The sequence below is a fragment of the Rhamphochromis longiceps genome, linkage group LG2 (assembly GCF_057381845.1).
Source record: "Rhamphochromis longiceps isolate RC_006_pf linkage group LG2, R_longiceps_female_GT1.1, whole genome shotgun sequence".
Taxonomy (NCBI): Eukaryota; Metazoa; Chordata; class Actinopteri; order Cichliformes; family Cichlidae; genus Rhamphochromis; species Rhamphochromis longiceps.
In genome coordinates, this window is record NC_140558.1 from 37,604,029 (window position 1) to 37,746,584 (window position 142,556).

Sequence of the window (142,556 nt, forward strand, 5' to 3'; positions counted from 1 at the left end):
AGCAAACTATGTGTTGCAGCATGAGCCCTGTTTTTATCCTGTATTTGTTTTTAATATGGAAAAAAGGTATACCAAAGGACTTAGGCATTGTTCTTGTTGTCCATGAGAAATACAACTGTGGTGGGAATGATTTTCTCAGATATCTGCAGGTCAGGAAAACATGCAAGGACAATATTTTTTATTTTCCCCACACATTTATTGGTATGTCTAAAGACAACAAGAAAAACATTCTTTCATGAATATTTCATAGACATTCTCTGTAACTTATAGAGATGGTTGTGTGACCGTCACATCATTCAACCACACTATGTTCAAAGTCACTTAAATCAAATTTCTTTCCCATTGTGATGCTCAGTTTAAACTTCAGCAGGCAATCGTGATCATATGATTAGCTGACTGGATATCTGTGTTAAAGAGCAGTTGAATCGGTGTACGTAATAAAGTGTCTGGCAGTGACTGATTGTTGTACTGCTAGACTGCATTCTCTCTTATTGTGCATGGGATGTAAGCTGTGGTCACTGCAGCCCAACACACTTACAGTTAAATAAACGATGTAGGAAATATTTAATAGATATCCAATCTGGCACTCAACACTGTAATTAACATTGTAACCAGAATAATATCAAAGTGACTAAAGCAAACAGAAGACGTGTGATCAGGGTGATGGTGCTTTTGTAAATAACAAAAATGAGCAAGGTTCTCTTATAATGACTCTTTTTTATTTGTAAACAACAACAATGCAAAAACGCAAGTGTGAATGAGCACAAACGGTTTTCAGAGGTAAAAAGCAGGACAATGTTCAGCATACAAAAACATTTAATACATCACAAAGCCGCCTCTTTACCTCAGATTTCCACCTCTGCTGTCTGCGTGTCATTACAGCTGCTCGGGTTGACAGAAGTGCAACGACGACTTCATATCAACCCCACTGGGCTCCACATAAATCTGTCTCAAAAAGTCACAAATCAGAGTTTTCCTGCTAATTAAACTCTACGTGGATCGTCTGAGAGGATTTGACTGCTTCACTGACGGTCCGAGAGCAGCCGCCTCCACGCAAACAGCATCATGACAGAAATCGTCACAAGATGAGAGGCCGGCAGAGATTTTCCCAATACACAACAGAACATTCAGGTCATGCTCACACAGTGAGCCTGTTACACGAACACGGTGGCTCAGTCACGCTCTCGCCACATGCTTCACGATGAAAGCATCCGAATATTACACTCAGGACAATACAACGAATTCTCCCTGATGAGGACACGACTGTGCAAAATGTCGAGCTCCTGCAGAAACGCAAACAACCATGCATTGTAAATGTACTTGGAACAAACACCAGGCTGGCTGCTTGTGGTGTCATCAATGATGTGAATGAACAGTGACTCACGAAAATGCGGTGAAAAGACAAAAATAAGCAACAACACTGGTTATTGTTATAATGTGCTTCAGCTGTGAAATCCCCTTTTGTTTGAAGGCAGATAAGTTTAGTCCCACTACAGACCAACTCTGTGGACCTACAGACTGCATGTTCCTATCTTATCACTTATTAAGGAAATGTTTTTGCCCATAAATGTCTTCAATGTTGGATTTGACACAACAACTGTATTCTTCAGTAACTGGTATATTTTGAATCTATAAAATCCTTCAGTACAAACGTCCCTGACATCATTGCAAACACATTTCATCTCCAATCAAAACCTTTGATCACAAGACATTCAGCGTGCAGATCCCTTTTACTGAAATTATATTAATGCTCATAAATGAATCGGTGAATCAATAAAGTTCACGTGTTTTCAAAACTTTCAATTCCTAAAAAAAGAATTTTCCGTGTTATTTTAGGGTTTGTAAGCCATGATTGGGCAGCAAGTCCCTCACATTACAGCCACAGTTTGAGCAGATCCATAGAGTTGTACTCAATCCCATCACCTCAGGATTGTACTATGAAGTGAGACTAAGGTCAGAAAGCTTATGTCGAGCTTACAGTCAGAATTTATAGTGTCTCAAAAGCAGCTCTCCTTTAAACCTGGCAAAATCACAAGCTCAAAACAGCCTGTTTAGCCAAAATTAAAATGCATTACTGTCAGTTACATCCATCTGTGCATTTCTTTTTATCTTGCAAGGCAACAAGATGGAGTATAAATACCTCAAAATAACTATGACTTGTATTCTATATGTCTGCACTAAAGTGAATCCAGACAAAAAACACATTGTGTGCAGTTCCTGTTAAAATTTATGAATCACTTGTATTATTTTTAATACTGAATTTAATTTGGACTTATCTGCCAACGTTGACACTGCAGTGGGTGTTTCAACAGGTCTGAGGACCCTTTTCAAATATGTGAAAGATTTTGTATTTATTGAATTATTATAGGATTTCTTATTTCCTCTTTTTCCTGTGAATTTGTTTGTCGTATAATAAAAAAAATAATCCAAGTGGTTAAAAGAGGTTTTAAAGATTGTGGAAAAACCTTTAAAATGCAGTAGGCATGATTTCACCGATATTAGTGATGATACTAAGCTGTTAAATAACATTAAGCCATTAAATAAGATAAATTACTTGATAATTAATATTTAAGGACAACACAGATCAGCCAATGTTTTTAAAAAGGTAACATGCATTACAGACATATCTAATTTAAGCCTGAACTCTTTCTATGGTATCTTTGGAATTTCTGTACTGCGTTCTTTTGTTGGTTGATTAATATTACACCTGATGGATTCCTTGGTCAGGCTCATGTACCGCGGAGTTGACATCATCGATCGAGACATGAACAAACTGAGTTTTAAATGTGAATACTGGAGGCTTCTTCTGTCAGTACCTCACACACTCTGGGTTAGACTAAGAGGATGGGTGTCACAGGAGGAGGCGAGGGAGAGCCGCTGTCTGATGGACTGTTTCCCAGCAGCATCTCCTTCTCCCGGTGCAGACAGGGCCCGCTGATGTGCTGGCTGTGAGAGTGGTAGAGCCGCAGTAAAGCCAGGATGGAGTGAACCAGCCACAGAGCCGTCACAAGCCACAGCGACGCCTGAGAATGAAGAGAGATGCTTACAGTCACGTATCGAAAAAACACTGAACAGACACATGGTGAAGGATAACGATGCAGAAAGCACCCAAGAAGTTTGTGAAATTCCTGTGTTTTATTATTCTGTTACTGAGTAATAATTAGCAGATATCTGTGTCTGTGCTTTGCATCTTTACAGGTTATAAATGCAGCTGCTTCAGTTGCTGAATCCATCTTTTTTATCCTTATAATGGAACGTGTGGCTCCAAAAGAACTACCATGGCAAAGGTCAAAACACCAGCATGGAAGGTTCAAAAACATGGGCCCAAAAGGCAGCAGATGACTTTTATATTTATGTGTGATCCACAAATGGTCACTTCTGCCTCCGAATGACCAACATGGCTGAGCTAAAGCAGCGCACACAGGGGAAGCAATTCATTCAACCTTTGTAGTGAGTGGATGCTTCAGACTCTGGTTGCCTAGGTAACCCTCTAATGTATATAGCACACACTCACATGTCCATCTTCCACTCTCATTTTATGCCATTTTTAACAATACATCAGTGAAACAACAGTTATCATCTCAGTATAACGACTGTCAGCAAATTCTTGGAGGTAGATTGGTGAAACTATGGGACCGGAGCTGAGAGAAATGTACAAACAAGTAGAAAAACTGAGTTAAGACCCAGCCTATTGTTTCGATCATTTAAAACTCCGGGACAAAGATTCACAGGAGAAATCTAAAAATCAACAATGCGGCTCCAGAAATGTGGAAGTCCAAAAATCAATTTGTAAAAACATACAGTCTGTGTCTTTAACAAACACCACTTCCTGTGAGACTTTTGATTTCAGGGACGAGTCGATAGTTCACTGTGACGACAGCAGGAGAGATGAGGGGACGCCGTTTTTAGACGGGACAGATTAGAACTGGAAAAACTGAAAAATGACCGTAGCCGAGAGCGTCACCGTGTCTCATCAATATGAGTCGGTTTGTTGCGGGAGTGAACCTCACACACTCGTTTCATTGTTTCCAAAAGACAGATTAGATCAATCCTGCCCAGGACACTGAATGGAGCTGCAGAAGCTGCTAGAACGGAGGCTGACATCAGCTCTTGTGTCGATCAATGATGTTTTGTAACAAAAACACAAAGCACTGACAACATCAAAGAAACTCCTAAATGCATGCTTTTAATTCCTGGATAAATCTGCAAAACAGACAAGCTTCAGACGAACATGATGCCGAACAAAAGTGGTTTCTTCTGACAGAGGAAACCTGCTTTCCTGTTTCACGCGTCTGCTTTCCTAAAATATCAAATCTGTGACAAAAGATCTGTTGCCATTAGAAACAGCTCACACAACATCACTGCAGCTGACACCGAATCAAACAAAAGGGTGGAAAAAAACCCTGAAATGAGTGACTACAGTGATGTGATCAGGAACAATGTTTACATACAAAACATCCTGTATTTAAGCACAAAACGGGGATAAATCTGTAAATACTACTGCAGCTGCTACACTGATGGGAGCTCATGCTGTTATTTTTAAAGGTTCATCTATTAATCAATTACTGTGTTATAGCATTAATGGCCACAGGGGAGGTCTTCATCAGTTGGAAAGTTTTTTTAACCTTATGAAAATACAGTTAATTTGGCCATTGGGGTCAGATTAGACTCTTTGTCGGGCTGATTCAGTCCCCTTGGCCTTATGTTTGACACCCCTGTTCTATAATTTCAGATGTCTAATTAGCTTGTTGTGATCATTTTAATATTACTTAAGTTATCTGTCTGAACTGTTAAATAATTATTTTCTTTTTTCTTCATCGTGCTCTACCTCCTTCAGCCTTTCAGAAAAGCAGACAGCCGAACTGTGAAGCTCTTGTTTCAGAGGCCTGGGAGGAAGTCGGTGTCCCTTTTGCGTTCTGGTGTGCGCAACATTTTGGGTTTGCTTGTATTTGAGCATTCCTACCTGCGCCAGACTGAGCTCTGTGAAGAAAGATGAAGTGTCCACGTCCAGGTAAAGCGGCACAGACTGGGACTCTGCACAGCTGAATTCAAAACAAACAAGAATAGATGAGAAAAGGACCTGAAGATATGCTCAAACAAGATGACAGCTACACACACGCTTTAAAAACACACATTTTAACGTCAACCCTGAATCATTTTCTTTTTAAAATCACACATGGAGCAACAAAAGAAAAGTCTGGAAATGTGCAGGCCTCTCGATGTCAAACTGAGCAGGCATCCATCCACAACACCAAAGGGGCGTCTGCGTTAGATGTACCTGAATGGCTGTGTGTCATTTTCTGTCACAACGTCGCACCAGGAGCTGAGTCCTAGTGACAAGATGACACTGGCTCCTCCAGACAGGAAGAACACGCACACGCTCAGCAGGACTGTGAGGAAGGACGAAAACAGAGTGCTGGGCAGAAACAGAGAGAGAGAGATGGCCATCAGACACACAGAGAGCTGAGGCTTAAGGCCAACGTTGGAGCAAATGCACGATTAATTTATAATATCAACTGCAGCTACATCCCCTCTTTCTGCTGCTTCAGTTATCACAGTAATGTTTTTATTTCTACAGATTTCCTCAACAGATACAGACGAACAGTATATACAGTACTGCACAAAAGTCTTGAAACACCCCTCATCGCTTTACATTGTACAAGTAAATTGGGAAATGGATAAAGCTATTTATGGAAACATCGGTAAACATACATGGAAATACAGTATATAAGCCAAAAACCATACAATCTGAACAAGCTTGTAAGTCAACCAGGACAACCTTAACTCTCTTTCAGTAGTCTTAAAATTACATCTGCTGTAAAAGTAACACAGCATTTCAGAAAAGGAACATCATACCAACAGTAAAATACGGTGGTATTGTGGTGGTTTGCAGCTGTTTTGCAACAGAACAATGTTAGCAAAACTCTCTGAACTTAAATCGTAAGAAATAAATGTGTAGTTCTGTTAGCTCCTTGTCCATTTTCCTTTACTGTGGATCCACTGTAAAATTTAATCTAATAAAATTGAATTGTTTATTACTTATTCACACTGGTCTAGTAACCCAGGGGCTAGGCCTTTATCATTGGGAAAAGCTATAAAACGTATGAAAACAAAGCTAAATGTCCAAAATTTATGCCAAACTTCACATTATGCAAAGCTGTCCAGAGGGCCATACTGGAGTCTCTGCCTGGCCAAATACCACCCACGGGCCTTATGTTTGACACCCCTGCTATGACTACTGTGATAACTGCAGTTTGTTTTTGTAGGTCATGTGACCCACAGGTTTGGTTTAGAAAGGCCCAGCAGCTGGTTGACATCAGGGGCCTGAGCATGACTCAGAGGTGTGTCAAACCCGCACCTCCGGGGTCAGAACCGGCCGGCAGAAGGTCCACTTTGGCCCACCTGATGAAAAGTGTGAAAGTTGCAGCTGAGACCTTGTTTATTTTTTTCCTTTGACTTAATGTAGGTGATGCTCCCGGTGTGGAGAGGCAGTACCAGCATTTCTATAATGAAACGTTGAGAATTTTTTTCACATGTAGGCAAGCTGATTCATAAAGACCTAAAATACTGTTGTTGTTGTTGTTGTTTAAGTAAACTCGTTATTCTTAAGAGCTCTCAATGTGTTTCTTTCTTCTCCTGTTTCTTTACACTACACTTCTTTTTGGGGGGGGGGGGGGGGGGTCAAAAAACATCACTAGAATAAAGGATGCAGATATATTCAGAACATTTTCTCCTCTCCTTAACATGGCCGACAGCCTTCTGTGCTGGTGGATACGCTGACTGATCATCCACACCACATGACTGCGTCCGTTTCTGCATGCATCCGTTTATGTATGCCTTCATCTATTTTAATGCGTTTGCAGGATCTCCAAGTACCACCGGACTACTGTGGCACCATGCAGCATTATCTTTCTGCAGAACATAACCAAATGTAGGTCAGTAGTGTTGTACCCGCCCTTCTCTGTGTTTTGAGACGTATGGAGGGGTGGGTGTGTGCTGCAGGGAGACTCACTCGTCATGTTGTCCATGCAGATAGAAGAGGCACCTCCAGCCCTGCGCAGCTCCGTACAGCACCGTGAAAATGCCCACAAAAGTGGCGAACTGGCAGGCTGCCGGCGGCCCCCACTGTTGCACCACCAGGTGATCCACGACTCCCGTCGTGCCCGTCGGCTCCACCTGCTCATCCGTCCTCCAGTATCCACTGGAAAAGAGGGCGCAGCGGCCTTTGAAAGCGGAACCGTTCAGAGCCATCGGGACCACCACCAGCAAGCCCGCCGCTACCGAGAGGGCGTGAGCCGTGCAGTGCGCCAGCAGTAGTCGCCGGTCCAGCTCCATGACGCAGCACGAACACCAGATACACGGTTAGAGTACCCACGCTGAAAGAAGCAGATATCAGCACATCCCACTGTCTGTCTGCTGGACTGACCCCGTTACGGGTATTTAAAGGAGCAGGGCGGGGACCGAGCCGTCGCTCCCACCGTTACACAACCCGCACGTACTGCCAGAGAGGAGGGGGACACACAGAGGGCTCACTCCGCCAAAAAAATCCAGGAACCAAGCAAGAGAAAACGCATCGCTGTAATCATGCCTGCATTTCAGCACAAACACTGAATGCAAAGCTGCTGCTGTTCTTTCTTATCTTAAAAAAATACTTTTTTTTTCTTTATTCTTTCTGCCTGTCAATTCCGCTTCGCCATTTTACACACGCACTTGTTCATATAGAAACCTAAATAGCTATAGAGATAGATAGATATAGAGCTCGTCCTGGACAAGCAAAGATGTTTGGCATTTAACTCCTGATTCGGATTCTCGCAAGATCTACTAGACATGACGGGTATTTAAACAATTACACAAAATAAAATTATCAGAAATAAGGAGGCACACATTATTATCATTTCCACCTCCACGTTTCTATTCTTGGACTCTGCTTTGCATGACTCACTGTTTGACATAGCTCCTATCCTTGATTTAAGGTCACCCTCCCTTTAAACCAACTTTTTTAATGATTGACTGTCTGCCTCTAACACAATCATATCCATATCATATTATATAGCCAAAAGTAGAAAAAATTGTCACAAACTGTGTTTAGACCTGAGCTTTTGGCTCACATGAACTAACCCAGAGAAATTTGAATAATTAGTTTGAATGCTTGTATTGAGACGCTATTTTTATTCAGTTCATTTTTTGCGGGTTATCTCCTTCAACTTAGAAAAACATTCAAGCACCATTAGAGTTCTCATCTTTTAGACATGTGTGCTTCTATTTTTGTTATTTATAACTTCTTCTTCTTCTTTTTTTTAAATTGTCAACTTTATTCAGGGGAAATTTATAAAATATTTCAATGGGGAGACTCTTCAAATTCTCATTCAACGTACTCCTCTTTCAACTCTAACTACTTCCACATAAGTGAACCAACAGACACCATTCAAACTTTAAAACTTCATTGGGAAGAATGTCAGGCATTGGTGGAGTTTCAGAAGGGGGTTTAAAGATCTAGAAAATGTGGGGTTTTTTGCTACATCGGCAATTGTAGTGAGCATCACTGGTGTAAAGTTTGCAACGTTAGTGAGCAGAATTTCAGGTGAATATTTCTCTCTGATCTCCCGGCTTTCCATTGCTGTGATAGTTTTGGAGACTCGATCCAAAGTGGCCTTTGTGACACTGGTGAAGAGTATGCTCATACAGTATGCTTAGGCCATGTTTAAGAAGAGGCGAGGAGGAAGCTCCCAGAAGCCCTGCAGGATGTGGGGAACTGCCTCTATCACCACATCCTGTGCGGTGAGCAGTTTGAAGCTATGCTCTACCTGCTGGGTGTTCTATGAATAAAGTTATGAGAATGATCCTTTAAACATATATATTGAAAGACTATAGCTGAACTGTCAACAATTGTATGTCAGATGTGACTCACTGAAATTTAGGAGGTTTGGCAGTTTAAGGAGCATCTGGGCTTGAAACTCTATGTCCCTCCTTTTATTAATGACATTCACTGCCCACACCTGAAACAGAAAAGTCAATTACGTTGCAGATTTTTTAAGATGTTACGTGAACATAATGAAAAAAGAAATCTCCAAATTACTACAAGCCTTGTGAGTTTTCTAGTCTTACCAGTGTCAAAAGAGGATTGGCTTCTTTTAAAAATCCTTCAATTCAAACTCCCAAAGCCTTCAAAAGAAAACCAAACAGAGGATTTCTCTCAGCACTTAGACTTCATCACAAACAGACTTAAAGGTGTGAGGTGGACGGTCCGTCTGCACTTTGACTTATAGGTGAATGATTCGGTGTATTTCAGTTAAATATTTCAGCAATTACAGGATTTCAGCTAAAAGAAATGATCACATATCAGCGTTCACACTGCATTTTATTCAGGAAATGCATTGTTTTAAGTTGTCATTCACTGGAGTAATTGATTTGTAGTTAACCTCGTGTAACATGGTGATCTCATCCAACATGATCCTGATATCTAAATCTTAAGAGAGATGATTCACCCATTATTAGTATGCTTGTGCACAATGCATTTAGTTTTTTTTGTTTGTGTCTTTGTTTGTTTTTTTTACATTATGCATAGTTTAAAAAGAAAGGAGAAATCAATGGCTCCTTGCTCTCTCTATATTTAATGGCATCTAAAAGCCTGAATCCACAAAAAAATAGACTGACAAAGTTGATCATTTTGGCTGCAGATTACTATAATGAGATAAAAGTACAATTGTGTGACCAATATATGAACCAATATGAACCAGAATTTGAAAACAAACAAATAAACAACAACAACTGATGACTCTTTTATGTGTTTTCAAGATGGCGGCGCACGTAGTTGCAGCAGCTCAGTGTTCTACCGATCGATGCTATGTTTGGATAATTTTGTACGCCTTATGTTTGTTTTTGTGTTCTATCTTATTAGTATTTTAAGTATTCTATCTATTTTATTTATTGAATTTTATTGTTTTATTTATATTTTGATATTGCTAGGGATGATGCAATGATCGGGACCATTCTTAATTTCGTTGTTCTCATGACAATGACAATAAAGTTTCTGATGATCTGATGAACAACAATTTTAAAATAGGTGGGGGATTTCTTTAATAGCAGTATGATTAAACAAAACCTATTACAAATGGGGTAAATAAATAGAATGTACATGACTTTAATTAAATGAAACAAGTAAAAATAAAAGAATAAAAAGAATAAAAGAAAAACAAGCACAATTTAAATACATCTTTTTATTATATCATAAAAAGACTTTAACTTGGCTTTCTTTATGTATTCAAACGGCACAACAGATATCTAATGACATTAAAGTGTCTCAGTAATAACATAGTGCGGTAAACTGGATTAGTGATTTTCTCAGATTACTGGCAGCCTCGATCTAATTATTATAACACAAAGGTTCAAAAAGCAGCAGCCACAGTCGATATGACAACAGGAGTGAGACATCTAACGGATAAACGATCTGCAAATTTGTGGCTCAGTGACGAAAGAGGGCGACGTCATCCGTTTGATCCCTTTAAATCAGATGGCGAATAAGAGGCTGTAACGATCACCCTGCAGAGGGAATGATCTTTCTGGTTTATCTGTCAGATGTGTGATCGATGAGCTCATCGGCGGATATTTCGGGCTCTGCGCAGAAATCCTCATTAAATAACACCACATGTGTGACGATGTAAGTCGTCTTTGAACTTTACTTTAGACTTGTAAATTTGGAGTTTTTATTTTTGCTTTCTGTAGCTCCTGCTGAGTGATTATGTAAGACTAATTAGCTCAAGGGAGATGAACATTTTTCAGTGTTGGAAGTAAGTCATGCCGATTTCATTGCAAACACCACAGGAATGCAATTTACTGCGCATAAAGAAGCTGGTGAGATAAGACAGCAGCGGTGTTGTGGGTTTAGAGAGGGATTCACTGTATCTTACACGTCTTTTAAATGCCCCCACAGGGGTCCAAACTGGATGCTTCAGTCTGGCAGAGGGGAATGTGGGGTGGGGCCGGTGACATTCCTCTCCTCTGTACAAGCCCCGCTGCCTCAGATTGCTGATAAACCAAAGCATATTTTCCTAAAATTAGCTCAAGTTATGTCGAGAAGGCTTCAGTTTCACACCAACTAAGAGCAGAAGATTAAAGCAGAACCAAAAACAACTGAGAGAATCTACAAAGAAAAGGCAGGGGTAACACATTAGATTTTGTTGTTGTCAATTTAATGACTACAAGAGCACCTAAAAAAATAAGGAAGACAAAAACTTAATTCTTGCACTCTTCCAACTTTTACTGCACATCAGCCCATAATTGAAACTGTAAACCACAAATGCACTAGTATATTGCCTAATATAACAAATTATAATATAATATGATATGATATAATATAATATAATATAATATAATATAATATAATATAACAAATAAACCATCAAAGGAATATCAGAATCAGAATCAGAATACTTTATTAATCCCGAAGGAAATTAGGGTTACAGCAGGCAGCACGCTAATGGCGCATGCACACTTACAAAGGAACCTTCTGACCAACTTTACACAAACATCACATTGGGGAGACATGTCAGAAAGGTAGGCTGATAGGAAAAAAACAACGAAAATACATAACATGAGGTAAGAGGAGGAGAAAAAAAACTCCACTCAGACTGAGCTCCTAGTGGGAGAACAGTTTGATAACAGAAAAAACACCTCAGCACAAAAAGCACATGACTATCAATACACCATAGAAACACAAGACAAGCAACAGGGGCGGGTAAAGGGTAAGAGAGAGCCGGTGTAGACAGCGCATCCGGTCCTGCAGCATGTCTGCGCTGGTCCAGTCGACTGCCATCTTCCCCGGTAGGGCACAAGCATCAAAGGCTTTGGAAAGGGAGGGGGGATCAGTGTGTGCATATCAGTGTATGTGTGTGTGTGTGTCCAGAGTTCAGCTGAGACAGTGTCCTTCGCCCAGTCACCCAGTAAACAGTCTTCCAGCCAACGCAGGTGGCCTTGCATGGAATGGGGGGAACAGTCTAAACACAGTCGTTATCAGGGTGTTTTGTTCAGCTCCAGCCTTGAGGCCGCAGCTGGCGCCGAAAGGGTCTCTGCATGAAGTGATGACGGTTTTTACTTTAGTGCGAACAACTCATATGAATTTCAAAGCTGTTCTAACAGTCCAACACTAGTCTCTGAATCTCCCGTTGGAGAGCCGTGAGCTTTCTATGATGTTATCCAAACTTACGTTCCGTGATGTTGTCGTTCTTTTTGCTCAAAGAGCAGGTTCTGAGAACTCACGACCGCAGTGCACTTCCCCAAGATGTGATCAAATTTGCGCTCAAAGGTGTTATTCGAGCTAGCCCCTCCAGATGTAATCCAGTTTTTCACTCAGAGGTCTTGTTCTGAATATTCACGGCAGCCGTGCGTTCTCCAAGATCTTCTCCGTGCTGCACTCAATGAGCCCATTTTGAGAAACTCACGCCTCGTCCCACCATTTCAATCCCAGCGGGCAGCCTTGTGGGGGTTTAAACAGCCGTTTCCGCTTCCTTAATTCTTCGATAAGTCAGGGCCAAGCCAGCTCCGATCAGCAAGAACCCTGTTATCATGGTTCCGAATAGGTAGATATCTTCAGCAGTCAGGCTCACCCGAGCCCAGACTTCTCATTGAGAAGGGGTGTCAATTGCATTCAGAGACCAGTTGATCAAATCCATAATTCCTCTTTTAGGTTTTAGAGAACAGACTGTGAGAGAGTGTTCCAGGGAAAAGTAAGTAAAAACACAAGACAAGACAAGGACATAAGATATATATATATCAGTGGTGTTTACTATCATGTCGTTTTAAACAATGGTGGTATCAGGCTGCAATTTACCAGTCAGTGCATTCCTGCTGTAAGCACTGGTTTCAGTGCCCTTTATGTTTGCTTCTATAGACCAACATGCTGGATGTGACTTCTTTCCAGCCTACATGTTCTGTGCCTGATGCTTTGCTGCTGATATAGCTCAGTTGGGAGAGCAGCAAACCTTGCTTCACCCAATCATGTGTCTCCTATCATGTGTCTCATTGAGATCACCTCATCCAAGATGCCAGTGGGGGTCCATGCGCCTAGGAAAGGATTTCAAAACTGCATTGTAGGTGCAGACAGTTGTAAGCCACCCGAAACATCTGCTCATAATGACCCACGCCTTCTTTTCACACCTTGGCTCGTGTGGTGAGGCACATGATCAATAGTGGATCAGCGACTCTCTTAAGGACATCTTATTATTAGCACTTGGGGTTCAATAGGGGCTCTTGTGGGGTGATTGTGGCTCAAGAGTTAGCAGGTTGTCTTGTAATTGGAAGGTTGCCGGTTTGAGCCCCGCCTTGGGCAGTCTTAGTTGTTGTGTCCTTGGACAAGCCACTTCACCCGTTGCCTACTGGTGGTGGTCAGAGGGCCTGATGGTGTCAGTGTCTGGCAGCCTTGCCTCTGTCAGTGTGCCCCAGGGCAGCTGTGGCTATAATGTAGCTTGCTATCTCCTGTGTGTGAATGGGTGGATGACTGAATGTAGTGTAAAGTGCTATACAAATACAGGCCATTTACCTGGGGGTTAAATGTCCACCTCTTGGTTTTACAACTGAAGAAGCTTCTTGGATGAGAGGTTTCATTTCATCTCTCATCCAAGTGACTTCTTCAGTCTCAGCTCCCTGCAAGTTTCCCCACCCTTATAAACTGTACATTTGCATAATGACTGAAGCTTACACCACTGGCGAACATCATTAATACATGCATCAGGCTGCATCATTAATATCTAAATTGCCATGACCATGATCCACAACCACTGATAAAAGACCATTTATTAATGACCATTGTTTCAATTGCCATGAGTACCATTTTCAAACCTCCGCTCAAACCAGCAGTCCTCCTTGTCCAGGTTTGGGGTTAGGGTTAGTGTGTACATCCTCATCATTGAAAGAGTGGCCACTGGCCCATAGGTGTCCTGGCCTGAAGAGTTAGCTCTTCTGTGTTGTGCCAGACGCGTAACCAGAGGTTGTTTGGTTTCTCTGATGTATAAATAAAAGAAATCCTCCTGGCACTTAACACTATATTAATCTGTTTGTGCTGAGGGACCTGATCGTTGAGGTGGACCAATTTTTGGCACAACATGGGGTTTGGGGTTTGAAAGCCACACAGAGATGCAGTGTTTAGAGAAAATGCATCTTGCCTTTTCCGATTCTCCTGACACATAAAGGATCACTAAAGGTTTTCGCTCAGGCTGCAATTGTCTTTCTTCTGTCCTGGATCCCTTGGAGCATTTTCTAGGTGCCTTCCCAGCTTTGACAAACGTCCAGCTGGGATAACCACATTTGCTCAGGGCCTTCTTGATGTGATGTTCTTCTGCTTCTCTGGCCGCTGTGTCTGTGGGGATGGTGTTCGCTCTATATTTTAGCGTCCTGATGATACCCAGTTTGTGCTCCAGTGGATGTTGAGAGTCAAACCTTAAATAATGAACGGTATGCATTGGTTTAAGGTACAGATCAGCTTTTAAATGTCCCCCATTACTGATGGAAATCTCACTGTCACTTGCACTACTTATATCAGTGTAAAGCCGAAATAGCTCAGTAGGGAGAGCGTCAGACTGAAGATCTGAAGGTCCCTGGTTCAATCCCGGGTTTTGGCAATGCTTTCTTTTATGTTGACCCTAAATTACTGCTTGGCATATAACACCACACAGGTGTGGCAGAAATCCTTAGGCAGCTGAATTCATAGAAAAGAACAAACAAACTTCTAGCTGTTGAAAAGTGAGGACACTGGAAAAGCCTTATACTGGGATTGCATATAAAGCATCATCTGATGGTCGGGTTTCTCTCTGATATTGTAGGTCTTTACCTTATTAAAGTACCTTGAGGTCACGGTTATTGCAAATCCACTAAGGTACTATTAGGTGACACGAGCATAATAGTAGTACCCTGCCCAAATAGCTAAGTTGGGAGACTTGGTGTAGGTCTAGTGTAGTATTTTTTTTCTAACTACTTCAGACAATCTATAACCCTCTTCCTGTAACCGCTTTCTGGGCTCATAAATATTTTCGTCACTGAGCAGTGATATCATTTTCTCATGATAGTCTTTCTGGTTTAGCAAAACCATGCACCTACCTTCAACTGCCAGAAGAATGATAATATGGTTGTCATTACCAAGCGATGTGAGTGCCTTCCTCTGCTCCATACTAATGTTGGATGTTGGCGCCTTTGCATTACTGAGAAAGGCAGAAACTTCCATCCACAATGTTTCCAACACACAACAAGTGGTCAAAGTACATTTGTTGCCTGGTCTTAGTCTTTTCATGCTGTGCTAGACGAGCCTTCTTATGTGCTGTTTGCTCCTACTCACGTACCAGCTTGATAAAGTGGGTTAAAGGGAATCTCACATTGCTAAGGAGTATTTGAGGGTTCACGTAAACATTAACAATTGCCGAAACCCGGGATTGAACCAGGGACCTTCAGATCTTCAGTCTGACGCTCTCCCAACTGAGCTATTTCGGCCACAATCTGCGCCCATAGTGCCACACACTCCAATCAGAGATAAGATTGCAATCAACCAAGCCAATCAGTCATGCTGGTGTGGGACAATAAAATACACTTTACTTTATTTATATAGCACATTTAATAACAACAAAATGTTGGCCAAAGTGCTGTACAAAGATAAAATATTGTTCTATTACTGGGCTTCACATATAAAATTCATGACATACCGGCTAGCTGTGTTAATCCCCCTACATGGTTGCAACTGGAGCAGGAAGCTTGTCAGCCTTATTGCATAGGAGTTATACCGGTGTCTCTCTTGCCCACGGATAAGTCTATGTATGACGGCAATGTGGTGATACACAGCACCATATGTATTGTTGAGCAGATTAAACTACACTTTAATTTGAAGTCTTTATCCTCTATCATGCCCATTTCAGGCAATCCATCTTTTAAACCATCTATTTTAGACACTACATTTTGACTTTGGAAACAGGTAGGACTTTGTACAATCAGTAATCTATACTGGGAGGGTGTCTTTGCCATTATCAAGTAGTTACAAGAGATATACAAACTACCAGGGAGAGACTTTCAGACACCAGCAGATAAGAGACTATGTCAGTAAATACGTACAGAGCTTTGAGAGTCTTAACAATTCCTTTCTTGATAAATGTCTCCAACTTTCACCTTTTAGTGAGAAATGTATTTTTTGCATCTATCAGAGTCTAATGTCAATGAGCCCTGTGAACTTGTTCTTTATCAAGTCTAAATGGGAAGAGGAGTTAGGTATTACAATCACTAATATTCAATGGGAAGAAGGTTTGGAGAATCCATAAATGCAAGACAGTGCTTAACTTAATTCAAATCTCTATATCGTCTACACTTCTCAAGAGAAAAGTTAAATAAATTATACCCTGAGGTCTCTCCTATCTGTTTGAAATGCTCCCTAGCTAAAGATAAGTTAAGCCATAGTTTTGTTTTTTGTGACAAGGTTAAAAAATATTGGGCTGACATCTTTGATTCAGTGTCTCAAATTTCTTGATTCAGGTGAGGACATCCCAAAAAGTTGATTCTGTTCCTCTGTAGTGTTTTCAGTGGGAGAAATGTTTCGTCACTCATCCAAGTGACTTTTTCAGTCTCGTCTGACTTCAGTCATATTAGCCCACAAAAAAACTTTTAAAAATCACCAGCACAAGCATGACCTTGAACATTTGAAGTTAAATAGCCTGTGTGGGGGAAAGCATTGTCATGTTGGAGGACAGAGTTTGGTGTCAGATGGTTGCAGAATTTCATCTAAAATCTGGATGACAATCAAAGCAAAAATATTGCCGAAACCCGGGATTGAACCAGGGACCTTCAGAGCTTCAGTCTGACACTCTCCCAACTGAGCTATTTCGGCTATGCTGTGCAATGAAAGGTGGTGCCACTGATGCTAAATATTATTAGCTGGTACTCAAACAGCAGTCAGACCAGCATGTCTGGCATCAAGAACATGCCACTTTCAATCACCTTTCTTCTTTATCTTCAGTTTAAACGCCTCTATGGGGCCAAGCATCTTGGAGGATATAAGTTTGGTGTCAGACTGTGTGGGTTCTTGGTCATCGAGGTGATGGTAGTCTAAGGAGGTTATAAATAAAGCAATTGGACTTGTTGAAGTTTCTTGAAGACATTTCACCTCTCATCCAAGAAGCTTCTTCAGTTGTAAAACCAAAAAGGTGTAGAGTCCCAGGTATTTAACCCCTAGTGGTAGTTGTCCATTCAAAAATGGCGTAGGTCATTATGAGCAGGCATCTTACATGAGGTGATATCAATGAGTCACATGACAGGGTGAAGCAAGTCACATGCAGCATGTGGTTCTATAGAAGCAAACATAATGGACACTGAAACCAGTGTTTACCAGTTTGTCAGACAGGAATGCACTGACTGATAAACTGCAGCCTGATACCAACGTTGTTTAAAATGACATGATAGTGAACACCACTGATATTATTTTGATGATTTATTTGTTTGGGGTTTTTTTCCCTCTTTGTGCCAGGAAAATAAAGACATCAATATATTAGTTATATTAGGCAATATATTCATGTATTAGTACTTTGCAGTTTTATTTATGTGCCGATGTGCAGTAAAGGTGGGGAGAGTGCAAAGATGGAAAGAACTGACTGTTAGTTTTAGTACTTTTGTGGTGGTTTTATGGCTTATTTTGTGAGTTGTTTTGTCTTTCTTGATATATTTTAAATGTAGTCATTGAAGTTATTTAATAGATCTCCAATTATGGTACATTTATCGTGTCCTCAGAGAGCTAAAGGAAGATGAAAACAGCCAACACAAACCTATTAAACACCAACAGAACAAGCATGGCAGAGCAGTTCAATACTCTCAGAACAATCCAAACGTGAGCAGCGTCTGTGGGTGAAAGCATTGTCATTTTGGAGGATAGAGTTTGGCATCAGAACTTAAATTTATCAATGACAGTGATGCCACTTAAAACAACTAAAACCCAGGGTTAAACTACAGACCTTCAGATCTATAGTTTGACGCTCTCCCAGCTGAGCTATTTCGGCTATGAGACACCAGTGATAATAGTGTCTCCGACTACAAACAGTCAGTGGGCTAACTCCTTACTTGCATCACTTGCAGTAACTTGGTGGATTTGCAATAACTGTGACCTTAATTCACTTTTATACGGTAAAGACCATGATCACATTTTGAATGGTTCCTTTTAAATTGCAAAAAGAAAAAGTCTGACTTGCACAGGGACATCTGCTTCAAAAGTTGTTTACCTCTACTTGTGCAAATGTAAGAAAAATGTGATCTGTTTTTAAATACTCTACCCTAAAAACTCTGTGGTCACCTCCCAGAAAACCCACTGTAGTTAAATAAGAAGACAAGCTTTCTTTAATTACATACGTAAACAACTTATGCCTCTATAAAGGTTTCTGCAAGTTTCAACAACATTTCCCAAAACCTCTAAATGTGTAAATGCTCCGTTTCAGTTTTTTTGTAGTTGCCTTTGTATGATGTCAGTGAGAGAGGATTTCCTTAATATGGTCATGTCCTTGAAACTTTAAATATATCCAGAAGTTGTGGAAATGAAAAACAGCACAGTTCTAATTAACGTTCATGTGATGTGGACCAGTTCATCAGTTGTGTTTTTTTCTTGGGAGAGCATTAGATTAAAGAGCCAATAAAATCTGTTAAACCTTAAATTGAACTGGCTGCTCCACTTTCTAAAATAACAATGTCATTTTTACTACTGTAATTCTCAGTTTGTTTGCTTATTTTATTATTTATTTTAAAAGCAAACAAACCATAAAGGTGAAATTAGAAACCAATCTGTTTTCTGTACCAGGCATGTTATAAAGCTGAAATTTCGAGATGCTAACCTGAAATTTTGACTTAAAGACATCAGCAGAAACAAAAAACAAGCAAACAAAAAAGGAATTTATTTATTTTAAGTCCTACATTGTGCAACACCCAAGAGATTTGTATGTACATAAGAATGCAAATAAATAATAATAATAATAATCTTTTTTCTAAGTTTTCTTTGACCTCATAACCAATGTTCCCTCTAATTTTTCATGTGTCTGAGCAAACACACAAACTTCCCTGAGCGGTCCCTTGGACCACTGTGCGCAACAGCAAACATGTGCACTCTGGTCACAGCAGCATCGAATTCATCTGAGTTACATGATTTATTAAAATAATCGAATTACAGTATTTACATTTCTTTTAGAATCCTTTTAATTAAGTGCTTTATCCCACTTACAATGAAAACTGTAAAAAATCTTGTTCGTGACCTGTGTAGTATGTTAACACTATTGGAAGTAAAAATAACTTGAACTGTACCAATTTGCTACAGTCTGTATCAAATAAGATGCCACACAAATTATTTACACACACAAAACACACTAATTACACAATGCAACACACTAACCTTCGACTTCAAACAGGCTTAACGTCACAAATCTCTCACATCTCCCTCCGCAGTCACTCCTACAACGTCCCCTTCTTCCTAAACATCCAAATGCCATGTTGCCATATCATTTGTTGATTTGTCAACATGGTACATTTTTCCACCAATAGGAAAGGGTGGAGGTTTTTTGGTTTTTGTCTTTGCTCACAAGCGGAGAGTGCTTTCAAGCGCTTTCCTTAGAAAACACAGTTTTTACAGTTTCTTCCAGCAGTAAATATAAACAATGATAGTTCAGGAATAAACATGGCATATATTTTTTTAATCATAACTCTGGTTTTACATGGCCAATCAACACAATTTAAAAACTGGTATATAGTTTGAAGTCCACACTTTCAGACAAAAATGGAATAGTTGTCTTCGGTTGACATAACATCTTTTTGCAATGTCATCTTAATTTGGTCATGACTACTTTATTCTTCCTCAGCTAATCAGCAGCACATGTGCTATTGTCTCCTCCTCCTAGCTCCAAGCTGAAGACAGGTTCTGTGCGTTGAAACATAGTAACGAGTCCACACCACATTTTCTTGTTAGTAACAAGGTCAAAGTCAAATTTATTTATATAGCACATTTCAAACAGCCATGCTTAACAATATAAATATAAAGTGCTTAACAATATAAAAATGGCATTAAAAAGCAACAATGTAATACAATAATAACAATATAAAACAGCGTTGTAATGATTGAAATGGTAATTATTTAGATTACTAGTTACTGAAAAAAGTAATGGCCGTTATTCCCATCTCTGATAATGACACAATTATTTGTATTTCTACTACTCATAAAGTAGTGACAGTATTTATTGATCAGTATCCACAAATTAAAATTGTAAATAAATGACACTAGCTGTGCAAAAATCTGACTGAGACCCTAAACTTTACTTTAAATTTTTCGACTTCCCTACTCACATTTCCAGTGGTTGGACGAGTTGTCATTAGTGTGTCTTCCGCTTTGATACTCTAATCTATACTATAATCACTAGTGCACATATATTTATATTTATAGATACATATATATTTAGTCATCTTTTCTCTTTTACCACGTCTCTCTAATATTTTGCTCCTTACTATTTTTCTATTTTTTTATTATTTTATTTTATTTTATTCTACTGTATCATGCTGCTGAGTGACTGCTGCTCCTCAAACATATTTCATTGCAATGTTGACCCTGTGCTAACTTGCATATGACAAATAAAACTGAAAACTGATATACAAATGTGAATCTTGTCATTGGCTGTCACCGGTCACTCACTGACTCACACTGCAAAACAGCACAGAATGACTTGTTATGTGTATATTTTAATTTGAATTCAGGTTGGAATTCTTTGTGCGTAGACCGTGTCACGCAGCTTAGAGGGAACAGTGCTCATAATGCTTTCCATGGTCAGGAAGAGGCGCAGACCCTGTCGTGGCTCTTGATTGGGACGTTGCTGGATGACGTAATTGTTCTTGCCACACTGAGCGCGGAGGCTGCTGGGTAGAAAGGTCAAGAATCGATGGCCGCGCCGGACGCGGTGGGCTGTGTTCAGGGAACTGTTGGCTTTATGGGGCCGATGGAAACTCACGAAAGGACCACACGGCGGCTTTAACGGAGAGCCGCGCTGGGCGTTGCTTATATTCCGGGGAAACGCTGAGCTCGTCGTGCTTTGATTTCCTGACTCTCTGGCTGCCTAACAGACTCATTGTTGTTGTTTTGGCTTCATCCGTCGGACACACACACGCTGCTCCCCGAGATCCTCCCCCGTCTGAGACCGGAGTCCAGACTGCCAGAGTGATGGTCTGCTGTCCGTCCCTGGAAGATGGATGAGAAATCCAGCAGCAGCAGCCACCATAGGCTTCTGATCGTCCTGCTCATGGTTATGCTCTTTGGCGTAATTATGGTCCAGTATGTGTGCCCGAGCAGGTCTGAGTGCCAGGCGCTGCACCGGCTGGGATCCTGGTTTAACAGCGGCAAAGCGACTGGGACCCGGGTAGGGGACAGCGAACTCCCGGACGGGTTTCAGAAGGATCCGTACATTGCGGAAGACGGCGCTATGGCCCGGTTTGTCCCTCGTTTTAACTTCACCAAAGAAGACTTAAATCGCGTCGTAGACTTCAATATCAAAGGGGACGATGTCATAGTGTTTCTGCACATTCAGAAGACAGGGGGGACGACCTTTGGGCGACATCTGGTGAGAAATATCCAGCTAGAGAGACCCTGCGAGTGTCACGCAGGTCAGAAGAAGTGTACCTGTTTCCGTCCAGGTAAAAAGGAAACCTGGCTCTTCTCCCGTTTCTCCACCGGATGGAGCTGCGGCCTCCACGCAGACTGGACTGAGCTGACTAGCTGTGTCCCATCACGCATGGACTCCCGAGAGGCTCCGAGGAGTCTGCCCAGGTTGGTAAAAAAAGGGGGGCTCAGTGGGTCTGGTGCCTTTCATCAGAGGTTTCCCCCCAGTCTTAATGGGGTAATCACTTCGTAATTAAGCTTGTCTGTTGCTTTATTTAAGATAATTGCGCATTTTCCTGTCAGCTATGTAAACAAAAGATTGTTTTATGCTTGAGTAAATTAAACAACACTTAAAAATAGTTGGAAAAACTTTTTAACACTTTTTAAATCAGAGCTCGTGATTGTATGCAGGAAAAAAACGTATTCATTCACTATAGTCCAGTTTTTCCACCAATTGCACAGTCTAGTTGTTTATTCACTATAATAGTGAGATTACTATACAAGTAATCCTAAATGGTCAATATCCAAGAGGAAAAAAAAACTCCTAATGCAAGGTTTTCTGATTCAAAATGGGTTTATGGGTTTTGGGGGGAGATTTTCCAACATATGGTGAAGGCTAGTGCTGTGGCACAGTGCAAAGCTTCTTATCGATATGGTACCAAGTAAATACAGAGCTGATATTTTTTACACTGTCCCAAAAGGTTGATTCTTTTCATCTGGACGTAGCGTTTTCATTGGGAGAAATGTTTTGTCACATATCCAAGTGGCTCCTTCAGTCTCACTTTACTGCAGGTTTCCCCAACCTTATAAACAATACATTTACACAATAACTGAACCTAGTCCACTGAATAAACAATGGGCTGAGAGGTCAGTTCCTTGATTATTAATATGCAAATATTCATGACCATATTAATGATGAGGAAGACCTCGTTAGTAAGGGGCTGGATTTTCCTATGATTTGTTGGTAAAATGATTGCTGTAGAGGGAAAATTGTGGGTTTACTGGCAAGTTGAAAAGGAAGTTTTTAGATAAAAATTTCTTCTTCCACTCTATCATTTAGTCTCTCCACTTTAGCTTTGAACAGACCATCCAATGACATTAATTAGTATTATCTTTCCTTTTTGGCGAAAAACAAATAAGTCAAAACGATAACATATTTGTCAAAATGTATATAAGTACAATTGCACAATAAAGCTGGTCATTTTGGCATTTAACAGTATTTCTGTGGCAAGTGGTGTGGGAGTTGCTTGGTCCAAAAGTTCTGGGAAAGTGTTTATCGCACAAAAACATAGTTTGCTTTACAACAATCCCAACAAAAGTGTATTTAAAGTTTGAGTAAATTAAACACCACTTAAAAAAATTAATTATGTATGCAGGAAAACCTTTGTAATGCCACAGCAATTTGTTGTAATTGTTCTATGTTTAGCCATGATTGCTTGTACATTCCAGGTATGCAAAGTGCATGGTGCTGCAGTACATGGAAATGTAAAAAACAGAAAGACGGGTCAGTATGTTTGCTGAGCATGATGCATTTCAACTTCAAGGTGACTGAGAAGCGATGCATGAGTTGTTTTTAAAGGAAATAATTCACTGGTGTGGCAGGGATAATGGAAAGTTGCCAGGGGTCAATTATGTGCTTTGATTTTATTTTAGTTTTCCACTTCTAATCCCTGTGTTGTAATGTTTTGCAGCGAAACAAGACTAATAGATTTAGATTCAGAAATATCCTGAAGTACAAACAGAACAGACGGGCACGCCATGGACAAACTTCCTGCTTTCTAGGGAAAAGTGGCTAATGTTTGCATTTCTACTCAAATCTTATATGTATTGTGAATATATCCCTTGTACTGACCTGTGTGAATGAACATTTAGCAGCTTTAGAGGCAGGTGGAGTTTGAGGTAACTCATCCCCTATAAACCAGCCAAGTATGGCAAAAAGATCTGGTGAGACTGTGATGCCAAAACTCAAAGAAAGTTTAAAAACCACAACTAAATTACAGTAGAACATTTTAAAATATCTCTCATTGATAAAGGAAACAGCACCGGTATGATAGAAGCGCATAGAGACAATACAGAAGTATCCTGTGTAAAATATAACGGGGTCATAAATGGTCGCTTTAGGTTTAAAGATGGTTTCTTGCATTTATCAGCATCTTCTTTACTGCTCACCAATCTCACCTTCTCCAAACATTATGAAGCAGTTTTTTTGTTTTGTTTTGATAAAGTTTTTTGGCACCAACCAAACGGGTTTAGACCTTCCACTGAAGGAAAACTCTGATACTGTCAGTGTTCAACTTTAGATCATAATAGCCATAAAACAGCAGGAAAATGCACAGACTTCCGTTCAGTAAAGGTAACACACACCCATTGATTAAACTGTATACAAACCCACTGTGAGCCAGGAAAAACTGTATGAACGAAAGTAAAATCAAATACTTCAGCTCTAAATGAAATAAAAAATCAGAACATTGTTAGTTACAACTTTATTACTGATCTAATTGTGTCTGTTTCTCTCCAGCAGGAACTATTATTATATCACCATCTTAAGAGACCCTGTATCACGCTACTTGAGTGAGTGGCGTCACGTACAGCGCGGCGCCACGTGGAAGGCCTCATTACACGTGTGTGATGGACGTTCACCAACGCTGTCAGAGCTGCCAAGCTGCTATTCAGGAGATGACTGGTCAGGCTGCTCCCTGCAGGAGTTCATGGACTGTCCCTACAACCTAGCCAACAACCGGCAGACCCGCATGCTGGCTGACCTCAGCCTGGTTGGCTGCTACAACGTTTCCACCATGAGCGAGGAGGAGCGCTGGGCAGTGCTTTTGGAGAGCGCCAAACGCAACCTGCGGGGCATGGCCTTCTTTGGACTGACCGAGTACCAGCGTAAGACCCAGTACCTGTTCGAGCGCACCTTCAACTTGGAGTTCATCGCGCCCTTCACGCAGCTCAACGGCACACGCGCCTCCAGCGTGGAGGTACCTCCAGAGACGCAGCGCAGAATCCGCCAGCTGAACCGATGGGACGTAGAGCTATACGAGTACGCCCGCGACCTTTTCCTGCAGCGTTTCCAGTTGGCGAGGCAGCAGGAGCGCAGGCAGGCCAGGGAGAGGCGACAACAGGAGAGGAGGCGGCTCCGTGGTGGGCTCAGAACAAACCAAGGGAGGCAGCTGAAGCCCACAGAAACGCCGCGTCCCACCAACAGCCGCTCTGTTGTAACCGAGGAGCGGCGGAGAGAAAAGCCTGCTGAGGACAGCGTGGCGTCTGAAGTGCCACTCCCAGACTGGTGGGATCTGGATGAGAATAGCACTTTAGAGGACTATTTAGACAATGTGGAACAGTGGTAGCGATGGGTACGAGCAGTGGGGTGTCTTAATGCTAAGTGTGCCAACTTCTGCCTTGTCTGTTTTCATATATCCAAGTTATTTTTAGCATATACCTTCCACAGATGTCCTATTGAACAGTCTTAAACGACACATTATTTATATTGATTATATTTCTTTCCCACATGGACTCACAGAAAGGCAAGCTATATCGGTCTAAGTGATGGTACTTAACCTTCAACACTACATATTGAACCTACCTGAACTCCTAATATAATGTAGCTAAAACAACAAATTGTTGTTTTATTCCTCTTTGTTGCAAAGGTACACTTTAATATGTTTTTCTATTTAAGAAAACAAACACTGTTTCTTGTGATTAATAATCTATATGTTTGCCAAATCATTGTCTGGTCTGCGGTGTGTACATTTCGAAATGTACCTGTGATCTCAAGTGTCTTTTTAGTAACAGAAAATGAGAATGGAGTTTTTTTTAGATACCTCAATGTATAACATTAGCTGCTAAAGTTGTACAATTACTGAATGTGTCTGTTTTGCTTTTTGTTTTTAATATAAAACAAATGCTGTTGCATCTGCTGAATTGCTCTTCTGTTCTTCCCAAATGGAGATGTCTCCTTTTTCCTCGCTGATATCCTTTTGTCTGCAAATGCAACACAAAAGAGTGCACGCTTTTGTGTTGCACGTGCAGACCTTTGAAAAACCAGCAGGGAGCGCTGAAGCAACCTTAATGAAACAGCAACTTCCTGATACTCACGGAGGTAATAGCTTTTTCTTGAATTCGGTTGGGTAGTATTAAGATCATCATTAAAAGCACCTCGGAAAATTTGATGTGTATAAAATATTAAATAAATGTTTAGCACAGCAAATGGAAAATTATTATTTGGAGTTTACCAGATTGTGAAAAGTTATTGGCTACTCTTTGATTTAATACTAGTAACTTTTAGAAATGTATAAGGTTGTTGACAGGAATCTAAAATCCTGATAAGCAGGCGTATATTACTCCAGTGTACCTTGTTTGAATGCTAGTTTAACTCAAAATGAGCACACTTGCAGATAATTAGGCTAAACAACAAATCATTTTAGGTATTTTTAAGGAACTAACATTTTAACACACTTTTTTAAAAGTGTATTAAAAACATGGTATCACTTCACTATTGCTATGGTAGCCTCTGTACTATACCACAGTCGTTTTTATAAACAGCCCCCCATTTTCAGAGGCTTCTGATAAGTAGTTTCATGGTCAGGCAAGGCATGTAACTCGATTCAAACTGTTAAATTTATACTTTAAAGCTTTATATTTTTGAAAAGGAGGCCCAAAGAGAGAGAGGTCATCATCAAAATAAATCTATCAGAGAGATGGCATAAACTTTAGGAGTCACCGAATAAACAATCTGGTGAATTGTTAAAAACAATGAATGTACTGACCAGATCGGTGACACCAAAAAGCCTGAAAAGACCACAGAAGAAAACTAAAGTTATTTCTATAGTTAAGAAAAACAACTCTAACATCTAAAAAGTCAAGAACACTCTCGAGGAGGCATATCATTGTGAAGGTCAACAATCAAGAATGTAAATACAGATTATTTACAGCAAGGTGAAAACTACCAGTAACAATCAAATCCAGGAAGGTCAGATTAGACTTTGCCACAAGAAGAAAAAACATGTAAAAGATCCTTCACACTTCAGAAAAAAGATTTTTATATATATATATATACACACGGAAAAGGGGAGAAACAGCTTGCGATCTGAAGCGTGGCATATCACATGTCAAACATGGTGGAGGTGATATTATGGTATGGGAACGTATGGCTGCTAGTCAAAGCCTGTCAATGATATTTACTGATGATGTGACTGCTGATAGAAGCAGCTTTAAGTTGTGAAGTGTACTTCAGGGCTCAGCTAAATGCTGCAAAAATGATCACAGTGCAAATGGATAATGACCCAAAGCAAAAGCAACCCAAGAGGCAAACAAATGGGATATTCTTCAAAGGCCAAGTCAGTCACCTGATCTCAACCCAACAGAGCAGCTTTTCAGTTATTTAGTACAAAACTGAATGCAGAAAAACAACTGAAGGTGACTGCAGTCAAGGCCTGGCAGAACACAGCATCTGGTGATGTCCATGGGTTCTAGACTTCAGACAGACTTTGACTGTAAAGGTTTTTCATCCAAATATTAAAAACAAAACCTATATTTATAAATATAGTAGTTTGTCCACTTAATTTTTAGATGGTATTTGACAGTCATGTCCTTAAGAAATCCAGCAAAGGCTAAAGTACACAAGAACTAGAATGAAAATCAAAGGATAGAAACACACAAAAGAACAATGTAAATTATGGATAGCTCCACTCAGAGCCCGAACCTCAGCATTATTAAAGCAGTGTAAGATCATTTTGACAGAGAACAGAAGACAAGACAGCCAACACCCCAAGAATAAGCCTTCAAAACGCCTGGAGAACTATTTGTAGAGACTGCTTAAAGAAATTAGGAGAAAGCTTGCCTAAGAGAGTTCAGGATGTGTTAAAGAATAAAGGTGGTCACATTGACTCCTAAACTCCTCAGAATTGGGAAAAATAGTTTTTGGCCGTAAACACAGTATTTCCCATCTTCTAGCAAATTTTTTTTTTAAGTGGCTCAAGACTTTTGCACAGTAGTGTAGCACAAGCATTAGACACTAAAATTATATTATATTATATTATATTATATTATATTATATTATATTATATTATATTATATTATATTGGGGAATCGTTCAGGTAAGCCTTTCGTTGAACCTGAATGTATATGATGTCACCTACATGCACGTATAGAGCTTGCTTTATCTACCTGCTACATGTTATGGCGGTCCACCTTCATACCTGCCTCCCTTCAGTCGTGACTCTGATTTCCCTTAATGATGTTATCAAGTAAGCGACACACACACACACACACACACACACACGCACGCTCGTCCAACTCCTCCCTCTCCACATTGCCCTCCCTCAGAATTTTTTTTTTTTTACAAATCTGTTCTCTGTGTTGTGTTCACTTGCATTTGAGCTGCCCTGTAGACAGAGCCCGCTTCTTCTTCTTCTTCTTCCTTTCACTCCCCTGCGGCAACACGCTTTTTTAATTTTCTACTCGCTTCAGATTTATTTTATTTCACCCAGCAAGCGTCCCCCTCCTTTTTTCTCCTTCTCCCTCCCCTAATTCTCTCTCCTCGCTTTAAGGCAATGCTGAGTGCGTTACACCCCGTCTGTGCAGAAAAACAGAAAACAACGATCAAACAAACATTTCAGCCGACGTTACGTTTTTAGGAGGAGACGTCTGAGCCCGGCGGATCACTTGGACAGGTAAGAGAGCGCAGAGCACGCAGAGACTGGCGCAGCCTGACGCATTTGTAATAACTGTGAGTTTCGTATTTAACCCGTGCTGCAGCCATTTAATGTGCCCTGTTTGACTGCAGCCTGTTGCGTGGACACTGAAAGCTGCCTCGGTTATTGCTAAACGCGTGCGTAAATCGCCGCGTTTTACACCTATGCATTGTAGTAATAACGTTTATAGGTATTTGCACGCTTAAGAGCATGTCTGGTAGAGGAGTGCAATGCGCTGTGTGGAGACAAGTGGTGCAGAGAAAAGCGTTTTAGCTTGTATGGAGAATTATAATTTATTGGACATTTAAAGTCCAATTTTTATTTATTTATTTTTTGTGTTCTCCCCAGAGTGAACTGCACCAAATATTTTAAAAATAATCGGTGTTAAATTACTCCCCGAGTCAGCCTCTCTACAGTAATATCGACTGTAAAGCTATTAAACCCTGCAGGTTTCTATCTATGCTGTCATGCGGCCAGCCTTGTCCTTGTTTGTCCTGTATGAGGTCAGACACTCAAGCCACCATGCGACGCTGTGTTGTCACTACTTCCCTGCCTAAACTGTATGCAGTGCTTGTGTGTGTGCGTGTGCGTGCGTGAGTGTATGTATTGCCATCATATCAGACTCATCTAACAGTGCAGCCTGTCAGGACAAGTTCACACTCCCTCCAGGCTGTGGACTCTGTACCAGTCTAGCTAGTTTTTCTTTACTTAATATAAATACAGATAAACTGACACACACACAGGAGTGCACACAGCTGCATTTCCCACATAACCTGTTTTCATTTTCCCCTCTCTCACAGACACACATTAACAGCCCTCCATCTTTTATGGCACAAATAAAACCATTCACCGACACTGTAGCAGCGATTGCAGAGTCGGGGATGCACAATATTTTTACTGTCTCGGCTGTAAAATAGATAACTTTTATTATCTCGCTGCAAAGATGTGAAACTTCCAATCGAAAGCAGCCACACAAGGAAGTGAACTGAGAGTTTTTCTCTCATTCAAAACTGGTGAAGGGCGTGAAATGGACGAGCTGAGCTGCATGCTTCTGACTAATATGATCGGTGTTGTCCTAAGTGATGAAATAGGTTTGTTGTAAGTTTGCTTGAATGGAAGCTGTGGCGCTTTAATGAGCTGAAGGGATTACTGATACTTAACCTAATTACTCTGCTCCGTCTCTCTCTCTCCTGGCTGCTGGCTTTTGCTCTCATTCTGATTTATGGATTGTTCACTTTTTTTAATCAATCACCTGCTCATTGATGTTGTCCTGGTGTGCACTCCTATAAAAAAAAGCTGTCTGTTTGCTGGGTTGTAACCTGCAGATAAGTGATGTGCTTTCACAGCTTTGGTATTTTGTTTCATAACTACCTGTGCCCTCTAGAAGTAGAAATCGCCAGGCTTTGGGGGAATGAGGAAACTCCAGATTAAACAAAAAAACTCCCACAGGAAACTCAGAGATTCTCGTGTGAAACCAAAACATTTTTTCCAGGGTACAGTTTTAAAAATCCCACACGGTCTTCCCCCGGTTGGTTAAAGGCCATTTTTGCTCAATCTAACATTAATATAAGATGTAGGAAGTTCACCCACTCTGCTTTTATTATTCTATTGTTGTTTCTGTCAACACGCAGCATTAACCAGTAACACTCAGCTTTTAACGACTGAAAATAAACACAAACAGCAGAGAAAGGTCAGTTTTAAGCCACTCAAATTGGACCGCTGGGGAAAACACTAAAATGCTCCCTTATGCAAAAGAAACACTGGATTGTTTTTTCTGTATCTCCTACATTTTTATTGGTATTAGGCTACCTGCTAGTGTGCCTGTCGAGGTGACAGCCGGCCCACGGGCCAGACATAATGCAGACATCAGAGCTCCGGTGAAGGTTACGCTGTCGGTGCACCCTGTTTGATGACGGACGCAGTGCGCTGGTGTCAACAGCAGCCAGCGTCAGTCCTCCCCCATCCGTAAGCCACCTACGTGTTGACCCCCACCTGCTGACTCCTTGAGCCCCTCTGCTCGCTGCAGAAACCTGGAGGACAGGCAGCGGTTTAATCACTGTTATAACTAGGGCAGTCTGTATTTATTCACCGTGCTGCATCCCTGTAATCACCTGTTTGTGCTACATCAGCTGAGATTATTTATGTAAAAAAAAAAGTACACTCGTTTGTACAGCTCGACTTTAACTAAGCAGGAATGCAGATCATCAGTTTTCTAATCAGAAAGTAATCGTGGCTCGTCTCTGTAGCCCTGGTTGCGCAGGTGACCCCACACACTGACGACTGTAGTCCTCATTGTAGTGGGCTCATCCTCTACCCCATATCTTATGTAAAAGTCTAAAATGCGCATCCGAAAACATAAATAAAAGTAATTTGTTGCCAGAAAACTAATCAGCAGCTTTTTTTTTTTGTATTGATCAATATTTTTTAAGCAAAAGTGCAAAATGATGTCAATGTTCTGGTTCCCACTACAGATGATATAGTATTAGATTTCCCCCTTAAGAGTTATCTTAAAAAAGCCCTTAATCATCATGTTGTTTGACTCTTTGTGACCTTGCAGTGGTGTCCACAAACTCACGCAGTCTTATTTGCCACTTATTCTGACGGGCCTTAGCAGACCTGCAGAAGCTTAAACGTGCCTGCTGCTTTTGCAGATTCCCAGCAGAGCTGCTTAGAAGACTTTAGTTTCTCTTTTCACAAGTCTAAAAATGTTGAAGTTGTTTTCCTTTGTTCACCTGCACGCAGTTTCTTTGCTTGCTAACAAGCAAAATAAGTGAATCCAACATTCCCACAATGGTGAAAAAGCCAATGTTGATTATGAATTGACCTATAAAGAATTGCTTGATCCAAATGAACTTTAGTCACAACATGAGTGAAAAGATGAAGACAAAAAGTATCTGGAAATCATTAATTAATCAGAGGATCAAGGAAGTGTATTTTAAGAAAGTTAGTTTCATTAGTTAAAATCAGTTTATCTGTCAACCAGAATTAAGGTAGATTACCTCCAGCTCTTGGTGTGTCAGCATGGCCATAACCTACTTTTTATAAGCATGATATTCATGCTTTAGTCTTTAAACAGCAAGTCATTGTATGTCAACATTGCAAATGGGATTATTTGTCAATGTAATTGTGCATATATACACTTCATTAAGACATTATTATTTTAATATACACATTATAAACCCTTTCCTGGATATATTATGTTTAATCACTGAACAGCACTTTGTTATCTGTGGTGTTTGAGCAGATAATTAACATTAATAAAACTAAAGTATGCAGTATCACACCCACGTTTCCTGATCAGCATTTAGTGTAAGAACCAAATTCTTTCTCTTTCATTTTTTCTTAGTCAACCCTTTCACTCTGTCTGCTTCTTCATTCCGTGCTCACTGGCTTTTTGTTCAACTCGTGTGCCTTGTGGTCTCCTCCTGTCAGATCTATTGTGGTAGGTCGGGTTTTGCAACAAAGCAGCTTAGCAGTAGATGTCAATTCTAAACTGTGTTTAAAAACATATTGAGACTGTTGATATGTCAATGTCTTATTAGCCTGAACTATTTTTAACAGAGATTACAGTTTTTCAGCTGCAGTAGTATGTTAATGAGTCCTGGTTGACCAGTTTACACCGTTTCAAGTGTTTTCATGGTGTTTTAGAGCTATATATGAAGAGGAAAGGTGTGGGTCTGACAAAGAAACCACTTACAGTGCATGCTCATTCCAGTGATCGTGGTGTGTCCTGGATTATCCTCCTCTCCGACTCTAATAATCTGACTATAATACACAAAGTCTCTGTCTGTCTGACTGTGTGTTTGTTTCCTTGTCTGCAAAGTCTTTCTACGCTATCAGGAGTTGGGCAACGAAACTTAGAAAACAGATAAATCTTAGGCCCCTGAAAGCTCTTAGCCAAGGATGGGCAATTGATTTTCCTTAAGGGAACCACATATGAAACTGGCACTGTTGTAGAGGGCCGCATCAATAAGCTTATAAAGAACTAAAATTAACACTGAGCAGAATTAAATTCAAATTATAGGTGTGGCCCTCCACGAGAATCTCAGCTTTGTCATGTGGCCTCTTGGGAAGATGTATTGCCAGCCCCTGTTCTTGGCTATGTCCTATATTATGTCATCATCATGTTGCTTAACAACCTCCTAGCAACAGGCTAAAATGACCTGATATTTGGCATTTACGCGTCAGTAAAACCTCATAGAAATACCCCATCCATTTTATTTCACAATAACGTTTACTATACAAAAGATAAATTGTGCTTAATACCTTATGATGCCATCACATTGCCTAGCAACCACCTTGCAGTGGGATAACGCTTGACCCATTTTTAGCATATACATAACATCTACCAGTCTTATTTATTTATTTATTTTACTTTTTTTTACATAAAGGACATCAGTTTACCAACAGCAACAGGCCAACGGATGCTGAGGTGTGTTGTTGTGATTATAATTTACAGTTCAGCTCATAAATTCAGTGTTTTTCAATTCGATTTTATTTATATAGCAACAATAATCGCCTCAATGCACTTTATATTAAAAGGTAAAGACCCTACAAAATACAGAGAAAACCCCAACAATCAGTTGACCTCCTATGAGTGACGATAGTTGAAAGGAAAAACTCCCTTTTAACAGGAAGAAACATCTGGAAGAACCAAGCTCAGGGAGAGGCGGCCCTCGGCCATGACCGGTTGGGGTGAGGTCAGGAAGACAGGACAAAAGACATGCTGTGGAAGAGAGCCAAAGATTAATAATAACTAATTATTAAATGACAAGAGCTCTATTAACACATAGTCAGTGAAAAAGAAACAGTGCATCATGGGAAACCCCCAGCAGCCTAGACCTATTGCAGTGTAACTAAGGGAGAATTCAAGGTCACCTGATCGGGGTCAGCTGAGGGACTATGTGCTTTATCACAAAGGAAAGTTTTAAGCCTAATCTTAAAAGTAGAGAGGATGTCTCCCAAATCCAAACTGGGAGCTGGTTCCACAAAAGAGGGATCTGAAAGCTGAAGGCTCTGCCTCCCGATCTACTTTTAAGTACTCTAGGAACAAGTAAGCCTGGAGTCTGAGAATGAAAAGCTCTACTGGGGTGATATGGTACTATGAGGTCTTTGAGGTAAAACGGGACCTTGCATGTGATGAGATGGATTTTAAATTCAAAATTTTATTCAATAAAGTCAATAGGAAAGTGTTTACTGAGGACATAGATCAAGTTGGCCAAGCACTTTTTTTTTCATAGGCTTCTACACAACCAGAAGTCTTTTTATAACCAGAGAGGTTGTCCCCTATGGACCATTAAAAATAATGCAGGTTTCGGGCACTTCTTACATTAGCTTCACTTTTCAGACTTGATCCACCTTTTGTCCTCTCTCTAGTATCCATCCATTCATCCAGCTTTCTTATCTAATTCAAGGCTGTGAAGTGGTTGGAGCTTATTACAAGAAAGCTACCCATCACAGGGCAACAAAGAAGTAGCTTAACACTTATTGGAATGAATGCCATGAAATTTCTGCAAAGAAATGTGTGGTTTCTGATGAAGATGAGATTTTAAAATTTCCAACAGTATTAATGAGCAGGTACATGTTTGCTTACTATAGTCCCCTACCATATGTTTTGCCAGGATACTGGGCAGTGGTGCCTAGTAAGTTAACATGCACAGCCGTGCACTAACCTACAGTGTTAAAGTATGTACTAGTTTGTTAGGGTTATATGGGAATTTTGCAGTATTTTGCATGTAGCTCACAGTATTAGCGTGCAAGAAGAGCATCACACATATCCACTAGGAAAGGAAAGGATTGTCAGTTCATTCAGAGTACTTCTGAATAATTTGATACTCTTAGGTTGCAGTAAAAGTCATCTGTTCTTTTCCATTTAGCTACATTTACATGCTCGGTGATGTAGGAGCAGCTCCCACTTATAAGTAACTAATTAATAAAAGTTACTTTATCACTTGCAAAATGTCAGGTCTGCTAACTCAGGCGCTCACTGGTCTGTTTATGACCATGCTGTAAAAAAACAAACAAACCAACACCCCCAAGTGGCCATGTCACATTTAACCCACTTACACATTATTCCATGGCTTTAATTCTCTGTTTTTAACTGTTTCCTTTGTCTTGCTGTATCCATAAAGGCCTCAATAGAGGCAAGAGGCAAACTGAGGAAAGCAGAGTCCCAGCAGCTTGTATGAGGAAGTAAAAAATTGTTCCTGTGTATATTCAAAGTTGCCCAGTAAACTAGGCTGGCATTGGAGGAGAGCCAGTTTTTCAATGCAGCTTTCCAAGAATGGTTGTAATGGCAACTGTGCGCCATTTGGTGTCTGGTGTGGCGAGCGCGAGGAGTGTTGCTGAGGAGCATTTTGATGATGTGTGTTGCATATTGCTGAGCTGCATCGTCAGGATGTGCGTAAGCAGAGGCGTTTGACACTGATGTGGACCTGAATGAAGGACAGGCAGAGCTGCAGGAGGAGGAGGTGCTTGCCTTGTGCCCCTGAGAAAAGTTTCTATCGATCTATAGGTAGGCTGAGAGGAGAGAAGAGGCACAGACAAGCAGAGTGGTTAAAGCAAGCAAAGCAATTGCTGTACCTGCTCATCTCTCATTCCTCTTTTTTTGGCTGGGATGTGTCTTTGTTCTTGTGTTTGAAGGTGGGTGTATCAATTCAGTTCCCACCTCCCCCTTATCCCTCCGTCTCCCACTCTGCTGCAGTGTTCTCCTTCTGGGCTGTGTATCTGCATGCTCACACACACACACACACACACACACACACACACACACACACACACACACACACACACACACACACACACTCGTTCCCTCACATTCTAGCCCCCCCCCCGTCGCTTCCTCCGTCTGTGTCTGCCACCGTCAGACGCAGGGACTGATAATATCTGCTCCAACGCCCTGTCCTCCTTCCCCTGTTTTGTTTTTTTATTTTTCACTCCTTCTTTCCTGCATCTCTTCTGTTCTTAATTAATTGGACATGCACTCAGGTTTTAAACAGCATAGTCTTCTTTCTCTTCAATTTACAATTTAAAAAGTCCCCCCCAAAATGCAGTCTGGACCTCCTCTTCCCTTGAGAAGCTGCTAGTTTCTTCTGTGTGCATGTGTCACCTCTCTGATCAGTATCTGTATTCACTTAGTGTCTGGACACGTCACTCTGCTCCTTCAGAGTGAGCAGCACAACAGGCTGCATGCATCATCCTTGCATCATGCTGCAGCAGAGTGCACAGTTTGGATAACTCCTCCACATCTGTGAGAAGACTGAGCTGTCTGGTTTCAGCTCAGGGCTCTTGTACAGCGTGGATATTAGCATGTGGCTCAGCCATGACTGCCATGACTGTGCTTGTACCAGTGAGGAGGGGTGGGGGAATCAGAGAGGAACAAGGACAGGCTGTGTGAAGGGAGGAGCTGAGCTTTAAACTGCTCTGTCATTGGTTAGTCACGTGCCCTGCCTGCCTGTAAGAGTCTGCCTGATTGGCTGCTGCTCTGCATTGAGCACAGCAGCTGCAGTTGTGATGAACTACCCCTTCTCTCTCTGCCCTGGCTCTGCTTTTCCTGTCTCTACCCCTCGCATTAATAACTGTCTGGCACTCATCTGTGTGGACCAGCGTGCCAACCTGTGCCACTTCAAGGACACCTCTATCCGCTGTGTGTTTCTGCGTGAATCATGTCAAGTTAGTCAATTACTTTCTGCTCCATGGAGCTCACCGGAGTTAAAGTGACGTCTCCACTGCCTGCAATCTCCCTCCCTCCATCCTCTCCCTCTCTCTCCCTCTCTTATATCACTTAATCAAGACATACTGTAGCTTGCCCTTTCCTGTTCACCGCTGCCTCCCTCCCTGCTACCCTATTTGTTTGCCCTCGTCTTCTCCTCTTTGGCTGTTTCGCGTCCACCCTCCCTGCCTCGTGATCCTCGTCGCCCTCCGTTTAAGCAAACTCCACACCAGGTTGTAGCTCTACAGTCACGTTCTCTCCTCAACAGGCTGGTGTTTTGTTAACGCTCCTCTGTTTTTGCAATCCACAGCAAGGCAGCAAGCAAGGACATGCAGCAGAGAGGTCAGTGAGGAGGAGGAGGAGGATGACAGCAGAAGAATAGGAAACGGACAAGGAGGGATGAGAAAGAGACTGAAGTAAGAGGAGGAAGTGGAACTCCAAAGTGCCTACTGCGAGGGTACGTCTGCCGAGTCTGCTGGATTACAGCGGGACGGTGTGTGTCTGGCCTTGAATGGAGGCTGTATTTTATCCTGACAGCCACAGAGTCATCCATCCCACATTGCTGAGCTGCAGTCCCAGCATACCCTGAGCTGAGCAGCCACTTCGTCTCATCATTACAAGGACATCTCCGTGTAAGACTGTCTGTCTTTTTTTTTGTTTTATTTTTGTTTTGTTCTTGTTTTTTGTTTTGCTCTAAAGAAATCTTTAGTTTCCTTGTCAGGCTGCCCAAATATAACTAAAGTAGAACTACAGTGAATGCCCCAGCCTGGCCATGTTGACGTGAATGTAGTGGTGATTTACAGCGGGCTGATACAGGTGAATGCACACACTCGGCGACTCTGCGATCCAAGCGACATGCCAGAGTGATGCCCTCAGATTAGTTTCCTTTTTTTCTTCCTTTTTTTTGAGACAGAGCTGGCCTCTGCTCACAGTCAAGCCCCTCTATATATCTCACTGCAGTGAGACTTCAGCTGCCACTTTTCCCAGGAAGAACTAATAAACATCCCCCAAAATACACCAACCAAAAGGACTTGCTGCCTATTTGCACTGAGGAGAAACCGAAAATATTTTTGCTTCTGTTTCCTCTGTGTTGTGCTGGGGGATTTTTTGTCTTGAATCACCATTAGTCACCCTTGCTCTCATCAGACAGTTTTCCGTCAGTTTGCCCACTGCCGCTGCACAGCGTCTGCGAGCGTCTCTGATGGCTGTCAGCATGACCATGGGACGAGACACCAAATGGCTGACCTTGGAAGTGTGTCGTGAGTTTCAGAGAGGCACCTGCTCGCGGTCTGACGCTGAGTGTAAGTTTGCACATCCCTCACGGAGCTGCCATGTGGAGAACGGCCGAGTCATCGCCTGCTTTGATTCGCTCAAGGTAACTGTGCTACAGACACGCTGCTCTAATACAGCTTGTTTGTTTCCACACATTCATTGTGCTTCATGTCAAGCTAGTCAATGGCTTTTGGCTCTGTGAAGTATTATATAGCTGAATGACATATAAACACATCCTGACGTACACACAAACCAGGATTTTGTGCAGTGTTTCAAATGAGTTTGCTCGTCTTTAGCAGGAAAAACACATCACGTAGCGATACGTTAGGATTTGCGTGGTCCACCCCTTAAACCTATTAAACTATGTCAGTTGGTCATAACTTTACTTAACAATATATTCTAATTTTATCTTTATAGTGTAAATCTCTGTGATTCTGGGCCTGGAAAGTATAGGGATGTGTGTTATTTCAAGTCTTAGTAACATTTTTCTGTAGTTTTTTAAAAAAATTGTATAATGAAGGAAAAGTGTGTTCTTTTCACGTCCCACAATGGCCTTTTTAATTCATGAGAAAAACAGCTGTAAATGACATATTTTATTTTGTCACCATTTAGCTAAGATAAGAACACGTCATTAGGGGTTTACTGCCTGTAAAGAGCGTCTGGCCTCCCCCTAAGGGGAAAATCACCAAGACTGTAATAAAATTCTTTTGAGCTATTTAAGTTGGGAGTTATTTACTTACCAGTAACTGTAAAGTACGTTTTCGTCTATCGAATTGCCGGAAATAACAGCATAGTGCATAAACTTAATGTAAGTGAGGTAACAAAGACTCTTTCCTTTCACTGTTTGTGACAAGTTGTGGCCAAAGGCCTATTTTGAGGTACAAAAAAACCCTGTTCAGGTATATATATATATAAGAAAGAAAATTCAGGCTCACCAAAAGGATTTTGGCCTTTCCCCCAAAAAGGAAAACCACCGAGACTGCGATACAGAATATTTTTAACCAGTTATTCTGAGTGGCAGTTTCATTTACTCAAGACTATAATATATTTTTATTTCACAAATGCCAAAAATATTCTGTTAAGTGAAGTAACACTGGCTCAGTTTCTTATCTATTTGTACTTAACATTAGTTAGTCTCCAAAAGGCCTGGGAAGCCGGGAAAAACCTGTGATAGTGAAACACCCTGTAGTTTAGATAGTCTACTGTATGATAAAGAGGCACTGCTGACAATCATTTCCATACCTGTAATAGATTAGAGCCCAGCTGATACATTCTGCATATCTGTCTGTCTGTCTGTCAGCTTCTTGGCTAATGTTGAGCGATTACAGATGTATTAGAGACACCATATTTACCTTTTCCTACATGCTCCATTTTATATGATAACTTTATGATAATTTTTTCCCAAAGAACATAATAGAGAAAATATGCTTGGAGTAATTTAGAAATAGTCTTATTAGTGTTTTCAGCACATGCAGCAGAGTAGCATGAACAGACAGTAGTGCAGTCAGGCGGTGTCTTCACATTGAATTGCTTGTGAAAGATGTGGTAGTTTGTGAAGGATAGATGGTTTTTTAATAAAAACCCCAGCATTTACACTTTTTATCATAGCTGTGCAATTTTATACCTGTGTATTTATAAAATATCATTCAGTATTAATATCAGAATTGTTTTAATTAATAGAAATTGTCATCAGCTGCAAAACTATAATCTTGCACTAGTGATTTCCTCTGTGGCTCAGATGTCAGGGTTAATATATCTTAATATAGTTGCAATTCTTGCTTTAATATCAAAAAACAAAAAACAGTTTGTGTGTTATTGGATTTTTGGTTTTTTTACTTGGATACTTTTTTGGCTTTTCTTGAACTAATATCAAAGTTTAAAGTAGCAAGAGCTGAATTTTTTCGTATAATGTGGCGTTATACCTCTTTCATTCAATTTTAGGTGTAGCCTGTGATTTTCACAATAAAAGCTCTGTTATGTCTGGTGACATTTGATAGTAGCTTTATATTTTAAACTGAAAATCACAAAGTAAAGGTTTTTTTAAAATTATTATTTCTGATTATGAATTACTATGTATCATTTGGCTGCCTCAAATATCACCCCCCAAATAGGCACATTAGCTAATTAGCCGTTTTACTGTCTCCATGTAAAATACTGTCTTTTTTTTAAAAAAAACTTATAGTTTAATGTTACCATATTGATTTAGAGGTGAAAAAACATGTGTCTGGTTACTGTCTGGGTCATAAACCTTTCAGCCAGATTTTTTTTGGCCATGGTATAACTGGTATAACCAGGCATGAGTCTTAATAACTAAATACAGATTCTGTCTTTATTTGTAGCTAGATAAACCAGGGAATGACATCTGGTTTTCCAGATATTTATTGTTTCCGCTCGGACGAGGCATAATTTCTCGTAAAGCGGCTCAGCTGATGCTCTCTGTTCCTCCACCACCTCTGATGTGGGCTAGTCGGTTCTACTGCTCCAGCATCTCTGCCGCTGCTTTCCTCACCCCCTCTCGCTCCTCTACCACAGAATCACAACACTAGCGCTGCTCGCACGCTGTGTAAAAACAGTCTGAAACGTGGTGCATTTTAGAGGAGTTACATCTCTCAATGGCCAATTATGCTAAAATCCAGAATACACTGTTGCTCCACTCGTGCGCGTGCATTCGTGTTGATCTATGCATGTTTGTCCACCAGCTTTGCCTCAGTGAAAAAGTGAGACTCGGACAAGGGGCTTTCTGTCTGAGTGCAGCTGCTGTCTCCTCGTTTATTGAGTTAGAATTTATTATTCAGCCATTTTTCTGTGTTATGTCCTCCAGAGAAGGGGGGAGTTGGAGAGGAGAGAGAGCAAAAGAGAGAGGGGGCCTAGCAACAGCACAGGAGTGCATACCCATTGGATAGTTTGATCTTCCTGAGTGGCACGGCTGTTTTTAGCACCGAGCAACAGCCTGGCCCTGTACTGGTCTCACTGACAGGAAGAAGAGGCTGTTTGAAGCTCCAGGGTCACGTTGATAGTCTGAGAGAGAGCTGAAGCTGGTGACGAAGGTCTGATCAGATGGTTTTAACATGCAATGCCGCCACAGAGTGTGAAACCATCTTTTCTATGCCAGTGTTTCTGTCTTCGTTGTTGTTCGGGATTGTGCTCAGCTGACAGTTGTTGCTTTCAGTCGACTGACTAGAAAAAACAAGGAAGCGTCACGCACTGTCCCAGGCAGAGCCACTCTACAGCATCGCTCCTTCCTCCTGCTCCCCGCCCACCCCTCCCTCCTTTGTTAATTTCATTTCTAATGGCTTCCCTCCTCATCATCCCTCCCATATCTGGCATCTCCATGCCGGCCCAAGCCGACCGCTGTCATTCTCTGTTGCTCCTCCATTAGCTCTGTCTGGTTGGTCTGAACCCACCGCCTAGTTCTTTTTACCTTGTTAACTGAAGTGCTGCTGTCATCTCAAATGATTAATGTAGGCACTGCATCTACCCACCATGCTACTTTTCAACCTAAAGATGATTCAATAGCAGTGTCACCTTTGAATGACATCATCGAAGGACTGCAGCTAACAACATTTTATGCGATTTAGATTTAGGAACTAATCTTTGTGGTCAACTAACCTAATGTGAAGCGCATGAAAATCTCCAAGTTTAAAAGCCAAATTCTTCTTTGAAATCGATTTTTTTTGTCCAAAAAAACCAACAATACCCCAAAATATTTGGGTGCTGCTAACACCCTTTTTATGTGTCTGAGCCAAGGTTCATGGTTCAATCAGACCCAATATAAAAGATGGACATTACCTCCTGATCTGAAAAGCAAAGCCAGTAAGGAAATTTCTTAAACTGACATTAAACTTTTTGACGGCCACCAGGTGGCCATATATATGGTTGAACAGTTCTGGGAAAATGGCCTTATTTCCCGAGGATTTCATGGGCTCAGCCACTCATTTCAGGCCACACTGAATAAAATATTAATTTCATTTTGTAAATTTTGGTCATTCTAAATTTCACAAAGGAGGATTATCCAGGTATCCTAATCAGTTAACAAGTTGTCAATCACGAGTGTGGTTTCACTTCACTGTTATGAATTTGGATTGTAGGACTGGTGAGGACTGAGGCAGGATAACAGGAGGCAGACCAAAAGCCATTTGTTTAAGCTGATATACCAAAATCGAAATCAATGGTGAATACGCAGGAAAATTAAGAGTCACCAGGACATAGACTAAGGAGAAGGACCGGACTATTTATATACATGAGATAATAAGGGAAGTACACAACTCATAAACAAAGTAGCAAAGTCAAAAAGTCATGCAGGAGTACACAATGGTGACTGCAAAGGAAGATCAACAGACAGCAAGACAAAGACTAAAGTAAAGGATTGGACTATTCATACACTTGAGGTAACAAGAGAGCTGAATGAAAGAGGGTAACAACACAAGAGTGATCACACAGGTGAAGACAATCAACGACAATGGGTCAGGAGGGGAAGTTAAACTAAAAGTTTAACACAGGAAAGAGATGATCACCAAAGTAAAACAGAAAATGAATAACAGCGAAACAGGGAAATGCCAACACTGAAACACCGAGGGGACTAATAAAATATCATAAATACAAACTACAAAACTAGAATTAAAATATCACCAGAAGTGTTTCCTTACAATCCGAAGGAATGACTGAAAATTAAAGTTTAGCAATAAACAAAATAAAGAATGAAAAAACCCTGGAATGATCAAACTGAGAGTACCTCCAAAAACAAACAAGGATCCTAAACTTAAAAATTACTCAAAACCCTGAGACCAGCTGAAAAGACCGGCCCGGGGGGTAACGACATTCGTGGTAGATATGTCCAGCTGTTTCTATTCTTTCATTTGCATGATGTTAGTGAGAACTTACACAACAAAGTAAGTAAAAACGTAAGACCAGGCCCTCATCGCATCAATGTTACCAAATACCACTGTGAATGCTACACTGATATTCTAAACAGTTGGATTTGCCAACATAATCTAATAACGATGTCATAGTTATATCAGTAAAATGCATAGTATTTATGTTTGATATTAATGCAGAAAAGTCTCCATGTACTCTGGTTATTCTGCAGTTACAGAGCAGTATTATTGCAGTCTTACCAGACTTAGCAAGAAACGCAATGTTGGCATTACATATGTGTTTGTATCACTGCGATATCCCTAATATTGTTATGTTGGGCCACATGAGGGACAGCTCCTCCTATCTGGTGTTCTAACCTGCTTTATGAAGAGCAGCCAATCAGAAGATGGATTATGTTGAACTGGCAACCAATGCAAAGGCCACTCTAGCTGAGTCCAAGAATAAAAAAAGTGGTGGAAATGAGCGTAACAGGTCGTCTTTAACTGAAAGAAAGCACCAGTTGTGTTTCATGTTAATATTGTTTACAGTGCAGTTCTGTCATTGTGTGCCACAGAGTAGAGCTGCGCTGTGATCTTTTTTTTATCGACGTACTAGCTCTCTCTTCTCTCTGCGCATCAGCAGCACACTACTGTACAAACAGGGACTTTCTCTGTGTTGTGTAGTGTGTTGCCATGGCTACCAAAAGGAGATTCCTGACCTAGTACTCTCCTCAGCACCGCTATTCATTGGCCTCTTTCTCTAACCCAGATGTCACAGCTTTCATAAAGGTTTTGTATCAAAGTTTTCTTTATTTCTTTGTGTTTCTGTCTGGATCGTGCAATGCATAACGTCAATGCACCATTAGATTCATTAATAGATACTTTTCTTTCCCTCTCAGTTGGAGCAGGCATGCTGTGCTCATGGGACTCTCTCTTCATTACAGTCTCATCCCTAAACACACAGCTCGCTGACGCAAAGCTTGCTCCGGTGTAGGCGAGAGTGTTTTTATATGCCTGTGTACCATCATGACCGGTTTTCAGGCGGCTGCGTTGCTGTGTGCTCTCGTGCTTTTTTGTCTGCTGTGTGAGGTTGTGTGAGTGGATGCTGGTGAAGAGACACTGCGGCTTCCCCCTATTTTTATAGAGTTATCCTGCTGCTAACACCCTTTTTATGTGCCCTCATCTCAGCATGTTATCCATCACAATCAGAGCCTCTGCACCATGACGTCAGCTTGTCTTCAGATTGTATTATTGTCCTCTGCTTTAGTGCTCTTGGTTTGCTCGTGATCACCTAATGCGAGGGACTTTCTGTGGGTGTGGTTTGATGACAGAGCATGTTGCCGAGGCTCAGCGGAGGTAGTTTAGCGGGTTAACGACTCATCTGCAGGAGCAGACAGATGCTGTCAGCCCAGGGGTTTAATGAAGACTGCAGTTTCTCCTCTGAGTGTGCGTTGACCTGCAGTGTTCCTGCAGCACCATCTTCACCTTCCCCACAGTCTGCCAGGGAGCAAGGACACTGCTTTAACGGCATTCTGGGCCAAATTGATTGCTTTTAGATAAATGGATCCAAATCTGATTTAGAGTTTGTCAAAAAGCCAGAAATGACAAGTAAAAAGGAGCATGAAGAATGACTTCTGATCAAAACGGGTTTTGGCCACAGCTGCTGATGCAGGATAAGATTCGCTGGTAATTTATGACTTTAATTTTTCCCAGTTTTCTGAGATGATAAATTCAAAATATCCACGTATTGTGCAGTAATGAGATTATCCTCAGTTGCATCTGTAAATCCATGGCATTGATTACAGAGTGTAGCTAGAACCAGCTGAGTTGTAGTCTCATTAGATGATCAGATTTTAAAAAAAAGAACTGGAGCTGGCATTTCGGTGTCCTGCGATGTTTATCCAATTTAATAATCTTTTAATTTCTATTCCATGATAATGCAGAGCTGTGTGATATTTGGAAATGTTTGTTTTAATATAAAGCCCCTGAAATTTTCATTTCTGTTGATTAGAAATGGCACATTAAAGAAGAAAAGTTGTGAAAATATCCAATCACACTCTGAAAATTATGGATAAAAAGCCAGTTGTGACATCATTGTAGTATTGTAAAGAAATGAATTGAGTTTCATTCATTTATGTTTCCTTAATGACTGACTTCAAAGATTCTTTCTAGAGGCATCACAAGCAATACCACATTGCGCATCTAAATTTGGACAATTAGCATAAAAGATTATGTGTGAAGCACATTTACAGATATATAATGTTTAACATAAAGGTCAAGAGTGGATTAGTGGTAAATCAGAGCTGTAGTCATTTTAAATAACTATATTATAATTTTATAATTATTAATACTTTTGGAAATTATATTAATTCTTTGTTTTTCTACACTATATTTTACACTATGTATTTATAGTTTATTGTGGTTTTATATATGTTGATTTATGTTATGAATGTTGTAAAATGTGAATGTAAAAGCCCAACAAGGGACAAGGGTCGTGAATTAGCAACAGTTATAAACCCATCGTGCAGCACATTGGTTTCATGTGCTGTAGTGGAACTACGTTAAACTGCATTTTAATTAAATAAATAGAATTAGAATTAACCCAATATAAAGCCTTTTTAAGTTTACTTAAAGCTAAATCAACTTAGATGAAGAAGATCAATCAAAGTGCTTGTCAGATTTTAGATCATTCAGATCAGCTTATCAATTGTAAATGCTTGTTTTAAAGCAATGCATTATTTGACTTATTTACTCCTTATACAAAGCAATCTGTTAAAGTACCACTGCAGCAGTTTCAGTGAAAACCAGTGCAAAGAGTACTGGATGGTGATTCTGCACAGGAAAACAGGCTGCTTTTTCTTTATGTGCTGGCTGATCTTTGCTTTTGTAACCTACACTGCTTCTGGTGATGGCACAGGCTTGGCAAAAGCAACCCTCCCGGTAACAGTTTCTGTCCCTGGTAGGTTTGTGCCTTTTCAGGTGCTGTGGTCAGGTGTACTTGGTTTAAATCTATACACAGTGTTCTTTTTGACTGGCAGTTCGTGGTTGATTTACAATAACATGGTTCACAACATCGCTGGAAACATTGTTACCTTGAAAGAATTTTTTCATTTCTCTCACTTTAAAAATGGTATTTTCACTTCCCTTTGTTCTTATTACTAAAAGACTGATATAAAACAACTCTCTCTTCTCTACAGACCTACATTGCTAGAAACCCCAACGTGAACGTCCAGGTGACGTTCAATAAACTCACCCAGCAAATTTTGCAGCTATTTTCTTAACCAAGGCTAGAATTCAAGAATAGGAAATCAGTTACAAATAAAGATGCTTATTACATAAGCTCACGTACTGATGGATGTATCTCTGTGTTCAGTAGATTATCGTATCTATGATTTTTCTTTTTTTAAACATTTTTTTAATATATTATTAGAAAGAAAAGAAAAATCACAAACAGAAATTAATAATTAGTAAGGACTGGTTCCCAACTTTACTTTATAAATCTAGTCTGCATATATGAATTATAGGCCTATGTACAGTTAACTCATAGTTGAAATGCTTCTTGAAGATATCATGATTCTTTGCAGACCAGCTTTTTTTTGGCTGATGCTGTTCTGTATCAATTCATCTGTTATATCAAAGCCACTTTCGGCTGCTTCCTTGTCACAAGAGCTCACCACAGCAGGTAGCTCCACATGTTTGATTTGGCAGATTTTTACGCCGGATACCCTTCCTGGCACAACCCCCGGGGGACTCATATCTCTTTCCCTCTGTTATGTCAAAATGTACAAATTTGGCTTGTGAGTTTATTTTTTCCAGTAATGACTGCTTTTGCTTTTTCACTCATGCACTGCAATGTTTTTCCCTTATTTCAGAAAATAGGTTATTATATTTTATTTTTGAGCTGATATCTTCCCGATGGAGATACTGACTCTATCATAGAGGACGGTGAGAGGTAAGCATGTGTTATCAGCCTCCAGCTTTATCGCTTGTCACTTTAGTTTATTTTTCTGCTGTGGAAAAATCCAAAGCTGGCTCAAATACAACACCTGTCGTTTCACATTGCCTCAAAAAATGACTTAATGACAAAATGAAATGATTATATCCTGAGAAATTTAAAAAAAAACCACCTTTGAATATTCGTCAGAACTCTTTTACAAAGCAGTTGCATTTTTCTCATGAATTATGCAGCAGAAGCTCTTCTGGGGCTTCATTAGTACTTTATTCACCAAAATTTATAAGGCATAGTCATTAGGACTCCTCTGAAAGCACACTAGATCCTTGATGTTTAGTGTAACAAATTACACTTGATTATATGGATGACTCCTCTGCTAAACTTGAATCGGTTGCTCTGATAAGAGGTGATTTTTATTTATTTAATTATTTTTTGAGTGAGAGTGAGTTTTTGTTGCCTGCTTAAAGCTTCTATGCTCATCCTTCCTGTCTCCGCTCTCCTCTTCAGGGGCGTTGCACACGCGAGAACTGCAAATACCTGCACCCACCTCCGCACCTGAAAACCCAGCTGGAAATCAATGGGAGGAACAACCTGATCCAGCAGAAGGCCGCGGCAGCCATGTTGGCTCAGCAGATGCAGTTCATGCTGCCTGGAACACAACTGCAGCCCATAGTGAGCAGCCCATCCTAAACTATGACTCTACAGTAATGCAGTCAACAAAACACCGTGCCGTGTGCAAGATGTGCGCTAAACAGACAACAAGGAGTAGAATAATATCTCACTCTATCAATGCTGGTTATTTCTGTCCTCTTACATACATGAAAGAGGGAATAAAAAGAGCCTTTTTGTTTTTAAAAAGTGTTTGAAAGCCAAAGTTTCTTACTGTACAAGGAAAAATTTGCAGAATCTCAAGTGACATTGAAAGTCTTTTATGTATTCTGCCTGCTCAGCTTTTTTTTCATGCTTGTAGAAGTTGTTTAGGCAGCTGCATTGTTCTTATTCCTGTAAAAAGCAGTGCTGGCAGTCAAGCACTTCAAGCCTCCTATTGAAAGCTCTGCCATAAATTGTCTCTTTCTTGTTCTCTTTCTTTCAGACAACATTCCCAGTGACACCCTCTCTGGCAACGAGTCCCAGCATGGCATTCAGTCCATATCTGAGCCACATGGGCCCAGCGATGGGTTTGATGCCTGAGCTGCTGCCCAGCACTCCCCTGCTCGTCCCCGGGAGTCCTACCGGTCTGGCAGCCATGGGAAATGGCACCTCCGCACAAAAACATGTGCGCACAGACAAGCTGGAGGTATGCAGCCAGCGTGCAGTTGTTGTGTTTCTATGTTTTGTGGAAAAACGCTGAAAGGTGATTGTTGATCGGTGCTCCCACCTGCCCTGCCAGGTTTGCAGAGAATTCCAGCGCGGGAACTGCACGCGAGGTGAGAACGACTGCCGCTACGCTCACCCCCTGGAGGCGGGCATGGTGGACTGCAACGAGAACTCGGTCATTGTCTGCATGGACTATATTAAAGGCCGCTGCAGCCGAGACAAGTGCAAGTACTTCCACCCTCCAGCTCACCTGCAGGCCAGAATCAAGGCTGCACAGCACCAAGCCGGTCAAAACACCCCGTCCTCAGGCTTGGTGAGTCGTCCTCGACACTGTGTCTCTGTACTTTTTAACAAAAATAAGCATTAAAATATTCTCATGTTTTTCAGAAGAAAAACATGCGTGTAAGCCATCATTTCTAGGGGTTTTACAAAAAAATTGCATCAGCTCTTTGAGAATTACAGTTTTCAGCTTTGCCACCTCCATGCTGGCCTCCTGTCTTTTTGTCAGTGCCATCGTCTCCAAACCAAAGATCATATCCGGTCTCACTATCATCTCGTAAACCTCCCTTTTCACTGTTGCTGCCACAAATCACCCTGACACTCATCTCCACCCACTCCACTCTGCCTGCACTCTCTTCTTCACATCTTTTGTTTGCTGCTTGGGATGGTTGACCCCAGGTATTTAAACTCATCCACATTCACTACCTCTGCTCCTGGCAGCTTTATCTATTCCCCCCACAAAATAAAACTTCTAGAACTTTGCAGACTTTTTTGGGCCTTTTTGTTCTTTAGTGTAACCAGTGGTTTGCATTCTCTCAAGTTCATGACTTTGTTAAATGTTGGGAAGCTATTTTTCTTAATCGTGGAAATCGTTCTGTTATCATTTGGTGTTGCTGAGCTGGCCACTGTATTCCTTCTTTTTAAGAATGGATCAGGTTGTTGATTTTTCCAGTTTTTTTCTACGTCTCTTTGGGTCTTATATTTAAAATTAAAGTGAAGTTTTTTATGAAGTAACAAGGAAACAGGCCTCACCTGCTGATGACTGGGCTGGATTGGTACCAATCTGTTGTGGTCGAGAGAACTGAGCATAAAAACGTAGCTGTGGATTTACCGGTCTGTCTATGTTCCTGCACTCACCTGTGGTCACCTATGGTCACGAGCTCTGGGTAGGGACTAGACGAATGAGGTCAGAGATACAAGTGTCGGAAATGAGTTTCCTTTTGAAGGATGACTGGGCTCTCCTTTAGAGATAAGATAAAGAGCTGAGTCATTCGAGATGATCTCAGAGTAGAAGTGTTGCTCCTCCACCTCGAAAGGAGTCAGTTGAGGAGGTTTGGGTATCTGACTAGGATGCCTCCTTTTGAATGATTTAATGTCCTACCAGAAGGAGGCCCGGGGCAGACCGAGGACCCGCTGGAGATATTACATATCTCGGCTGGCTTGGGAAAGACTTAGTGTCCCCCTGGATGAGCTGGAAGTGTTGCCTAGGGTAATGGAAGTCCAGGTTTGTCTGTTTAGACTCCTACCCCCGTGACGTGAACCCAGATAAGCAGTATAAAATGGATGGATGGTATCTGATCTTCAATCACATCTCGATTGTTTGATTTAAAATCGACTGTAGTTGTTTATACAAAACTACAAATTATAGACCCAACTGTATCTGCTGTTTAACAGCATTTCACAAAATAGTTTGTTATTCTATGTTATTCTCTTGATTTGTGTTCCTGAAGCTACAATTTTCAGTTTATCAGGTTCTTGAAGATTATTTGAGTACAACAGTTGCTGCTTCTTCTAAAGCTTCCCTGCCAAAGATTCTTGACAGCATATGTGCTCCACACACAAAACACTTATCACTGAAATTAGTGTCCAAGTTGCAGTAAAAAACAGGACAATTCATGTCACGTCAAGTCCAGGCTGTATTACCAGCAGCAGATTTTCCTTTCCAGTGCTATATTGTTCAATGATACAATGTAAGATCATAATATCCTGCTTCAGATAGGATGATCTGGTCTAAACGGTTTGTTTTTTAGCACATTAACTGCTTCTATCGTATCGTTCACTATTTTGAGTGAAGCTGCCTGTAATGACTAACGCCATCGATGTGAGTAATCTATAGTTACTGAAAGAAGATACAAATCATTAAAGTGAAAGAACTTAGAAAGATCATTTCTAGGTAATTTGGTTTTGGTTTTAGCTTGTAACATTGTTTTAACTTCAGTAAAGAAGGGGATTGCTGCTGTGTTACTTCTGTAGATCAGGTGGGGTCATTCAAACATACTCCTGCTTCAGCCACATCCCACATTAATGGCCTGTGTGTTAAGGTTTTATACCTATATATCCTGGTTATCTTCCATAGCATTTTGATGGTTCAGCACCGGCCCCATTAGAAGATGAAATGATAGAAGCCCCATTTTGCTCTTGGCCTGACCTCTGGGCTGTCCTTACATCACTTCAGTTAATCTTAGATACTGCAGTGCCCTCTTGTGGTGGTAAAAAGCATCCATGTAATCTTAATGGTAAAGTTTATATTCACCCTGAGATGACACCAGATTAATCTACTTTTGTTTTTTTTGTTCCAGGGAGAGTGTTTTCTGTACACCCATCACTACCTGTGTTGAAAGATAACCACTGCTTTCATTCATATCCTTCTCTTCATGGCCAGGGTCTGCCCCCGGGGGCCATGCAGCCGCTACCAAAGAGGCCTGTCTTAGAGAAGAGCAACGGAGCTGCTGCCACCGTCTTCAATCCCAGCATGTTCCACTACCAGCAAGCCCTGGCTAACATGCAGCTCCAGCAACCAGCCTTTATCCCCACTGGTGAGTCTCTGGAAACCTTAGCAACACCAGTAGGAGGTCCCTTGAATTCATACACCCTCAAACCTTGAATCCAAGAAGTGGCCTGTGCACACAAACACAAAGGTGGAGAACTGTAGGACGAAGAAGTTGCTGTGTCTGTTCAGGGCTTCTGTGCTGTGTGACGCTTCTCTTCTGTTCCACTGTCTGTTGTGTTGCTTGATTCGGATTCACTCTTGCTTGGCTTGTGATGAGGCCATAGAGTCAGAGGACACAGCTTAAAGAGACAAACACATTAAAGGCCTAAACCACAAAGCCGGATTAGGTTTTTAGCAAGGTTCAGGTTTAACTTAGAGTTTTGAGTCACAAAGGTGGTTCATTAGTCACTATGGCAGCTAAAGCTGCAAACCTAACCTGCACGTAGGAAACAACCGCCTAGTCACTAACCAATTCTCAGGAAAATGCCATCATCAGTCCTGGAAAAACAGGTGGACCTTAATATCCAGGTAGGAGAAGGTCGTGCTTTAGAGAAATATAGATCCTTAAGAGCAACGTTAATGCTCATTTTTATCTAGCAAGCAGTTTTAAAGCCATTTTATTTATTTTCATTTGTTCTGCAAGGCTTAAAATCATGTCTGATCCTAAAACTGAACACTTAATACTCGTTATTACTGACTGTTCATAAAATCTGCACACCTACTGGTTTCAATTCAGTTTTTTAATTGTTCTGTCCTTGCTCTCAGACGGTTTTACACAGCCGGGGCTGCAGCTCAAAGAATAAGGTTACAAGTGTCTTGTGCAGATTTCTGAATATGTCAGATCCTATTGAGCCTTAATGATTGAGCTTTGATAATGACAAGTCAGTTAACCTAAACATTTTCTATTGTAGCATTTTTTCCAGTCTTTTGTAGCTTTGTCTTCCTTTGTAAAATCAGCTGTTCTGCTGCCATGTTTGTGATTGGTCAGATGCTGCCAACACCACCTCTTTCATGTGAACCGGCTCCAAGATAGATTGAGGACACCCCGGGTTTACTGGTGGAGTTGATAATCACCTTCAGCTTGACTGCTGATTGTTACGTTCTCCAGGAAGTCTGGAGGGAATGCGGGGAAGTAAAAATAAAAGTGTCTGCACCAAGGAAGCAAATTTGGCACTAAAATAAAGGTTTTTAATTACAATTAAACTGAGACGACAAAGCTACTATCACCAACTAAACAGGGAAGCATAGCAAAACCTAGACGTTTGACCAATAGGATAGTACATGTGCACATACACACTTGGCATGCAGTTTTTATTCCTCGATACTTGAATGCCATTTTCTTCACTACAGCATTTAGAGATTTGAGGTGTTTGCACTTTTACTTTACCAGCAGCTTGCATCAGTGTGTTTTTGTGCGCCGGTACACATTGTGCACTAACTCCATGCTGCTTGCTTGTGCTACCTGCTCTAACCTGAACCTGTGGGCACACCTTTGTCTGCTCTCTCGTCTTAACTTTCGCTGTCATCTGTTTCTTGTTTTATGTACGTGTTTGTACAAAATGTGACCAGCCGTAGGATTGGTGTGTTAATCAGAGGCCTGCACGACCATACAGGTGACCATGTTTCGCCCAGTTAACTATAAATTGTGTAGTTCGTACATGTGCAGTAGAATTGATTAGCAGGGATTCAAGTTCATGCTTCTTGTGTTTTATGTGAAACGGTTTTCCTTTAGGGGAATGAAATTTCAAAAGCAGACAGACCTAAACCTGGAAGTGTTACATGGACGATGACTTTCTATTTGCAGCATAGTTCATGGACTATGCGTTATTTAATCAAAACCAAACTACTGGATGACCTGACAATGAGAACCGACTATTCTCCGTTGCTGAAGTCGAACACTGATTTTCTCCATCCAGTTTAACAAACAAGTCTTAAGTGCAAGTGTTTAATCATTTAAGCATTTGGATTTACATGAACTGTGCCAGCTCCGGTAGCTCAGACTGCTGGGAAAGCAGGGAGTGGAAAAAAACCTCATCAGCTTCCTGTCAGTGTCTGTACTCACAGATTAAGGGACCTCCTTTTTTTGCTCACCACACAAGGACCCCACCTGCACCACCCTCCTTAGAGCTTCCAGAAGCTCACTTCAGGGCTGAAGTGAAGTGCCAGCTGGTTTAGAGGAAGGTTTTACAGATTTTCTTTTAAATGCACGAAACAAATGTTCACTCAACTGATGTCAGAAATATCAGAATATTGTAGTTTAACCATGGAGGATTAGACTATGTCTGAGGTCAATGCTGTTCAGGATTACATAACCGTGGAACAGCAGCAGACTGATGCAGGGTTTCTATTCAGATAGTTTAGGGATACCAACAGTGATGAGAAGCACAGATACACGATTCACTCGGTCAGTCCATCTGAACTAAAAATCTGGTAGATTAGAATCACAAAAAGTTGCAGAAGATGTTTAGTCATGCATACGTCTGCGTGTGTGTGTTTCCTAACTTCAGTTCCACCTTTATTACATTTCCCAGTGCTACATACTGATATTAGGACGTAAATTTAATACATTTGGAGAATAATTTTGACATAAAAGAAAAAAAGAAGCAAAATATTTTCATGTGTCTTTGCTGTTATAAATTGCAGTAAAATACTTTTTCAGGATGGTCCGAGTCCCTCTCTGGTTTTGTTTTTGGGGATTTCTTTTGCTGAATTTTGTCCACTTTAGTTTCCAGCCTAAAGCAGACTGCATTTCTATAATGGTGGGAAACTTTGTTTGTGCTTTTGCTTACCTCACTTGAAAATATAAAAAAAAAAATTAAGCAGAAGAGGTAGTCTCACTTTAGTGCAATATATGGGTCAATACATGGGTATGGTTGCATGAAAAATTAATCAGAGCCTTCCACACGATCCCCTCAGAATGAGCTGGGGGTTTTTTCTTTACATGCAGTAAAGATATCGAGATTTTGGTTTGGATATCAGATCGATTTGATGCCCTTTTTAACAATCCTTAAATGTCCTAAAAATGTTGTAGTGCCAAGCTCAGGGAAGCATGGGGAAATGGAATGAATTAAAAAGGGTCATATTTCAACCTGCACAGCATAGATCTTTAATGGCTTTAAAAAACAAGAATTTGTTGCACAAGTTTGAATTTATTGGGGATTTGCTCTAATCCACACAGGTAAACAGACACTCTCAGTTATATACACATAACAAACCCGCTGATATTTTGGTTAAATATTCCTTAACAGATTCCACCTCAACCAAATGCTTTTAGCAGTCATCAACAAGCAGGTGTAGCTCTGTGTTGGGCAATCCAGTGAGTGAGCAAAGAGAAGCTACCAGCCCAAAATGACCACAATGATGAGTGTATGAAAACTTCTGACTACTACATTTCTCACAATGCAACCAAAAAAACATAATTTCATTATATCCTTCCTACTTGCTAAATGTACAAATAGAACATAAAAGCAATAACAGTGTTTGGTGTCCCTACTCTTCATGTATGACGACATTAATCCCAGTGTATACATCCTCACAGTCCTCAGTCGAGCTATAATTAAGAAGCTGGGGTGAAAACACCAGTTTGAGTGTCACAGTGCCGATCTATTGTATAATGAATCCACAAGTGGATGTTGTCACTGTCCTGCATCCTGCCATAGATTACAGAAGTGCACATCCTGTCCTGCATCCTGCCATAGATTACAGAAGTGCACATCCTGTCCAGGGTGACAGGTCAAGGAAAACACAACAATCAAGTAACTGATCATGCCGGAGACAATACAAAGTCAATATAAAAAAACCCTTTTAAAGTTACATTGATAAAAGTGCAATTAAAAGCAACATATTAGATTAAATGTGACAAATTCAGTTCTTGTTTATGCTGAAAAGCTTCAGCTCAAGGTATGAATCAACTATATGTTTCTGTGGAGCAGTGAGACGATGACCTTATCGCCTCTGGGTGTGAGAGATGCTTTCTAATGTTGCTGCAAAGCCACAGCTGTGCTGTGTATGATGATGGACAATAGCACAGTGCATGTTTTGTGTACATATTTCAGGCTTATGTTCATATATGTGAGTTTGGTTGGTCTGACACACACCAATTGAGAATCTTAATAGTATTATACATCTTAGACAAGATGTGTGCTGTTTTCAGACTTGTTGGTCTTTGCAAGTAGTCAACTAAACTTTGATTTGTTCCAGTGCCTTTTGTTTAGTTAGTAATAATAATAATAATAATAAAAAGCGACTCAAATGAGGATAAAAATGGACCAGTACTTTCAGTCTTTAGCACCTTCAGCTCAGGACTTCAGAGCAACGATAAAATATGATTGCCATTAAATCACTAAATTCTCAGGATTTCTCTTCCATTGTAATCGAAAGGAATAAAAGTATTTCTTATGGATCATTTGCTCTTTCCATACACATGCTCCGTCCATTCAATACAATTATCAGATACTCCAGTCTGATTAGATTGTATGACTGTGTATTGCTTTGTTTGTTTAACTGCCATTTTGTTGGTGAGCAATTAATTTTTTTTTTATTTTGTATCCTGTCAGCTATTTAAATATGTATTTTTTTCTCCTTTTATCTCTGATTTTGTTTGCATGTGTCCTGGTACTTGTTCAAATTCATCCTGGCAATATCACTTGACTTGTGCCATGACTTTTGATCCTACACATTTTGCCATGGTAACCATATCATTCCTGTTCCCCCTCCCTTCCCCTCCCCTCCCCTTCCCTCCTCCCCGCCCATATCCTCGTCCTCTGTCTTTCGTCTGACTCGCCCGAATAAAAGTTCCCATGATGCACGGTGCCACCACCTCCACTGTTTCGTCGGCCTCGACCCCAGTCACCAATGTTCCTTTCGCTGAATCTGCCGCCTCGAATCAGGTTTGCTCTTTCATTTCAGTCCTCTTTTGATTTTAGCTCTGTAGGATCTCAGTCCTTTTCACTGTCTGCCCGTAGTGTCACGTGTTATCTTCACATTTCATCTCTCCTCACGTTTCTGTTTCTTATGATGCGAGCAAATGAAAACAACTCGTTTTGAGAGGAATCTTGAAATTGACAACTGTTTTCATCTGAGTGTCTTTGTTTGGTGTTGAATCACATCATGTCTGTCTCAGTCGTTACTGTGTGCAGTATGTGGCCTGGCATTAAAGCATGCCAGCTCTCATCTCTGTTAAAAAATATATATCATATAAAAATAAATGTTTGCAGCCAAACAGTTACTTAATTTGCTTGGATACAACCTACCAGTCAAATGATTTAGGGCACCCTCATTATTTAAATTTCTAATAAACTTGAATGGTACGAAGGTCAGCAGGTCACCAGCAAAGGAAAAAGGAAAAGAAAAATGTGTAAATTTATTAAAAAATAAGTCTAAGTTTAAGAAAACTGGTTGAACTACAGCTTTCCTGCAGCTCTGGAAGTTAATAAATTCACCCGTAAGTGTCCCAACTTTTCTCAAATACTAGAAACCCTTGGTCTGTACAGGAACAATCTACACCCTCTGATGCACCGTTGGCCCTGAAAATCCTGAACTGTGAAAAATGGCCAGAAATGTTTTATTCTTTTTGAAACTGGAGCGTTTATTGAACCTTCTGACAAATTAAAAAAGAAAATAAATATCAATTTGCTATATGTGGTATGTTTTATTGCTTAAAACATTTTGTTTTTGAGAGAGAATAAAACAACACCGACGATGCAGACATTTCAAAAACTCACAAAAACTTGTGTATCAAATATAATACAGAGTTGAAGCAATCTGGGTCTGCAGTTTATCCCACAGCAGCACAAAGACCTGAAATTTCTGAAGAAACAAACTGGACAGAGAGTTTAACTTCGATTAACCAGACAGGTCAACCCGCAAGTGCATTGATGTGTGCGCTACTGTGGAAAGACCGGTACAACACAGACGTTACAAGAGATATGTGACAAAAAAAAATCCACAACACAAAAAGATGAAAAATGCTTGTTAAACTTTAATTTTGGCACAAAATTTTAAGCAGTTTTTTTTTTTATCAAATTTGCCTCTTCATTCTTTATGTGTGTTTTCTTTTATGTCCCAGTGATCACTGAAATTAAAGCCCAGAGCCCACCTAACAAGTGAAGGAGTCCCGGTTTGATCCCAGGAGGAGATCCAGATCCCTTTGGGGCTGCATCAGGAAGGGGATCCAGAGTAGAAAATCTGCCAAATTAAAGCTACCTGCTGTGGTGACCTCTCGTGAATAAGGAAACAACTGAAAGTGGCCACAGTGCTTCACAAATTTGTTAGACCACCTGACAAAACACCAAAAAAAAGCACAAATATTTTAGAAATCTGTCAAAAACTTGCTTAAAACTAAAAATTATGTTTTTATTTATTTGGCAAACAACAAACTGAATTCACGTTTTTATTCCCGAATTTGAGCCAGCACACTTAATCAAGCGTTAGATAGCATTCAACCACCAAAACTAGTAAATTGCTGTAATTTACCATCTCGATCAAAAAACAATAATGTGCTTTACTAATTCTTTCTGTTTTTTTGTAAAGCAGTAAATTTGATATTTTAGCAATAAAAACATCACTTTGATTTAAGAGCTTGCACAAACTGAAGGATTAACCATTACCATTATTTACTCAGAGTGCACTGAGATATTACACAATGTAATTTCCCTTAATATGTATAAAAATGAGAGCGCTCTAAAATCCTTTGACTGGTGGTGTTTGCTGCTTTTTGTTGTTTACTTACAGCTAAAACAGAAGTCCGTTTGCTTTGATTTTTACGAAACATGATGGGGATTTTTAATTTCAAAACCAGCAGGAAAAAATGTTTCACATTTAAGATGAAATCACATGTGGCTCAACTCTACTATGCAGCTTTAATGGAATTTACCTGAAATGAACTAAATTTGCATTCTTTCGGTTTACCAGCATCATACCAGTCCATGATTTTGAACTAACCTGCTGCTACTATGGATGAGTGCATAACTAGTCGACTAGGTATCACAGATTTTGTAAACTTTCCTTCCTGAGATGTTACACCCAACCCTCTCTCTTTTTGACGTGAAGATTCAAACAAGCAAAGGTGTAAAGTGAGGTGATAACACACATTCAGCATTAACATCTATAAAAACAACCTCAGTGCTAACTTGACTATTTGCTTTGCCCATAATTTTAAAAGATCATTATAATTAAGCACAGATATCAGTATAAAATAATCTGCTACAGAGGTTTGCCTGCATATGTTTGTGTCTGTAAGAACTCACAGCTCCTCCTCCTCCTCTTCCCCCCCTCTCTCTCTTCCAGTAGACCCCTCGGAGCTTCTGACTTCAGATCCGGTGGAGCTCCAGTGCATTCCCATGGAAACCCATTTCTGCCCCGTCCCCAAACTGCTGGTGGCAGCTCCTGTGGCACTAAACTCAGTAAGCCTTTCCCGAAACCCCAGTTAAAGTCCCATAAACCCCGAGCACTGCAGCAAACATGTGCCTCGCCCACAGTGCACACCGACTGATATCATGTTGTGAACGTAAGAGAGCTGCGATGGTTCATGCAATACAGACCTGGACGTATTACCGTTGCTTTAAAGCAGCCACCCTGATGCATACTGACTCGATCGGGGCGAGCAATAGAGCTCCCTCGTCCTTACAGCCATACATGCCCACACCTTAAAAGTGCAGCACATGTGCACACACATAAACACACACACACACACACACACATATATATTCAAGACTAAATGCCCTTTATGGGTCGGAGCCATCACATGAGGCCACCCAACACATTTGACTGTTCCAAAGTAAGAAACTCTGAGAAGTTCATTGTAGAAAATTCAGACGGACCAGCTGCCGGTCTCCAACCATGACGGGCTGTCAAAGTGAAAGAGTGTTTCATATCATGTCACGTTTACGTTTCAAGATGAGTGCAAATGTGACGTTTGTGTTGTACGACGTGTACCGCTCAGTCTGTCATCATGGTCTCATTTTGCCCGGTGATACGTCAGTAAGGGGTTGTTGTTCATTTGTTTGTGCCTTTGATTTTTTCTGCTCAGCTGCAGAGGAGACTTAGTGTCCCAAAAATAATTCAAAGAAGAATTAGTTACGTAAATAGAGTGTATTAGCCTGTAGCTGCTATTGGGATAAAGTCTACTGGTTACAGCAAATGCCTCTTAAAATGTATATTAGAGTTTCCTAAATGCAATGAATGATTCGCCCCCCCTGTTTTATTGAAAAATGTAGACTGGGTGAAAGTAACTTAGTATGTAATTACTTCTTATAAAGAAGATGGGATGAGGGATATCTTTAGGATGTGTTAAATAAACTGCCTTAAAGCAGCTGAGGTTATGTTCTCTATGTAAGGGCCCCTCTCTGTATAGTACTCTCCAGTAATAGACCAGACAGCTCCAATCATCAAAACTGATAAACCTGAGCTGTGAAGTTTCTTGAATCGTGATTTCCGATCAGTGATTGTGTTTCTTTTGTGATGGGTAACTGTGTAACGACTAAAAAAGGAAAGGTTCATCCTGTTTCCTCTGTGATTTGAAACCTGAACACTCTTTGAAACCGATTCTGTGTGTGTTCAGCTCGCCTGTAAATGCCACTTAAACTTTTACACCTGATGTCAGTTATTGCACAAGATGGAAGCGAGATCGGTTTCCTTTTGTTGTGCCTAAAGTCTGCGGTATATGCAAGGAACTGCCCGTTTAATGCAATATCTGGATAAATCCTCCAAATAAATGTTTCCCTCTCTAATGCAGAGATGTATTTCAAAAGGCTGTTTGTTTAATGTGGCTTTTGGACTAAATAAGTGGCACAAGATTTTTATGTTTTATGGTTCTGCAGGGAGAAAGCTTCGAACTTGAAAATGTCCTGTCTGACTTTAAAATGTCATGTCTTTCTACTGCTGTCCTGTTTGTCAAAAATGACGAGACTCTAAATATTCTTATAACCAGAATCAAGTTGTAGAAAAGGATGAACAATTCTCATGCTTGATGTCTGATGGTGAAAAAAAAATTGGGGGGGACTTTCAAGTGTGTAAGGAATTGCTTTGTAGGTGTATACAAAAAAATGAACTTAACAGCTTTGGAAACTGGGCTGAAATCACTTATATCCAAATTCAAATGTGCCTCTTTCAAGTCTCCTCAAACAAAACTGTCAGTACACTGTAAGACCAGACCAGTGCTCAAAGACAGATGTGTTATTTGGTACATTATTATAATATGAAATCACATTTGTATCAGTTTCTTCTCTGAGACAGCTGTGCTGTCTTACTGTCAATGTAAGGAAATAAATCAGAGAGTTGTGTGCATACATACGTGTGTCAGAAAAGACGATGGATCACATATTTGGTTAGATGTAAATGCTGCAGATATTACACATCTCCCATTGAACATTATTCATTTTAAATAATGTTAATGTGTCGTGAATGTATCTAATGCAAAAACTTTACACATGCCCTTCTAAAAGACAGGCATGCTGAAATGTAATGGTTCACTCTATATAGACTATTTCAGAGGTCACATACTGTAGGTACCATGATGAAACTGTGTTAAGACATATTAAAGTATGTGTATTGTTATATAGATTTATATTTAATGTTAATGGGTGGTGTGACTACTTTTAGAAATATCTTTCACTGTCAGAAAAGGTAGAGCAGACTGCTGTACTCTTTGAAGTACAAATGTACACAATTCAGGTACATTTCAGTACCATTTATTGCTAGTCAGTTTTTCTACCCCTACCCTCTGTAGTATCCAAAGCACTATAAACAAAGCATATTCTCATTAGGCAGAAAGTCAGCATGCTACCTTTTTTCTCACATGTATTTCCCTTGTCCCAGTACTGCAGCCCTGATTCTGTTAACTTTTGGTGTAGAAAGGCTTTGTGGAGACATAACTGTGCAGAAAACCCACCCAGCCAGAGCTGCAAGTTCAGCACCAGGTATAATCCTGGGATTAACCCTCATTTTGGGCGTGTAAAAGCTTTTCCCTCCTGACCACCTAAATGCCCCAAATGGCGTATTTGTGGCAGTTTAAGAAAAAGTACACATATCTGCTTACTTTTTTTTAAAGACAGAAGATCTGAGCTGCTCTTATGTTTCTGTGCTAATACTAAGCTGGAAAGAGCTGCTAGTTAACACAGAGAAAAGGCCAGCACACCTTAATAAACAGTTGTGCAAAAACAACCGCATTACACATCGTGACTGCTTGTGAACAGTGAGGTTGCCAGGCAACCAGCAATATAACCCAGATGGATTGTAAACTGTCCATGAAGAAATAATTACAGGAGGAAAACATCTATAAAACTACAGAGTGCCCTCTTTATATCCATTTTAAAGATTAAATGTGCAGTCTTGCATGGAAGGTGTTTACACCTTTTAGATAACTAAAAGTTAGCTTTTGGACAAACTGTGTAATGTTTGTAATAACTTAAGCCAACTTAAACAAGAATAGAGTGCCCTCTATAAGTGCGTTAACAGATATTATTGGATAATTTGTGCATCTGAAGTTGCTATTAAAGCACAAAAATGAGACAAAACAGTAGGTGGCTTTAGCTCTTATATAGTATATAAGTAAAGTTTATTTATAAAAGCACTTGTCACAGAAATGAAGTTATAAAGTGCTTGGCAAAAAATAGTGTAAAATAAATAAAAACTGTGAAAAATCACAATAAAATATAATAGAAAATGATAGACGTATAAGTAAATGTCATCTGCATAGAAACGATAAGAAACTTCTGAAAAACCCTGAATGATGCCAGCTGGCTCAGGATTGAGCCTCGCATTTATCTGAGCCTTGCAGATAAATAAGAAGAAGGTTAGTCAAATGGAAACCATAGGTCTACTAAGGAAAGTATCATGGTCGACAGTATCAGAGGCTGTGCTGAGGTCAAACAGACCGAGCAGAGAACAAATCCACAGATCCTCTACATCAGAAGCCATATGAAAGCATGTTGACTGAACAGCGAAAAGGTAGCCTAAAGTAAACGCTACTGAACTGGTCTACAAATATCAAGATGCATAACTATCTATTTCTGTGCTGTTTGTGTATTAAATAGCACATAATAAAAGCTAAAGCCAGTCTGTATTTTATCTCATGCAATGCTTTCATCCTAAAATGCTAAAACTGAGGTTTAAAATATCTATTTCAGTTTACATACTTTTAGAGGACACCTTATTTGTAATAACCTAATACCTGTTAATTTATCTGTGTAGCTCCACTTTGTATGGAAACAGGCTAGTGCCCCATACAGCTGATTTAAGCTTCATATTTACTATACAGACATAAGAGTGACATAAAATCTTGTGAATAAGTGTATCTCCCAAAATAGTTGAATAAAGTATTTTTTAAAGTATAGCTGACTTTTTATCTGCATGGTGGATCAAACAGTATGTAGGCTCATAGCTGTCTCTATGAACCTGATGATCAGAATGTCCAGACAGGTCCCTTTTTCTAAAGACTAGCTTCGTCCAGCCAATCCCCTCCTTAAGTGACCCTACCCCTATCATCAGTATGCCTTCACTGTCCAGCTGGAAAAACAGAATACTTGATTAATAAACTGTGCCTCTCGAGGGCATTTGAGGTTTTTAAATACATTTAAATGTATCTATTAAGGCTCAAGAGTGTATTAATTTGAGGATTGTGGAGCACCATGAGAAAAAAAAAATACAAACAATGTTTTTACCTCTTAATTTTGTTCCCTCATTCATTCTCTTGTACTTGATTACCTTTGGGCCTGGTTGTAATTTTTTTTCCCCACACGGTCCTGAATCATAACTGTTCAACGTGTGCAGAGCTCTGATCTTCGCTGTCCTGTGATCAGATCCTTCAGCATGTGGACACAGTTAACTCAGTCCTGAGAATACAAACAAAGGGCCTTAATCCTCGATCATATGTCACAGCTGTGTATGAAAATGTAATAAATGTAAGATTTTTTTTTCTGAAAAAAAAAAAAAAAAACGCGGCATGAAAATAATAATAACAATAATGACAACAAAAAAATCATTTATATGTAGTTAATAGTTTGTGTAGACCAATATGAAAAACATTATGATATGAAAATCGTTTGTACACAATGATGGAGTCATTGTTAATGGTAATAGTTGCTGTTGCTATGGCAACAAAATGACAACATGGCTACCTTTTTATTATCCTAATAGTGATTTTTTTTCCACAATAATTGAGATGACATACAGCACTAACCTATCCGAAAAGGGAATGTCTAATTATTAGTTTGTCTTGTTGCAACGTGATTGAAAAAACTTTAATCCTTGTAATATCCAAAGGTCCTTAGGGGAGGTCAGCCATTTATTTTGTTTTGTTTATTTGACGTTCATTTTATATTTAGGTTTTTTCTTCTTGTACATGGTGTTTTTGAGAAATAGGAATGAACTCTGGCTTTTAGAGCAAACATCTGTCAGGGAGGTAAAGAGACCCTTGGACTAACTGGAAGATCTTTTTTTCTGTGGAGGCGAGCGGTTTTTGCCGTTTGCCTCCTACAGACCGAGAGATCTGGCTCAGGTTTTGGCCAAGAAGGTGGTCTCGAGGTCTCTTACTGCCCAGCTGTGCTGGGTGATGTCGATCCTCACTGAGGTGTATACGAATGTGTGATGTTCACCTTGTTTGCACTTATGTACATAACTATGTCAGAATACTCAAAATTTATTTTGAATAAATACAGATAAAAGAGTCAATTAAAAAAAATCTAATCAATATATTGTTAACGATATGTCTATTGTTTTCTTACATCTGCCCTTTTGTTTGTTGCTAGAGCCCTGTTCTTTGCTAAGCATGGCACTGCCTAGCTGTAAACTACAAATGATTTGCTTTATAAAGCTATTTTTTTTCAGTTCACTTCAGTTGATTGATCCTCTGTGGTTTAATAATATGCGACCCTGACATCAAACAGGAGAGGTGGATCATATGTAAGAACCTAATCTGAGCAGATGACATGCAGACACATTCCTCTCTCCAGTAAAGCACCGAAATAAAGCACAGAGTAGCTCCATCTGCAGGCTGGAAAAAAACAAAATAGGAGCCGATATTAAATCTGACCACAGAGGAACAGAGATTTAAATTCTCCTTCATCTCTGTCATTTTGTAATTTTTTTAAACTCTCCTGTTTCTTGTCATTAACCAAAACAACAATAAATCTGAATTCTCCTCAGGATTTTAGACTAAATTGCAAACAAACGGCTTTTCCAATATTTTCCTCTCCCAGCAGCAGCAGCATCCTCACATGACTCTGGTTCTGCTGATTTGAACATGTGATCCTCTTTATTTGCCCCCAAAGCCAGCGATTTTGTTGCCATGGCACTTCTCCTAGTGTTGAACTGACTGAGTCATCCTGGAGAATCGGTTCACAGCCCTCTGACTGTTGAATATTGACTTCAAAGAGTTTGTGAGCAGGGACGGGTCTCTGAACGACGTGTACCCACAACTCACCAAAGCGTCTCTACTGACTCACCAGCTCCCCTCATCATTGCTGTCCCAGTTTAAGTACATGCTGTGGGTTTTAAATCACTGTATTGTTACGATTCATTTTAGTTGTGATTGTGCCTTTAATGTGCAAACTGGACTTTTAGGTTCTACATCTCAATGACTAAAACCGCCACGTGAACTGAGCGTGTGCCAATCATATCAATTTAATTACATCCTCTGTTGAGTCCACAACTTATTTTTTAAATTGGGTACAATCGCCGACTGAACGACACCCCCGTGGAAGATGATGAGGGCCAAAGACTGTTCAGGACTAAGCCATAAAAAACTCTGACACTCTTGGGCAGACTTGAACGTGACTGCTGTTTCTTTGTTTCATTCTGTTTTCTGCTTGTGGTGCTTGTATGTGCTGCTGTGCTACATGCCAATATATTTTGCAGTGTATAGCTAATTATGAGTAAGTTACTGTGCCTATGATGAGTTCTGCAATTTCTGTTTGACCTTAAATAAAACACTTCATTGTGATCCTCTTGTGTGTTTTTTCTTTTTGTCTCTTTCATTGCAGACATACAAATACAGCAAAAGAAGTATACAAACCACAACGTACACCCTGAACATCTGGTAATGCCCCTAAATGTGCATATATGGCCTTAAAGGACCCCTTTATGCAACAACTGTTAATAACTAAGACTACAATAACACACATGCATCTCAGGGGCTTATCTGTATATAAAGTGTTTTGGCACCCAGGAAAGACCTTTTAACCTTTCACAAAAGAGAAATCAGGTCATTGGGATCAAGATGAAAATATTATGGGGTTAAATTTATTCAAGCATAGGGTATAGACACACTGGACAATTTGTTAGGTACACCTTGCCAGTACTGGGAACTGGAAACATTCCTCAGAAATGTTGTAGCCTCAAATCGTGGCCTCAGTTTCCTGTTCTTAGCTGACAATACTGGCACCTGATGTGGACTTCTGCTGCTGCAGCTCATCTGGGTTCACAGATGCTCTTCCTCCTTGGTTGTAACGAATTACTGTTGACCCTTATCAGCTTGACATAGTCTCACCATTCTCCTCTGACCTCAGGTATCAACAAGGCATTTTCCCTCAGAAAACCATGCTCTGTAAACCCGGTGATTTTGTGGGAAAATCCCACTAGATCCACAGTTTCTGAAATACTCAGACCATCCCATTCATGCCATTTTCAAAGTTCCTTAAATCACAATTCTTCCCTATTTTGATGCTCAATTTGAACTCAACATGTCAATACACTGAGTTGCTGCCATGTTATTGGCTGATTAAATATTTGTGTTGATTGAGGAGTTTAAAGGCATACCTAATGATCTGCCCAACAACATATAGTTTAAATGAATAAAATAGTCTATAGCTCAATAAAATTAAATAAAACAGGATCAAACAATTATCTTAATTATCTAAAAAATAAATTAACTCAAATATAATGAGGTAATATGACTATGCATTACAATAAAAAATGCAAAATGGCTTACTAAAGACAGTATGGCAAAAACCAGATGAAATTAAAGTTTCTTAGATAACAGAGTGCAAAGTGTGATGAATGATGCAGTTTTGAAATTAACTGCACTGTAGAGAGTCACTGTCTTCAGTATGCAGAATTAATCTGAATTAGCAGACCACTAACTTAATCTATTGCAGTTAAAAGCACTATAGTAAAGCTATTCAGAGAACTTCACCCAAATATAAATATAAAAACAGGAATCGAAACTGCTCTCAGAGGAAGTGAGGTTGACCAGCTTCCTTATGCTGCTGATGTAAGACTGCAACCTCTGAGTGTGACATCCTCAGTAACACGGAGAAATGGTCAAGATGGACCTGTAGCTGATTCATTTTGTGGCTGTTTCTTTAAACAAATTCTTCCTTCATATAACGGCAACATTGTGATTGCACATTAAACCAGTCTTTGCTCACAACGTCCAGTCTTGGTGTTTTTCACATTGTGAACTAACCCACACTTATGCATCAGTGAAGCTAATCCCCTGGAGGATAGTGTGTAACTGCGGGAAAATAAATGAAACCACTTCATGTGACAACAATCTGCTCATTTAGATAACTTGTGTGAATAAGATAGGTCTGCATGATAAATCGCTAAATATGTAGGTTAGCAATTATCATTATTATTATTATTGTGTATTCAACTAAACTGTAATAAAACTGAAATGTAACAAACTGTCTATTGTGTGTGGACATAAAACTAGCTCATCACTTGTTTGAATGACTCAAACGTCAGTGTAAAACATTTTTTTAAAATTGTCATCTGAAAATGGTCAGGTACAAGGACTGGACTGAAAATGAGTGAAAAGGAAAAAAGATTTTCTTCAAAAAGCCTGGAGAGGGCGCATTTAAAAAAAACTAATTTAAAGGAATAAGGGGTGTCTCAAGGCATTTGCACAGTACTGTATTTAAATAAATAAATAAATATCAAGGAAAGAACATGATCAAGTCCCCGCGACCCAGAATTGGCTAAGTGGAAAACCTGGATGGATGTTAGAAACGAAAAATCGTAATTTTCTGTAACGTTTTGTGTGCTTTTATTATGAAAACCGTCGCAGCGGAAGTCTGATTCTCGTTAGCGGAAACAGGTTGTTAGCTCCAGGAAATCAGATGGTTGAAAAAAAAGCCTTTCTTTCTGAAGCAGAACCCACCCTGTACACAGTCACATATATACCGGATCAGTAATAAACTGTAGCCAATGGACGGTGGGATTATAACACTGAGTCTGCGTCGATAACGGGCCCGGTTGCTAGGGCGCCGGGCTGGGCCGGAACCAGAACCAGGCCCGGACTAAGGGAAGGACGCAGTCAACGCTGCGGCGATACCGGCGGGCTGCTGTGGGGACTGTCATGCGGTTTGGGGTGAGGGTCTAATGTGTACCACCGTGACCTGCCGTCAGTAGACAACAAGTTCACTGACCAACGCCGGCGCTTGTGGTGAATCACATCGATCTAACGACTGAAAGCGCGAGGATGGCACAGCGGGAATTCAGCCAGGCGCGAGCTAGCTTTAACGCTAGCTAACGCCGGAGTTGCCGGACATCAACTTTTACTGTCTCACTAGCTGGAAAACGTAGAAAAACCCAAGTATGAGCGGTTGAACTGTTTATGTGAATGAGGGGGGTTATTGTATATCGTCTAACTTTTGTGGCTTCTCTCGTTAGCTCTCGTAAAGGCCTGATAAATGTTTGTGGAGCGAGTATAGCAGTCGTTAGCTGCTGAGTTAGCCCGCCTTGACCGCCCCAATGAAAGAATACAAAGTTGTCGTGCTGGGCAGCGGCGGCGTCGGGAAATCCGCGCTCACCGTGCAGTTTGTCACCGGCACTTTTATCGAGAAATATGACCCGACCATCGAGGACTTCTACCGGAAGGAGATCGAGGTGGACTCGTCGCCCTCCGTGCTGGAGATCCTGGACACGGCGGGGACGGAGCAGTTCGCGTCCATGAGAGACCTGTACATCAAGAATGGACAGGGCTTCATCCTGGTCTACAGCCTGGTCAACCAGCAGTCTTTCCAGGTACCCCAGATGCACCACACACACCTGAAATCTGCAACCGTATGTGGTTAATCAGGCTGTGATTCATACTTCTCATGCAGGGAATGCTACAAGCCACATTATCGAGATTAAAATGGGAAGGCTAGGGCTCATTTGGACCCCCAATATCTCCATATAGCACTCATTTGTTGAAGGATGGCACCACACAGAAAACAAACAGTGCATAAGAAAGCTTAGATAACTATGAACCAGGTCTACTAAAGAAAATAGTCATCCCACGTCCTGATATTTTAGAGCCTTCAATATTAGCACTCGGTATTTAATGGATAATTACTTTTGAAGTACCAATAAATAAAAGTGCTTTAACTAGATGTGAAAAGAAGTTTTGGCCTTCCCAAAAGGAAATGTTTAGCAACCATAAAATATATATTTGCATATTTCCAAAACTTTCATGAAAATTCACGAATGTCTGCTGGGTAAAACAAAGCTTTACCTCAACAATGTGACCAGTTTTGAGCCAGAAAAATCGTAATTAAATGTTTGCATCATGAAGAAATTGTGCCTATTGAGAAATAACCAAAGTTCGCATCTGCTTGATGATTAATTTTTTGTTTTGTTTAAATTTCAATATCTCACACTTCTTATTTTTCTCAATTTTTAAGGACATCAGACCAATGCGAGACCAAATAGTGCGAGTGAAGCGCTTTGAGAAGGTGCCGCTGATTCTGGTTGGTAACAAAGTCGACCTGGAGTCTGAGCGTGAGGTGGCCGGATCAGATGGACGGGCTTTGGCTCAAGAGTGGGGCTGCCCTTTTATCGAAACCTCTGCCAAGAGCAAGACGATGGTGGATGAGCTGTTTGCAGAGATTGTCCGGCAGATGAATTACTCCTCGCTGCCAGAGAAGCAGGAACAGTGCTGCACAGCCTGCGTGGTACAGTGAGGAAAAGGTAGGGACATCATCTAGCAGGGCTGTACCCATGCTCTGGACACACAGCACAGTTGGCCCCTTACTATTTTTACGAAATGTGATAAAATGTCCCTGTAGAGACGGTTCACAAGACTGTGTGGTGTTTTGAGTGCAGTGTGAGGGAGAGAGAGATTCGGCTGGAAGTGAGAAAGAAGAGTGGGTGGTGCTGCTCTGGGCAAACTGTTTGGTTTATCTTGTTATCATAAGATCGCAGAAAGTATGCAGCATGAAGAATGCAACTGTCTGAATGCTCAGGGCCGGGAGGAAGAGCAGGGGGCAATGAAGCAGATGGTCCTATGAGGCGAGTCGCAGAAAGAGGAAAATGTGACATCCTGAAAAATAATTTATGTTCCAAAACAGGAAGTTCAGTTTAGATTCTGTGAGAGATGCAACCGCGGTTTAAAACCCACCAGCCTTTTAAATCTTATGCAGCTGTAGGATTCTCGCCGGTCATTTAGTCTCAAATTAAAACAAGAAAATAAAGATGGCTGCTTTAAAAATTCTGAGTGCTAAACCTTTAATCATTACTCTGTTAATTCATTGTCATCTTATGGTGATATATGAGGTTGATTCTCCATCAGTACCTTTAATTTGGACTTTTAAGTTGTTTTTAACTAATGATGACATCTGTGAAGTTCAGGATCCAAAATGTGTCAGATAATCAATAATAAGTAATCCTTAAACCCTTTGGATTTTCTTTGAGTCCATCAACACGGTAGATTACGTTTTTTGAAGTACTTCACATTTTCACGCTAGAAGTAAACACAGAACAAAACATACAGCTGAGTTTAATAGATGCTTCTGTAGACAGCAGGCACAGATGTATGTTCCAAATTTTTGAGTTAAGCCTGGAATGATATCTGATCCAGTTATTAGATCAGTGGATCCCCAGCTCAGTGTTTTAAAAAAAAAATCCCAGTGAGCCAACAGATCAGACATTTTAATTTATTACGTATTTATAATTTAAAATGTCTGATCTGTTGGCTCACTGGGATTTTTTTTATATATTATATACTGCTAGCTAAATGCACAACAGTATCATAAATGCGTTTTGGGGCATAAATAAATGTAGTAAAATAAATGATGCGCCTCTCTTGAGAATGCTGCAGATATTGTTACTACTGTAGAAAGAGAGTGCCTGCTGTTGTCATTCTGCAGCAAAGTTAAGAAATTGCCAGATCAAACAAAATTTAATATTAGATAACCCAAGTAAAAACAAAATGGAGTTTTTTATTATGGGAAAAGATCTATCCAAAATCCCGAATTAACTGTGATTAATTCACAGGGGGTAAGTTCAGTTTCACTAGTACACCCTACCAGACATGTTGAATCAGGAAATCACTTAACGAGAACATGTCTAACAAAGTGAAGTAGGCTAAATTAACTCAAAAAGCAACATGTCGTGCTGTGAGTTAAAGAAACTCAAACTGGTTAGAAACATTGACATCTCTTAGTATGGAAAGAGTTAAAAAGCAATTTCTAAGGCTTTGGAACTCCACTGAATCACATAAATATAGAGAACTGCAGTGCACATTACCAGCAGTGGGTGACCTACCAAAATTACTCCCAAGAGTGCATCAACAACTCATCCAAGAGGTCACAAAAGCACTCAGAACATCTAAAGAACTTTAGGCCTCACTTCCTGCAATAGATGTCAGAGTTCATGATTCAGAAATAAGAAAGAGACAAAAGCCACCGATGAACAAAACAAACCCAAAGGCTTGATTTGTGTGTGGCTAAAAACAAATGTGAGCTTAAAATATTTCTGTTACATTAGGTGGAGAACTAACACAGCATTTCATAAAAAGAACATTGTATCAACAGCCAAACATGGTGGTGGTAATGTGATGCTTTGGGGCTGCTTTGCTGCTTCAGGACTTGGATGACTTGATGTAATTGATGGAACTATGAACTCTGCTCGCTACAAAAACAGAAACAAAAAAACCTGAAGAATATCCTGTCATGAGATCATGCTTTGAAGCTCAAAATCATTTGGGTTTTAAATTGGGATGGGAATTGAGAACCTTTTCCCAGTATTTCAGTTTCTTGCCTGCCAATTAAGCCCAGCTTATTGTCCATTCATTAGGATAGGGATTTGTGCTGATGCGTGGGACTGTAGCCTGAGGTTTATGTTGTTAAATGGTAATTATGAGATGGTATGTTTCAGGTCATTTTACTGAGAAACGCGAAAGTAATGTGTCAAATTACTTCCTCAAAGTGTTCTGCATAATATATGTATAATATATGTGTGTGAATGGGTGGATGACTGGATATGTAAAGCGCTTTGGGGTCCTTAGGGACTAGTAAAGCGCTATATAAATACAGGCCATTTACCATAATACATTATTTGTTTTTAATGTCCACCAACACATCAAAGACAGGAAAAGCCTCCAACATGCACAAACATTTAACCACACAGCACTATCAGTAAGAATTGAATCGATAAGGAATCAATCAGTAAATGATATGGATAGAGCTGGGCGATAGAACGATAACGATATGTATCGCGATATAATTTTTACTCGATAGAGAAATTAAGCTATCGCGATAGACCTCGCCGCTCTCGTCCTCTTAAAAAGAAAAAAAAAAAAAAAAGGTCAGCCAATCTAAATTAAGTAGCGCAGAGCCGAACCAATCACAGCCGCAGCGTCACCTCGCGTGACTTGTTACGTACAGCACAAGTGCCAAGCCGCACGTGGGTTTGTTTGGGAAGCAGCCAGCGGAGGAAATGAGTGTGCCGACTAGAAAAATCAACCGAGCGTGACCGAAGAGAAAAGATGATGGTTCCAATGCCGGAGAGATTGTCGAACGGAAGAGCCATAGAAGTTCCGTAGTGTGAAGGTATTTCGGCTATTTCAAGTCTGACAAAAAACAGAGTAGCATGCACTGTAAATTGTGCCGAAAGCAAGTCTGGAAATACAATAAACTGGTGCATGCGTCACACTGTGCGCCACGTTATTGTTTCGGTGAAATGAATTTCTACAATACTGTTTCTGTTAATTGTACTCTCTGCAGTGTTTAAATGCTTACATATATACACACAGTTACTGTCCCTCCACACATACGACTCGGTTCTGCTTCTATGCCCCAGCTTTGTTTACTTTTTCCCACCGAGGCTTCTAGACTTCTGATTGGCCAACATTTCTGCACGGTTAGGAATCTAGCGCCACCTGCTGCTTTGGCATGTTCATAACAGCGTTTTCCTTCATTTCTGCCTTTATGTGTGGACGGGATTATTTTTTAAAACGAAAACGGAAAATCTCCGTTTTCAAAAATACCCGTGTACGTGTGGACGTAGCCTCAGTCTCTGACTGGAAGCGCTAATTCGTCATTCGGCTTTTGTCAGACTAAAGTAACTGTTAAAACTGTTTGAAAAGCTCAGCTATACAACAAGGAGAGATTGAGAATTTCCTTTTAGTTCTCAGTTTATTTGATATTGACAAAAGTTAGTCAGTTTTGTCTGTTCTTCTGTAAAACAAACTAAGATTTATTTTTAGAATTAATATTTTGTTTCTAAGTGGAATTGACAATTTAGTCTGTTTCGTTTGTTCTGTTTTGAAACTTAAACGCTTTAGCGGCTGCCTTTTGTGTAGTTTGCAATATTTGCCTTTATTTATCTGAAAAAGTCTCATGTTCCTTAAGTACATCTACCCTGTTGAACTTATTATGGGAAATAAATATTTAAATAAAAACAAGCTGCTGATTATTTCACATTTTACTTGTGAGCAACAGCACATTTAAATCTTACAAATATAGTTATTTGGCTTATATCGTGATAGATATCGTTATCGCCTGAAATGAAAAAAACATATCGTGATATGAAAAAATCTCATATCGCCCAGCTCTAGATATGGATAATGGAATCTGAATCACTAAATTCTTATCAATTCCCATCCCTGGTTATGCAGCAGCACAATGAGATAAGTCCACCTCTGAATGGGCTTAAATCAAATTGAGATGCTTTGGTATGACCTTAGACTATTTATACTTGAAACCCTCAAAAAGTATTAGTGAATTAAAATAGTTCTGTAAAGAAGAGTGGGCCAGAATTCCTCCAAAGGGATATGAAAGACTCAATGCCAGTTATGGCAAACACTTGATTGCAGTTCTTGCTGTGACTAGCTCTTATAATTAGAGGACAATTACGTTTTCACATGGGGTCAGGTAGTTTGGGTTAGTTTTCCATAATATATGAAATCATTAAAAGCTGCTATTTGTATTTTACTTGGGTTATCTTTTTCCAATATTAACATTTGTTTGATGATCTGAAACCTGTAAATGTGGAAAAAAGAAACAAAAGAGAGAGCAGGGGCAAATACTTTTTCTCAGTACTGTAACTTCACTGTAACCTTTAAGCATCAGTTGCAAGCTTTACGAATTTTCTTTCCTTAAACCGCAAAACTCAGTAATTTAAAAATAAAACATCGAGCATTACCGTGTACACAGTAAACGCAACTCAAAATACCGCCATGTGAGTATCAGTTTTTATCCACAACTTGATTTTATCACACAAACCGTAGCGTTCCTTAAACATCGTTCTGTTTGGGCATTGACCTGCAGGAGGATGTAACCCTGCGTGTATTACAAATAAAGAAGAAATATACCTAAGAACAGTCAATACTGTTGCACTCCAGGATTCAAATTAGTTTAAGAAAGTAGGTTAATAAGCTACATGAGCAAATTTTATTATGTTTAAACAAAAATAATCCAGTATGAGGGCAGCCATTTTGGGTCCAGCAGGCTGCAGTACACTGGAAGAAATTCACTGGACAGTAATCCAAACAGTTTTTTGTTTTCTTGTTTTTGTGTTTTTTATTGTGCACAGAGTTTTTAAGTTTGAGAGAAAACCTTTTTCTTTATGCACCTCGGACATGGAATACTTTATGCCATATCCTTAGTGGATTTAAAGCATCATAAGGATTGTTAGTAAGGAGACGTTTGCCGTCAATGACTTTTATTTGTACATTTTGTCTGAGCAGCAGTCCAGAAACCAGGGAAGCTTTAGTTTACCGTTACATATGGCAGAGAAAAGCATAAAAAACTGTTAAATAATCCAAACATGACTCTGACTTGTATTTGAAAATAATAACTTTGACATGCTTTGATATTAAAAATCATTGCGTTTAACTTCACAAACCCTGAGCTAATGGCCTCCTGTCTTTCTGTTTCACAGACTCATCATTTGTCTGGATCCACCTCAAGCTTTTTGATGATCCGTTAACGCGGGCACAACCTGACTTCAACCCTGCTGATTAAAAACTTACCGCAGCTGGCAAAGTTTCTGCTTGAGGTGGTTTCTGACTTCCTGTCTCAGAGCATCTGACAGGAAAGACGTCGGTCCTATTTTTGATATCATAACTGTTAGAAGATGTTTCTGCTGCAACCTCAACGGCCTTCGCGATGACCCGGGATCAAGTTGTACTGACTGACTTTTACGAACGGCCACCTGTGAATTCGTCTTTTCGGGTTTTTTTGTTTTGTTTTGTTTTTTATGTGTGTGTGGGGTTTTTTTTTTTTTTCTGAAATATCCCTGAAAGCAGGAGTGTTGTGAGGTTGCAGCATCTTTTTAAAGCTGCTTAAATCATTACTATATACTTTAATATTCCTTGTATTATGTCTCAAGTTTGGAATTTGAAAAAATTATTTCATATTATTGGAGCATTTTCACTTTTAAGCATGCTTACTTCAGCCAGTTTCCCATCCTGGTGTACTGTGCTGATCTTATTTTGAAAATCTTATTCCGTAAAACTGACACAAATTAAAGTAACGTGAGGTTTTTTGTTTTTGTTTTTTTAGCTCAGCAGGGTGAATAACTGTATTAAACCAGTGATGCTTATTTTTAATTTTTCAGTAGTGTGAGGCAGTGAAACTCATCTGAAAGCACGCACGCTCAAAAGTGAAAATGTTTTTTACCGCTAATTCAACTTGAAGTGATGTGGATGAGCCATTTTGCTGTTTTCAGTCTCTACAAGGTGTGACTTGCGTGGACGCCGGTCTTCCATTTTCAGCTTTCTTGAGGGCAGTTTTTTATTTTGTTATTTTATTCTATTGGAGGGAGGGGGGAACGACTGCAGGAAGTTCAGCGTGCATATTTGTGTTTGACTCCATGACGCGTGTCACTTTAAATATTCAGAGACGCCGATTCCTTATCATTTAGAAAAAAATAACTTCCTCTGAAATGTGGATTAATAAGAAGTTCTGACACAGTTAATCAGATTTCACTTCGTATTCTTCTTTTTCTTATAGTAACCTATTTATTAAGAGCTAATGACACGGGCTAGCCAGTTTTAAACTTATACTAGTTATTTGCTTTCTGTGCATTTTTGGGATACATGCTATGTTGTATCTTTGTTTTGAAGCTAAGAATTTAACAGAGCCTTAAGATATCTGTTGCACCCCGTTTGGCCTCATATTTCTTTTGTTTGTTTGTTTTTTTTTTCCCCTGGAAGATAACAATTGTCATCATTTGGTAATAAACATGCTGGAATCTGCTTTTGTGATGTGACACAAATTTTGTCTTTTACTTGACTAAATAACCCTGATTTGATCATTTATACACTAGGGTAAACAAGTCATTGCTGAATTATTAAATTCACCAGCAGTCCATAATGTAATTGGTGGGTTTATTTTAATAATTTAATTAAATTCTCAACAAAACTATTAGGAGATTTACAAAAAATGTACATTTTAGTTAGTGATGTAAGTATTTGATCACCTTGTAAGACGTGATTTGGTGCTTTGTCAGATGTGTCATGCAAATTTGGTATAAAATATGGACATAGCGTGCGTGAACCACTGCATAATTTTGAGCCAGAGGTTACCATTAACTGGGTATTTATTATTTAATTAGTGCTAATTTCACTCATCAAAACTGGAGAATAATTTCTTGCGTGATCTGTACCTCCCAGGAAGCTGTAATGTTAGTCAGATAATCCAGAAATGATCCAAAAGGCACCAACAGCACACAAACAGTAAAGAGGTCCAGTTTAATGGCTCAAAATAGTAGCTGAGGCCTAGCAGACCCCAATCTGATCCAACTGCCTGTGTCAGGACATGCAGCTGTGATGAATGGGAGAATTATCCACAGAGGCCAGGCTGTAAAATTAGGCATATTAACATGGGAGTCTCTTTTGGAGTCGCCCTCAAGTGGCCAGTAGAGGAACTACAGTTTCTCTTCCTCATTCCAGCTGTCAAGCATGGTGGTGGAGGGGTGATGATCTGGACTTATTTTCCAGCCACAGGCCCTGGGCATCTTTTAGTCACTGAGTCAGCTCAATGACTCAGTGACTAAAAGTCTGAAATAAATAAATGAAAATGAAATGAACTCTACATAAAAGTATGCTCAAATGTGAGGACATCTGACAGATAAAGCTTGGCCGAAGTTGAGTCATGCAATAGGTCAGTGATCCCAATCACACTAGCAAATCTACATTAGAATGGCTGAAATGGAAAGCAAGCACTGCACAGAGACACCTTTATTTTTTCACGACTGCTTATATACACAGAAAGATGGAGTTTAATTTTCTCGACTTATGAAAGTAACAAGAAATATTAAGGATGCTTTATGTTTCCCTAAAAGAGAACTAAGAGCTTAAGATCTCCTCAGTTCTGCTGTGAGGACAGTTCATACTATGTGAAAGGTGCACGGTACCTGAAATCAGCTCTACCAAGGTTTCCCAGCAATATCTGGGGTTTGTAGTCAACGTGAAAAAAATGGGCCTTGGGTCCTCTTTACTGCACCTTGATACATAAATGAGTGCATGCAGGTTTTAACACCATACCTGACATGTGCACCAATAAGGCCCACACAACAACTTTTGTGATGTTTCTGGTAAACGAGCAAGAAGAGTTCCAACTTTTAATCGTCTAAAAATAAACACTGCCAGTAATAGGCCACACTTTCCATTTCCTTGTTAATGTGTTTGTTTTTTCGTGCACCAGCCTGGCAGTTTGTTATCTGTGTGTGCGCGTGCGCACCATTTGCAGAGTTTTTTTTTTCTTGCAGATTTCACACATGATGGTGCTGCAACTTCCCACACAGCAGAAAACTGGCTCATCTTCATTGCTACTGCTATTTGGCTGTCAGGTGGAGCTGTTGGGTGCACACTGAATCTGCATCCTGCACTGAGCTGGCAGATGCTTCTGCTGCTGTGTGGGGTCGCTGATGTCTCACAATCAGCAGGCTCATCTCAGCTCTTCAAGGAAACTAAAGTCCCGTTTTCCTGCTGAGTTTATCTCAATCTGCACTGTGAGTACAGCAAAAAACACCACATCAGCCTACAGGGAACAGGAGTGTGTCATCATAAATGAAAACATGATTACCACAAACAAAGTGAGTCTTTTAAATTCACTGAATGAGAAACAAGTTCAACTGCGACCATCTAAATCAGAATTTTCGTCTTTCCACCCACATCAGATGTGCATCATGGAAGAAAAGAGTCTGAAGTTTAGGTGCTGCGACCTGAAAAGTGTTATTGCTTCTGGATTTAAAAGAAGCATGAATTGGTTAAAAAGGTCCTGAGCAGATGTGAGAGGATTTTGTGGTTGTTTAGCTTCACAGAAAACTTTAGCAAAAACCGTAAACTTTTAGGTCACTAAATACAGCACGATTTATGCAGTACACATGAGATCTCAAAGTGTGGACTCCTGGATGTCTCTTGACCTTCAGCTCCTTGATGCTGCTGCTCGTCGCTTTATGCTGGTGCCCTGATGCCTCTGCAGAGCTTTGTCACCACATTTGCTGCTCTACACCTGCATGCCCCAGGTACAGGAAGTCTTTACATCACAGGCCGCCCACACTTTGATGCTTTACATTGCAGGAGAGTCTACTTGGCATAAATTGTCGCTGGCACTGGTTTTTATTGTCAGTGATGTTTCGGTTTATGTCAGCCTACTTGTTAAGTCTAATTGTTGGATGTTTGTCATTATGCTTCTTAAATTTGTAAGGTCTTAGTTCAATCTATAGGATCAAGACATGCCTTTGTCCCTGTTTGTCCCTGACCCCCTGGGTTTACGAGGGGAGGTACTACTGTTTATTGTGAACGTTTTCAATAAAAGGCAGCGAGAGGAGCCCGTCGTCGGGGTCATTCGTAATGAGATTCGAAGTGCGTTTCTTGCAAGTAAATCGATCGATCGCTGACTGTCTTGTTTTCTTCATGATGAATAAGTCTCTAAACCAGCGGAGCCTGTGGAAACACAGACCCAACACTACTCATAACTTGGTGAATGTTTGTGAGCAAATTATTCAAAGCATGAATGCCCTTCCCATGTCATTATACTTCTCTTTCTGCTTTTCTGAGACTTTGTGACCCCCCCCCCCATGCCCACCTTTTTTGTCAATTAAAATGTCCATGTAACTACAATCCACCAACCAAGGCAGAGATGACCAAAGCCATCAAGTCCTTGAACAATGGAAAGGCACCGGGGCCTGACGGCATCCTTCCAGAAGCTCTCAAGGCAGACGTGGCAGCAGCAGTGGAGATGCTACATCCTCTCTTAGTGAAGATATGGGAACAGGAGCAAGTGCCTTCTGACTGGAAGCTTGGGTACCTGGTGAAGCTCCCAAAGAAAGACGATCTATCCCAGTTTGGCAACTGGCGAGGAATTATGCTGCTGTCTATCCCCAGCAAGGTGTTGACCAGAATCATCTTGGAGAGACTGCAGGAGGCATTGGACAAGAGACTGAGATCAGAGCAGGCAGGATTTAGACAAGACAGATCATGTACAGACCACATCGCCACTCTGCGCATCATCATCGAGCAGTCTATCGAATGGCAGTCTCCCTTGTACACAATCTTCGTCGACTTTGAAAAAGCCTTCGACAGTGTCGACAGGGAGACCATTTGGAAACTGATGCAACACTACGGAATCCCACAGAAGCGCATCAACATCATCCAAGAGCTATACGAAGACACATCCTGCCAGATCATCCACAACTGAAAACTGGCCAACCACTTCGCAGTGAAAAACGAAGTGAGGCAAGGCTGCATGCAGTCACCGACGAGCTTCCCGATCGTCATGGACTGGACATGAGAAGAACCACAGAGGGCAGCAATACCGGTATCCAGTGGACCTTCACCAAACAGCTGAAGGACCTGGATTTTGCAGACGACGTCAGCCTTCTGTCCCATAAGCAGCAACATGCACAGTCCAAGCTTACCCGGCTCAGTGAAGAGGCAGAAAAGCCCGTCCTGAAGATTAATGTCAGAAAAACAGAGGTGATGCGGCTGAACAACCGACAAAAACATCCACAGCAGCTACAGGGAGAAGACTTAATGGGAACTGACCGCGTTGTCTACCTAGGAAGCGTAGTCAACAGTGATGGCAGTGCAGATGAAGATGTTAGGAGCTGGATCAACAAAGCAAGGCTTGCATTCAACATCCTGCGACCCATCTGGAACTCCAAAGCCTTATCTCAGCGCAGCACGATCCGCATCTTCAACACCAATGTGAAAGCAGTCCTCCTGTATGGGTCCGAGACATGGCGGGTGACCAACACCATTACCAGTAAGATACAGATCTTCATCAACAAGTGCTTGCGACACATCCTCAACATCAGATGGCCTGAGAAGATCTCGAACACAGACCTGTGGAAGAGAACCAGACAGAACCCAGTTGGTCAAGACATCAAGAAGAGAAAATGGGGCCGAATTGGCCACAAAATTCGAAAAACCTTTCGACAACGTCACAAGGGTTAGGGGAACCCACAAAGAAAAAGGAAAGTGGGGGGACCCAAACAGACGTGGAGAAGATCTGTCGAGAGTTAAGTAAAGGCCGCTGGAATGGCCCCTTCAAGTGACCAAGTGGAGTTATTTATGAACAAAGCCTGTATATTCATACGTCTTTGTGTTATTTTTAACCAATAAACATTATTCCTGTCACGTAATTTTGACTATTTGTCCTACAATGTCCCATAAAAAGTACAACATATTTACAGGAATTGGCCCACTGAAGTGGAAATATACAGTACTGTATGAGAATTTGATGGTTGTCGTTGCAGCATGGACAGCTTTGAGCCCAGCCGTGTTGTTGGTGCCATGTCTGTGAAAGAGACCTGGCAGGGCTCACTGTAAAGCCACAGTGAAGTAAATGGACAGCAGCTTTTCATCATTAGTAGTCCAGGTGTGCCTGCAGCTACCAGTCCTGCATTCATTATGATGCTACACAATGAGTGTGTGCTGAGCTTTCAGGAGCTTGTTCAGGTGTGGCCAGCTGGTGCTTAATCCGTTTGCACTGATGTTTAATCAGATTTCACAACAACCCCTTTGACCTGTCACAGGAAAAACACAGCTGAAACAAAAACAAATGACTCAGCCTTCCAGCCAGAGTTCACCTGGTAACAACCCAGCACGTTATCATTTAAACCAGAACTACAAACCAGCTCTTACTGGACTGTCGTGAAGATATTAAAGGCAGGATGATAATTAACTTCCTCCAGTTAAACAGTGACAAAACTGAGGCTATCATCTTTGGTCCTGCCAAATCTAGGAGTGCTTTTGACAGCAATTTAGGTAATCTCATCCCATATTTAAAGTCTCATGGAAAAGACCTGGGTATTATTTTTCATCCGGGGCTTCGCTTTGACAAACAAATTTGTTCCGTTGTCAAAAAATAGCTGCTACCAGTTAAAAACCATTAGCAAACTCAAATCTTTCCTTCTTTAAATGATCTGGAAACAGTCGTCCATGCCTTTATTACTTCACATTTGAATTAATGTATCCATCCATCCATCTTCATCCGCTTTATCCGAGGCCGGGTCGCGGGGACAGCAGCCTAAGCAGAGAGGCCCAGACCTCCCTCTCCCCAGCCACCTCCTCCAGCTTATCCGGGGGAACACCAAGGCGTTCCCAGGCCAGCCGAGAGATATAATCTCTCCAGCATGTCCTGGGTCTGCCCCGGGGCCTCCTCCTGGTGGGACATGCCCGGAACACCTCACCCAGCTCACCCAGGAGGCGCCCAGGAGGCATCCTTGTCAGATGCCCGAACCACCTCAGCTGGCTCCTTTCGATGTGGAGCAGCAGCGGCTCTACTCTGAGCCCCTCCCAGATGGCCGAACTTCTCACCCTATCTCTAAGGGAGAGGCCAGCCACCCTTCGGAGGAAGCTCATTTCTGAATTAATGTAACTCTTTAAAATTTGAGCACATCACTCCAGTCTTGGCCTCGCTACACTGGCTGTCTGTCTATTTAAAAATTCACTTTAATATCACACTGATTGTTTTTAGGGCTCTTAATAAACAAGCCCGGCTTATATTACCTTCTTTTTCATTTTCATTCAGCTCCCAGGTCTGTCAGATCCACAAGCCAAGATCTCATGAATATGTTCCAAGGTGAAACAAAGAGCTGACAGTCTTTGCAGTCGCTGCTCCACATTTGTGTTGAGCATCCTTCAGCTCTGCTTTTAAGTCTGGGCTAAAACCCCACATTTTCACTCATTTGTTGTAATATCTGTAACTCTACATGCCACCTTACTGTCCTCTGGTTATTGTTGACTCTATGTGTCTCTTTTGTTCTGTATTCTGTGCCAATTTTTACTTTTTTATAATGAAATCACATTCCTCTGTGTGTATAGGTGTCCTTGGGTCAGTTAAAGCACATGTATTTATGTGCTTTACAAATACATTGTTCTTACTCCCTTTTATATTGTTGTCTTTGTCACCATTATCTGCTCTCTGGATTCCTTATGACATAATAATTTTTTATTATGATAACCTGAAAAATGTTGAAATGTAGTCTGATTATACTATTGTCCTCATCATAATCAATATTATTAGTATTAATAATAAACATGGGACATTATGTTTGTGTTTCATGGTGAAAAATATGTTGAAAAACCAAACGATTCCTGGAATTATTAATATTTTTTCATTCATGTTACCCTGCTCTTGCTTAACATTCCTGTCACTGAATCGACACCTTCCTGCATAAGCAGTAAACTGGTATTTTTCCATGCTGCAGCTCACACATACACATAGTACCCCTCGCAGAAACACCTCCGGTCCTATAGGTGGCGCCATGACGCGTTGTACGTCATAGCTGTGACGCCATCGGCTCTGAAGCGGAAGTAGCTGTCAGGTCTGCGGGTGCACGACGAAGATGTGGATGAGATGAAAACTGAAGTGCGTAAATTTAGAAAACCCGGGCAATTTCGCTGAGCAGACATGAAGACGGTGTTTGTAACTGTCGGCACCACGAGCTTCGACGAGCTGATTGAGAGCATCACTTCCTCTGAGGCCACTCAGGTGAGGAAAGTTACCTGAGGAGTTATTGAAGATGTGAATAGTGTGCAATAAACCACTGAAATCAGCAGGGCATAGGCCGTAGAGCTTTTAAAATCTATGAGCTCCCTATTATTTTTATGCAGGAATACTTTTATCTGTGACCAATATAAGTGGGCTAAATGTGCTCTGTTATTTTGCGGACAACCTCCCAGTTTTATGTTTAAAAACCAAGTGGAAGTTATCTCTGGCCATCTGTACATGTATTCACCGGTCAATTTATTAGGTATACCTTGCAATGACTGGTTTGGACTCCCTTTTGTCTGCAAAACTGTCTTAAATCTTTATAACATTCACTTATAACATATAACAAGGTGCTGAAAACATTCCTCACATAGTTTTGTTCATATTAACATGCTGGCGTCACATAGCTGGTGCACATCCATGACGGGAATCTCCCATTCCAACATATTCCATAAGTGCTCCATTTGATTTAGATTTGGTGACTCGTTGTCTTGTTCAGGAAAACAGGCTGAGGATTATGTGAGCTTTTTAACACGGTGTTATATCCTGTTGGAAGCAAGCATCAGAAGATGGTACACTGTGGTCATAAAATGAAAGATATAGTCAGAAATAATACTCTTAGACTTTAAATGATAATCAGTTGGCACTAAGAATGCAAAGAAATGTCAACAACACCATTACGCCAAAGGCAGCATGGAGCCGTGCTTTCATGATCCTACTGTTTGAATGTTCAAGAAATCAAGACTAATCAGACCAGGCAACATTTTCCGGTCATCTGTTTTCCACCGTTGGGGAGCTCATGTGAATTTTAGTCACAGCTGCCTGTTCTTAGCTGATGGGAGTGGCACCCGGTGTGCTCTTCTGCTGCCCAGCTGTTATGTGTTCAAAGATGCTCATCTGCATACCTTGATTGTAACAAGTGGTTATTTAAGTTACTGATGCCTTCTTATGATCTTAAAGCAGCCTGGCTATTTTCCTCTAACCTCTGGCATCTACAAGGCATTTTTACCCAGATGTTCACCTAATATTTTCTGGGCTTTTTTGTTTGTTTGTTTTTTAACCATTATCTCATGGTTTTGTAAGAATATCACAGTAGATCAGACGAGTTGCTCAAATACTGAGACTAACAACAAGGCCACTTTCAAGTCAGTTAAGTTCTTTTTCTGATGCTCAATTTGAACTTCAGCAGGTTGTCTTGACCATGTATTCAGGCACGGAAACATCGTCAACACCAGTTGCTACCATGTGATTGGTAGATTGGATATTTATCTAATGAGCAATTGAAAAGGTGCACCTAGCAATATTTAAAATAACAGTATTAATAAGAGTAGAATTTCATTCATGTGTGCAAAATAAAATACTGAACAATAAATATTTCTCTTCACCAAAATGGTCTCAGTATGTGCTACAGTAACTTAAATGTCTGTTAGAGCCCTAAATTTGCATTTTGTTTGATTTCTTTTTTTAAAAATCTCCCTTCAGCACCACAGTAATCATTGTGTCTTACTAATTTTCTAACAATATTGAAGAAATATAACTATAACGTGACAAAATATGGAACAAGTGAAGCGCTGTTCTCGAGCTTGATGGAAAATTAGCTGCCATTAAACAGGATGAGCAAATATTTATCAATTAATCCTAAACTACAACATGTACCATTATGTAGATGAATTAATTATAGGAAAATCTGTATAATAATAATAATAATAACAAATCCAGTATTCACAGCTTTTAAGTTGTGTTAGAGGTTAAAACACTGCACTGTGGTGATATAATGACATACGGGACTGTCTGTGTGCAGACAAAAGGAAATATGAAACCAAACCTGTGACGCTCGCAGGTATCAAGTTATGAATAAGGTTCTCAGGAAACTAATTCAAAAAGGTGCCGCAGGTGGCTCACACCTGCACAATGTGTATATCATATGACTGAAAGATATTCCCTCTAAAATCTTTCTGAAGTCTAAAAATGTCAATAATGTGTAAATTATTGATGTGAATTTGTGCTGCTTTCATACTAAGCAATTATTTTCTCCCTCAGGCTTTAAAGGCTCGTGGATATGAGCGTTTGGTGCTTCAGGTTGGAAGAGGTTCAGTTCTTCCAGCTGCTGACAGCTGTCCACACATCAGACTGGAGGCTTTTCGATTCAAAAACTCAATAGCAGAGGACATCAGTCAGGCCGATCTCGTCATCAGCCACGCAGGTAGGGCGATCAGGTGTCCTACACAGCTAATGCACTCCCGTCCCACACATGGTGACAGTTTATTTCATTTTTATTATCTCTAGTTGAAAATAAGAGTAAACAATTAGCTGGAAAAGAGATTTTTATATCTATGGATACATCTCTACAGAAACCCAAAGCGTCTGAAATTGGTTTAAATGGCTGTTGGAATTAAAAAGGTGAGATTCTTGCATAAAAGGAACCTCAGCTTCCATTTAAATTTATAAGAAACACATTCAAAAAACTTGCAGAGCCTCACTGTTGGTTGGTTGAGAGCTGCATGTAAATATCAATGCCCCCCGTGTCACAGCAGGAGTAAATGGAGGAAAGAAGATCTGCAAATCTTGAGCCTCACTCAAGCATTTCTTGAATGACTCACAGGATGAGCCAGTGTTGTGTCGACACATAACTATTGTTGCTAGCGGCCTGTCACAAAAACAGATAATTTGTTCTCATTTCTTTAGTTCTAATTGAAAACTTGACATACCTCGACATGGTGTGCACTGTGTCCTTAAAAAAGTTTGAGTAAATGGCAAAGACCTGAGAGATGCACCTGGTCCATCTACTGTTCACTGAAGCCTCATTAGAAACGGTGTGGACGGGTGGCTGTTAGCAAGACATTTATAAGGAGGGGAAATGGAGAGAAAAGGCTGAGGTGGAACAAATTACTCAAGAACTGGACTGAAAATCAGTGGCAACAGCTTTTATGGAGTGATGAATCTAATTATGTATGCATATTTCATAAAAAATCCCTCCATAAGCTTCAACTGGTTCAGAACTCTGCTGCTCGCATTATCACCAGAACCCCCTCCTACCAGCACATCACCCCTGTTCTTCAGGAACTTCACTGGCTCCCTGTGAAATTCCGGATAATTTTCAAACTTCTTCTGCTCACCTTCAAGGCCATTCATAACCTCGCTCCTCCTTACCTTTCTGACCTGTTAACCACCACCTGTTCTGCCCGTTCACTTCGTTCTTCTTTTTTTATCCAGCTTACTGCACCTTCCTTCCGCCTCACCACCATGGGAAGCAGAGCTTTCAGCTGCTCTGCTCCCAGGCTGTGGAACTCTCTGCTCCCAGAAATAAGAAACATTGGTTCTCTCCCACAGTTTAAATCCCAACTCAAAACTCATCTGTTCAAATCTGCATATTCACTGTGAATCCACTGTTTGTTAATTTTATCTTGTGCTTTTATTTTATTGTTCTTATTCTGCCATTGTTTTACTAAGTGTTTTATCCTATTGTAAAGTGTCCTTGGGTGACTTGAAAGGCGCTCACAAATAAAATTTATTATTATTATTATTATTAAATTGCTTCATATTTAATGGTTTTAAAAAAGAAGACAGTTTTTTGTTTTTTTTTAAATAAAAATATCACACCAACATATAAGTATGCAGCCAGGATCCTGCATGACTCCACTCCTGCCAAATGAAGGTTAATCCACCAACCATTGCAGCTCTGATATGGATGTGGGCCCCGTGTGTTTAATGAACACAAGGAAAGCATGCGATAATTTTTAAGTGTTAAAAGACCTTCCCGGAAAACATAAGTCAAAGCAAAAGAAATGTTTCATCAGTGTACAAACACAAGACTGATGATTAATGGTGCAGCCGTACGAGGGCCTCCGAGTGGAGTTGGAGTTACAAACAGGAGGATATTCATAACAAAGCAGTTTTCAGACAGAGCTAAACGCTTTTAAAATATGACTGAAGACCAGGCCTTTTGCCTCTAGAGGCACTTGAAGCTGCAAATGACTGTTTCCTTTACAAGTTACTACTGTGTATCTGTTGTGTAAATAGATCGGTCTGTAAAGTGTCAGAATGGCTGTAAAAGGCTGGTAGGGATGGGGATTGATAAGAAATTAGCGATTCAGATTCCATTGTCAATATCAGTTATTCATTAGATTCCTTATTGATTCTCATTGGCTCAGTTTTGAGAGTCACCACCATTGCTAAGCAGCAATAAAGAAATTACTTTCATGCAAAGTCGTTACTCATAAAGTAATTATTACACATATTACACTTACTAACATTTCCAAGGAATTAGACGACTTGGAACTGGTTTTCTACAAGAACCAGTTCCCATCCCATCCCCACAGATGGGACACTTTTTTTTTTCTCATTTCCACATTTTTACTCCTGACCCAGTGTCTAAAACTGACAAACATCCCGAGCTTACTGTCACACAAAACAAGAGCAGAAAACTGCAGCTGGAGCCATCAGTGTTGACAAATGGTTGTCTGGTTTAAATAAAGTAAATTCTTCTTTTAATCGGCTGAGTTTGCTCTTAGTCTTGAGCCACTGCTGTGTCTTTTTACTTGGTCCTGTTTTCCTCTCCCAGTAGACCCATTTACACAGAAGACATTTGACATGTCAGAGAAGGAAAAGCACAGGTGCAATTAATAACTCTCATGATGGCTGTTTTCCGTCTGGATGAGTCAGGTCTGTGGTTTGTTAATGTACTGTTGGCTCTCTAGAGAGGCCTCCTGGGATATTTAATGGGCCATTATTAATGTTATTTGTATTAATTATAAACAGGTGGTTAATTTAGAGAACTAAGAAGAAAATGTCAAATAAACTGTAGAGAAGACCAAAGTAAGGATTTAAAAATATGGTAATAATAAAAGTGCAGCTACAGTACAGTGTAAGAGTGACAAACAAAAACATTAAAGTGAACCTATTATGTTCATTTCCAGCTCCCTATTTTTCTACTTGGGCTCTATTAAAGTATATTTGTATGAGTCACAGTTAAAAATGACTCTCGTTTATCTTACTGTGCAACTCCTGAGTTTGTCCTCTGCCTGAAACGAGCTTTTTTCTTTTTTCTTTTTAACCCTTTAAGCCATCTGTCTTCTGACTGGCTGCCTGTCATAACCAGAAAGTTTAAACAGCGTGTAGGCGGGGCTTCAGTGCACGAGGTGGTCAAATTAGAGACATCTATTTTCAGTGATGTCTCAAAGCAAAAACAGGAGAAAAAACTGCCTGAAGCGGTTTGTTACAGCTCACAGAGATACCTTGTACATTTCCTAACCTCATTATGGGGTGGATCAGGAGGTAGAGTAGGTCAGCCACTAATCGGAAGGTTGGTGGTTCGATTCCTTTTTGCTCCGATTGCGTTTTTAGACTCATAACATCAAAATAAACACATTGGAAAGATGTCTGAGGTCCTGTTGAGACATAATTTGTCTAGAAACTCTTAATATTCTTAGATTTTTGTCATTTACATAATAGCCACCTTCATTAATTCAGCCAACAATAAACAGGCCACAGCATGCTCGTGTGATGGATTACCAGTTGCAAGATTACAATGAAGTTGCTATAAAACTTTCCAACAAAATGTTGTTGTTTTTTCTTTAACTTGGGTTCTAGTTACAAATAATCCTGGGAATACAAACAGTGCAGCTGCCCAATAAAGACAACTGCAGATCCACCAAATGTGCTGCAGCGGGTTTCATAAGCAGAATCGTCTTTCTGCTCTGTGTTGTTGAAGAAATGGCTCAAAGGCATGTTTTCCATAGCTGTGATGGTATTTTAGTATACAGTGGGTTTACCAACCAGGAGAGTGGGTTGGTAAAGTGAGCTACTGACAAGCATACTGTTTATATAGAAGCACAAGAGGATGGGAGAGGGCAACAATCAGTGGGGTGTATAGTTTGTATATAGTTGTAAAACATCAAGGGTCAGGTAGACAATGAGGGAGTGTTGTGACAGGATCATGACTAAGACATAAACGGGTAAAACAGAGGGGTGATCAGGAAGTCACACTCCAGGGAATAGAAAACTTCCTACATGGACAGTTTGCTACTGTTTACTACTCCATAGTAGCATCGACACAGTGAGACTGTCTTGACAATCTTCAACAGCATTGACCTGCACAGAGCTGATGAGAAGCGCAGGAAGTGAGATACAGGAATGCAGCAGAGAATCCAGTTAGGTTTCAGACCCTCTGCAGAGTAAAATCTCAGCGGAGAATGAAACGGATACTTATCAGCGGTGTGACGTCACACAGATACACACCCGGTGTATTCCCTGGGTAAGAATCTCAGTGTTGTTCTTCCTCCTCAGGGGCAGGAAGCTGTCTGGAGGCTCTCGGTGCAGGCAAATCTCTGCTGGTCGTAGTCAATGATAAACTGATGGACAACCACCAGCTGGAGTTGGCCAGACAGCTGCACATAGACTCCCACCTGTTGTACTGCACGTGCAGGTATGTGCTCCTACACAGAACCCACATGCAGCTGATTCATGTGAGAATTATCAGTCAGATTGAAGTAACAGCTGTTTGTCTCTGGATGAAATGTTTCAGCACCCTGACAGAAACTCTAAGGACCATGGACCTCTCAGTCCTGCAGCCCTTCCCGCCTGGACAGCCAAAGAAATTTGCAGACTTTATGGACAAAGCTCTTGGCATTAAGTGAAAAGTCTATATCTGCATGATGTCGTGTTATGTACCTGTACGATACACAGATGACACTATGATGTGTTATATTTTTGTATGCAATAATGATACACATCTAAAAACAACTCAATACAACCCTGCTGTATATTTTTAATTATTTTGTATGTTCTAGATTTGTCTTCTAAAGACGTTTTATATGAATGCATCGAATTTTAAGGTGCTCATTTCAAGTGTTTGGTGTCAAGGAAAAATTGAGGAAAGAGAAAAGAGTGAAGCTCTCTGACCTAGTTGCATTTCTTTATTGTGTTGACATGTCCTATTTAGATGTCTCTGTGGAGCATCCAGGTGGATGCTGCGGCGGTGGATGTGTTAAAACTGCAAGCTGTGATGGAGGGTAATGACATATCAGAGGGAGAAATGGGGGAATCTGCAGCTTTAATAGACTGCCAGATTGTTGTGTGTGTGTGTGTGTGTGTGTGTGTGTGTGTGTGTGTGTGAGAGAGAGAGAGAGATGCAATCCAGCTTGGGGTGCCTGCCTGAACTAGCTCACAGGCTATGCTTCATTTGTAGCTATTTTTAGAACTGCTGTTAAATTTCTTGGGGGAAAAAGACTCACGTGCACTGGATATGATGAATGATTTCAAGTTAAGTGAGCGTCTTTCTCTGGAAAGAATAACAGACATACTGAAAAACAATTAAAATACATTTAAAAGGTGCTGGAAGCCTGTTTGAACTTTAGAAATGATTTGGACGTTACAGAAAGCCGAACGGGGTGAGGGTTGTAAATCATGTAGTGTTTGGTTCATTGCATCGTGTAGATTTTTCTGTAAATTTAAACATCTCTTAGACTGAGTGAAAATAATGTTTACAAGATTGCTTATTTATGAAGTAAACACGATCTGCAGTTTTTCTGTTTTATTATGGTGTTTGTTAGTATTTATTGCCATGTTTGATTTATTTAAAGTCCACTGTGACTTTTTGAACGCATGTGTCATAGTCTTGAGAGACTGCTTGACTGAGGCCTAACTCTGGCTGCAGGCCTGTGATTGTGCATTTTTCCACCTCATTTATTTCTGTGTCCGCTGCCCTCCCACGACTCTGACTCGGAACAAGCTTTAGGACTTTGAAAGTCCACAAACTCCAGAACAACCTGAATAACTGTGCATGGATTTCTCAATGTAAATGATTTCTACTTCAAACAAAAGGCTGCTCTGGTTGTTCTCATGTTTGCCACAAGGGTGAGATGATGTTTAAATTTGTAGCCATGTGGGGGAATTGCTGCAGGGAGTTTTTGCAAAACAGTAGAGGAGAAGTGGTATTTTAAAATAGCTTAGCTTGGATAAGAGCCACCACCATCTGCTTCAGTGATCAGTCCAAGAGGTGCTTTAATAAATCATAGCATCAGAGAAGAGGTATACACTATATGTATCTTCGATGCTTTGAAATGAGAGGCTTTTGTTTTAATACATATTATATGTTTTCTGTTTTTGAGCCAGTGTAACACTTTAAATGCACTTTTATAGAGTCTGTGCATCAGAGGTGGAGTCAGTGGAGGACCACAAGCCTACCAAACATAGAACTGAAGCTATATCCAGTCTTTCCTTTTTCTTTCTTTCTCTTTTTTTTTTTATTACATCCAGTTTCTGGTGCTTCTGCCAGTCCTGATTGCAGTCTGAGCTGGCCACCACCTCCAGCTCTTCCAGAGGGAACTGAGGCATTCCCAAGCCAGCAAAGAAATGCCATCTCTCCAGCTGTACCCTGCGGTCTCCTCCAGGAAGACGTTTTTTGGGGTTTTGTTTTTATTTGTTTTACAGAACCATTTCTCTATGCCCCGAAATATCTGATTTAACAAAAAAAAAGGGAAAAAAAATCTTTGAAAAAAACCTAACCTCAAGGTAAGTGGGGAGTGGGGTGATGCTAATTTAACTGTGCAGATCTTAAAGGGAGATTAGTCATATAAACCAGTTTTATAGCAAATAATCTGTAAAAACGGTCACTGTCGATGATCTTTTTAAAAAAGTACAGTTTACATTATGTGTTAAGAGATAGTGATCCCCTTCCTGCTCTCTACACACTGCGAATCATGTACAGATTATTACCACACTCTCAGTATGTGAGCAGAAAATACAGATCACTTGGTAGGTAGGTAAACTCTGAAAACTAGCATAAAGTTAAATGCATTGCTTAACATAAAGTAGGACCCATTTATAGTGTAATTAGCCTATGAGCTGGTTAACAATTTAAAAAAAATAAATAAACAAAAAAGCAAACTTAAATATGTGAGTCTTCATGGTGTGGTTCTACATGGCAGCCAAGTCTGCAGAAGCAAATATGAGTGAAAATATCACAATTTAGATGATTTGGCCTTCAGTGAATTGCTACACAGGGAAGAAAGGTTACATCAGTTTCTGTGCTGCGTCACTGCAAGTAATGACCATCCCTACAAGGGTGATCTGGCTCCTGTATTTCACGCAATATCTTTGAAATAGAGGAAAAGTGTGAATACTGGTCATGCACTGCTGAGTCTTCATTTCTTCATCGAGACAATGGTTTGCTAAACAGGAAATGATTGGTGAGAGGCAGCACGTCGCAGATTTGGCTCTTCAGCCTCTTGACAGTGTTTAAAGTCACAACAGGAAGTATTTCAGTCCACTGTGACCACAGACGCTGGAGAGCAACAACTGATAAGCTGCTAATGTTTCACCAAGTCGCATATTAAACCTGTTCATGTCCGAATGATTGTCATTTATTGTTAACTTCCCATATTTCCACAAGTATAGATGGCTTTTAAATCAGTTTCAGTTTCAGATTTTCGTATAGGAGGAGTGAACCCGAACACGGCAGATTTTCTTCTCAGGAAAGTCCCTGGTCGTTGTTTCTAGACGAATTTCAGTGGAAGCGCAGGACTTGCTCTGAAAGGAACTCGGGTTATAGTTTAGCTTTTTTTTTTTTCACCAATCAAGTGTGTCACAGCTGCTTCTGAGGAAGGTGCTAAAGGAAGTATATTCATAGAATCGAATTCTATAAACCAGGTGGCTCTTATATCCTCATCAGCTTAATTAAATAAATAATTGCTTTGATATGACAAATGAAAAGAAATATAAATGATGGGATGACACCACATAATGACACAGCGAACTTCATATAGGCAAGTACTCAAAACACATTAGTGACAGGCTATATTTGGTGTTACAACCCGAAATCAGATCTAACTGAATAGAAGCCACAAGGCACAACATGCAATCTGAGTTATTACTTGAATTTAAAGCTGCTTTCCATACATAGATACACTTATGCCAAATTCATTAGGTACACCTTAAACCTCTTATTAATGCAGATTTCTAATGATCCAATCACAGGGAATCTTCTTGGTCCATTTAGTCATCAAGACAACTTGCTGAAGTTCAAACTATCAGAATGAGAAAGAAAGGTGATATAGTGGACTTTGAATGTGGCATGAGCGTAAGGGTGTTCTGAGTATTTCACAGACTGCTGCTCTGCTAGGATTATTTCTCACACAGCCATCTGTAGGTTTTACCAAGAATGGTCTGAAAAGAGAAATATCCAGTGGATGGCAGTTCTCTGGGTGAAAATGCCTTGCTGATGTCAGAGAAGAGTGGCCACATTGCTTCAAGATCATAAGAATGCACATGCACAAGAAAGCTCTGAATGTATTTCAAACCTTGAAGCAGATGGACCACAGCAGCAGAAGACCACACTGGGTACTGGCCAGTAGAAGATCCTGCTGTGGTTTTTAGATGATGGGGTCAAAATTTGTTGTAAATGACACAAAAAAATGGATTCCTCCTTCCTCATATTAGCAACTCAGGCTAGTGGTGATGTTATAATGGCGTCGGAGATATTTTTTGGCACTATTTGGGCTCTGAGTACCGACTGAGCATCGTCTAAATCCCACAGCCTTCTTGAATATCATTTCTTTATGATCACAGTGTGCCCATCTTCTGATGGCTGCTTCCTGGAGGATAACGCACCATATCAGAAAGCTCAAATTTTCTCAAACGGGCTTCTTGAAAGTGACAATTCAAGAATGTGACAATTTCACTCAAATGGCCTTCACAGTCCCATCACGGATGTACAGCTGAAACGACTTTGTGATGCTATTGTGTCAATATGGACCAACATCTCTCAGGAATGTCTCCAGCTCCTTGTTGAATCTGTGCAATGAAGAATTAAGCCAGTTCTAAATGCAAAAGGATGTCCAACCCAGTTCTAGGAAGATGTACCTAAGAGAGTGGCCAGTATGTACACTTGGGCTCTTCTGTATTTTAATTTCCCCGTCAAATGTTATTTAAATCTATTACTATTCTTAACCTTCAAGTCACTGATACCACACACATATATTTAGAAGTACCTGGCTAACAGTTTTTGATTGAATCATGAGTAACAGGCTCACAGCACCAAAAGGTACTCCTGCCAGTGCCTCAAGGCAGATACTTTATGGCCCAAGTGATGATGAAAACAGCTCAGGTTAACTTCTTTTCTTTCTTTTTTTTAAGCAATTGAAACCTACAATTAATTATACTGGAGCATTTTAGAATATCTGTCATAGATACAATAAACAGTGTAGGCATGATAAACACAAATAGAGCCATATAATGTGGGTCATTATGAACCCACTGGGTCATTTCACTCATCGAATAGCTTCATTATGTGAGGGTTAATGTCTGACTGAAAAACCTCCTCAGTCTAAATGACCTCTCAGGCATTTTACTTTTTTTCTTTCTTTCTTTAATTCAGCTCCAGTTTGGACTGCTTCTGTCTGGCACACAATTAGATTCACATGATGTTTGTGCAAACTGCGGGTTAATCTAATAGAGATGAACTGACTAAAGTTAGTAAAGCTGTTGTGTGGTAATGTTTGATGAGTCATGGCTGTGGCAACAATGCTTTCATGTTGCTTAATGGCCCTGTATACTCCCCCACACTCTCTTAAAACTGGCGTGCCAGGAATTCCAGTTTTCAGATTTAAAGAAAATCTAGTTATTCAGCAAATTTGTTTTACAAACACATCAACTCATAGCAAGGAAATATGTGGTTATAAGCAATCTTTTGCATATTTATATGGTTTCTTTTCTTGTGTTTTGTGCACTCTTTTATATGTTTACAAGTTGGAAATTGGGAAATATTACTTTAATGTTACTAAATTCTTAATAGAAATGAAGTGCTTGTAATGTTAGTGAAAGTTATGACTCCTGCACGCAGAAAGCAACTGGATTTGAAGTATAGCAGTAAGCTCTCTGATACACAAATGGCTCATTCTGAGTGGACTGAATACATCCATACAAAAAGTAACAGCTGGGTCAACGCTGAGGGTCAGTCAAACAGCTCTGAATGCAGTGGTCAGTTGTGGATATCACATGGCAAGAGGAACTTGAATCAGTGCTGGTTGTGTGCTACATCAGATCATTCCTTTTAACTGATTCACTGTGTGACAGCGAGATGATTGAGATTTTACCGTCTCCTCTGCAAAGTTTTGCGTGACTTACAGACTTGTTGGAGATAAGCCACATTTTATGAAGCTCAGCTGTTTAATCGGATGTGTGGTTTTATTTCAACTTCCCCTTGTGGCTTTGAAAAGTCAGTAATTGATCCATCCGTCTTAGTTGCACTGTCTCTGTTGCTTCAGCTTTAGTGGAATTATCCAGTTTGGTAATGTTGCCATACCAGTTGGTTAATGGCTAGACACAGTACACTGTGGAATATTACGTGTCTGTGTAGCTGCTAAACATCTTGTGCCAGTATTCCTACCACATCCTTCCATGAAGATTTTACACAAGATTTTTAAATTATGTAAAATGAGTGCGTTAGCTGTAATGGTGTTGCTACGATCAAATTTTGAAATCTGATTGTTTCATTTAATTGTGTTGCTGTGCCAATGCAGCCATAGGGGGAAATTACAGGGGTAAAAGGGAGATTCCCTTTTTCTGGAAAAAGGTCCCCTCAGTGGAACTCTGTGAATACAACTATTTATCAAAAACAATCAAGTTAAAGTTTTCGAAACTAGTAGTTCAGTCCACTGCCATCATTTGTGTGAGACACTGTTCTTTATTACCATTCGAAATAATAAAGCATTTTTAGAGATGGAGAAGCATAAAGGACGGATGAGGCCACTGTGACAGCACCCATCGGTCCTGGTAGAGGGCCGATATGGTTGTGTGTTGGTTCGATGATGGGCTTTGCAAACTGTTGTCTCCCCTGCTGTAGCTGTTTACTCCCTCCAGGGTTCAGGGCCAAAAATGTGTGATCCGTGGGCTTCTCTTTGTTTGTGTTTGTGTTTTTGTTGTTGTTGGTCATTTTGCTTAGCTGCTGCCCTGGAGAAGTGAAACTAAGTGTTAGAAATAATGAAACCTGCCCCCTGGGCCACACTGCCTGTGCTTTTCATTCTGCCCAACGCACAGCATTACCACTGTCAGGCTATGCACAGCAGTTTTTTGGGACTACACGCAAGGACATCTGCATAGGTTGCATGCCCGAAATCTTTCAGTATGTATGGCTAGAGACATGAAATCCTCTTTATGAAGGCTCAAGCTGAGCAATTATGCTGTCGGCATCGTGGAGATTTGAGACCAGATGTGACGAAGCAGGGGTGGATTTGACTGTAACTGACAAATCTTTAGTCTGTGAGCATGTTCTGAATAATCCTCCTTTTTAATAATGATCATAATTTACAACATTAAATTCACAATTTATTCAGTGTGACGTGAAGCAACAGAGCCCATAAAGATGTGGGGCAGTTAAAACAGACAAACAGCCAAAAATCTTTTTGGATCCACAGAAGTCGCCCTTGCAGATGTCAGGCATTTCACCCTGAAACCCTGAAGCTACATCCATCTTTTATATTGCCTATGTCTAACCAGAATGCATTAAGTCACAGTTAAATCTTCTGCTTTATTGTAGCAGCTTATTGTTACAAGACAGCAATGTCTCCTCATGCAGCATCTCCTGAGGTCTATCCAGGATTACTCAATGAATTATCAGATGATTTAGTAGGGTATTTTTTCCCCTGATATAATCTCCTGATTTCATATACACCCCCACATACACTGATTCTTTCTCCCCCTATTTAAATCCTGTAAATCCCCGTGGTTAGCTTGAGGTTGAGGTTGGAGCTCTGCACAAGCTAGTCAGCCTCTTTCCCTAAACCAAAACTAGGAGCCTCATTTCTTTATGGAAGTATAAATCACATGTGGTCTAAAATAACATTGTATATTGTGCCATTAACTGAGAAGACTGATTATCAGACATGATGATCAGTCCTTGTGATTAGTCACAAGGAAAATTACTGGTGTCTCTAAAGGAGGAATGGTGAGAAAACCAGAAAACCTGTGTTGAAAACTTGGATGGAGTGTTTTTTTCGCAGTCTTTTAGCAGCCTTTGCAGTCTTAATGAAAATGCCTGTTAATGTCAGTAAACAGGAAATCAAGAGCAAGGCATGAACAGCCCCTGCTTGAAAAACAAAACAAAACATGAGGCCAGGGTGTCTTTATATCTCTGCATATACAATGCAGGCCTAAAATCAACTCACCTCCTAATCTCTAACCTGAAAGCAGACTAACTGAATAACTTTCACATGCAAAAGCTGGAAATGCTCCTTTTTTAAACTCCAGGTATCAGATTAATATCATATCAGATTTATATCAAAACTACCAAGACAAGGGTGTATTTATAGCCGATGCCTTAGAGCAAACTACAACTAACTACGTTGTGGGTGTCATGCTAAGAGCTTCTTTCGTCTAACAATAAATATATAAGAGAAGAACTGATGATAAATCAGATGACAGAGGACTTTTCCCAAACATAGGAACCTGTGGTAGACTACTACACGGACAACAACTACATCACTTAACCTGACCTAAACATACCTACTACACAGACTTGGGTTTATTTTGTATGTTTGTTAACTTCTGCTTTAAAATCAGTGTAGTTTCAGTTTCCTGGATGACATTGCTCATTTATTTTCACTTTTGTTGTTAAAAAATGTTTTATTTCACCTTAGTTCATTTCAAAGGTTCACACTATAGATTCGATAGTCCCCCCCCCCCCCCCCCCAAACTACCGTCTACTGTTAATTTGATTTGAATTTACTAAAATGTTTTTTGCTTGTTTTCTCACAGTTGCTTGAGTTTTTAGTTTAAATTTAGTTAACCATCATAACCTCAGCCAGTGTGGGCAGGGGCTGTCTACACCAAGCAAAATGTCAAAAGTGGGAACCTGCCTACCCACAGTCATTTTCAGTGATATACCAAGAAGTGCTGTTACAGTACAAAATACTGTTTTAAAGGTGAAGATTTACGAAAACCGCATTGTTCCTCCTGTATCCGAGGTTCGACTAACGGACGAACTCTCCTTTCCAGCACCCTGGCATAGACTTTCCCAGGGAGGCTGAGGAGTGTGATCCCCCTGTAGTTGGAACACACCCTCCGGTCCCCTTTCTTAAAGATGGGGACCACCACCCCGGTCTGCCAGTCCACAGGTACTGCCCCTGATCTCCACGCAACATTGCAGAGGCGTGTCAACCAGGACAGCCCTACAACGTCCAGAGCCTTCAGGAACTCGGGGCGGACCTCATCAACACCAGGGGCTCTGCCACCAAGGAGTTGTTTAACTGCCTCAGTGACCTCGCCCCCGGAAATTGGCGGGTCATTCCCCTCATCCCCAGACTCTGCTTCCTCCTCGGAAGACGTGTCAGTGGGATTAAGGAGGTCCTCGAAGTATTCCTTCCACCGCCTGACAATTTTCTCAGTCGACGTCAGCAGCGCTCCGCCAGCACTATACACAGTGCAGGTAGAGCACCGCTTTCCCCTCCTGAGATGTCTGACGGTTTGCCAGAATCTCTTCGAGGCAGTCCGAAAGTCTTTTTCCATGGCCTCTCCGAACTCCTCCCACACCCGAGTTTTTGCTTCAGCCACTGCCCGAGCCGCATTCCGCTTGGCCTGTCGATACCTGTCGGCTGCCTCCGGAGTCCCACAGGCTAACCAAGCCCGATAGGACTCCTTCTTCAGCCTGGTGGCTCCCTTCACCCCTGGTGTCCACCATTTGGTTCGGGGATTACCACCACGGCAGGCACCAACCACCTTGCGGCCGCAGCTCAATGCAGCAGTTTCGGCAATGGAGACGCTGAACATGGTCCATTCGGACTCAATGTCCTCAGTCTCCCTCGGAATGCTGTTGAAGCTCTGCCGGAGGTGTGCGTTGAAGATCTCGCGGACTGGGGCCTCTGCTAGACGTTCCCAGCACACCCTCACTACGCGTTTAGGTGCACCAGGTCTGTCCAGCGTCTTCCCCCGCCACCTGATCCAACTCACCACCAGGTGGTGATCAGTTGACAGCTCAGCCCCTCTCTTTACCCTTTGTCTCCGGTTCTGTTCATAATTTTTATGGACAGGATTTCTAGGCGCAGCCAAGTGGCGGAGGGCTTTCGCTTTGGTGGCCTCAGAATCTCATCTCTGATTTTTGCAGATGATGTGTTTCTGTTGGCTTCATCGGGTGAGGGCCTCCAGCTCGCACTGGAACGGTTCGCAGCCGAGTGTGAAGCAGCGGGAATGAGGATCAGCACCTCCAAATCTGAGGCCATAGTTCTCAGCCGGAAAAGGGTGGAGTGCCCACTCCGGGTCGGGGATGAGTTCCTGCCCCAAGTGGAGGAGTTCAAGTATCTCGGGGTCTTGTTCGCGAGTGATGGGAGAAGGGAGCCGGAGATCGACAGACGGATTGGGGCTGCAACTGCAGTAATGCGGACGCTGCACCGGTCCGTCGTGGTGAAGAGGGAGCTGAGTGTAAAAGCGAAGCTCTCAATTTACCGGTCGATCTACGTCCCTACCCTCACCTATGGCCACGAGCTGTGGGTAGTGACCGAAAGAACGAGATCGCGGATACAAGCGGCAGAAATGAGCTTCCTCCGAAGGGTGGCTGGCCTCTCCCTTAGAGATAGGGTGAGAAGTTCGGCCATCTGGGAGGGGCTCAGAGTAGAGCAGCTGCTGCTCCACATCGAAAGGAGCCAGCTGAGGTGGTTCGGGCATCTGACAAGGATGCCCCCTGGGCGCCTCCTGGGTGATGTGTTCCAGGCATGTCCCACTGGGAGGAGGCCCCAGGGCAGACCCAGGACACGCTGGAGAGATTATATCTCTCGGCTGGCCTGGGAACGCCTTGGTATTCCCCCGGATAAGCTGGAGGAGGTGGCTGGGGAGAGGGAGGTCTGGGCCTCTTTGCTTAGGCTGCTGCCCCCGCGACCCGGCCCCGGACAAAGCGGATGAAGATGGATGGGATGGATGGAGGTGAAGATTTATTAATAAGACTGTAAATGTGTCTTTTGTGGGCTGGAAAATAAAAGTATTTCTCATCTGTTTTTCTACCATAAACACACTATTTTGAACAGGTATAGCTACCTTTATAAACAATGCCAAGATAAAAAAATATATATTTTACTTTACCCAAAATGAGTTGAAAAGAACCTATCCTGACCTTCTTGCTGTACCAACCTTCACAGCAGGAAGGTCCTGGGTTTAAAACCACTGGGCAGGTAGGGACTTTTTCCCTGTGACTGGGTTCCCTCTGGATACTCCAGCTTCCTCCCAGTCCTAAGACATGCATGGGGTTAGGTTAATTGGTGATGCTGAAGTGGCTGTAGGTGTGAATGGTAGTGTGTTAGCCCTGTGATGGGCTGGTGTACCCTGCCTCACACACCATGACAGCTGTGGTATGTTCAAACCCCACCATGACCCTAAAATGGATAAACAGCTAAGAAAGAAAAGTAATGACTTTTGTAAAATTCCACAATCAGGAACCACGTACAGGCTTTGTTGGTGGTCTAAACAATATAGCACCTCCTAATATAACGTAAAAATAAGACATAAAGCCATTCTCCTTATTGAATCTTTTTCTTCTTCTTGCGACAGCTCTACTTCTGTCACAAATCATGCCTGACACTCTTCTCTACCCTCTCTGCACTCTCAACTTCACCTCTCTTGTGCCCCATCTGTTGCTTTGGATGGTTGACTCCAGGTATTTAAACTCGTCCGCCTTCACTACCTCTGCTCTTTTTAGCTTCAGTGTTAAACCTGTCTCCCTCTCATACACACGTGTCATTTCTTGCTTCTACTGAGTTTCATTCCTCTTCTATCCAGAGCATACCTCTTCCACCTCTTCTCTACTCTCACTACAGATCACGTAGTCATCTGCAGACATCAGAGTCCACAGAGACTCCATTCTGGCCTCATTTGTCCACCATCACTGCAAACAATTAGGGCCTCAATGGTGATCCATGATGTAATCCCACCCTCACCTTGAAGCCATCTGTCACTCCAGCTGCACACCTCACCACTGTCTTGCTGTCGTTATACATACCCTGCACCACCCTCACGTGCTTCTCTGCCCCTCCACTCTTGGTATTGATCATACCCTTTCTCTAGACCCACAAAGACACAGTCCAGCTCCTGAGCTCCTCTACACTTCTCCATCAAAAATCTCAAAACAAACATCACATCTGTATGTGCCCTCTTGGCATTGCTAATCCCAATGTCTCTTTTCTAAACCTAACTTTAACATCTTTCCCCACAGCTTCATGGCTTAAGTGTTGCTACAACTCTGCACATCACCCTTGTTCTTTAAAAATTGGCACCAGCACACTTCTCCTTTCCTCATTCTTCAAGATTGCGTTAACAAATCTGGTTAAAAAGTCCCTCTCCCCTAGACATCTCCACACTTCTACAGGCATTCAGTTGCATTTCTACTCTTCATCATCTTCATAGCTACCTTCACTTCCTCCTCACTAATCCTCTGAAATGGATAAGCAGTTAAGACAAAGAATTAGGATGCATCTAATTTCCACCCTGGCATTATTACATATAATCGTGTTTAGTATAGTGCTTTGTTTGTTCTCTTGTTTGCTTTTTCTTCTCCTTGTTTGTCTCTTTTTCTTTCATCTGTGGACTTTTTTGCAGTTCTGTTTATGATGTTGATGAAAATAAAGTTGGGGGAGGGGAACCTGTGCGTTCTTGAAGTCTTTAGTGGCAGCTAAAATAACACGGAGTGCTCCTTCCTAGTAACTTTCCCGTCCCAGGGTAAGTTAGTAGTCCAGCCCCGCGGTCTGCCCGGCCTGTTTTCGCCTCTCTCTGCTCGGTTGTTTGCAGATGTTCATTAGCATTTGGAGCTCCGCCCCCCTGCGCTCTGATTGGACGCACTGTTACTGGAGCTGTCAGCTCAGCTGCAGGAAGGTTTTCGTCTCAGTCCGGTCTGCAGCTACAGACTGACAGAAGCCAGCAGAGGCTCTCTGCCTTTGTTAGCTAGCTGGTAAAGCACCAAGAAAGGACGTAGCCGCATCCATGAAATAGCACACTTTTTTGGAAAATGATCTTCTGTACGAATAAAATGGAGTACCCCCTGAGAACCCAGTGCCAGCGAGTCCAGAAACAGGTAGGTTATAAGGTTAGCTGAATTTCGACAGAGAAGGGGGAGGGGGGTAAGTTAGTTTTAGGACAATTGAAGCTAATAGCGGCTAACTCAGTAGCGTTCATTCATTTGCCTAAGGGATCATTTATATCAAAGAAAACATCTCCTTTTTTTGGCAGCTCTTGAATTCACTCTCAATGCCTTTTAAAGCTTAAAACGAGGTGATAGACGACGGCTAGCTTGCATTTAACTGTTTTTCAAAGTTTTTAACGAACGGTTGGCTAACATTAGCGACCAAAAAAAAAGGAAAGGGAAAAAAACAGTCGCAGCAAACTTACGTTGTAGCTCGCTAACGCTTAACAGTTCACAAAGAAAACTAGTTTGACTTAGATGACATTTTGACGGCGGAGAAGTGGGGTTTTAGTGGTTGAATATGGGGGTTAGGACCGCACTGAGCTCGGTTTCCATCTCCAGCCGTTAAAGCGTCACGTAAAGCTTGCAGCGCTTTCTCGCTGTTTTAACGCTTAATTTTGACCGATTAAAGCTACAAATTTACCTGTTTCTCTTTTTGGGTTTTTTTCTGTAAATAAAACCAGGCCCGAACACATTACCCTAACCGCACAAACTGCGAGATGACGGCTCTGCCTTTGTTCTGCCACAGGAGGGAGAAGATTTAAACGCTTCCTTTTAATATTTGTGTTAAATTTGGCGTCGCTTTTGCGGATTATTAATGTGTCCGTGCACTAAGAGCCCGATAAGACGGTGCAGTGTGAGGAGAAAGCTGCAGGTGACGATGACATCATCTGAAGGTTTGGGGAGAGAAGTGGCTGTGAAGTAATGCAGCACCATATATTTACTCCTAAATAACACACAAGCACGGGTTTTGCAGGACACATTCAGCGTGTAGACATACCTAATCCTCAAGGATTGACGGGCATTGTGCGGGTTTTGTCGCTTGCGGTGCCTCTAAATGTTGGCAACTTTTTTTTTTATTGTGCTGTTTTTTGCTGGCTTCAACTGGACTGCCAATCAAAGTTGTTTTTCTCCTCTGCCGGTGTTTTTCCACTTCACAACAAAAAGGGGGCGCTGTCCCAAGTTGTAGCCCGAAAGAGACGTATTTGCTGCAGATTAGAGGTCCAGAAATGGAACAAAACAAGCAGGAATGTGAGCAGCTACTTTGTGTTTAAAGACTAATATGCGTTGCTTTTTTTTGTTTGTTTGTTTTTTGCTTTTTTTTTTACTGCTGCTATACTTTTACATAAATTTGCTGCAACTGGAGACAAACGATAAGCAATATATACTGGCCGTGCATTTGCCTTTTGATTTGATAACCTTAAACCTTTTGCTTGTTTGTGAGACCTAATTATCAGGGAAAGTCTTTTCTACCCCTACAGTGTCCTTGCTCTGGTCCCATCATTCATGTGCAGTATGTATGCTTGCCTTTGTTCCCCCCCCCCCAATCATCCTGCAGCAGTGTTTTGTTTATCTTGGTTGTGTTGTATGTGAAGCTCCAGCTTCTTTCCCTTCCTTCTCCTTTTCCAATCTTGGCTGCAGCTGGTTTGTTTTGCACTACTCCCCAAGTTCAGGTTGCAAGAGCAACACCTCCCCACCCCCCCAAGCTGCTTCTTCTGGTGATAAAGGTGGGCGCATGATGAGGTTGAACCCCTCCCAGACTCAGTAAGGAATGCAGATTGAATGTCCTTCTCCTATATCTGCAGCAGCCCCCTCCTGCAGCCCACCACGCACCAACACACTGAAGCGGCTGCTGGTGTAATTTTCCTCTCTTTGTGTGTCATCTTAGTCCAGCGCTCTCCTTCCTAGCCTTGCTTGTTTGTCAGCCAGCTATCAAAGCCTGTCTTTGTCTCCCTTTACCTTTCCTCCTCTCGGTGACGTCATCCCTGTTTTTCATTTCATCCGTAGTCCTCTCTGATCAATACACAAATTATCTGTCCTCTCCCGTGTTGAGGAAAAAGGAGATTTCTTTTGAATGTCAAATGATCTGCACCTGTGAATCTTTTTCTTTCACAACAGGCCCTACTGTGGGTTGTTTATGTTAATATTTTGCAGGCAAGCCACAAGTTTGACTGCATCTTGTGATTTGAATACAGCAACGCTCTAATGTCACCCCCTCAGGCCTGTTTTTGACTACAAAAAATTGCTTTGTTTCTGCGTGTACTGTAAGCTGAATTGATAGGCTTCCGAGTGTACATGTGAAACCACAATATGCTTTGTAATAGCATACACAGTTGCAGACATGATGCTGCTTTATATGACCACCCACCCTTACTTACCCTTTTTTCTCTCTTCTTTCAGTGCAATTTTTTTTTTTTTTTTTTTTTTTTTTTTTTTTTTTTTGTTTGTTCATGTGGGTGGCCAGTAAGGAGTATATCGCCTTGTCAAAGCTATGTGCAGCTTCTCTGGGTTGTTATCAGGCAATAACAATAAAGCTGGGTATTGGGACAATAATACATCTGCCTAAAGCTTTTCCCACAGCGCATATAAATCAGAAAATGTTGATTAGTTTGGATAAAGATAGATCACTTTCAAGACAGAGCTAGGGCATGAAAAAATAGCAAAATTTAGGATTTTTTGAAATGAAATGTATTGATGAGCATACTGTAAACTCTTTGTTTTCTATTTGATTTCTGCTTCTGTGTCCTCAACAGACACCATAAACCTGTAGGATGTGTCATTTCCTGCTTTCTGAATGCCTTCACATCCACTGTAGTTCCTGTTTCAGTTTGACTTATTACCTTGTATTTGTCCAGACATGTTTGAAAATTTGCAAAATACCAATTTCCTCTTTGATTATGTGATGGCAAATCCCATCTCCTCAGTCTCTAAAAGAGTAGGTTTGTTGCTTATTTTACTTCAGATTTGAAAATTAACAGAATATGACAATTAGAGGGTTGCTTTTTCTGATTTCTGTGTGTTTCTATGAGTGTTGTCAGTATTTATCTGTGTGATGACGAATGCAGGGTGTTTGCTAAAATTTGACAATACTGCTTAGCACTGTGGGTTTTTAGTTCTTTGCACAAGTCCTTAATTTTGGCTTTGACTTCTCTAACGGTAACCTTTTTAGCTGAAGTAATCACACCGAGAAAAGATGCATCAGCAGGGTGAGTGTCAGTGCCATTTTCAGGGTTAGTTTCCTATTTTGCCGAGGGTTTGTCATAATGTTGATGGGATTGTAGACTGGTGTTTAACTGTTAACCATACCCATCTCTGATTTGAAATACTTTCCCTTTTATATATGTTTACAGTTGCTTATTTTTCTCATGGGAGTATTTAAAATATAAAATCACACCCTAGCATAGACAGGTGGAGATACACAAACATGGAGATGGCTTCAGGCTCTAAAACGAGAAGCCAGTGCATTCTTTCTCACAGCTGACAGTGTTGTAAAAAGATTAACGGTCCTATAGAAATGGATTGGAAAACAGCCCTTGGACCCTCTAAATCATTAGAGCTGTTTTATAAATTTTGGTCATTTTAAGTGTTAAAAGGATAATCCAGGATATGTTCATTGGTTGACAAGTTGTGATTGAGAAATTGTGAGGTTTGCTGCCACAGTCAGTCTCCTGCTCATATAACCTGGTTTTAAAACACCAAACAATCGGCTGCCTTACATTCCTATTTTATACTGTCTGTGGTGTGGCTGAGCTTGCTGAGCCTCGTGCACAGTCTGAGGGGTCAGAACAAGATTTTGTTTTTGGGGTTTTTTGTAATATACTGAAAAACTTCCAAATGGCAGCAGCCACAGCTCCTTTCTTGGTGGAAAGTTATTTTGTAGCCTCTGTGCTCTCCTCCATCATAATCCTAACCCATCCTGAGCCCTTTCCAGCTTGTTCCTGATGAAATGGTGTCTCACTTTCTTATATCTGATTTATGTAATATGAACTGTGAGGGAGAAGGGTATACACTTGAGGCAGGATTCCTCTTTCATCGCAGGTACTAGTGCATAATAATATAAAACAGTAATTTTAGCAACTTGAGTGTCCCCAGTGGGTACTTTATCTGTTCACTGAGTTGGCAATATTTCAAAAAGTCACAACAGTACATCTTTTATATTGTCCAGCAAAATTACTTGGAAAATAATTAGTCCTATAAAGAAGTTTTCTGTGCTTGCACAGCTTGGTCATTGTTTTTTGTATTTGCCTAAAAGTATGATCGATCTATGTTGGAGTCCATTTCATGCCGGAATGAAAAGACTAGGAAAAAAAAACAGGCGCAGATCTCCTTACATGTTAATTATTTGACTGGTGCAGGCCCCATCGAGCCAGTTAGTGCTTTGATGGAGCTGTAACCTAGATTCTGCAGCTCAGCATACTAATCAGACCTACTCTTGTGAATGTGCTCTTGTCAGGTTTTGATTGGCAGGCACCTGTGCACTCTACATTCCCATTCAAACCATTTCTCATGTATGATGACAGATAAATGAGGGTCAGGGTTTGCATCTAAGCTTGCGTTATTCACTGCCAGCTCATTTTATTCCCTTGCATTCTCCTTAGAGTTAAAATAACTCGTAGTTTATACAAATAAGTCAGTCTCAGTGTGACGTTTGTTAAATCTGTGCTGTCTTGACATGTTTTTTAAGATCTGAGCATGGAGTCTATAATAGGTCAAGAGGTGGAGCCTCCTTCAGGATCAGGAGGAAACCCTGGTCGACTGCAGGGAGAAGTGAAATACCACATGGAGCTGAATACCAAAGATCTGTACAAGGCTAAAATTAAGCAGCGAGTCCTTCTAGTCGCCATTTGCTACGACTATCTGTGACATAAGCTGAGGCGTCTGTGATTTGACAGGACAGTAGTAATCCTTGACAGACGTTCAGCTGTTAAAGGGAGAAGTCTTTGCCAAACTGGAGTGAAACATTTGGCTTTGATGAGTGCCGTCCACACTCGGGTTTCACATACGGTGGAGCTGATTCCTGCTCATGGCTGAGTTCCCAAACACCTTTTCCTAGAACCGATTGTAAGATGGTGACAGAGGCTGTGCCCATGAGGGCGATCCAGCTCCCCTCTCCGCATGGGTCTGTTTCTCTTGGCCTCTGGCTCCTGAGCCCAGTCGCTCCCTTGTTTGTCTGTTAGGGCTTATGAATTTCTTTGCTGCTGCTGCTGCTCATGAGCTTCCCTCTTCAAGGCCTCTTAAGCTCAACTTTCACATTAGTTGCTTCGTCTGTGCTTCCTCCCAGCATGTAAATCCCCTTTTCTAAGGAAAACATGGGTGTTTTTTTTCCCCCTGTAGTTTTAGCAGGCTGCTGTCCATTTTCATTTCACAGAAGTAGAAGTACCTTTGGAAGAAAAAAAAAAAAATCCACAGTGCTGCTTCTGTGTTTGATAATAATGAAGTGGTGTTGAACTAGGAAGCATCTGGCCCTGCTGCAGCCAACCTGCCATGGTGTCTGTTTGTCTGACGAGCTCTCAGCTGAGCTACTGTTGTTTGCTTGTTTTATTTGGAGAAGGAATAATGCAAGGAATGCGCTCACTTGCCAGTGGCGCCTGTATCACTGCTGTTTTCCCAAGGCTGTTTTTCTTTCAGCTGATTTATGGGGGGGTAAAACAAGTTCGGTCCATGTCACGGACACAGAAGTCTAGCCTGTTTTTTCCTACAGATCTAACGATTACTCCAAAAGAAAGTCATCCTCGGGTTACTGAATTATTTTTATTTTTTGTCCCATATATTTATTTATTGCCAGTTTTAAATAATAAAATGTGTTCCCATTGTGGATTAACTGATTGCTTTGTCTGTAAAATGTCAAAGTCGCTCTTTAGTGACGTCCAAACTCCACCAAAGAGCCAAAGATTTTGGATTTACAGTGGTGTAGTTCAGAGCAGCTTCATCCAGCATAATTTTAAGATTTTTCACAGCCATTAATGTTCTCATTTTTTTTTTCTTCTGTCAGCACTTTGTTTCAGCCATTATAGCTATTTCCCACAAAATGGGAGAACTATATCTTATGGTACAATATGGTTTTAAGGTCCCTCTTCCAGAAACCAACAGTCTTTCTCGTCCTTGTCACTGTTTCTGCAGATGATGGTGAATGGTGAGAAGGAGCGAGTGTCACTGCTGGTCAGCAGGGGGAGTGTAGATGCCGTGTCCCAGCAGATGGCGTCTCACCCTCAGTACCTGGAGAGCTTCCTGCGCACACAGCATTACATCCTGCACATGGATGGCCCCCTGCCGCTGCCATACCGCCATTACATCGCCATCATGGTTAGTGACCTGGCTTTTCTCTCTAGGATACATCCAAACCCCTCACCAGCTGTCATCATGCAGCCAAACATACACAAAGCTTTTTTTTTTTTTTTTTTTTTTTTGAGTTTTCATCTTTGTTCCTGTGACTAACAGGCTGCAGCACGTCATCACTGCAACTACCTGGTGTACCTGCACTCAGCGCATTTTCTGAGGGTGGGCGGGGATCCCAAGTGGTTGCAGGGTTTGGAGGTGGCACCCCTTCGCCTTCGGCTCCTTGACAACATTAACAAAGTGCTGGCCCACCAACCCTGGCTCACCGCCTGCTCGCATATCCAGGTACAGCAAAGACAGACCATGGATAAAATGTAACATTTACATAAGTATTTAAAAAAAAAAAAAAAAAAAATACTTTGATGCTTTGCTTTATTTCATTTCCTCGTTCTAAATGTGTGTTTGTTTTTGCCTCTGCTCTCCAGACGCTGCTGAAGGCGGGCGAGCAGTGCTGGTCACTGGCTGAGCTGGTGCAGGCCGTGGTGATCCTGGCCCACTGCCACTCCCTCTGCAGCTTTGTGTTTGGATGCGACACAGACGCAGACTTTGTCCCTCTCTCCTCCAAATCTCCCAACGGTACTCCGCCAACCTTCTGCCCCTGTGACGCTGCCAACGGCAACACCAATGTGCCTCAGTCCCTCGCCACTCCCTCCGAACACATAACACGACGACGGGTAAAAATATACTTATATACATATCTGAAGCTATAAACTGAAATTAGTTCATAAATAGTTAGAATAGCTTTAAAAAAGGGACCAATATGTGCAATACTGGTATCACTCAACCCACTGGTGCTTGTGGAAAGGAATAAGAAGAAAAAGGCCAAGATAGCCAAAGTAAATATCACCAGTTTTACCAGATGAAAATGTATTTTAGGAGTGTATTTTTTTTATTTCACTGGCCTTACATCATATAATAAGGATTGGAAAAAATGTTTAATAGTGTAAAATGACCGATTAATTTGTTCAGTATTTTTCCTTTGATAAATATCATCAAATTCAGTTGGATATTTTCTGATGTTGCATACACAATTAGATTATTTCTGTACCCTTAGCAGTTGCTTTAATATATCAAACTTGATGAGATACTTTTTTTTTTTTTTTTATCGACAGTCTCTGGACTCAAGTGGTGATGTGACGTGTCTGAAGGAGAGGATCCAGAAGTCCCAGGAAGAGCGTGAAAAGCAAACACTCCAGCAGACAGGTAACACCACCGAGACATTCCCACTCACTCTTCGAGCATTAGTGAAGTCGCACAGTGTGAAACCTGAGCGTTTACCACTCCTTACTTAGCCTCATCATCTCCTTTGCTTTCATCATTTCTTTTAAAGACACGGAGGAGGAGGAGGAGATGATATGCCTCGCAGATCCTTCGCGTTTTATCACAGACCCTGACTTTTGCTATCAGGAGTTTGCGCGCAAGGAGGAGGACCACTTCCAAGTGTTCAGAGTTCAGGTGAGTGTCTTTATAGCAGTGAACGTGTCAGTGTGATTATGTGTAGGGTTTTGTTTTTTGTTCTGAGTTTCCGATTGTCTGGCTGGTGTCTATTAAAGACATTAGCACAGTTTTATTACTCTCCACTGCTGAAGTGCATCTGTGCCACAGTCTGAAGCACTTTGAGATGCTGGTAGCCAAATTAACATGTAAATTTGGTATCAGGCAGCCCGAGGCAGAGTGAGTTAATCAGTACTTTCTTTGACATTTTAACACACTGCTTTGGCTCACAGACCAACAGGAGAGGAATAACTAACAAGATGTGAGCTGAAGTTTTTTCCCCTTCATATTTTAATTAGATGCGTTTTCTTAATCATGGTCCAGTTCATAAGGCACAATATAAAATGAAAATAGATATAAGAGCTTTTAGAAATGTAAGTTTTGTGTAAATTACCAGAAAATCTGTATTTGTTAACAGGAGAAGAAACAGTACAACAGAGAGCTAGGAGTCTCTTTTCTCCAAGTCCTCTACTTTTTTTTCCTACTTTCACTATAAAAGCTAAATCCCACAGCTCAAGCTGCCCCCAAATGGCATCATTTAACTTGTCCTCCATTTGTGCTTGTTAGTGGCATCATGTCCTCTCTGTAGGGGTGGCTGAAAGATGTTGAGGACCACCACAATAGAGACCTGGCTTGTGAGGCAGCTGCTCAGGAAGCATATGGCAGGAAGAGCCCGAAGCTTGTAGTTTAGCAGTTACTAAACACTGAAAACAAAGCGAAGGTGATGTCCGCTAATAAATGTATCGCAGAAGGCATAATTCTCTGATGGGAAGCAGCACGGTGACACAGTTGACTGTTGCCTCAGAGCAAGAAGGGCCTGGGTTTCTATCATCTGGCCAGGATCTTTCTGTGTGGAGATAGGACTTAGTACATATCTGGGAGAAATCTTGAAGAATCATAACAAAATCATATTCTGCAACGCTTTTGGATCATTTTACAAATGAATGCCTCTAAAAACCACAAAATGAAGAACAGCATGGTACATAGATTGGTGGGGCTAGCCTTAGGGGATCATCATAAAACAAAAGTAGAGCAAATAAAAGCATTACTAATGCTGAAAAGTAGTTTCAAATATTTACTACTTAAGCTCTATAGATTAAAGGTTTGGCATCAATCACGAGGAAAAAAATGTTATGTTCTTCTATTTGACTGCAATTTTCAGAACTGCTCACAATGAGGAAAACTCATGTGACCCCTTTTTTCCCCCTCTAGGACTATTCCTGGGAAGATCACGGCTTCTCCTTAGTCAACAGATTGTATTCTGACATTGGGCACCTCCTGGATGACCGGTTCAGGAGCGTAGCCACCCTCTCCTCATTGCACAGTGACGACCTGAAGAGGGCGATCTGGAATTACATCCACTGTGTGTTAGGAATACGGTGAGGCTGCCACTTCGTGCCGAAACAATAAAAATAAAAAATACAAGAGACGTACAGAAACCTGCTTTTTTGTGTGTGTGTTCAATAGTTAAAGTTGTGTTTGCTTTTGGTCGCAGCTACGATGATTACGATTACGGTGAAGTGAACCAGTTGCTGGAGCGAGATTTGAAGCTGTACGTCAAGGCTGTGGCCTGTTTTCCGGACTCCACCAAAACTCCAGTGTGTCCGCTGAGATGGACTCCACTTAAGACTTCAGAACGGGTAAGACTATTTTTTCGTGTTACGAAGAAAGTTGTCATGTCTGCAAACAACGTATGACGCTAGAAGTAAGAGCCGCAATATTTAATTTGGCACAAATGCAGCAAAACAAGGATCTGGCAGGATCAGCAGAGCTTTCGCTTTTGAACTGAGGTCATTATCAACTAAAACTAAACCAAGAAACGCTAAAATCAGGTGGGAAAAGAACTGCATTGACTCGAGCCACATTGATAAAGGTTTATACTTGGTCTAAGGAGCTTAAAAAGAAAGCGACTTAAGTTTCTTGAAGATGTTTCACCTCTCATCCGAGAAGCTTCCAGTTCAGGTATTTTATGCTCGTACTGGTGTGCCTGCATTGCTCTGGGATTTCTCTCTCCAAGCTGGTCAGTTCAGCACTTTTTCTGCCAGCTTTTTTCTGAACCAACTGAAGAGCTGGAAACAAGAGTACTGAACAGGCCATTAAAGTTGCAGGATGTTGCAGGTGGATGTCAGGGTGTAGGGTTATGGTGTATCTGCAGTGTAGATTTTTAAATATATTTTGTGATTTTTAGCTTTTAGATGGGAAAGCAGGGACAAAGTGCAGAAGGATGAAATGCATTGTGGCTCATGGTTTACATGTTCAAACCAGGGAGTAATACTGGCGCCCCCTACAGCACAGATTTGAACTAGAAGCATAACTCCAACAAATGTGCGCATTCCCCGTCACATCAACCTGTCCACTCAACACATTCCCAGAAACTGTTAGTTATCACTAGCATCAGCCCTCGGTGTTAATGTTTAGTTTTTTCTCTCCTCAGATACACATAAACTTACTAATCATGGAGGCCCGGCTGCAGGCGGAGCTGCTGTACGCGCTGAGAGCCATCACTCAGTACATGATTGCCTAAGAGGATGTAGAGGCACGTCATTAAAACTCTTCGCCGGTACAGAGAGACCCGGAAACAAGAGGATGAAGACATCTGAAGAGCAGCCAGTGACGTGGGGTGAGAGCGGCACTTTTAAGGACACAGAGCTGCACTGTTTGCAGCTGTGCCTCTTTGAATGTGCTTTTTCTCCTCAGATCCAGTATATTTAAACCATAGCGTGCCACACCCCTCCTGCAACTCATCTTATTGTGAAGTCCTCTTATCAGACATCTTGGCTCTCGAAGGTTATGTGCAATTATTGCTAGTTATTTTAATTTTTACCTGTCGTCTTGTGTTCCAGTCGGTCGCAGCAGCAGTGTGTTACCAGTGGCCAATACTCTCCTCTTTAGTTTGAGAAGTCTCCTTTTGTATTAACTATGCTTTTCCAAAAACGTATATCTTTGTGTACACGTTGAATGAATGTTAATGGGAGACCAGTTCTTTGGGGTTTTTTTTTTTTTTTTTTTTTTTTTTTTTTTTTTTGTGGACAATCCTTGTCAGTGTTGGAGGAGGACTGTGAAGGACGACCGTTTTGCTCTCCCTGACATTTCGTATTAATGCTGGTCAAGAACAAAAATGAGAATGACACTGCTGGAAGTTATCACATCACTATAGTTTCTTTTAATAAGCACTTTTTTAAACTTTATATATTTATAATGCAAGGTAGCTAATGAGTAGACATACTGAGTTTGTGGGTCTCGTCTTTATGACGTGTTTAAAAAAAAAAAAAAAAAAGAGAGAGAAAAAGATTTGACTGTTTGTCCTCAAACTTTCAGACTCTGCTTTTGTTTCCCAGCCCCGATTTCTGAGTGAAGGTACGCGTTTCAGGATATTTCAGTGAAATATTGCTCTAATATTTTCAGTTTAGCTCTGGCACAGGGACTCTGAAACTAATCTGAAGAAGTCAGTAAGCTGTTTCTTACAGCGACGAGTAAGCTGAGCCACGTTTTTTTTTTTTTTTTTTTTTTTTTTTTCTCTCTCCCCACTGACACGCTTCAGAGACGATCAAATCAGAGACTAAATGTTAGACCACGGGTCCTTTAAGACCTCAACCTTTCACAAAAGTACAAAAAATCAATTGGAGCAATTTTAAAAATAAATAACACTTAAGGTTGATCTGTGAGTTCAGATTTTTGTTCGGGGATTTGTGTTAAAGCTTTTCTTTCTTTGTGTGAACTGTATCGAAGTAGATCATCACAGCAGAGAACCCGTGGTACACTTAGCAGAGCGATGTGCAGAGTAGCTGTTAATAACACCTGTATCTCCTTTCTGTCTTTTCTTTTTACAGTTTTTTTTTTTTTTTTTTTTTTTTTTTTTTGGTAGTAAACTTTTGGAGTACTTTTTGTTTGTTTCTGGGTGACAGTAGGACCTACTTGTCATGCTGCGGCCTGGGTAGTTGTAGAAGTGTGACAGACTGTAGATTTAGAATTGGTAACTGCAGGATATAGAACAGAAACTGAAGTCCATATCGACTAAAGCAAAAAGCGCTGTTAACACAGGTGCCTTCAGGCTAAAACTGGAGTGCTGCTGAAGTGGAAGGATGTGACGACTGGAGGCTGAACGTGGGCCGGAAACGAGCCCGGCTGACAGGTGGGAAAGCTTTTCCTGCCCGAGTGGGAACAGTTCTTGTTTTTCTTTCTTGGTGTAGGTCGGAGCCGGTTCTGATGAACGTTGCAGCTGTGAACGCCCATGTTTTCTAACAGACACCTTCTACAAGCCCCAGCAACTCAGCAAGAGCCTTTGACACAGATGGATGTTAAAAATGTTCAACTTTAGTAGACTTACAAAAAAAAAAAAAAAAAAGGACCTTACCTTAAAATAAATAACCTAAAAAAGAGAATAAGTGCAAAGACAAAAAAATGGTTTTTTTTGGTTTTTTTTGGAAAATGTGAAGAAATGTTTTTCTATAAAGATGCTCTATGAAAAATAAATCTGCCTACTGTTGTCTGTTCCTCCAAAGAGAAAAGCCTGAGGCTACTTAGTTTAAAAGCTCTGTGGTCCACCCAGACATTTAATTTCTCATAAATCCTTTTGCCAGCTGATACCTTTGGCTCAGTTTTAACTCTCTGATTCACAAGTCGTATTTCAAAAGGTGTGATTTAAATCTTATTGGTTTCTTTTATTTGATTTTTTTCCCTGTTTATACTTACAGTAATTGAAAACATAATTGTATAAAAACATCTCTTATTTTACATAGGCCACTTGCAGCTTCTTGAATGCCCACTGGGGGGCAGTGCTATATCAGTGCTGCTGCTATCAGTTCAGAAACAAGCGCTCATAGCCTGTTTTTCTGTTTTCAGCTGTTTGATTTGATGTCTTATCACTTCCCACGACATCAAATATGTTTGAATTACTTATTTTTAGGTAAATGGGGCATCACATATCATCAGCACAATCTGAGGTCACTGCAAAGAGACTGCTTGCTTCTAGTGATAGATTTCATCAGTGATAGTGCTGAGTGCCAGAGAACTGGCCAGTGTACTCGTGATAATATATGATATTTCGATCTCTCATTTCTTTATATTTTCTATTTGGGAAATAGGCAACGGAATGTATTGAAAAGTACAAACATGCATGGAAATACAATATGCAAGGCAAAAACAGTGTTTGTACGAGTCAATATTTAGTATGACCTTTATTCTTCAACACAGCCTGAACTGGTCATTTCTTTAAGTCGTCTTCAGGAATAGTTCTCCGGACTTCTTCGGATGTTTGCCGTGTTTTTTTCTGTTCTCTGTCAAGATTTTTCAATAATTCTGAGGTTCTGGGAATGCCAGTCCAGGGCCCTGTTTCAGGAAGCCGGTTTAGAAAACTCAGAGTGAAAAACGATACGCAGGGTTGAGTAACCCCGAACTGTCCAACTCGGAATATTCGGTTTCAGAAAGGCTGATAACAAGTAGTTCAGTCAACGCGAAGTTGCTTTAACCCCAAGTGAAGCGCGCGGACGAGGATACATAAAGCCCTGATCAGTGGAGCACAGATTAAGTGAGTCACCATGGAGACGGAGGGAAAGAAGGCGCGGTCAATGTATTTTACAGCGCTTGAGGCCGAAATTCTGATGGCAGCATATGCCGATAACATGCATATGTTATTTTATTTGTTATTTTATACATTTTATTTTGTGACGTGATGTGAGCGCAGGTGCAACCCAACAGGCCCCAAACGTTCCTGGCAGCAAGTAAAAATGAAATATAAAAATATAGTCCAAACAGGTAAGGTGTAATTGTATTATGAGCCATAGTGCTTGGTCTGTTTGTCCCATGTAAATCAATTGCAGTTAGAGGCTACATTAATTTTCTGTCTGTAAGCACTTATTGAAATTATCTGAGCACATTACAAGTACATATTTGCTTACTCTGTATGCTCAAATGTGACCCGTTATAGCCAACAGAAAAAAAGCGGAGGCCCGAAAAACAGGTGGGGGTCCACCACCACCACCACTCACAGAGGCTGAGCAGTTGGCCCTCAGCCAAAACAGTGGGCGCCCTGTGGCCGAAGGCATCTCTGCGGGGACATCCTCTGAGTCAATAACCCCGCAAGACACAAGTGCCTACATAGGGGGTAAATTCAAAATAATACATGATGTGCATACATCCTTTCTTCACAGTCACCTTTGCAGTGCTACTCATTCGATAAACTCTTTACCATAATGGATTATTTTGTAGTGAAGTTATTTTCCTACTGATTTTGCCTTCCCTCAGTCTTGGTTGTCTTTGAGAGCATAATGACAATGAAGTGTAAGGTGATTGGTATGTTTGTTAATTGCCATTTGGTCCCTTGTAAGTTATAAGTGACCTGTATAAACCTCATATTCTATCAGTTGATGGTGATGGTGTACTGCATCTGGTGCAGCCTCCTGTTGAGCCAGACCAACATGCAGTTGTGAGTAATACTCCACAGATTATATGAGTTTACAGTAGAACAGCAATGTTGTTTATTTCTTTACTACAGGAAAATAATGAAGAAACATTGACAGCTGTTACAGAGGAGGAAGCAACAGAGACACTTTATGAGGTTTACATCTTTTAATACTTTGTGTACAGGAAACACAGGTGACCAATAAAGCCAGTTGAACAAAAAATCTGTTTATTCTTCTTTCAACATGTTGAGGTGATGGGTCAAAAGAAATGATTGTGACATATGGTGTCTCTGACTGCTCTTCCATCTTGTATGTCCGTGGGAGGGTCAGGATGTTCATGGTTTGGATCACTGCTGTTTGGTTCAGAAGGACAGTGTTCTCCTCTAATTGTGGCAATGTTGTGAAGAATCACACATGCCACAATAATGTCACATGCCCTTTCTGGGGTGACCCTGAGTCTTTGCAGGCACTGGAACCGGGCCTTAAGCATTCCGATAGTCATTTCAACTCTGGCTCTTGTCCTGCAATTAGCCAGATTATATCGCTGCTGTGGGCCCGGTTCAGGGTCAGGGTAAGGGGTAAGCAAATAGGGTAAACATGGATACCCCCTATCACCAAGCAAGTAGCCAGTGAACTCTCCTAAGACAGAAGGATACACTTCAGTTCAAATGTCCCTGAAGCAATTGGTCTTTATATATTTTAAAGTATTTTCAACTCACCATGTCCAAATTTTGTGCTCAGTGTACATTCACGGAATATTTGTGAGTCATGGACAGAGCCTGGCCACTTGGCTTCCACATTTGTGATAATGTTGGCAGCATCACATATGATCTTCACAGTGCAGAGAACACAAATTAGCATCCATTACTATGATGAAATAATTTGTTAGTTTGAAATGCTACAGGGAACTATGTACCTGTACATTAATGCTGTGGAAAGACTTCCTGTTCACATAGTCTCCTTCATTTACTGAAGGAGCAATGATTGGAATGTGAGTACCATCTATACAGCCAATCACGCCTGGGAACCCTGAAAATAAATGTAAAATTTAAGTAGTAGTTCAAGTATCACCACATCATAAATTAAGTTTTGGTCATCCTGATACCTGCAATTTTGTGGCATCCCTCTTTGATGAATCTTGTGGGTCTATGACCGGGGAACACCACAAACGTGTACAGGAGACGTTTCAGTGCAACTGTAACATTCCTGACTGCCCGACAGACGGTAGCCTTGGAAACGTGCTCAGCGTCACCAATATTATACAGAAAGCTCCCGTTTGCAAAAAACCGAAGTGCAATACAAATAATATGTACAGAACTGAGAGCATGTCCGCGATGTGTCACATGCGTAATATATGGCCTGAGGATGTTATCCAAATAAATTATAGATTGTGCTGAGAAACGGTAACGTTCGCACAGACAATCATCAGGAAATGATAAAATGTCCAAACGCGCTCTGATCACTCTCTCCCGGCGGAGAGCTCTGCGGAGAATTTGGGCTTCACGATCTACTGGCTCTTCAAGGAAGGGACACGCCATGTCTGACACTTCCTACTGTCAGGTTTCCGACAAAGGGGCGGAGACAGTCAGGGTTAGTTGTAGTAAACCTGCTAGGGGGCAGGTTAGCTTCACGGCGTGTGTCGTCATAGTGACTCACTCAGGCTTCAGCTGAACTCGCTTTGTGAAACCGAAAACCCAGAGTTTTCGTTAACTCAGGGTATACTTACTCAGATTTTCCACTAAACCGGCTTCCTGAAACAGGGCCCAGGACTGAGTTCAATTGTGAGTTTTTCTATCCAGGTATCCTTTTATTGTATTGGCATTGTTTGGGATCACTGTCACGCTGAAGAATTAGGTTGTTGCCTATCAGATGCTTTCCAAATGGTATTACATGGTGGATCCCAAGACCAATTTACAAAGTCCTTGGAGGCTCAAGATATTTGCATAGCATATCCTCCTAGGAAAAAATATTACTAGGTCCTGGAAAGAGTTATAATTGTAGGCTTACAATAAGTCTTTGAGGTTGTTTTTTGTTTTTGTTTTTTTGAATGACGGTGTTTAAGTTTTAATTTGTGCATACTCAGGAAGGCTGTGACGTGGTTTTAAGATGAATAACTACCAGCACAAAGTGCATACCTGTACGTAAGTGACGGGATCCTTGGATCACAGCGGCCTCTAGTGGAAGACATGCACAAGTGCACCATGTCTGAAGCGTCACAAGTCATCAATGAGCAGGAAAAGTGGGTTAAACAGTTTATTGAATCGATTTTTGCTGTTCAGAACTGTTTGTCATCTCTGGCTGACTTTAACAATGTGTAAAGAAAGAAAACTAATAAAGAGGGGCGCAGGGGATGAAAAAAAAACTATCAACATGATTTAAAAAAAAATCATTAACATAATTGGCTTATGCACAACTTCCCACCCTCCCCAATGGAAAAAACAATTTCACCCTTGCCAAATGCTACAATACTGTATCAAATAGGGGCGATTTAAAATGTAAAAACATGAAGGGACTAACTGCTACTTAAAAAAGCTGAAGGATGAAGAATATTCACAAAGTTACATAAGGGGAGACACAAGAGAAGTAATAACATCACACCTGACTGCTTCAAGGAGGCAACAGTAAACTAGAGACATCAAAGTAGATTCTCACCAACCAGCCGCCGCTCCTTTAGTCAGATGTTACTAAAATTTCCCCAACTGTGGAACTCGGTTAAGGAAAAAAAAACAGAAAAAAGGGTGCAAAACATAATAACAAAAGTAATCGTGTTATGATTCAAAATAAGTGCAGTTACCCTGCTTTTAGATTTAAAAGACCAGGTTGGGTCGGGTTTATAAAAATAAAAATAACAAGGACGAGGAAAGTATGGAGTCTTTTTTTTTTTTTCAAATCTTGTCTGCAAAATATAAATTACTAGTGCACACAAGGTAAATAACTCCTGCAGGAGATAAATAACTCTTGCACGAATTAAAATAACTCCTGCGGACATAATTAACTTGTGTACACATGATAATATCCTCACACGGCACAGTAGGGGTTCTGTATTAATTCCTACTGATTGCGTGTGAACTTCTACCATAACACCAAGTCGTTATCCTTGTGCCGTATACAAAAAAATTCCCCCGATATGCACCCCTTGCATTGTGGCATATTCCAGGATAACATCACAACTGATATGACATCTAGCACCATTACAAAACCAAACAAATGAGAATTTTAAAAAAAGGAAATATTTGTGGGTGACAAAAACAAAACAGAAAGAAGAAGAGTGCTTTAAACATATCAGAGGCTAACATATTCACACAGCTACAGCGAAATGATGAATAATAAACTCCAGGGATTTTTTAAATTAAATTAAAAAAACGAAACAAAAACACAAAAAGTTAGTTAAGAAAGGGGAGAGATGACAAAATAAAGCGTCGCTACAGAGTAAAGTCGTGCTATAGTGTTTTAAATATTGGCAGAAAAACAAAACAAAACAACCGAGGGGACAAGCTAGCTGTGATTTACACGGCTGAGAAGCTAAAATTAAAGGTGAAGTCAAATTTGGGATGCGAGGGGGGGGGAGCTGTGAGTTGGTTTCCAGTCTGCATACAAGACAAATTGTGCAAAATAAAGTTCATTTATTCATTTTTGTTTATTTTTTTGCCGGCATCTGATTAGGTCTGTGCACAAGTGTTGTTTTTCCTGAGAGGTAACGGTTGCATGAGCCTCGTTTTGAGATGAAAGTTTTTTTCCTATTTGATGCATTTTTTAAAAATCGTTTTTTTTACTTGGACTCAAAGAAAGAAAAAAGAAAACAGGAAGCACGAGGCAGGCGGCTGGAAATCTGCTTTAAAACTGTCAAGTATTTGCCTCTTTCAACTTTTAAAGTCACCTTACAGGTATCTCTCGCTTATATATATATATATATGTATGTATGTATGTATGTATATTTGCTGTTTTGCAAAGCTTATGTACACTGAGTATACTCAGGCCCAAGCGCTCCCTACATGCCATGCCAATGCAAATATTAGTGTTCCTTTGGTTATGTAAAAAAAAAAGAAAGAAATCTACATGCATCTTATTCTTTACAAAAATAAAAGTATAGAAAATTACAGTTAAAAATGATCTGAGAATGCTTCTTCCAATGTGTAAAAAAACATCACTTGTCATTAGTAATATATTCATACGTATTAATATCTGATTTCCATCTAAACTGTATATTAAAACTATCATCAAATATATTCTTTTTTTGTACTTCTCACACAGTGAATTAATTTTTCTTTTCCAACGTTAGTACTGAATAATAAAAGAAAACGTCCAACAATATATCGGGAAAATGTTAAATAGCAAAAACAAACCCTTGAGGGAGGGACTTTTTTTTTCTTTCTCAAATTTCCTTCAAAAGATAGGTCTGCATAGCATCGTGTACCTGCGCAATTTGTACATTTACAGGATCATAAACTCTCTTCTTTTGAGATGGTACAACCTAATATGGATGCATCTTTTAGTGTGGGGTCCCTGTGTTGCAGGAAACCTAAGTGCTTTGAAAATGCACAGGCTCGAGGGAAATAAAGGAAGAAGAAGAAGAAGAAGGAGTCAGGTTGGACAGTGGAGGCATGTCAGCTGTCTAGGACAATGTAATACTTGGCCAACCAATCACTCGTTAGCGTATGGATTTACCCTTGAATGCCCTGTGTGTAAATTCACAAATCCCATTTCTTCATTTTGTTAGTTCAACTGCACATCAGAGATTAAAAAAACAAAACAAAACACCCTCTATCTGACATCTACCTTAACACAATGGATTGAAGTAAAAAAAAAAAAGCCAAACTGCAAGTACATACCCTCTCAACTCTTTTCTCTAAAATCATGAATTTAAAATCGTACATTTAATCAGGGCAAGATGTGCAACCACATGTTTCATGCCTCCGGCCGTCCCATCTTTATCTTCCACCTGTTCACAACAGTCCTCTCGCTCGCTTTATCTGTATCGAGGTCGGTGCAGCAGGGCAAGTGTACCTCATTCAGACGAGCATTTGGTCTGGCAAGTCACGCCGAGCGGGAAAACTGGCCATTTCTCCAAAAATCAAAACAAAACAAACAACAACAACAAAAAAACAGTCCATCAAGTCTCTCAAACCAGCGCCTTTGAGATCCGGAGTACCATATCCGCCCTAAAGCTTTTGTCGTGTAACATAACTAAAGTGGAAACTCATTCCAGCCAGAGGGAGGGAGGGAGGAGGGGTGGGGACGGGGAAATAGGTGATTTGTCTTGTCAATCTAAAAAAACAAAACAAAACCAAACCAAAAACCATCAAGTCACACATTTTAAAAAAAATCAGTTTGCAGTGAAAAAACAAACAAACAAAAAAACAAACAACAACAACAAAAATGGCTAGCAGCCCAATCGTCCGAGTGTTATTTAAAAACCCCCAAAACAAAACAAAATAAAAATAAACAGAAAGTTGTGCATAGTAGCCTGAATCTCCTCCGCTTCCTCTGCATGTCTTGGCACGTGATATGAGTGAGGTCTTCGTTTGTAAAAGTCCAAGAGAAACGGCGCGCTTTGAAGACAAGCATCTTCGGCCAGCAGGGAGGAGGGATCAACCGGTGGTTGCGTGACGTTATCTTGATGGGAGATTAGTTTCCTGCAAAGACGATAGAGAGGATCATTCACCTCGCTGTCGCTTAAAAAGGCCGTTTGAGAAGATCTGTTAGCCATATCTGCATGCAATGCTGTGAGTAATGAGCAGATCTTTGTGAAAAAAACTAAAAGGGGTGGAAATATTCAATCTACAGTGACAGAAAAAAACAGAATAAAGATAAAAACGCTTTAGATTAGAAAGTCGGAAAATACTGAAAATATTACGTTTTTTTCATTTAATATAATATAGATTTTTTTTAAGGAACAGTTGATCACCGAAGGTCATTTTCACTAAATCCTGAATTAAAATGCTAAATATTCTCTAGATTTGCTGCTTTTCTTTACTTCGCACCACCGTGAATTGAATATATTTAAGTTTTCAACACCTAAAGACAATTTTTTTTTAATTCTTTAGACTAGTAAATAGTTCGTGTCTCTGACAGTGGTTGGTGTACCTGGCTAACACCGTGTGGTCAGGTGAGTGATTAGCTGGGCACCCAGTTGTGAGCGGAGCCCTGCGTGGTGGTCGGTCCCGGGTAGCCTTGGCCTCCAGGCAGCATGGGGTCGAAGTTGAAATCGAGGCCGTCTCCGTCCATGAGGTCACTGTTGATTATGTAGTCCACATCGCAATCCAGGTTTTCGGTGAACATGTCAATGTCCAAGTCCGTAGGGAGCCGACCCGGACCGGTGGAGAAGCAGGACGGCACTCCAAACTGACTGATTCCCGGCAGGGTGGTGATGGGCCCCCCGTGTTGCGAGCCAACGGCTGGTAGCGCGGCGTGTTGGGCTTTGAGGGCAGAGAGCTGTGACGGGTCCTGAGACAGACCTGAGAGGATCATCCCCAACTCCATCTGAGAGTGATGCTGGTGTTGTTGCTGCTGCTGCTGCGCCGGTGGTGGTGGCTGCTGCTGCTGCTGGTGGTGAAGGTGATGCTGCTGAGGCTGCATCTGTGCCTGCAGCCCGATGGGGGACACGGTGTTCGGCTCCAACCCCTTACCCAACCTCACTCCTGCAACAGACGTGCCCAAACCTATCATTCCCACCCCTCCAGAATTCGGCATGATGGAATCCACTTGGGCCATCAGGACATCGCTGGGAGGAGGGGAGTCGGAGGTGAGCAGCGCTTCCAAGCTGGAGGGTACGTGGGCGCTGTAATGGCCGCTCCCACGGGAGCTGGGGGTGGGCATTGGGTTGAAGAGGGAGTTGCTGAACGTCGTCTGCTCTTTGCTGCCGGGCCCGCAGGGAGACACGGAGGTTGTGGCCCTGGTGTGGGTAGGGGCCTGTGGGAGGCTGGATGAAAGCTGATGGAAGGAGGGGAAGCTGGAGCCTCGAGGCAGCAGGGTGGAGGCGGAGGGCAGCGGAGTGGGAGGTGCTGGTGGGGCTGTGCTGGGACTGGCCCCTCCCTGCTGTCCCGTCATCAGAGTGAGGCCATCGATCAGGTCCAGCTCCTCCATGAGCGTCTCGGTGAGGGTGGGAGTCAAGTTGCTGGCAGAGAACCGCCCCAGCAGGCCGTCATCAGGCAGGTTGTCGTCATCCTCCTGGCCCGGAGCAATGGGGGACAGACGTCCGCTCAGGGTGCTGGCGTTAGAGCTCGTGCGCGGGCGGAAGGTGGTCCACATATCCGTGTCGTCCAGGCTGCCGCGGGACGAGGGGCTGCTGCTGTTCACCCCCCATTTGGAGAACTGCTGGGATGAGTTAGGGCTGTCCGCGCCCGCCGAGCCCGTGGCACCATCGCCCTGCAACACACCTGCGGTGCCTCCCAGGCCGGCCGCTCCCGCCTGCTTCTTGGTCTGCTTGGCCCTCATGCGGCTCTTCAGCAGCTTACTGCTGTTGTCCATAGATGCAGCCCGGCGACGCGGCGCCTTGCCGGTCTTGCCTCCTTCGGGGTTGAGCATCCACCAAGAGCTCTTTCCGGTCGATTCATTGTGTACCCTCAGGAACTTGTTGTGGAGTGACAAATTGTGGCGAATTGAATTCTGAAAATCAAAAGGTAAAAAAACAAACAAAAAAAAAACACAAAACACAACAATGAAGAGAGAGTCATGAATTGAAACTCACAGGAGAATCCAGCAATAGAAAAGATGCTGACTGAATGAAAACTTTCAGGATTAAAAAGCATTTTAAACCTTATTTTGGAGCAAACTTTTCTACTTTTTTTGTGTTTTTTAACAGATTTGACTTTTTATTCCGTGAATGCATTTTTACATCCAAGTAGCCACTGAAATTAAAGTTTATTTATTAAATAATGCTTTACAATAACTCCCCAAAGGTGTTTCAAGTTGGTTGCAGAGTGGTGAAACTTGCTTTTATTACACTGGTGATTTGCAGATTAATCACTTATCTTTAAATGAGAATAATAAAATTAAAGTATGGCTACTGTGGATATAATCTTTAGTAAAGGATTTTCAAAATAGTTTTTGTCTCATCTTGGATGACACAAAATGTATTTATTATCTTTGAAAAGGGTTTATACCAAAACAGACGATCTTAGACGGTAATAAGCCCGAGCAATTACAACTTTGTTTCGAAGGGTTTCACACCAACGCTTGCTGGGAACCACCCGTCTGCTAACAGTAGTACAAATGAGTGTGGCCTCAGCTTTAGTTTTATTGAGGAGGTATCTGTCTCCTCCTAGCATAACAATATCAGAAGAGGTATTAAAATACAAACTCAACATGCTGTTTAGGCAGCCGGCGTGACGCAGACACCACAAGTATGAATAAACATCTGCACCAAAGCCTCCTGGTGCTTCTTGTAGCTTGACAAAATTGTCAAAAGTGTAAAAATGAAGATGTTTCCAGTGCTTTTTATTTAACTTGGACTGCTTCTTATTGATCGCTTCTTTACTCGAGCACTCAAAGCATGTACACAACATGCCTCATTCACACCAGCACTTCTTTTTCTACCTGGGTGCCTCCTATCTAACATTCAGGCTGTTCAGGCCCAAGGATAATCAGAAGGTTGGTGGATCGATCCCTGGCTGCTCCAGTCTCCATCCCAAACATCCTTGAGCATCCCTGATGCAACCATCAGAGTGTGACTGTTAGATAGAAAGCACTTAAGCGTTTGGGGGGTGTTTGTGTAAATGAGGCATGTTGTATGAAGCGCTCCCAGTCCTCAGGTAGAGTAGAAAAGCATCTTTTTTCACCCAGTGACAGTCAACAACCAATGCCAACCACCTAGCAACTAGTAGCTGTATCACCTCCAAAATGTTTACAACTTTTAACAATGTGCACGAGGTCACGTGATTAACCTCAGTACTGCCTGTAAATGCCATCCAGGGGTTTTCCTGCCCACTAAAAGGAAAATAAGCAGAACTGTGATTAATAATATGTTTAACCACTTTTCCCAAAGCTTATTTACTTAAAGTTAAGTATTTTAGTTTATTTTTAAAACTAGGACAACCAGAATGGCTGGCCTATGCACAAACTTGGGTTAAATAAGGAAACACACACACTCTCTGCCGTAACTCTTAATGCAGCTCTGTGGTGTGCCAGGAAAAACTCTTACTGACACATTTACCTGGTGGACCTAAGTGTTTATTTTATTACAGTTCAGCTTAACTCTTAAAACTAAAAGGCCCATAAACATAAAGATAACCTTGGCTGTGTACTGACTCAGATGATTCCCTGCAGATGAAGCCCTCACCTTCCAGCCGGCGGAGCTGTTGCTGTCTCCTTTGTCTCTGAAGTAAGGCACAGTTTTCACCATCCACTCATATATCTGCGCTAGCGTCAGCCTCTTCTCGGGTGAGTTCTCGATGGCCTGGCTGATCAGGTCCGCGTAGCTCTGGTTCCCCCACGCGTTGCGCCGGGAGGATCCTTTGCGCGGCGTCGCTCCGGGTCCGCCCACGCCGGCCACGACCCCGCCCTCCACGGACGCCGCAGCCGCTTTCTCGGGCTCGGACGCGATTTGCTGGGGCTCGGGCTTGTCCTCGTCAGCGGGCGGGGTCCCGGCGGCGGACTCGGCGCCGTCCGCCCCCTCCGACTTGACAGCCGTGATGTCGGGCCTCGGCAGCGGCCACGTGCAAGAGCGAGGTCTGCTCTGCGGCTCAAAATCTGGGTCAATCGGGGGCACTGGCGACTCCTCCATGGCGGTCCTCTGAACTTCCACTCAGAGAGGTGTTCAACTTAAAACATTTAAAGTTTGACAGGTAAGTTTGAGCCGATGACACCTTAAGAGAAAACAAACACACCACCTTTAAAATAAATAAACAAACAAACAAAAATAAACAAACAATATACTTCACCCTCCGCGGGGGTGTCAACCGAAGGGCCTAGAAAAGAGACGTAATAATCTGAACACGCCAATAGCCTCGGTTAATCCTCAGATTGGAGATTAGGGAACCCAAATAATCTCCTTAATAGTAACTATCATAAACCTTCAGATTTATATAGAAATAAGGAGGGCTGGGGCGGGACTCTCTTTGTTTGAATGAAATCTAAAAAGATAGTCGCACAATGACAATAAGCACCAAAACATCTGGACCTAGACGGGGTTTGGGGCCGCATCTGGAAATTATTATTATTATTATTATTATTATTAATAATAATAATAATAATAATAATAATAATAATAATAATAATAATAATAATAATAATAAGAAGAAGAAGAAGAAGAAGAAGAAGAAAAAAAATATATATGTGAACATGTGTGGCTAAAAATAGAAATTGAAGCCATTTAAAATCGCTTACATTGCTATATTTTACTTTCAAGGAGAGAGTGGTTTATATGCGGGTGGAGATTTTGTAATTATTGCGGATTAAATTTGTGAACTCACACGTGAAGTTTTCTTGTGAAACTATGCAGTATGCATGCGAGGATTAGCTGGCTGCGGTTACAAAGGAGCTTCTGGCTGTTCTTGTAAACAACCGGGCAGTCTGAGGTCTCCACAAGACCAGAAAAAGGGAGAGAAAACGACCAAAGTTTATTTATTTATTTATTTTAAGTTCCGCAGACATCCACTAACCGGTGCGGCTTAGTCAGTCAAAGTGAAGATGTGCGGCGGCTGACTGTCCGAGCTGGCGGTCTGTTCAACACTGCCCCGGTACGCTGGCACGCGTCTCTGTCTGTCTTCTGGTGGGAAAAACAAGCCTCCAGCGAGGATAAGATGTCAGTAAGGACGCTTCGGGATTTGTTTATAACACTAGAGAGATGACAGAAATGTGCAAAGAGAAGTCCGCGCCTCAGGTCTGCACGGTCCGCCACATTGCGGTCGGGCGCATGTCACCATCTGCCATGTTTCCCCACAGTCCTGCCGCGGCACACGATACTCGAAGAAGCGGGTTTTAAAAAGCCCACTCGACCGCAGCCCGGAACTCAGCCGACCCTCGTCTCGTTGTGTCGCTAACCAAGCCTCGCAGTTTCTCCGCAGGCGCTTGGGTGAAACTGGGGTCGCCCGCAGGTCTGTCGGCTCCCACTCGCCGCACTTTGAAAACAGCACCGATAGCCTCCGTAACGTTAGCCGCTTAAGCTCCTGCTACTCCAGAGTTTACAATCCGTGGAAAAGTCCGTGAAAAGCCTCCGATAACTTCATCCAAGTTGCCGTTTCTAGTCCGCGCTGACTTTTGTAAAACTTCCTGTTGTTGTGTCGGTACAAATATTCACTCCTTCGGGATCTTTTCGACTTGTTTTGTTTTGTTTTGACTCGAGGCGAAGACTCCCTTCTGACGTCTGTTTACCACTGTCAGGCAACGCACTCTGCGCCTGCGCACAATGGAATTCTGGGAAGGCGAGTCCTGTGTGTGGCAGACGGTTCCGACGTAAACAGCCGCGCTCGATGGCAACATGTACCTGTAGTGGAACATTATGTAACAGTTTATGAAAGTGTCCTAAGTACTCTTAGGCCATTTAAGGTATTACCGGTAATTAGAAACACGAGACAAGAAAAGACTGCAAAATTACATTATTTCCAGAAACAAACAAACAATAATTATAACCTTAAATTTTAATGTTTACTCATACATAGAGGTCCCTCTGAATACCTCCTCAAATTTCCAGTTTTTAATAATACATTTAGTAAACTTGTATGGATTCTGTTTTATTTAGCTTTGTTGAATTTGACTGTGCTTTATTACTTTATTACATGTGATATTGCTTAATAATTTGTTTTAACTTTAATGTAGTTATTTGTGATTTATTGTAATTTTCAGATTAGTTACATTTTACTGAGCTATATCCTAATTTAAGCTATTCGTTAATGCTATTTAAAAACATCTTGTCTTATTACCTGGGAAACGAATAAATAAGATTTTATGGCATTTTATAAATAATTATATTAATTAGCAATATGTACACTCAGGAGGAGTAGAGACACCAATCTATTAGGTACTGCATCAGTTATGTGTAAAATTGTGCCAAATCAAATATGCAGTTCTACCCACTGTGGCTACTACAACTAAAAAACAATTTTGCATCCATAGGTAATTCAGAACCCACCTTAAGTGTGTTAAAAATCTAAATCTATCCATTTTCTTCCACTTATTCAATTCAGGTTGGGTTGGAGCCTATACCAGTTGCCACAGGGTGAGAGGTGGGGTACACCCTGGACAGATTGCCAGTATATCACAGGACTAACACATAGAGACAGAGAACCATTTACATTTACATTAACACAGACACGTGAAGAACGTGCAGACTCCACACAGACAAGGCCCCAGACTGGATTTGAACTTTAAATATGAAATCGAAATGGATGAAGAGCGACATAGTCTTCATTATAGGCCTCAGGCCAGAGTTAAATGCAAGGATTTGGGTTGGAATATCCAGTTTGGCACAGGCCATGCCACCACTGAAGGTCTGTGGTTCAATAACTTGTTCTTTCAGTTCACATGTTGGAGTGTCCTTGGGCAAGATGTCGCACCTGATGCAAGCACCGAAGAGTGAGATAAAAACATTATAACGTGTACCGAGTAAAGCTTTGTATGAATGTGAATGGCTGGATGTGGATACTAAATACCAGTCAATTAAAATTAAAACCTTGATATTCCTATTACCAAAAACATAGGTATATTCATTTATTTATTGGTTTATTTATATATCATGACAGAGTAATATATGTGGAACAATAGAGTAGTCTGTGTTATAAATGGAATGAAACAAGAGATATGAGAAGGGCACTTACATTAAACCTCATGAAAAACCTGCTCTATTTTCAACTTAAACTTTAAGACTTTTTGTGAATTGAAAATGTGATTATTGCTTTTAAGTTTCCACTCAGGCACAGTGTATCTCTGTATGTATTCTGTAAGTTATATGTTCAGTTATTTAAAACATTAAAAAAAAATGCTTGGGCCAACCTAGTTTTTAGGTCTTGGATGATCCAGGTATGCTACAGGTGTGTGTCTTAACCACCGGATACCCGATGCTCCGTGTGAAGCTAATGCATACTCAGTAACCTAGGCTCATGGCTGTTAATCCAGCTTTCTTTTACTAGATTTATGCTAGACTTTAGTCACAGAAGTCTCCTCTCTCACAAGCCAGAGTACTCCCTGTGCTGCCCGGATAAATGGCAGGGTTGTGTTAGGAGGGGTATGCAGTCTAAAATCTGTGGCACATCAAACACGTGAAGACCCCTGGGGAAATAATGGAGCTCCACAGAACTGTACAGAGGACATGTGGCATCTTTATAGAGGGAAGGGACAGAGTTGTTCTTCATGCTTTGCTATGGCTTTCACTGGGACAAGACCTCAACCCCAATAAACACAAAGAGGAGATTTTTGGATCCAAATCAAAAAATCAGGAAATATCTTTTAAAGAATGGTGTTGCATCTCTTCAGGAGACCTCCAGAGACACTTTATAGGGTTTTTTCCTTTAGTCTGTCACCCGTCTGACTCATGAAGCAACGACACATAATCGAATACAGAAGCATTTTTTTTAAGAAGACTCAACTCTCAGATGGTGTTTTCTGTGTTTTGGTCTTTGTGTGGTGGGAGCTTAATGAGCAGTGAAAAACTTGTAAATTAGGAAGTGAGAAAAGGCTTAGCTTACTCCACCATTGTTTATTAAAGGCAGGTACATTAGCCCGTCTGATCTCTCTTTGAATGGTTCGTGCTTTCACCTCCACATACCTTTTTTTGTGGTAATCCTTTTTCATTTTGAATACTTGTGTGGCTTCCTGCTCATTGTGATGAAAAGTAACACACCCCACCGATACTGCACTTAATCTCCATCTTTAATGTTTGTCTTTAAATCCTGCACCCTTCCTCATTAGCTGAGTCATAATTCAGAGGAGGTAGGTAAAAGGCTTCCTGTGTAAAATGCTTCAGTGGCACCAAGTGTCTGACTGCCAGGTGCAGACAAAGTTTGTCTGCCGCTCTGCTATGACTAATGCTCTGTAAATGTACATGCTCAACATGTGCAATCAACATGTCGATTAGCTCTGTCTGTGTGTGGCTGTGCACCCTTTAACCCCAAAAGCAGACTCGGTGTGAGCGTTTGTGGTGTTTTAATTCACATTAAACACATTTTTGTAATTCAGTTTTTTGAAGTTAAGGCTTCAACAGGGGCTTACAACAAAAAAGGTGAATGTAGCACACAGGCCATGAGTCTGCACAGGAAAGGGGTCAGAAAAAGCTCCTCTATATCACTGGCTTATTTTATCCCATCTCATTTAATTACTTGGTCCACTGCCATGTTCAGTATTGTGCAAGCCTAAAATTTGATAACCTGGTTCAGCGGGAAGTTTCACAGTCTATTAAAAGCTCCAAGTGTATTTTGTATGAACACTCTTCCTCAGCTGTCATCTGGTAATTCTACTGCAGTCCATTTATATGAGTTTACCTGATAACACTATATGGAGCGGCAAATAAAACATCGGTGATAAAACCTGTGAAAGTTTACTGCCCTTAATTTCTTTCCGGGGAATTCTCATAAAACAGATAAAACATTCACTGTACCAACGCTTATTTTCTATTACTCTGTCACTGATGTTAAATTAGTGCAGCTTTGCTAAGGAAACTGTGATTATATCTCAACGCCTTGATTCATACCATTCAAGTGGCCCTTAACAACTTGCATGAGGGTGGGTCAATAAACCTCAGGACCACTTTGAACGAGACAGCCCCGTGGTGGCAGAAATCTCTTGAATGAGAAGTGAAAAACATGCATACCATCATTACTCAGTGATCTCCTGATGGTGGACTTGTGAACAATGGCATTACTCAGTGCGATAGAGGCCTTTGGTTACTGGAATCCTGTGTTTCCTTTTTACATCAAGGACTTTTACAACCTTCAGCTACTCCTGTGTGACAGTGACAATGATGTGGATTAGTTGTGATGATCAGACCGATCAACACACCTGATTCTAAATTCACCTTCAAGTTGGCTGTTCATCCTAGAAGTTCGCGAACTTTTGTTTATATTGGATCATTTCATACCAAAGCTTTCATCCATTTGTCTAACTTTATGACTTAAACATTTCAAAATATTTTGGGTCATATTTATGCATAGATATGAAAATAATGCATTTAACTGTATTTAACCTTTAACCATCAAAAATGAATAAACGTACTTTTACTTACTTAGACTTAGTTCCTCCTGTGCCGGATGGCACATTAGGCGGCAAGGGATCGCCAACGAGCTCGGTTTGCAGCCACATCTTCAGCCTCGTCCCATGAAAGATCGACCGCTTTTAGGTCCTCAATGAATGACTGTCTCCATGTCTGTTTTGATCTCGATACGAAATCTTGAAAATCCGTCGGAGGCTGCGCTGTTGGAAAACATTCAGTCATCGGGTGATTGTTGCCGTCGACTTCCATGTTTCACTCGCATAGATAGCCATTGTTACGACTATTGTATTGAACAAACGGACTTTGGATGATATCGAGATGGTGGTCGATCTCCAAACCAGATTCAAGTTGCGCATGGCCAATGCTGCCTTTCCGAGCCAACAGGCGATGTGCTTGTCCAAGCCACCGTCCAGTGTTATAACACTGACCAGATTGGACCAACGTTAACTGGAAGGTCATCCACGGGGCGGAAGGCGTGTTGTCGACATAGGTGCCGGTTGATTCAGGATTTCCTCGAAATGCTGGACCCATCGTTGGTCTTGTTCCTCCGCTGTTGTTAAGAAGCGGCCGTCCTTGCGCTTGACTGGTACTCCTCTGCCGCTTGGAGCACCGCTCAATTCCTGAACGATTCGATAAAGCGTTTTGGTATCATTCTTGTTTGCTGCCTCTTGCGCTTCTTGTCCTTTCCGTCCGATCCAATCCCGTTTGTCCCATCTGCAACTCCGTGTGACGATTTGATCTATCAGCCGATAACGCATGTCCACTGCATCCAAGACTTGTCCTGGTGGCTCTCGTTCGCATACTTGCTTTACCTTGTTCCGCTCATCAATAAGGTCCCCCGTCCAATCAATACTGGCTGGCCATTTCTGGATCCCTGAGACGAGTGACATCGAAAGGCTTGGGGCACTGACCGTTGGACACTGTTCTCATGAGCCAGAGTCGACGCTTGGTGATGAGTGTCCGCGCCCCGCCAACATCGCACGTCGAGTAACGATGACCGCAATAGTCTCCGTACACAAACGAAATTGGTTTTGTTTTCGTATGTTCCTCCCGGAGCCCGCCACGTCGTCTTGTGTGCTCTCTTGTGTTGGAAAAAGGTATTCCCAAAGCAAAGGTCGTTCGTGGCGCAAAATGAACAGAGCCGGTCGCCGTTATCAGTCGTGCATGCCCCCAATCCATGGGGCCTGATGGTCGATTCAAATCCAGCCCGGTCCCCGTCCAGTTGTGCGTTATAGTCGCTAACCATTAACAGGTGATCGTGCCACGGAATGGCTGCTAAAAAGTCTTGGAGCTGGTTGTAGAAGGCATCCTTGATTGTATCGTTCGCCCTCCTCCGTGGGGGCATAGTCCTGGATGAACGTGATCTTGGCCTGCCAAGTTCGAAATCAAGCCGAGACGATGCGGTCGGAAACTGGTTCCCAACCGATCAATGCCTTTGAAGCCAACTTTGAAGTTGGCTTTGAAGCCAACTTCAACAAGTCGATAGTCGATAGTCATCGAAGGCCTTTAGCCTTTGCATGCGGTATCCCATTCGGTAGAGTGATCTGACATTCCATGTCCCGATACAAGTCGATATTCTTGCATTGAGGAATGGTCGATCCATTGAGAGAGGGATGGTCGCGAGACTTTGGTCCGTCCTCGTCACTAGCAATTGACCTTCCTCTCCACTGATTGCTCGTTGGTTTTCACTTGTCGTTTCTGTAGCATAGCAGGTTTTTACAGGAAGGGGTTGCTAGCCCCGACCAAACCCTCCTCCTTTATCCGGGCTTGGGACTGGCACTGGGAAGCAAGCTACCCAGAGGCGGAGTTAAAAAAAAGAAAGAAAAAAAAGATAAAAACAAAACAGATATAGTTGTTGACTGAGATTTGCATGTTACTGTGAGAATGTGATGTCTGGGTTTCTGGGTGTTTTGCGACCGCTGGAATGAGGAGGGAGACATGTCAGCCAGCAGATCAGCAGATAACAGAAACCCCTCGGTATTCTCCCTCAAATATTAACACTGAGTCAGGTTTTGTTTTGCTGCCAGACTCTGTGTGTGGTCTGTGATTGCTGTGATTTGCAGTCTGCAGATAAAGTCTGGTTAGTTACAATTAAGTAATTTTGGGCAATGCTATAAACAGTAGTAGTAAACCAAATAGTTTGACTTTGACTTTGACTTTAGTTGTGCCGTAATGTCTTATTACAGATCCATAGGCACAGTTTTCTGGTAGCTTCTCTAAAGACGGTTTATATTAATATGTTAATGTCATCAATCCTGCTTGTTAATAGTTTTCTATTTGTATTTTTAACTTTATTAATAAAAGTAGGGCAATAATGAAACAAGGTGTGGATATAGACCATGCAAAACAAGACAAACTGGGATAATCAGGACAGATGAGGGGATATTAGGATGTGTATGGTGTGTGTTGGCTTCCACATTTAAAGTGGTGCTGAGCATGTTAACCGTGTTCTGACCATGGTCAAATGAGATAAAGAAAAAGTAAAACAAATAACAATATTAATACTATCAATAATACTGTGCAAAAATCTTAAGTCAAACTTCCTTTCTTTGAATTTTGGTTCTAAGCAACCAAACTTTCCTGTAATTTGTAAAGTGGTACAGAATATATTTAATGTAATGATTAGAGATGGACCGATCCGATATTATGTATCAGTATCGGTCTGATACTGACATAAATTATTGGATCGGAGAGAAATAAAAAATGCAATCGATCCATTAAATATCAAAAAAGCACCTCACAAAACTTGCAACATGGCATAACTCGCCTCATAACCGTTGCACGTTGGAGCAGTGTGCTCACGTGATAGAGCGGCTGTGTGTATTTGTAACCTCGCTACCAAACCAGCATTTCATCTCCGAGGAAGTTATCCCAGAGAGAAGTAAAGCAAGTGTGTAAGTTCATCTCTGAATGTTTGTAAAGCATTCCCACGTTAACCGATATATGGATATATTCTCTCTCCCTCCCTCTCCTGCTGCTACTTCAATCATGAAACTGCTTAATGATCAGCTGATCAGCTTTTCTGTTGCGAGTCCGTTTCTCTTGTTTGTTTTTGGCCCACTTTGCACCAGAAAGAGGAAAACAGCGGCTGAATAACAGCAGCACGTTTAAACTTGATAAACTGTTGTTAGAATTTATTTAATATTACTTTCTACACCAGGATCCTTTTCTACGTAGCTCAGCGGTCTCCAACCTTTTTTGCACCACGGACCGGTTTATGCCCGACAATATTTTCATGGACCGGCCTTTAAGGTGTCGCGGATAAATACAACAAAATAAAACTAGTACCGGTACCGAAAAAAAGAAGATTTATTCATAACACACGTGAAAAGACCAAGGAAAACCGAGTAAACGATAAAAACGATAACAAAATAACGCTGAAAACCGATAAAAACCCTGAAAACCATACATTTCACACCTGAGCCTCAACTCTCGCGGCCCGGTACCAAACGACTCACGGACCAGTATCGGTCCGTGGCCCGGGGGTTGGGGACCGCTGACGTAGCTGACGGCTGGTAACTGTGCAGGGGCGGATCTAGCAAAGTTTAGCCAGGGGGGCCGATAGGATAGGGCATTAACAGCGAAAAGGGGGGCACAAAGACATACTTTTCTTTCTTATTCTCATTTAAAATGTCTAGCTTTTAATAAATAATTATCCGACTCTTACACCCAAAGTTTTAATCTGATGTAAAATGTATAGAAGTCCATTACTGTATATAGTAACTATTAAGTCTAATATACCCTAGTAAGCTATACTACTTTTTCCTTTGGGAAGATACCATCTGTGCAGTCTGCAATTTTGTTGAAGAAAGATGTTGAATCTATTTAATTATTCTTGAAAAATAATTTAATTCTGTGTATTTTTTTTTCACACTGCATCAAATTAAAGTTGATTACATCGATTAAGCATCATGGGGGGGGGGGGGGGGGGGTTCCCTATTTTTTTTTTGCTGGGAGTTTACAAACCTATTAGTTAGGTTGCTTAATATTTCTGCTAAGTACTCTTCAAAATACCAGAATAGGGAGGATGGAGCAGGTTTAAGTTCATTAGATTGCTCAGTTTTGCTGAACTATGAAATATTTTGGGTGCAGTGTATTTTTTTACATACAGGTATAACAGAATAGCTTTAGTGTTGTTGTTTATTTAAACTTGAGTATGAACTTATACAAAATGCAGCAAGATATTAAAAAAACAGTTTTATTGATTAAAAAACACACTATATTGGATTCATATCGGTATCGGCAGATATCCAAATTTATGATATCGGTATCGGACATAAAAAAGTGGTATCGTGCCATCTCTAGTTATGATACAATAAATAGTTGTATATAATAGTGTTTTTGTGGATATTTTGTTGAGTCCATTTACATATAGGGGATTTTAGTATACTTCACTGAAGAGCTAGGTGCCACCCTGCCTAGAGCTCTTGCCCCTCCTTTTCCACCCAATCTAAAATTCTCTATATCTGCCACTGATGCAACAGAAGACAGAGTCAAAAATATATGAAGGAATACTGCATCATTCAAGACTGCTTTCTATTGTTTTTGTTTTTTTTGTTTTTTTGTTTGTTTTTAGATTTTTATTGTATTTTCTTTTTACTTTTTGGCTGGATGGGTTGGATTCAGGATACATAAGTATACACAGCAGATGATATTCTGTAGAAAGTGTTTTTTTTAAATATACATTTTCCTGTCACTCTAAGTCTTTATGTCATCAGCCCACACCTCTGTTTCCAAGATGTGACATATTATGGTCAGCTATTGTTAAATATATCATCATATGGGACTTCATTGTCATTATTGTCATTATTATTGTTCACTTTACCCTTTTGGTATAGCAAAAAAAAGTTCACAAATATGGGATGAATCAAGAAGACCCTGGAGAGACTCATCCTGGACCAGCTCCAGGCTGTGGTCCACCCACTGATGGACCCACTCTAGTTTGCCTACCAGCCCAGACTTGAATTTAAGGAAGCCATTCTTTGCCTGCTCACCCATGTCTCTACCCACCTGGACAAAGCAGCAAACACTGTAAGAATCGTGTTTGGGTTTTTTTAACTTCTTCGGTGACTTCAATGCCATCCGGCCGGCTCTACTGCCTGATAAGCTGACAGTGATACTGACTTGTATGGTTGACTGACTGCCTAACTGGGAGACCAGAAAATGTACTCCTACAGCACTGTGTGTCGAACAGGGAGGTCAGCAACACAGGAGCCCCGCACGAGACCCTTCCATCTCACTTTCTCTTCACCCTCTACACTATGGACTTCAGCTACTGCTGGCAGTTCTGATGGCAATGATGGTGTGTGTGTTTGTTAACTTCTGTTTTTGTTGTTGTTTTTATTGCCATAAGACACAGTAGACCTGCATAGTTTCTTCTGTTTTATCTCTTTTGTTAATCACACTGAGTTCGCATGTGATGGAATGTGCTATATAAATAAAACTGACACTAACAGAATGGCACAGAAAATCATTCCTACTTGTGGCCATCAAACTTTATAACTCCTTGTGATATGTGGATTATATAATACCTTGTCTATACTCGGTATTGTTTTAACTTTGGAATATAGAGTTTTAATTTAACATTTCACTCTAATCTTGGTTGTAATTTGTTTTACATGTTTTCATCTAATGTTTACGTTTTAAAAAGCACCACTGAACGACACAGGAAATCATTCCTGCCCTGTACAACTCCTCCATCTAATACACTGTAAACACTGCAATAGTTACACCCTTTTGCACATGCTCTACAGTCAAATGACAAAGTTCACAGGTTAGAGTTAAATGTCAATCATGTATATTTTTCTGTAATATACGTGACTTTGTAATATTCTTGATATTTATAATTGAGCAATTTGTATATATTAGTGCTATTTCTTAAATTTGTAAACTGTGTACTATATTGTCTTATTTAATTAGTTTAGTCTGTTACTGTTACTCTCTTGAAGCAACTGTAACCCACATAATTTCCTTAGGGATTATTAAAGTATTCTGATTTTCGTCTTTCATATTTATATTTTTAGTCTGAATCAACCCCCCCCCCCCCCCCATTTTTCTGCTTCTTATAATAATAATAATAATAATAATAATAATAATAATAATAATAATAATAATAATAATAAACTATTTCTCATTTCTATTATATTTTTCTCATACTTGGACTCGGACTCCCAGAAGCCTTTGTAGTTCTTCTCTGTGTTTACTACCAGCTGACTTCCGGTGTCTTCCCGTCCATTAGCCTCTGATACCCAGAGTCAACCATAACGCCATCCATCTACACTCGATCATTTCCCCATGGAAAACGTTTCCCGCTGACTGGTTGACTCAACTGAATGCAAAATTTCATCGTATTCATCAGATGCAGGTGAGGCCCACAGCACGGAAACCGTCCTTGGGCTGTTAGCCTGCAGGTAGCCATCGACAGGAAGATCGGGCTAACATAACAGCTAATGCTAACGTTAACAGCGGTAGCTTGTTTAGCTCGCAGGGCTTTGTTTATACACCTTATCTGGGTGAAACTCTGAGGTGATCGGTGTCTCCGGGCGAGACACACTCCCACCTAATGCACCGCTTCAGCTTCCAGTAAATTTATGAGCCGTGATGCCTGAATGGGATGTAGCCCCCTAGCGTAACGTAAGGCTAACTGTGGGATTAATCTTTAAAGCTCGTCCTAGTTTAACACGCCAAGACTACTAATTTGGGTTAGTTAAATCACGGTGTGGTAAAACACAAGTTGCTCGGTGCTGTTGCGGTCCAGGCAACTAATCGATCATGTGCAGTTTCGACCGATAGTGTTGTCATGTTAGTTGCAGCGTTAGCCTCCTTCGAGCTCGGTGGGTAACAGTTTGTGAGCGGTGCAATCTTATGGTGTCAGGTTTTTTTTTTGTTTTGCTGTTTTTGTGGAAGTCAACCTGACAGTGTTGGTGTTTGTATCAGGGCTCTGGCCCCGTCTCCAGCTGCTGAAGCACACCGATCCTGTCCTCTCTGCTCCCCGTCCACGGCCTTCCTCCTCGCTGAGCCATGACCACTCAGAGGGATCTTGATATGGTGAGTGAGGCTCTGTCACATTTCAAAACACACAACTGAGGCGATGCTCTCTGAGTACTCAAAACATCATTTAACATTAATACGTTTGATTATCTCTGTGACTGGTGTAGGTGTTTGTATGGGGGTGGGGGTTGTTTGTGGATTAGCCAACGTGCACAAACACTTAGCTGGATAGTGACTGCTGTTCCTGTGAACACCATCTGTCTAATCTGAGTTAAAACGTTGGCCTACTTTCCTTTCAAGGTTTAGATGCCAATTGATTGCACCCTCTTATTACATCCTGCCCCCACCTAATCCAACCCAACCACAGGAATGGATACAATAATACAAGTTTTTGTTGGCTTTGTTTACTTATTAGTACCATTATTACCAAGAAAAAGATGACAATTATTTGCATTTTGGGGTATTAAACTGCAGTTTGTCTGTAATTTTTATGTAATTAAAAGTTCTGCTGTAAATAAGAGCAGCGACAGTATCAGAAATTAGAAGAAATAAAAAGTCAAAAGAGGCGACATTTATCAGTCAGACAGGCTGATGTTTGTCTGTAGTTTTAGATCAGTTTGTTTTATTTATGACACAATAATTAAATAAATGTGCCCGGTTCAAATAGGATTAACAAAGAACAAAGAAGAAGCACCATGTCACCTAAGCTTTAGAAACAAAGGTAGCCACTTCTAAACCCAAAAGATATGAAACAGCTGTTTCTTTCTGTTATCAACTGCTCACCAAAACATAAAACATAGATATCTGGAGCTTGTCATATTAAGGGCAATGCTAAATGCTATTTCTCTTGAAATAAAATATTTTCATATGGGATTGCCAATTTTTTGTTTTTTAATTCAAATGTTATTACTGGCCCACATTTTTACAATTGCTGTCTCCATACTGAGTTCCTAGTATGAAAATGTACAGCATTGATCACACGTGTGTGCATATTTCAGGTTTTGGATTGTTGGTGAGGCAAAACATAACTTTTTAAGGACAATGATTCAACTTTTTGTGTTGTTCTATGTTATTTTAGTGTTATTTGTGTCATTTAATTTTATATATCTGAAGCGTACGCTTTATTGAATAAGAAGAGTGTTAAACTGCAGATATTAGAATAGGGGTGCCAGACATAAAGCCCTTAGGCCAGAACTGGCCCAGCAAAGACTCCAATCTGGCTCACTAGGCATCTTAAGAAAATGTGAAAGCATGGTTAGTTTTTGAATTTTTAACTCTATTTTCACAAGTTTTCAGCTTTTCCTATTGCTCCAGTTATACTACACCAAAGCACAAGGATATTCTAAAATTGTAATTACAGGACAATCCAGAACCTTTTCTGTTACTTGGTAGTACTTTTGCCCACTTCACATCAAAGTGGAATGTATGTTGCACATGATGTAAAATGAGTTTGACATCCCCGTATTAACGGAACCCATGTTTAGTTTTTAAAAAAGAATAAATGTTGTCAGATGTTTTATGTAGGACACCAACATGAGGTAAAACCCACAGGAGGCCAGAGTGGGATTTAATAGATCATCTCTCTTGGCAGCTATCCTGAAGCTCGTGGCTGACTATGTTTTTAGGAAACTTGACCAGCATGAAGAACAGATAAGCCTCTGCTATTACCTTTAACCCTTAAAAAGTAATCATAACGCCACTTGGAAGACTTCCTTTCGATTGGTGAACCTCAATGACTTTGTGATGCAGGATGTTGCCATGGCAGATTTGACTTTGTTTTTGTTTTGTTCAGGATGAGGGAAGGGGGACAAAGCTTGTTAATAATGACATGGGTATGCAATCCCACATTGAGGTTATTCAGTTCACAGGGGGATGGGTGAGCAGGGGACCACCGAGAGGAAAGGGGGGTGGGGGGGGTGGGAGGGTGTATTTGTAAACAGATCAGAGAGTAGGGTTGTCCCTTCCTCACGTCACACCTCGTGATTAAGTCTCTTTGTTCTCTCCTCTGTGATTTGTGAACCAAAGAAAGTTCATGTTTCTTTTTTTAAGAAGGGCACACGTAGGGGGAACGTTCCCCCATCTGTCAGCTCTGAATCTAGAGTAGAGATGTCCCAGCAAAAAGATTTAGTATTGTTCTTTTTGTATGTTTTTGTGGAGTGATTGATCAGAGATGAGAGCTCAATGAGGTCCAGTGACAGAGGTCCAAAATGGGCTCAAGATAATTATTCAGTTAAGGGTGATGTTTTTAATCCTGACCACGAGCCTACCTTCATGTAGTCTAATGTTGGTGGAAAAATTTGACTAAAATATTCACTTTTTTTTTTTTATTCTTTTTTAAATTTAAAATAGTGTGTGAGGAGGGTGACACATGCAGCAGCAATGAAGCAGTCAGCAGAAATGAAGCATTATGGTGGAAAATGAAACTATATTTTATAAAAATGCCTTAAACAGCCTAACTGTGGGTACAGATACAATGAAATTTTTGTAGTTGTTAAACGGCTGTAAAGAATAGAATGAAATAGAATAGAATTGCCCTTTTATTGTCGCGAAACTGTGTTCTATTAAAATATAAGTAGTAGACAATTAAACCAGAGTTACTCCACTAGTCATAGTAATCATAGTTTTCTCTTGGTTAAAACGTTTTACACCTTTATCACCTGGGATGCCACACATGTTAAAGCACTTGCTGATCACAGTCTGCTTCATAGAAGCTCTACACTGTCTTGCTTTAATCTTCAACATTAGTTTTGCTTTACTATTTTCCATAAAAGTACACCCAACCATTTTCTACCACTTATCCCCGTCTAGGTCGTGATAGTTTGTTGATAGGAAAAGGTGCAGGATCTACATTCATGAGCGCAGCCTTGTGACGATTCTCAAGAAAATGCTGTTAACTGATTATTTATTACATTAAACAATTTCTTTCAATTGCAAAACCAATGAATAAATGACAAAGAGGTTTCTGTGCGTGAGGGTGCAGCTAGCCCCTGACTGCTGGGTGATTTTTGACTGTAAAGCCAGCGAGTTTCAGCTTTTATGGAGGAGCAAGTACACTTGGTCAAAGTCCTGGTAATTTCTTTTTTTTAATTGCATATGCAGGGAAAAAAAACTTGAGGTAACTGTTAGTGAAAAAGATTTTATGACACTTTGTTATGACCTTCAGTTGTGACATGTACTCTGTTACATTCATTTTCAAGCTTACTACTTATTTTCAGATACAGATTTTAAATCTAAATCAACCGATAATTTATGTGATACTCTTATATTTTAAGTTGGCGCCAATTAAAGTAATGAAATTAGCTTTTTTTTGGTGTCCTATTAATAGTCTGATCTTCTGGTTCCAGTGGGCATAAAATGTTGGACACTGCTTAAAGGCATGTTGCCCATGAAGTTTCCCCTTTTATTTGTTTTTTAACAGATATCTTTGTGTAGATGCCCAGAGGATTTTTTTTTTTTAAAAAGAAGAAGAAGGAAGCCCCTCTGTTAAGAGACCTTCCCACACACACTTGCACGAGTCCCCCTTGGGGCTACGCACTGGCCATGTAAATTTAATAACATGGCCCAGAGCTGTCTGGGACACCTGGGGTTATCGCATTAGGCCGACAGCCCGGAGAGGAGCAGCAGCACCCTGGAACTAAAGGCCCAGTGTTCTCCCCCCTCTGCCCCACCCTTATCTGGTGTTATCTCCAGCAACAGAGGCTCACTTCACCGTAAGCCCTCGATGAATGAAGTCGCCCAGTCAGAGGGTGAAGATCTGGTGTGGCTAAATCTAATTAGACTGGAATGTCCGTCTGTTCGCACCCTTCAGAAGGTCACCTCATGTCTGAGGAGGTTAGAGGAAGTGAAGGGATTTCGCCACGACTAATTGAGAAGAATTTTAATGGAAGTGTGGCTGGCATGACATTTCTATGGACCCATATTTGAATGCTTTTGTTTGTCGCTTTAGGTACACCTCCGCCTTATCCTGGTCAGTGGCAAAACACAGGACTTCACCTTCTCCCCAAATGACTCGGCCACGGACATCGCCAAGCACGTATTTGACAACTGGCCTGCAGGTACGTTTTAAAGGGTTCAGTCTCCTGTTCTTCACTTTTAATATATTTCACACTTTGAACCTCAAAGTCAGACTGATTCAATCTCATACAGTTTGCCAGTTTCTGCAAATATTTAACAGATGTGGAATCAAAACCTGATATAATCTCTGTTTAAAAATATGCAAGTATTCACACTCGCTGATTTAAACAAACTGACAAGCTTTCGAAGTCCAAAGCAGACAGGTGAGTTTGTAACAGTGTGAGGTGGGCAGTAAACTCTGCTTTTACTGCCTCATCCAGGGGGACAGATTTGCTGTGCACAACCATGTGAGTGTCAAAAAATGGCAAGCATGCTGCTGGGTTTGCTCATCATGTGACACGCAGCCTTTGGACTTAGAAACTGCAGACTCTTCAAATGAAAACTCCTCGGCTGAAGCCTCTCGAGACTTCATGAATTCATTCATGAATGAAAGCAGCGCTGAACTGCCAGAAACTGCAGTTTCAACTCAAGAGCCACTTGAGTCAATCCCCATAGACTCCCATGTTTACAGCCTGGTAAGACAGCGATATTGACCTCAGTGGAGAGTTTAGCTCTTCATAATAATTCTGAGAGTTATTGTGGATACTGGAGTTGGGGACAAGGCTGCAGTACAAGTGGTCAGGACAGGCAGCCATGCTGAAAGTCATCCGGACCTGCCCAAGGAGATTATTGCGAGGTTTTTGAACTTTTTTTATCACCCTAATTTTTGGATCACACCTCGTGTTATGGTGTTGGATGGGGGAATTAACATTGGAGCCAGGGCAATAAACTAGCCAGGCCAGTACATTAGCTAGTATTAGCTCATTGATGTACTGGGTACCAGTGTGCATGCCAGCTGATTAAAATACAAGAAACTGCCAGTTTGAGTTCATTTGGAAACAGAATCCAGAACTTATTTAAAGGTTTAAATTGTAAACTGTGGGCTTTGCATATATCACAGTCTTCAGAAATATGCTCAGCAATCTGTATCTTGGCTCTTGTGTTTAGTGTTTCTAGGACAATAAAATACTGCTGGCTGCATCAGTTGGGAAAGTGATACATCTCTTCTTTCCCTCCTTGGCAGGGTGGGAGGAAGAGCAGGTGAGCAGTCCCAGTATACTCCGCCTCATTTTCCAGGGACGCTTCCTTCATGGCAACGTCACCCTGGGAGGTAAGACCATCGCTGGCCAGAGAAAGCATCAGAGAGAAACAGAATGGCATCTTTATGCTTTTATCTTACTGTAAACGCTGTTGTTAAATTACTAATGCCAAAAACGGCATGCGGGCATATCTAGCAGCAGTACACAAAGCTCTTAGTCTAACGATTTACAGTCATGAACTTCTGCCAGTGTCCTCAGATTCCCAGGCAGCATCCTTCCTCCTTTGCTGCTGTTTGGATTATTTCACTGAACCCAAAACATGAACTGAAGCAGACAGTATTTCCTGATTGAGAACCAGTCTCAGTGCTTCTGATCTCTCACACTGGCTGGACATTTCCCTTTAATCAGAGCGATGTGACGCAAGGATGTGTGTCTCTCTGTTTCGTGTAGAAATAAATGGGAAGTGAAATCGAAAACAGCCTTTATCTTCTGAGACTCATCTGAGAATTATCTGCTGGTATGAGTTTTTATTCATGCAGTATGCAGCGGTAGCAGTAGGTACCATTTAGATTTTATGAACAAATTATACTTTATTAATACCAGAATTTGTAAACTTGTTACATTAGCTAAAAGACTGAACACAACCTGTGATAGCTCAATAAAAAAAACAAACAAACAACCCAGAGTGAAATGGCTCAACAAGAAATCATATAAAATAAATGCAGGTATTGTGGTATGAGGCAGTGAAGATTTCCTGTGT

General features: G+C 41.0%; 8 protein-coding genes, 1 long non-coding RNA gene and 3 other non-coding genes across 21 annotated transcripts in view; 7 read left to right on the forward strand and 5 right to left on the reverse strand.

Annotated features, from left to right (window-relative positions):
* Positions 1-697: 697 nt before the first annotated feature.
* On the reverse strand, positions 698-7,501 carry LOC146677849 (transmembrane protein 179). The gene is made up of 4 exons (XM_085427093.1): positions 7,013-7,501; positions 5,279-5,416; positions 4,964-5,042; positions 698-3,023 (listed from the first exon to the last, which is right to left on the reverse strand). Exons 1-4 carry the CDS (start codon positions 7,333-7,335, stop codon positions 2,832-2,834), a joined length of 732 nt encoding a protein of 243 aa, XP_085283219.1. The 5' UTR covers positions 7,336-7,501; the 3' UTR covers positions 698-2,831.
* A 7,038-nt stretch (positions 7,502-14,539) lies between these two features.
* Positions 14,540-14,612, forward strand: trnaf-gaa (transfer RNA phenylalanine (anticodon GAA)). The gene has a single exon. It is a non-coding gene; the product is annotated as a tRNA-Phe (tRNA).
* Positions 14,613-15,401: 789 nt separating this feature from the next.
* trnaf-gaa (transfer RNA phenylalanine (anticodon GAA)) lies at positions 15,402-15,474 on the reverse strand. Its single transcript has one exon. It is a non-coding gene; the product is annotated as a tRNA-Phe (tRNA).
* A 1,305-nt stretch (positions 15,475-16,779) lies between these two features.
* trnaf-gaa (transfer RNA phenylalanine (anticodon GAA)) lies at positions 16,780-16,852 on the reverse strand. The gene has a single exon. It is a non-coding gene; the product is annotated as a tRNA-Phe (tRNA).
* A 3,876-nt stretch (positions 16,853-20,728) lies between these two features.
* hs6st2 (heparan sulfate 6-O-sulfotransferase 2) lies at positions 20,729-25,793 on the forward strand. 2 transcript variants are annotated; one of them, XM_085427109.1, is made up of 2 exons: positions 20,729-21,799; positions 24,153-25,793. In XM_085427109.1, exons 1-2 carry the CDS (start codon positions 21,222-21,224, stop codon positions 24,976-24,978), a joined length of 1,404 nt encoding a protein of 467 aa, XP_085283235.1. In that variant the 5' UTR covers positions 20,729-21,221; the 3' UTR covers positions 24,979-25,793. The 2 variants fall into 2 exon arrangements, with proteins under 2 accessions (XP_085283235.1, XP_085283229.1); XM_085427103.1 differs by having other exon boundaries at positions 20,733-21,799; positions 24,150-25,793.
* A 2,200-nt stretch (positions 25,794-27,993) lies between these two features.
* mbnl3 (muscleblind-like splicing regulator 3) lies at positions 27,994-59,485 on the forward strand. 5 transcript variants are annotated; one of them, XM_085427118.1, is made up of 9 exons: positions 27,994-28,302; positions 36,345-36,666; positions 37,185-37,409; positions 46,619-46,783; positions 47,205-47,408; positions 47,502-47,741; positions 50,091-50,244; positions 54,993-55,087; positions 57,489-59,485. In XM_085427118.1, the coding sequence occupies exons 3-9, from the start codon at positions 37,236-37,238 to the stop codon at positions 57,504-57,506; spliced, it is 1,050 nt and encodes a 349-aa protein (XP_085283244.1). In that variant the 5' UTR covers positions 27,994-28,302; positions 36,345-36,666; positions 37,185-37,235; the 3' UTR covers positions 57,507-59,485. The 5 variants fall into 5 exon arrangements, with proteins under 5 accessions (XP_085283244.1, XP_085283247.1, XP_085283248.1 ...); XM_085427121.1 differs by having other exon boundaries at positions 36,345-37,409; positions 57,486-57,624; XM_085427120.1 differs by lacking the exon at positions 27,994-28,302 and adding an exon at positions 35,774-35,994 and having other exon boundaries at positions 36,345-37,409.
* A 6,738-nt stretch (positions 59,486-66,223) lies between these two features.
* rap2c (RAP2C, member of RAS oncogene family) lies at positions 66,224-74,621 on the forward strand. Its single transcript, XM_085427124.1, has 3 exons — positions 66,224-67,163; positions 67,805-68,090; positions 73,284-74,621. Exons 1-2 carry the CDS (start codon positions 66,891-66,893, stop codon positions 68,081-68,083), a joined length of 552 nt encoding a protein of 183 aa, XP_085283250.1. The 5' UTR covers positions 66,224-66,890; the 3' UTR covers positions 68,084-68,090; positions 73,284-74,621.
* A 6,540-nt stretch (positions 74,622-81,161) lies between these two features.
* On the forward strand, positions 81,162-88,100 carry LOC146677856 (UDP-N-acetylglucosamine transferase subunit ALG13). Its single transcript, XM_085427125.1, has 4 exons — positions 81,162-81,349; positions 83,390-83,552; positions 87,635-87,773; positions 87,873-88,100. The coding sequence occupies exons 1-4, from the start codon at positions 81,269-81,271 to the stop codon at positions 87,982-87,984; spliced, it is 495 nt and encodes a 164-aa protein (XP_085283251.1). The 5' UTR covers positions 81,162-81,268; the 3' UTR covers positions 87,985-88,100.
* Positions 88,101-100,182: 12,082 nt separating this feature from the next.
* sesn4 (sestrin 4) lies at positions 100,183-112,481 on the forward strand. Of its 2 annotated transcripts, XM_085427127.1 has the most exons (10): positions 100,183-100,394; positions 106,404-106,586; positions 106,722-106,904; positions 107,045-107,293; positions 107,732-107,822; positions 107,950-108,074; positions 109,326-109,492; positions 109,609-109,753; positions 110,548-110,615; positions 110,852-112,481. In XM_085427127.1, exons 1-10 carry the CDS (start codon positions 100,329-100,331, stop codon positions 110,919-110,921), a joined length of 1,347 nt encoding a protein of 448 aa, XP_085283253.1. In that variant the 5' UTR covers positions 100,183-100,328; the 3' UTR covers positions 110,922-112,481. The 2 variants fall into 2 exon arrangements, with proteins under 2 accessions (XP_085283253.1, XP_085283252.1); XM_085427126.1 differs by having other exon boundaries at positions 100,187-100,394; positions 110,548-112,481.
* A 2,173-nt stretch (positions 112,482-114,654) lies between these two features.
* LOC146677858 (uncharacterized) lies at positions 114,655-115,824 on the reverse strand. The gene is made up of 3 exons (XR_014914234.1): positions 115,620-115,824; positions 115,431-115,543; positions 114,655-115,345 (listed from the first exon to the last, which is right to left on the reverse strand). It is a non-coding gene; the product is annotated as an uncharacterized LOC146677858 (long non-coding RNA).
* Positions 115,825-117,962: 2,138 nt separating this feature from the next.
* foxo4 (forkhead box O4) lies at positions 117,963-125,851 on the reverse strand. 4 transcript variants are annotated; one of them, XM_085427131.1, is made up of 4 exons: positions 125,113-125,851; positions 123,792-124,272; positions 120,599-122,119; positions 117,963-120,147 (listed from the first exon to the last, which is right to left on the reverse strand). In XM_085427131.1, the coding sequence occupies exons 2-3, from the start codon at positions 124,233-124,235 to the stop codon at positions 120,629-120,631; spliced, it is 1,935 nt and encodes a 644-aa protein (XP_085283257.1). In that variant the 5' UTR covers positions 124,236-124,272; positions 125,113-125,851; the 3' UTR covers positions 117,963-120,147; positions 120,599-120,628. The 4 variants fall into 4 exon arrangements, with proteins under 4 accessions (XP_085283257.1, XP_085283255.1, XP_085283256.1 ...); XM_085427129.1 differs by having other exon boundaries at positions 123,792-124,317; XM_085427130.1 differs by having other exon boundaries at positions 124,924-125,851.
* Positions 125,852-135,862: 10,011 nt separating this feature from the next.
* Positions 135,863-142,556, forward strand: part of ubl3b (ubiquitin-like 3b) — an 11,553-nt gene continuing 4,859 nt past the window's right edge. Inside the window, exons 1-4 of the mRNA XM_085427133.1 lie at positions 135,863-136,017; positions 136,590-136,700; positions 140,590-140,698; positions 141,781-141,867. Coding sequence (XP_085283259.1) covers positions 136,674-136,700; positions 140,590-140,698; positions 141,781-141,867 — 223 coding nt within the window. The 5' untranslated portion in view covers positions 135,863-136,017; positions 136,590-136,673. The remainder of the gene's footprint in view (positions 136,018-136,589; positions 136,701-140,589; positions 140,699-141,780; positions 141,868-142,556) is intronic.

Coding starts and splice junctions, on each gene's coding strand:
- LOC146677849 (XM_085427093.1), bottom strand. CDS start 7,335: ATGGAGCTGGACCGGCGACTACTGCTGGCGCACTGCACGGCTCACGCC. Junction 5,417..7,012: donor CTGCATGGACAACATGACGA/GTGAGTCTCCCT, acceptor GTTTCTGCCCAG/CACTCTGTTTTCGTCCTTCC. Junction 5,043..5,278: donor AATGACACACAGCCATTCAG/GTACATCTAACG, acceptor TTTTGAATTCAG/CTGTGCAGAGTCCCAGTCTG.
- hs6st2 (XM_085427103.1), top strand. CDS start 21,222: ATGGATGAGAAATCCAGCAGCAGCAGCCACCATAGGCTTCTGATCGTC. Junction 21,800..24,149: donor GCTCCGAGGAGTCTGCCCAG/GTTGGTAAAAAA, acceptor GTTTCTCTCCAG/CAGGAACTATTATTATATCA.
- mbnl3 (XM_085427122.1), top strand. CDS start 37,236: ATGGCTGTCAGCATGACCATGGGACGAGACACCAAATGGCTGACCTTG. Junction 47,409..47,501: donor TGCGCACAGACAAGCTGGAG/GTATGCAGCCAG, acceptor CTGCCCTGCCAG/GTTTGCAGAGAATTCCAGCG. Junction 50,245..57,485: donor ACCAGCCTTTATCCCCACTG/GTGAGTCTCTGG, acceptor TCTCTCTTCCAG/TAGACCCCTCGGAGCTTCTG.
- rap2c (XM_085427124.1), top strand. CDS start 66,891: ATGAAAGAATACAAAGTTGTCGTGCTGGGCAGCGGCGGCGTCGGGAAA. Junction 67,164..67,804: donor TCAACCAGCAGTCTTTCCAG/GTACCCCAGATG, acceptor TCAATTTTTAAG/GACATCAGACCAATGCGAGA.
- LOC146677856 (XM_085427125.1), top strand. CDS start 81,269: ATGAAGACGGTGTTTGTAACTGTCGGCACCACGAGCTTCGACGAGCTG. Junction 81,350..83,389: donor CTTCCTCTGAGGCCACTCAG/GTGAGGAAAGTT, acceptor TTTCTCCCTCAG/GCTTTAAAGGCTCGTGGATA. Junction 83,553..87,634: donor TCTCGTCATCAGCCACGCAG/GTAGGGCGATCA, acceptor CTTCCTCCTCAG/GGGCAGGAAGCTGTCTGGAG.
- sesn4 (XM_085427127.1), top strand. CDS start 100,329: ATGATCTTCTGTACGAATAAAATGGAGTACCCCCTGAGAACCCAGTGC. Junction 108,075..109,325: donor TCCAAGTGTTCAGAGTTCAG/GTGAGTGTCTTT, acceptor TTCCCCCTCTAG/GACTATTCCTGGGAAGATCA. Junction 110,616..110,851: donor CTGTACGCGCTGAGAGCCAT/CACTCAGTACAT, acceptor CACCCCTCCTGC/AACTCATCTTATTGTGAAGT.
- foxo4 (XM_085427131.1), bottom strand. CDS start 124,235: ATGGAGGAGTCGCCAGTGCCCCCGATTGACCCAGATTTTGAGCCGCAG. Junction 122,120..123,791: donor ACAGCTCCGCCGGCTGGAAG/GTGAGGGCTTCA, acceptor TTTGATTTTCAG/AATTCAATTCGCCACAATTT.